General features: G+C 35.8%; 3 protein-coding genes across 4 annotated transcripts; all 3 read left to right on the forward strand.

Moving 5' to 3' along the window:
- Positions 1 to 13,163: 13,163 nt before the first annotated feature.
- Positions 13,164 to 61,966, forward strand: EPB41L3 (erythrocyte membrane protein band 4.1 like 3). The gene is made up of 22 exons (XM_029284691.1): positions 13,164 to 13,351; positions 14,395 to 14,592; positions 22,468 to 22,572; positions 23,781 to 23,823; positions 25,105 to 25,180; positions 26,393 to 26,611; positions 26,943 to 27,030; positions 29,226 to 29,378; positions 30,554 to 30,651; positions 33,331 to 33,506; positions 38,079 to 38,239; positions 43,235 to 43,801; positions 50,667 to 50,720; positions 51,188 to 51,223; positions 52,090 to 52,281; positions 55,267 to 55,389; positions 56,049 to 56,402; positions 57,501 to 57,632; positions 58,166 to 58,264; positions 59,027 to 59,107; positions 59,359 to 59,475; positions 60,985 to 61,966. Exons 1-21 carry the CDS (start codon positions 13,166 to 13,168, stop codon positions 59,467 to 59,469), a joined length of 3,252 nt encoding a protein of 1,083 aa, XP_029140524.1. The 5' UTR covers positions 13,164 to 13,165; the 3' UTR covers positions 59,470 to 59,475; positions 60,985 to 61,966.
- A 10,057-nt stretch (positions 61,967 to 72,023) lies between these two features.
- On the forward strand, positions 72,024 to 78,221 carry ZBTB14 (zinc finger and BTB domain containing 14). Of its 2 annotated transcripts, none has more exons than XM_015819005.1 (3): positions 72,024 to 72,136; positions 75,329 to 75,404; positions 76,029 to 78,221. In XM_015819005.1, exons 2-3 carry the CDS (start codon positions 75,402 to 75,404, stop codon positions 77,370 to 77,372), a joined length of 1,347 nt encoding a protein of 448 aa, XP_015674491.1. In that variant the 5' UTR covers positions 72,024 to 72,136; positions 75,329 to 75,401; the 3' UTR covers positions 77,373 to 78,221. The 2 variants fall into 2 exon arrangements, with proteins under 2 accessions (XP_015674491.1, XP_015674490.1); XM_015819004.1 differs by lacking the exon at positions 72,024 to 72,136 and adding an exon at positions 74,804 to 74,961.
- Positions 78,222 to 84,521: 6,300 nt separating this feature from the next.
- AKAIN1 (A-kinase anchor inhibitor 1) lies at positions 84,522 to 91,667 on the forward strand. Its single transcript, XM_015819006.1, has 2 exons — positions 84,522 to 84,537; positions 91,477 to 91,667. The coding sequence occupies exons 1-2, from the start codon at positions 84,522 to 84,524 to the stop codon at positions 91,665 to 91,667; spliced, it is 207 nt and encodes a 68-aa protein (XP_015674492.1).
- Positions 91,668 to 103,089: the final 11,422 nt, after the last annotated feature.

Below are 103,089 nucleotides of genomic sequence, written 5' to 3' on the forward strand. Positions count from 1 at the left end.
GTGCCACAAGGGTCGGTCCTCTCCCCCTTACTGTTCAATATTTATGTGAAGCCGCTGGGGGAGATCATCCGTGGCTTTGGGGTGGATTTCCATCAGTACGCTGATGATACTCAGCTGTACATTTCCACCCCAGGCCACCCCAATGATGCCCTTGACGTGATGGCCCGATGTCTGGAGGCTGTACGGGTCTGGATGGGGAAAAACAGACTCAGACTCAACCCTTTCAAGACTGAGTGGCTGTGGTTGCTGGCTCCCAGGTATGGTCAGCTGACTCCATCGCTGACTATAGGGGGCGAAATTTTGGCTCCCTCAGAGAGGGTGCGCAATCTGGGCGTCCTCCTGGATCCACGGCTGACACTGGAAGACCAGTTGGCGGCTGTGGCCAGGGGGGCGTTTTACCGGGTACGCCTGGTACGCCAGCTGCGGCCTTTTCTGGACCGGGATGCCTTGCGCACAGTTACTCATGCTCTTGTCATTTCCCGCTTGGACTACTGGGGGCTCCCCTTGAGGAGTGCTCCCCTTGAGGAGCACTCGGAGGCTCCAGCTAGTCCAAAATGCGGCCGCGCGGGCGGTGATGGGAGTGACTCGTCGCTCCCATGTAACACCGCTGCTGCGCGAGCTGCACTGGCTGCCTGTGGCCTTCTGGGTGCGCTTCAAGGTGTTGATTATCATCTTTAAAGCACACCATGGCATCGGACCTGGCTACCTCCGAGACCGCCTTCTGCCACAGATTACCTCTCACCGGCCGATACGCTCCCACAGAGCGGGTCTCCTCAGGGTGCCGTCAACCAGACAGTGCCGGTTGGCAACCCCCAGGGGGAGAGCCTTCTCTGTTGGAGCCCCCACCCTCTGGAACGAGCTACCCCCAGAGATCCGGTTGATTCCGGATCTCCCCTCCTTCCGCCGCGCCCTCAAGACATGGTTGTTTCAGCAGGCAGGACTGGCCTAGGGACATTTTAAATTGGTTTTTAATTAATTTTAAAATATGAATAGGCCTATTGAATATATCTTTTAATTGATTTTAAATTTTGTAGATTTGTATCGATTGTTCTGTTTTTAATNGGACTGGCCTAGGGACATTTTAAATTGGTTTTTAATTAATTTTAAAATATGAATAGGCCTATTGAATATATCTTTTAATTGATTTTAAATTTTGTAGATTTGTATAGATTGTTCTGTTTTTTAATTGGCTGTAAGCCGCCCTGAGTCCACTAGGAGAAGGGCGGGATATAAATGCAATAAACCTTAAACCTTAAACCTTAAAAGGTGAAAGGTGCAGGAATTGAAAGAGAAGGGTGATGCTTGCTGGGGTTGTTGAGGTTTTCTAGGGCAGGGGTCCCCAACCTTGGTGACTTTAAGACTTGGGGACTTCAACCAGCTTTGCTGGCTGAGGAATTCTGGGAGTTGAAGTCCCCAAGTCTTAAAGTCGCCAAGGTTGGGGACCCCTGTTCTAGGGCATGGCAAACAGCCCCAGAGCCATGCGGCTTGCTGCTGGGTAAGGCAGAATGCAGGGTTGCCCAAAGGACACATATGGATGGGGGGAAAGGCGGTAGGGAGAATTGGAAGAAGTTCCTTGTCTTAATGAGGCACAGGGCTGGGAAGAGATGAAGTTTTTACCATTGTTCTATTTAGTGTATGGGGGGAAGGGCTTTTCTAAGTTTGCTGATCAGTAATCATAAATAAACATAGGATCATTTACCTTGCCAAGGAGAGGCTGGATTGCCATCTTTTGTAAATGTTTTAATTGGGATTTCTATATAAAAGAATGAGTTTTATCTGATAACCTAAGCAGCCTCTTCCATTTTTATAGCTCTGTTACTCTATTTAAAAGATGAATAAAATGTACCCTTACGTGGACCCACAGAAAATGAAAGAAAGAATACAATGGGGAAAAAGAGGAAGAGAGCAAAACATAAAAATATAAAGTTTCTTTTCCTATATTTTGTTTCTTATATAAAATTACACAATAGATTCTATAAAGGATCATCATATTTCATTGCAATGTTCATGCATAATCTTTATGATCAATAAACAAAGGATAAAGTCATAAATCATTATGACTATCCTGGAATTCACAGTATATATTCATTTATACTTGGCTTTAAGAGTCTAAAATTGCATTTGTTTTAGTTACAGCTTTCGGTCATTTACTTGGAGAGATCTGTGCATCTTAGTATGATACTGAGGTAGCTTGCTAAGTGCCTTTCTTTGGTTCTCCCCCCTCCCAACCTTCCAGTCTGTCTTTCTAATCAAGCATTCAAGCATTACTTGGTCACTTTCTGTTAATGCTCATACTACTTCCACTTCGTTGGTTTAGTTTTCTCTATTCATTAGTATCAAGTCATTTTTCTGGATCCTCTTCACCCTCCTGTCATGCATCTTCTTGAGCCTTCTTTTGCAGACACTATTTTCAAGGTTTTTCTCTTCTCTGTGCAAGGATTAGAAAAGGATGTGTGCAAGTCAAAGGACCACTGCTGATTTCTTTCAAGGCACTGTTTGGGGCATTTGAGCTAGGAAGTACATAATTGAACATGTCATTACAAGTTTCATTAAATTAGTGTAAAAGTCAGATGACCATTCTTAGCCTTTGTCCAAAATATTTCTAAAATGGTGTTAAGATTTCATTTCTCTTTTGCAGTTTGTATGTATTAGCTGAATTAGTTTATATAATCCCAATAGAACCTGATCTTGAAAATCACAGCAATAATACACTGCTAGCGCTTATACAGTCTAAATCCCTTGTCATGATTATACTGATTCTAGATTGTAAAATATATATTTTTTTCAGTTGGCATGGATCCCATGAATTTGGGATGGGGGAAAACAAGTAATTATGTAAGGAAATGGCAGTATCATGTGATATAAGGATGGGGATGAAAATTACGTGGGAATGTCCATGTTGAAGAAAACTTGGTTTTGAAAATTCAGAGTAATTCCTTTCACATACATCCTTTGTTGAAGGATCAGCTACTTATTTTAAAAAGGGCTCACAAGTTAAAATTTTATTTATTAAATTTATATGCTATCCATCTCCCAACTTCGAGCAACAAAGTATGTACGTATGTCTTTGTATAACTGTATAAAATTCATTTGTATACTGCTTTAAATTAACAGCATTTTAATTTGAGAGAACTCCTACATCAGAAGCAGTTGTGTCAATATGGAAATGTTGCTCACCCTTGTTTTCAACATTTACTTTTATTTTCTCTTTAATTATCTCTTATGTGAAGAAATTATCTTCTCCATCGTCTTATTTTTCTTAAAAATGTCACTGCCAAACAATAGAAATAGTTCTGCTTTCTCTTAATTTTATAAAGACACAGGTGTGAATATGCATTTAACGTATGAATTTGTATAAATAGCTCTTAATACAATATTGTCAAATTGGAATACTCTCATTAATATACACATAAGATTAAATTGTTTTGAGAAAAATTGCTAAATTTTCATATACACAAATATTCTGACATTGATTGAAGTCATTCCATTTCATGCTGTTTGCACTATCATTTTGGACTTTTATTCTGAATTAATTATCCAAAGTCCTCAATATTTGCCAGATATGTCTTCCAACTCACAATATAATGTTCTTTTGATAAATTTACACATAATCTCTGCCATAGGCTCTGCTAAATCAAGTATTTCTTTTACCAAAATAAATTTCCACATCATGTATTATGAATATATAATGTGGAAGTTTCTTGTGAGATGTACTTGAGTTTCCTTAAAAAAAATAATCCAGTTTCAATTTTGAATAACAGTTACCCTCCATTCTATGGTCGTATGTGGATACTGCTTTATGAAAAGCATGTAAAAGCATGGCAAACATCTGATCAATTATCATTTGCTAAATTCCATTTTTGAAGTTAAACATTGCTAAACATATCAGTGGTTTGATTGTTACATACAAATAGATTTGTTAACACAATCCAATATTTGTAATGATATTTTATCCTTGTTTAAATTGGAAAGTACCTTTCAGAAAGGGAGCAAGCATAGATTCATTTTAAAATGATCAATGTTTTTAACATAAGTGTTAAAATCCTTGAATACTTTGAATTATACAAAATGAGAAATCAAAAACTAGGAGATATTCTGGGAGTTCTGCTGTACGGCCCTGCTGAAAACTTGATAATGACACGGAATCAAAGGGTGGCTGAGGCTCTGGACAGGATTGTACCTTTGCAGCCTCTCTTGACCATTGCTTCCCATGGTTCACAGCAGAGTTGTGAGTTCTGCAAAAGGGTTAAGATACCGAGAATGCCATGGGAGGGAAAACAGGGTGACTCCAATTGGACATGACTTAGAGCAGTGGTAGCAAACCTATGGCACGCATGCTAGAGGTGGCACTCGGAGCTCTCTCTGTGGGCACACATGCCATTGCCCAAGCTTCGCCTCCCCCGCGACCCCCTCCTCACCAGCAGCCCACCTGGAGGAGAGTCGCCCCCGAGCGTGGCCCACGCGAAGCAGCACAGCCAAGGACATGGCAGCCAGGCAACGTAGACAACACTCTGCCCTCACACCCCATCGTGCACAGTTTATGCTGTGGGCAGAGGGCGTGGCCACCATGGCGCTGCTGGGCTGCCTGGGCGATCAGCGGGCCCTGGAGGCGGTGAGTGGCCCTGCGGGCAGGCGGGGCAGGGGATGGGGTAGGGGCGGAGCAGGGGGTAGAATGGGGGCGGGGCCAGTTTTTGGGCGCTCGGTCTCTAAAAGGTCCACCTTCACTGACCTAAGTAGAACAGAAATATGCACAATAAGAACAAAAGTCAAAAGATCGTTATTTCAGAGAACATTTCAGAATTACAATATAGTGAGAGATACTAGCTTTCCAAGTCTGAGATGCCTTACCTTCTGAAAGTAGTTAGTGGGAGAGCTTTTCAAGGATATTTTGTACAAGTTTGTTGACATAATTATTTGTGACTGTTTGTAATGTGTGAAGATAAAAAATTTAAGCAAGAGACAATATATGTCTCTTTAATTATTATTTGGGTCTTCTATTTCTGCCTTAATAATTTTGTGGATATGCTCGTTCTTTTTAAGTTGGGGGTTTCTATCACATTCATTTTTGATTCCTTTTGCAGGAATCTTCAAACGTGGCCCTTTTATGACTTGTGGACTTCAACTCCCAGAGTTCGTCAGCCAGCATGGTTGGCTGAGGAATTCATGGAATTGAAGTCCACAAGTCATAAAAGGGCCAAGTTTGAAGACCCCTGCCTTTTGGATATGTAGTAATTCGTATAATAGATCTTTTTCTGTCATCGTTTAACTATCATTAGTTTTTGTAATTTGTTACCTGAAATATATGAGAAAAAATCTGCTAATATATATACATCACTGGAACAATCTTTCTGTATAGAGAGCTATCTATCAAGGATGGTTTAATTGATTTTTTTTGCACATTACATAAGTTCCTTACAATCCTTTCCAATTTCACTGTCCTACATTGTATGACCAATTACAAGCCTTCCTTCACTTGAAAGGATTAAAACATTTACATGTTTCTCAAGGAATGAACCATGCCACATTGGATATTCATCAGTCCATTGAGTGTTCTTAATTTGAATAGCTACAATTTAATTCTATTATATTCTATTGGAAATGAAGGTACAGGAACTCTTCTTAAAGAAATGGTTTCATTTATCCATTTTCAGCTCTGCCTGTATGAGTAATCCTACATATATTTCTAAAAGGCTATCTAGGAGCTTATAGTGTCAGAATATAAGTAAATCAAAATATATGTTTGCAGATTCGGAACGTGATAACATTTATGTATAACATTAATTGGTCAATATGACAGAAATCAGAATAAACCATAGACACTTTAAAAGTTTTTTAGAATCTACTTATGGACTCACAAAGAGAATATTAAACAAATTATTCTTTCTGATTCAGTCTGGCATCATCTGGAAAGTTTAATAATAGGGTTGGGAAACCCTGCTGGGATTAAGGGAAATTAGTTAAAAGGGTGAATATTAATGACAGGTATTTGCCATAGGCCAAAGAAGCGGTTTATGTGGGGAGTAAAGTGTAATGTGTAACGTGTGCTTCAAACACTTTTGAATGCCAGATGTTAAATTTGTATACAACAGATCAAAAATGTGAATGTGTTTGTTTATAACAGAAACAATTTTCCTTTTTATTCAATATACAATTGCACACTAGTGCTCATAATATGACTACTATATAAATATATTGTAACTTGCATTGTTTTATGCATACCTAAAGAATAATTTCATTTATTTGCATTGTGCTTCAGTAGGTGGCAGCAATTAGCTGACTTCAGTCCCACCAGCTAAAACAAGCAAGGCCCCATTAATACTTAGATGGAAAAGAACCGGGGAATTCCAGGGCTAGGGTTTGTTTTTGAAAAAGCCAGAAAGATGGCAGTCAAAAATCATTTTTGTAATACTGGCAAGAAAATTACATGAATGTTGAGCTCAATTTAAGGAAATGATTGCATTATAGAGAATAAACACAGAATTTATTTTCATTATCTAAATTGCTTCATTATCTAAATTGCTAAAGTTTAAGATATAATATTTACAAAGTTAAGTAGTTCATTCTGATCAAAAATAGAAAAAAAAATCTCCAAAGAGTACAATTAATCAAGATTCAGACATCTTGTGATATAAGACTGTTTGCTCAGCACTAGGAAGAGGTGGAAAGTTTCTTGAAGAGCAAATTACAAAATTTCTATTCTACCATACTCTGTTGTGTACATTTTGCATTTCAACCAGAAGGAATGATTGAGTATTTGCATGGGTCCTGTAGGAGAATCTCACACACAACATAGTGTTTTGGCTACAGTATATTACCTATTTTAATCACCTCCTTTAAAATATGTAGTTATGATTCTTAAGATGTAATCAGTGCTTAAGATGCAATCACTGAAAATGAAAAATACATTACTGAAGTAAGTGCTGAAGTACTTAAAAATTAAGTATGTGCTATTATCAATAATTGGGCTTTTTCTTAAAATAAGCAGCATTTAAATGGAGACTGTAAGTATTAAGGTTGGATTTAATTCTTACTCCTTCCATTTGGTTTCTCTTTGGCTTCATTCTACTCCTCACTTGAGTGCACTTAGAGTAAATTTCTTTTGCTGGTTTATTTATTAAATTTATATTTAGGCTTAAACACTCCTTTGTGCAACTGGATTCTTGATTTTCTTACCAACAGGCCCCAATATGTGCGAGTTGGAACAAATAACTCTTAATACCATTTTCTTGAGCACAGGTTCTCCTCAGGGCTGCGTCTTAAGTCCACTGCTGTTCACCCTGTTTACCCATGACTGTTGTGCTAGGTTTTCCACCAACCATACTGTGAAGTTCGCAGATGATACAACAGTAGTGGGCCTTATTCAGGATGACAAGGTGGAAGCTTACCGCAAAGAGGTTGAGGGGTTGGTGAACTGGTATAAGGAAAACAGCCTAGTTTTAAATACCGGAAAAACCAAAGAGATCATTGTCGATTTCAGAAAAGCAGGCACAGCCGCACTTCTCTGTGCATTAATGATTCATCTGTGGAGATGGTTACCAGCATCAAATTCCTGGGTGTGCAGCTAACAAGCAGGTTGGCTTGGTCGCTCAACAGTGAGAAACTGGTGAAGCGGGCACAGCAGCGCCTGCATTTTCTGCGTCTCCATGAGAAAAGCACATCTTCCTTACCCTATCCTGACCACTTTCTACAGGGGGACGATCGAGAGTGTTCTGTCATACAGCATCACAGTCTGGTTTGGAAGCATCACTGCTTCAGACAGGAAGGCGGTGCAGAGTGGTGAGAATGGCCGAAAAGATAATTGGCAGTTCCCTCCCTCCCATCCAGGACATAGCACAGAAGCGTTGCTTGAGCAGGGTCTGTAAGATTATCTGGGACACTACACATCCTCTTCACGACCTGTTTTCCTTGTTACTTTCTGGGAGAGGCTTTGTGGTATCCGTAGCAGAACATCCAGATTCAGCATAGTTTCATTCCATACAGCATTAACCTTGTGAATGTAATAATGCCCAAGGAAAAAGATTAGAGCGCCATATTAGAAATTTGCCAAAATCTACAATTTTACAAATATCTGACTTCAGATAGTAAGGCAGTTACTATTAGAACTGCAGTTCTCTTCTTCCTCAGCTTTTTGCCCCTTGTTGCATTTGTTCCATACATCAACATGTTTTAAAGTACTGTCTTTTCCAATAATATAATAAGATACAAATAAATATACCAAGTAAAAAAATGATTGTTGTTAGTTGCGAAGTCGTGTCCGACCCATCACGACCCCATGGACAACATTCTTCCAGGATAATTATATAATATATAATCATATGCTAATTGTGTCATTGTAGAAATTGTGTTTGTAATTGTCTAATTTCAGAATGTAATTGGAATTTTTAGAAAGAAATGATTCTCCTGAAGGTACCCAAACAGGACAGGATTTAAGGAAAAGCTGTTGCTTTTCTTCTGGGCAGATTAAAGGATATAGCATTTGAGATGGTGTGATGCATCTGTGCTGTGCTGTAGATGGCTGAGACTGTTAAAATAACATGAAAGGGTTTGATTTAATAACCGCCCACTTGTATAAAGAAACATAAATTTACAGCTTGCTAAGTGTATGAAATGTCCTGACTCAGCTCTCCCTTTGAGGTAATGTCTGACATGGATTCCTTATTTTCATTATGTTAGATCTGTGTAGTGAACTTAGGGTAGAAGGAAAGCTGTTTTGAATTCTGACTGCTAAGCAAGTGACTTCATTTGGTCTTTGGATTTTTACAAAAGCTTAACGTAGATACACATAATAATAATACAGTAGAAAAGGCTTCCCCTTAAATAATACCAAAGACTGAACATTAATCTGATTTTAATCCAAAGTGATTTTCACCTGCTTGTCAGCAAAGCCCAAAAGATATTCATTAAGTAATAACAGTAGAAAGTGAAACCATAGAATAAACCCACTATGATTATGATAGGGTCTGCTTATACTCATGGCCGTTATATTTTTATTTTATATGCATTTATTTACAGAGACAATCCTGATGATATTAATTTTTCAAGTTATGGCTTTTTCTCATGTTGAAAAAAATCTTTTGTGCCTTGACTAAATTATTAATATCCATGCATGCATATTACCAGAAGTGACAAGTCTGAGTAATTCTTATTAATGTACTTATTTGCAGCAGAACCACTAGATTGCATAGCTCCTAGCATACAGAAATTTCTAATGGACATCTGTTTACTCTTATCATATTAATAAATTATAGACCTAACAATCCCACATGTGAGGTCTCATTATGTCTTAAGAGCTCTTGAAATCCACAAAAGATGGGAGTAGTTTTGTTGTGCTACCAAAAGAATCAAAAGGCAGATTTATGCAATACATTATCAAATTTAGTACAAAATATAAAATACACAGTTTCAGTTGCATGTATGGTAGTTGATCTTATAAAAGCAAAAATGTCATTTTCATGCATGCTATTTTATTGTTATTTGGTGAAATGTCTGTTGGTGACTTCTAATTTTAACAATATGTTGACTTAATGACATTTGCCATATTAAAATAGAATTTTATATTGCACATCAGTTTTTCATCCCCCTCAAATTCCCCCCAAATTTTTTTTTAAAAAGGAATTTCTGATATCTGTACTATTTAAGCAGAATTAAGCAACATATAGTATTGCTTATTACATTATATTATATTACAATATAATGCAAAGCTGGTACATTGTATGGGCTATAAAATTTGGAATCTCCAAAATTCTTGTAGTAAAATAAGAACAAAAATGCTGGAAAATGCAGTCAGCTTTTCCCTTAGCAAATTGATACTTTTGATACATACCATTTGATACATACCATTCATGATACATCTATGAATATGTTCTCTGTATTGGCATTGTGTGTAGTGTTACTATGCGCTATCTATTTGCATAGATATCTGAACAAGTGAGGAATTAATGTTTTTTTCAGAGTTAGGAAATCCCTTTGCCTGATCTATTAATTGCCCTTCAGAAATTAAGGAATAACTTCAGTTCAGAGAACCATCCAAATTATATATTTTTAATTTTTATAATTAACATGTTCATACCATGGTACATGGGCTGATGTGCTGTTTTAGTAGTCCCACTTTGATCTCCACCTTTCTTTCTACGTATTATAAAAGGAAAGAAGGCAATGTGAAAATAATAGGGCACAGGTTGCCATATTCCTGAAAAACTTTGATGCTTGAGAAATAGTAAATTGAGATTTAGTGATGGATTAAAAAGACATAGAGAGAAGAAATAGAACATAAAGTGGTTGTCATTAATTTGTTCTTAGCTAGGGAGAAAAGAAGGACTTGGACAACTTATAATTAAAAAAGAAAAAGAAAATACCGACCATACCAAAAGTACATACAGACCTCTGTATTATATCAAGCTCTGCTGTAATGTTTGCAAGAAATGTGTCTGCAGTTTGACCTCATCCTGTCAGTTGCAGTAGACAGAACCTTTAGGTACTGGTAGCTTTGGAGGACAAAGCTTTATTTTTGCTGTGTTTTAATAATGGCTGAAAACATGATCCTCTGCATTTGTTTGCCTACAATAATTTTTAAATGTGGTTTTGATACAGTGCATGATAATACCATGATGTAAGAAAGAATATATCTCAGTGTTAGGCGGTCCAATGCTGTTGTCCATGTCCATTTAATTATTTGCATTTCTCTGTTACCCAGAAACACCCATAGATGAATTCATGTGTTCATGGTTCAGTTGAAAAGACCAAATGATTTTGAACTATTATCAAAGATATGCAAAGCTTTCCAAGGAAAGGTTGTGCACAAAAAGTATTTTGTTGGTTGGTTTGTTTAGAGCTTGAAATAAAATGCTGCAAGCCCTAAAGTGCATCCAACTGTTTCAATTTAGCTGCAGTTCAGTGAAACAAAATATGAAAGTTTAATGTTTAGTGTTCTCATCAAAACAGTTCTGAATGTTTTTGATGATGGAAACTGGGGGGTTCAGAACAAGCCTCCTGAATTGAAAAAAAAACCCGGAATGGCCACTAGGGAGCAGCAAAGAAATCTAGAAAAATTTGAAATCTTTTCACCTATAATGTAAAGAATTTTTGCTGTCCATATATAAAGCCTTAGCCCTAGCATTCCTTGAATTCAGTGCAACAATCATTTCCCCTGGAGACATAGGTATTTTCTTTGAAAGGAATGTAAGGAAAAAGATTAGTAGATGTTTTAGGTCTCTTACAGAACCCTTTCAATTTCTTTCTGGGCAGGAAGACACCCTGGCAAAAAAAATATACATTAATTCCACCCATTCCTTTCAAAATATTCTAACACAGAAAAATCGCTGATCTAATTGTTTGGTATGTTCCTATCCAACTGCACTTCATCAATTATCCCTTCAAAATATTGAGTCAGCTTTCACTGTTATTTCGAAAGCCTTTCTGGATTACAGTATTTCCACAAGCACATGCACAAATAACTACTTATTAAACTTTTCCATGTCCATGGAAACTTAGACATGGACAATGTGGGAGAGTCTTCAAAGCAGCTATGCCAAGCATCCCAGATGATTCTGATGCCTATAATATTGAAACAGTCTTGAAACAGTCCTTCAAATGTTTTCCATAACCACAACTATTTACTGTATTTCTGAATAGACTTTGATAGAAACTATGATGTATTGATTTTATATGAAATGTTTTGGATTGTATAGTTTATTTATTCTTCAGGTTTATAACCCTCTGGTTTAGGAGCATTGAGTAGTATTTTTAGGACTCCCTCTTATTTTTCTCCACAGTAACAAGCCTGTGATATGTAAATAGATGTAGATCTTTCAGCTGCTTTGATACTTTTGGTATCTTACCTCGTGGCCAAGTACTCTTATTATTGAGCCTGGTCCACCATGATAGAAACAACCCTCACAGATTTCCCATGAAGGCTATTTATAATTATAGCCACTGGTAAATATGTTGTATGTGTAGAAATTGCATTGTTGTCTTGCTCTTTCTTTCTCCGGAGCTCTCATAATTGTTCTGCCCAATCAAGCTAGCATATGCATGCACATTGAGGAATCTCAGCTTCTGAGCCTTCCTCTCAAACATCCCATTGCCTCTGGCGTTATCTGTCACCCACATGTGTCCTTCTCTAAATTCTGACTGGCCTTTTGGTATACAAAGACTCCATGGCAGGCAGCTGATAAACATAGCACATGCACATTTCTCTTTTTCCCTCGCTCTTAATTTAGCTACGCAGTTTTCACCCCTATCCTGTTGCACCTATTCTGTTACTTAGTCCTTCGCCTAAGTGCATATCCTGCACTTTCTCATGGTTGTATATTGGAATTAAATATTTTCCTTCACATACATGTCATGCTAGTACTGCAACTTGTACTGCACCCTGCCTAATCTAGAAAGCTCTATAAACGTGGGTGTGCAGCAGTTGAGTGCCACAGAAGGTTGAAGACTCAAGGCTGTGCTTTAGCACTGCCCTACCTCTCCCCAGACTATACTCCTTCAGGCAGGAGGTCTGAAGCAAGACTGTATTTGCAATCATGAGTATGGCTCCTTGTATAAAAGGAAAACCCTGGCTAGTTTAGACCATTGAACTAACTTTAAAATTAATGCCAGTACTACTTCTCTGCAAATCTCACATCGGAATAAAAGGAATTTGAAGATTCTCTAGCCAATTCATATATTTCCCTCTTCAGGCAGATAGCTTCATGCAGCTAGAGATATATTCTCCAACAGCAGGAATACTTGCAGAACCGGATATTTGATTTTCCTGAGATATCAAAGATAATCATGAAGAATTATTGTTTATCTGATTGGTTTTTATTGTATTTTGCAATTCTGAACAAGCATTGTGGCCCTAGCAAATTAATTTCTATCTGGTACTTTCAGTAACTGGAGTTAGGAACATCCTGCATTTAAAATAAATTATCCAGGCCTTGCTCAGATTAACTCCATGTGAAGGGAGGGTAGAGTTGGACATAGTGACTAGATGGAAAGGAATCCCTTGTTCCTCACCTGCAACTGATCCTAGTTCAGTGAACTATAGTGTGATATTTGTAACAATATTGGTATAAATAGTATTATATATAGATATTTTATAAATCAACCTTTTTGGTATATTTTTTAGATTGTTACAATTCTGAATCTCACGATTCTTCCTTTTATTGTAGGATAATCAACTATGACTACAGAATCTGGTTCAGACTCTGAATCCAAAGATCAGGATCAAGAGCAGGAAGAAACATCTGGGCAACAAGAAAAAGCAACCCAAGAACAGCAGCCACAGCAAGTGAAGGAAGAGCACCAGAATGCATTAGAACAATTTCCCAGTGTTGCAGCCCATAGCACTCCTGTAAAAAAGGAACAGGCAAGTTATTTAGGAAATCACCCTTCCTCAATATGGCACTAACCGAATGTGTTAGAGATTAGGATTATTATAGCAACAAGCATTAGAAATAAAATGTTATAGCATGCATCATTTTGAGCTGCAGTAGCCTTCCATGAGAATTTTATAGAAATGGTAGTCCAGCTCATTTGGAGAGAGGTAGCACATTTGCTGGGAGTGGCAGCACATTGTTACTCAGAGAAATCAAAATGGATTCTAGAAAGTATAACAAAACAAAATAAATGCTCAGTGTTGCTTTTTTCTTTTAAGGCTATTTTTACTAAAATTTTATAATGATAAGCATTTAATGTGGAAAGCGGGGAAATTATATTAGAAGTTTTTAAATTTATTTCAGACACATATTTGGGGTAATTTGAGTCCAATTGTCTGCCCCCCAAAATTATTTTTCAGTCCATTAGCTGTTATGAAAAGGAGATGATCTCCAATATCTAACATAATTTAGATCTGTTGTTGGATTTTGCTTGTATTTTTTGTTCCATGTTACTGGACTGGCTCTAAAGTAAAGTATTTACTGAAGTCAGTATGAATTTATTTTTCATGATTAATATATCACACAAATATAAGCCATTATTTAAAAAACAATACTGTTGGTACTGAAAAGAGCAACCACTTGGTTTGGAGCATATTTTCAGACTATTACAACATCTTAGATTTCTGAAATGAAACATGGCTGTTTAACAGTCATTGCAGTGTTGGATCTTTTCTATTCAGGTTATTTGACTTTATTTTTAAACGAGCGACTATATTGCAGTTTCCTTTAGCACGTCTAAAAAAAAAAAAGCTATACAACAGCAGAATAGTGGTTTCATTAGCCTAAAATGCCTTCACAATTTATGAAATAAGTGATTTATCTCTTTTACAATACAGTTTATATGCTTATTTTAAAATGGGTTCTGAACAGGCTTCTGCAAAGAGATGCCTGGTTATGCTCCATGATTCTGAAAGCCTGCTCTGATTGCCCATTTTTATTCTGAAACAAGAATTGAATTTCCCTCTGTTTCTAGGCCACTGACAAAGAACTTGAAGTTGCCGCCGCAGTGGCAAAGCAGCTGGAATATCAGCAGTTTGAAGACGATAAACTCTCTCAAAAATCATCCTCAAGCAAACTCTCCCGATCTCCTTTAAAGATTGTGAAAAAACCAAAAAATATGCAGTGCAAAGTAATCCTTCTGGATGGCTCTGAATATGGCTGTGAAGTAGAGGTAAAAATGAAAAGAGAGGAACTTCTACAGGATAGATTTATGCACATAATGTTAAATTAGGTAATTTAAGGTCGTACAATTGATGAGTGATTCCAGTGAAATTTCCTTTTTTTAAAAAAATATCTAAACAGAATGCCTCCCTCAATAAGGAAATATATACACATCTGTCTTGAGTGTTTTTTTGATGCACCCTGTTGGGCCCAAATATGGAAGGAAGAAATCTTTTGCCTGTATCAGCCCAATCTAGGGCTATCCACAGGCAGCAGTCGCTACCGCGACATTATTTGTGTGCTAAATTTTTTGGGATTGCTATCCCAGTCTCCCTTTAACTCTTTGTTAGCAATCAAAATTTTTTAGCATACACATCTCTGTGTGTGTGTATGTATATGTATGTGTGTGTGTATATATATACACACACACATACAGTACACACACACCCACACACACACACACCTGTGATACCAGAAGGAGTAAGGGACGGGAAACAACAGTATACATGAGAAATATTCTCTTTCAAAAAATCTTACATAATTATGCATAATTGGTAATTAAGATTTTCACTCAGAATATAATCTTTATAAATAAAAGACAACAATAGCACCTCAGGACATATTAGGATCCATTAGCTGTGTCTTTTTTGAAGGCTGCAGTATAAGGGCTTTTCTCAGTCAAGGCTTTTTAAAAATATATAATAATGCCTGACAATAAATGGTTTTGTACATTATATTTGGATTACTAGTTACAGATTTGGATAGGATATTCTATTTCAAAAAGTCTATACGAGATGGGAAAAGCAATAAATTGATCAAAGATCTAGAGCATTTTATTTGTGAGCAAAATTATTGTTCAGAACTCCTTAGCTTATGAAACAAGATATGCTGCAATCGTATTTTTTAAATAAATCCTTTTAGAAAACATTAGTTAAATTAATTGTTACTTGATTTGGAACAATCAAAGTTATAATGTATAATTGATTTGGAGAATTTTTTGTCCCAAGGTAATAGGATTACTTTTTAAAAAAAGTAATGGAGGCCAAAGCCAACAATAGTTGTGGTAACGTCATAAGACTTCCAGATTTATACCCAACATTCTACTGTATTGTACCGGTTGCTATGCCCCACATCCACCAAGTGATTCAATTTCTTGTCGCAGAAGCTAAGGAGCTGTCCAGCAGATCATGATTTAAGATGATCAAAATAGGGAGCTGTCCAATGAAAATAAGGAACACACATATCTGAGATTGTACTTCCATTGTTGTACTTTTATGTGGCTGGCTTTACTCATTTGTCCATTCTAGATAGTCTTTCTTTAAGCTCGGATCTAGCACTATGAGAAAATAGTTCTCAAAAAAATAAGTCATTGATTTTGTGCTGACAGCTGAAATTTAAGTTCTACATTTCCTGATAAATTTGCTGTCATTTGCCTTGGAAGTAATTTTGATGGATCCAATCTGAAGGAAATCCCCATATATAAAAGAAATGGAACAGTGTGCCAAATCTGCAGTATTTTGTTACATCTGAAGCTGAATAGAATCTTAGAAAAATATAATACTGCAACATTTATCAATATTATAGGCAACATAGGCTGCTTCCTTTATGGAAGAAGAGAAGTGACCTTACTGTAATTTGGAGGTTTATATTGAAAAGGAGGGTGTTTAACCTCTGTCATCTTGTCTATAAACTGGAGGAGCAACCCACAGTTTCTTTCTTAATATGTTTGGGATTACCTGTCTATTTTAGGATGCCAAATCAAAAATATTTGATATTTGATTGGCTGGGGTTATGGCCTTTTCTACTTTATCTAAAGTAGCTGCTACATCCAGCAACTATTATAGATTTGTTTGCTGTAGTTCATATCTGTGAGATGATGAATAGAAATTCGTCACATTTTTCTGTCAGTAACATCTCCCTTGAGTTCTTACAAACTCCTGCTTAAATCATCAGTGATAGTATCTAATCATCTTGCCTCCTATCAGCCTTTTTTATTGCTTTCAATTTTTCTAAGTGGAAGTATTTTCCAGTGACTTTTGCCTTCTCATTATGTGTCAAAAGAATTGAAGCATTATCTTCATTATCAGTGCTTCCAGTAAGCAATTTTATTTCATCTGGTAATGAATAATCTATTTGCAACAATTTTCAGCATCAGATTTTTCTTGCTCAGTCTTTTTTATGGTGCACTTCTCCTGCTATATGTTACAACTTGGGAAACTATGGCCTTGGCAATGGATACAAAGCATATCTGAAGTTTATATTTCTCCCAACAATTTTAATTCCAGTTTTTAATGAGGATTTCTTATTATATATTTTGCATATGAGCTAAATAAATTAGAAGACAGTTTACAATCCTAAAACTCTGTTTTTTTCAGTTTTGAATCATTTATCTGTGCTGTATTCTGTTCCATCTGTTGCTTTTTGGCAATCAAACAAATTACTGTATAGGATGATAAGATGACATGTTTTAAGGATAATTCTTTTGTTTATGTCCCTTTGAGTCACTGTTGACTCTTGGCGACTGCCTGGATGAGTTCCTGCAGTTCTCTTAGAAAGATTTCAGATTTGTCTAGGGCTGAGTGAATGACTGCCCAAAGACAACAGTTGATTCCATGCCTACGGCGAGACTAGAACTCAATCTACCAATTTCTAGTTTGGTGCCTTAATCACTACACCAATGGTCTACAGAGTCAATCTTTGTATAATCAATAAAGCAGGGATCAAAATATTTGTGAAATTCCTTACTTTTTCCATTAAACACTAGATTTTAACAGTGTGATCTCAGGTCTTCTGACTCTTAAGATCCAGTTTATATATTTGACAGTGCCATTCCATACATAGTTGAAATCTGGATTGCCAAACCTTGAATATTATTTTACTAGCATGTAAGATAAATGTAATTGTTCAGTAGTTAGACCATTCTTTATTACTTCCTTCCCTCCCTTCATCAATCTTTTTTGGCCACCTGGACCACTAGACAACCTCTACCTCCATACTTGCTTAGAAATTTTATGTAGCATTTTAAATGTGACCATAAATATTGGATTGTATTTTCTGTATTGATAAGAGTTACCCTGTCAGGTTCTTTATAACATTTGAAAAGAAAGTGGTTTTTGTTTGATTTTTTTTAGAAGTGTATTTAAATGGACTGCTGTGATCTTAAAAAGGCAATTAACATACAAACATCAGCACACACAGAAGCACTGTTGCTGGAATTGATGGTTATATATCATTTGATGTTCTGAACATTAAACATAGCTTTTTCAAAGTTCTTTCCAGGTTGAGTGTGTATGCATAGAGGCTGGGATTGGCATTCAATTATCATTGCTAGTCTCATTAAATCATTTTGGAGAATGAATTATACATGCATGTTAGAAATTGTTCATTTCAATTAATTCTAGCTTTTTAAAAGAACATGTAGTTCTGTTTCCTATCTCACTTATCCTGTGCTGCTGCTTCTAAACACATTTAGAGTTCTCTGTCAGCTACTTGTCACTTTCTATGCTTTTCCCCTATATGCTACAAAAATAAAAGACTATACATCTTGAAAAAGATGTAGAAATTCATTGGGAATTATATCAGTCACAGATGTCAAATTATTATGAAAAAGTGAAAGCTATCACAGCACTAGACCACATTAAAGAAGCTAGAGAAGCAATGCTTTGTAATATTGGAATGATGAGACCCAGGAGACAGATGATTGATTTAGTATTGGAATAAGAGCCTTCTGGATTGAAATGATGACGTCCAGAACAGAGTGTCATTTCAATTCCAACACTTGAATTTATTTGACTTATAAGCAAGCTAACAACCTGCAAAGTAATCAATTGCTTTTCCTACTAAAAGTATATTAATAGCTATGTATCTGAATTATTTTCACTGATAAAATTAAAACTTAAAATTAATTTGATCTGATCTCAGAATCAGTCTTATCACAGTCTTATCAAGAATTGGTTGTCCTTTGTTGAATGTTTGTTTGGCTGTTTGCTTAGCTTAGTACTGGCTTTTTCAGATTGTTAGCCCAACAAGTCGTTGCACTTCTTAATGATTGTTCCACTTAACTGCTGAGCTTGTTTGTTTTGCACCGCAGTCACCTAATTCTTAACAGCTAAACTTATCAGAGCATGACATCACGAAGAATATGGCAAATAATAAGCAACTTCTTAAGCTATTACTGTATGCTATGCATTTCTTACTACAGTATAGCTGCTCTTGATACAGAGAAATGAAGATAAAATATACAGGCATTATAACTGTTGCAATCCAAAGGAGAAAGTATTCAGTTTTGCATCGTTTCTGTGCAGATTTATTTAATAATGTCTATTTGCATAGCTGCACTCTGAGTTTGCAATTTACAAATTATTATCCAGTTTTTGACTACATTAAGCTATAGGCATTTACTTTTTATTATGTTCCTCTCTGCCCTATAGTTTTTTTTATAGTAACCTACTTGAGGGACCATCTCATACCTCTGGGATTGGCCAGCCCCAGGATGCCAACAGAGGAGGCATGCTGTGGGCCCCATCAGCCAGAGTAGGGTAATCTTGGCATGTAACACCACGTCCTGACTGACACTAGAGGAAGGAACATTTCTGGAAATGTGTCCAGCTGGGTTTTATGGCTGGCATCAGCCAAGGCCTAATAGAGGTCATAGTGATTGTTATCCGGGAATATCTTTTGGCCTTCATGGGCCATGCTCCACAACTTTCTGGGTGTGAGACTCTATTCCTAAAGCTGAGTTCGCCGCATCTGTGCCCAGCTAATTACTGGCTTTTCCAGCTGACAGTTTTTTCGAGCCCAGCCAGGAGGGAATGTCCATTTTGCACTCAAAATGGCAGGGACTAAGTAGATCTGATACTGTCTGATGCCTATCAAAATGTGCCTCAATCACATTTTGATTGGCATCAGCTCTTTGCATTTTCTTGCCACCCAGAATCCAACCCAAAGGTGCAATTTGTCCAAGAAAATAAGGAAAGGTAAATTATATTATAACTTCCAGGAATCTTGGAACAACACTGCTATTGGTAAATAAAGGCTTTCCCTTGCCCAATTAAACCCTTATTAAAATGGACAGAGGTTCCAAAAAAAGACAGAAAAAAAGGTCTGAAATATTCTGAAGTATGGATTCTGGGTAGAGTAAAAGGATTAAGGCAGTGACTTTAGGGGGGGTTAAGTCATTTTCAAGACTTGTGTGGGGGGGGGTTCAGGGACCGGTTCTGTGGAGAAAAGTTTTTCCACAGCCTGGAGGATGCATGGTTTCATATGTTGCCTGCATCCCATGCATGGGGCTTCACTTGTTTATGTGGCCTGGTTTCTGGCATGCCACGGACCGGTGCCAGTCCAGGGACTTGGGGGTTGAGGATCCCTGCTCTAGAGAATGGAGCCTGTTAGTCCATTAAGGGATCTTTAAATTATAATAGTATTTTACAGTTAATGTCAACTCACATTTGAACTATTGCAATGCAATTTACATGGGACTATCCTTGAAGAGTATTTGGAACTGCAAATGATGTAAAATGTGGCAGGACAGGCAGTTCTTGGGACCCCTAAGATCGCCCATGTTACGCCGATATTCTGTGAATTGCACTGGCTGTTGATTCCAGGTACAATTCAAGGTGTAGTTTATCACCTTTAAAGCCCTTTCATAGCATGGGTCCAGGCTATCTGAGGAACCATCTCACCCCTATGGGATCGGCGTCCTTTACCCACACCAGCAGAAGGGACATGCTACGGACCTTGTCAGTCGAGGAATTTGGCTGGCCAGGTCTAGGTGAAGAGCCTTTTCTGCCATGGCTCCTATCTTTTGGAAAATGTAACCCCTGAGGTGAGATCCTCACTCATCCTTTGGACCTTCCATAAGGGCATGAAGGGCTCTTTCAATTGGCCTGGAACCCTAATGGGGTGCATCACTGTGGAGGTGGCTAATGGATTAAAACAACCTGCTTCTCCCAAGGTGCATCTTGCTCCCTTCCTCCCCATCTTTTAATTGTATATTATTATGATTTATTGTTTTAATGTTTTACCGGCTTTTAATGTTTGTAAGCCACCCAAAGTCGCCTCTAGAAAAGATGGGAAACATTCAAGTCAAATAAATAAATAAAATAATCTGGATTGGCTGTAAGTAGCAGTAATTATTTACTTGTGTTTTATCCAATGCTTCCTGGGAAGGTGAAACTTGCTTTGGATATAGCTTAGATCTCTTTACTTATTTTTTTTAAGGTTCCAAATTAGGATCTACCTTTCTACCACTATTATCTGGTTTTGAATCACAATTGTCTCTGCATAAGCTTGTTTAAACTGACTTAGCAGCTGTACATGGGTGCCTATGTTTAAGCTTAATAAAAGTCTCTTTTATTCAAGTGTCCAATTCATTGTTAACTGTGGTTAGAAGCTTGATAATGCTGTTTGTGCCATCAGTAGGCATTTTCTGGTTGTGAAGTCAGTAATACTGGTGGCACAGTGATTAAAGTACAGTATTGCAGGCTGACTCTGCCCATAGACTGGAGTTCGATCCTGTTGGGACTCAAGGTTGACTCAAGATCAATAAAATGAGCACCCAGACTGTTGGGGACAATATTGCTTCTACATTGTAAACCACCCAGAGAAAGCTGTAAAGTACTATGCTATTGCTATGCTATTGCTGTTTTTGTTTTTTAAGTCCCCATCCCTTTGTTGGATAAGCAAGCAGGTTGGAACAACTTCCAGAAGTTGTGAATGCTCCAACACTGGAAGTTTTTAAGAAGAGACTGGACAACCATTTGTCTGAAATGGTATAGGGTGTTTCCTGCCTGAGCAGGGGGTTGGACTAGAAGACCTCCAAGGTCCCTTCCAACTCTATTATTATTATTGTAGTTGTTGCTGTTGTTGTGCTTTGTAGCAGCTGGATAAATGACAGACATGATAAAAATATCAGTCTACAGTAAAAATAATAAAAATGCAGATCTCCAGCAGAAGAAAAGTAAAAGAGATGAAAATAAAATGAGATGAAGTAGAAGCAGAAGAGCTAGCTAAAAATTAAGGCTTTAGAGCAGACATGTCAAACTCGCGACATCATGTTATGTCGCGCAACTTATCGGGACGGTTTTGCCATTGCTGGCAATGGGGTAGGCGCGGCTTCCAGATGACGTGTCCGGCTTGTGGGCCGGCAGTTTGACACCCCTGCTTTAGAGAGAGCTCTTAACAACAGCTACACCATCTTTCTGTGTTCTCTCCCAATATATTGTAAAAAGGAGTGATGATAGCTGTTTCTCTTCAAGTAACAGAATATTTAGTTAATAGATGTTATTCAAAGTCACATAAATTAAGAGTGGAAAATTCACTGTGGAAACTATATAAACATACTCTTGTTTAATTATTATATTGTATTTTCATGCTTACTGTAAGTTGAAAATAATTTGAATTTCTACTTACTGAGTGAGATTCTTAGAAAGATCAGAGCAAATATGGGAGGATTCAGGCAATTGGGAAAATTAATATAGCAGATATAATTGCATTTCTCTAAGGAGAATATAGATTGCTATTAAAACATTGATTTCATATAACATTAACTTGGAAACTAACTTTAGTGTTAAGGCATAAACACATAATGTTACTTGAATTGCATTTTCAGAAATGAAGTGAAAAGATAAAAATATTTTCATAACATTGTTGCAGAGTATCGACATCTTGATTCAGGATAACTAGAATAAATGATTTACATTATAAATATACTTCCCACCAAATGAGAAATAAGTTTGATCCCTGGAATAAATAAAATATATATTAAGCTTAATTTTGCTTGATCAGTTCTACATTCTATACAATGTTATTTTTAAAAAAATTAGGATGTTCACGGAGAAGATAGCTTGAAACTCATTCTGATTGTTTTTTCCTCCCCTGACTGTAGAAGCGCTCAAAGGGCCAGATTCTTTTTGACAAAGTATGTGAGCACTTGAACCTCTTGGAAAAAGATTATTTTGGACTCACTTACAGAGATATGGAAAATCAGAAGGTAAAATTAACCATTTATTACAGAAAATCATGACATAACAAGGGGAAAATATATTTAATCCAAGAATAAGCAACTATAGAATGAGACTAGTGCTTTGTTTAATTGTAATTATAGCTGAACTCCTGATAGGTAATGCACAGTGAAATATTCAAAAGAATTATTACATCTCATTTTGATTTTGAGATTTAAGAAGAACACACATATAGTGTTCTGTTGCATGTTCTTGAAGATGGATTAAATTAAAAAAAAAGTGTAGCCTTACAGTTACTAATTAATACATATCTCACTGATCTTTCTTTACTTTTTTTCCTTCAAGATCCCTCCATCATTTCGAGAATTCTTTGACAGTCCTAACATTTATTGTTGAAATATTTATGAGAGAGCTTAAGAATGAAAAACACCTGAAATATATTTACAGATTATCATTGCCTCTTGCAAGCAATATTTGATTGAAAATGCAACTGCTTTTATGTTACTAGTTAATCCCAGAAAGTCCAAACTAGGTTGACTATGGATTTGACATGTTTATCCATATATCAAATCTTTTCCAAGGACCTGGAATATGCAGACAATCATTATCTGATTGTCATAGGAAGTAAACTGTTACAAATAAAGCTGCCTTTTGCAATTGATTGATGGTGATTTTGTCAATGCCATTGGTGTTCAAGTGGTGTTCCAGATGTTTTGGAATTGCACTCAAGGCACCTGTTACTATTAGTACTATCTTTGATTATTTTTTGCCACAGTCATCCTACTTATATTTCCGCTATTTATATTTTGTTATTTTCTCCAATTTCTTTTCTTCTCTTCTGCTATCTTAAGATGTTACAATGCACTTTTATTTTTGGTATATACCCTTAAACCTGTTTTGTACTAGTTATACTAATAAAGTATATAATGAAATTATTTTGTAAGATTAATCATTATATCTAGATTATAGATACAAGATGAAATTAAGAAAACTGGAATTTGCTTAGGTCTTAGGATGAATTGGGTACATGTTCTTAGATTTGCTAAAATCTAAAGTGGTTTGACCAAAGTAATTAAACACAATTAAGTGTCATTCAATTGAAACATACTGGTATTACTTGGTTCTTAAAGTGTTTCATATTAGTTCAATTTTAATATTTCACTTGTTATTTAACATGACTTTATCAAAGTGTTTGCACATCTAATTTAAATACCGTATTTAAAATGTTTTTTTCCAGAATTGGTTGGATCCAGCTAAAGAAATTAAAAAGCAGATACGAAGTAAGTTTTTATCAGTCATTTATCAGAGGTAGATTCTATATTTTTAAAGAGGGAGCCATCATTTAATAATAATTCAGTAATGCTGGTGATGATAATGATATATTTAACTTGTATGCTGCCCAACTCTCAACAACTCTAGATGGCTCACAACAAAGAAATTAGAATAAATCAATAAAATGTTAAAGATAAAAGATGATAAGGGCAATGAAAAGGAGGAGGCCTCATTCCCCTTTGCCAAAGTCCGGAGAGAAAAGCCAGGTTGCCACAGCTCTTTGAAATAATAGCAGAATGAAAACTATTTTGGATCCAGAAGGCAGCACTGCTACAGAGAAGACATCTTTTCAGTGTCCCAGTATATGATGGTATTTAATTGAAGGAGCTGGCCTGCACAAACTTCACAGGATCAAATTGGTTGGGCAGATACTATGGACACAATAGGTCCCATAAATAACCAAGCCGTGTGCCATTTAGATAACTAGGAATATTTTTAAATCTTTGTATAAAATATTTCAATACATTTAATATGATATTATTATTAGCCTAAATCCGTACTATTCAAGATTAGTACTATATATTGTGCATATATGATGGTGGTAGCTGAGAAAACTACATGTAATATAGCAAAACGTTCTGTACTATATTAGGTTCTAAAGAGCTTATTATATTAGGTTTTTAAGAATCATATCCCACTTCTGGAAGTTTATACAGTAGTCCTCAGTTAACAATTACCCTGTTTAGCAACCATTCAAAGGCCAAGGAGGCTGGTTGGCTGAATTTGTATATAGCTAAAGGAACCAATGACACAAGATTTTAATAATAGAACCTGACTTACTTTCAACATCTATATCCATCACTGCACGTACAGTTAAAATAGAGTGCAGCAAACAGGGAAAGTATTAAAATGGGATTAAAAGATCTACTGATTGATGCTGTCAGAGCAATACTTTCAGAATAAAATCCATACAACAGCCTTTAAAAAACAAAGTGGCAATGTGTGTTGCCATTCAAACTACCCTTTCAAGACCACACCTACTTATCCATGTGGTTATTTCCATATTTATTTTATTATTTAACTATTACCTAACATCCTTGCCTAGTATAGTGTTTTATGGAAACTTCAGATAATTGAATGGTTGCTGAATAAAACTCTCAGAAAAAAATGGCTCTTAAGAATTTTAAAGGAAGCATCAGTTTTGAAAGTAGCAACAATATCTACCTCAGTAAATAATTATAATGAGTGCAGAAGACAGAGAATCCCAACAGTACTTTGTTTTATTTTAGGTGGTGCTTGGTATTTCTCGTTCAATGTTAAATTCTACCCTCCAGATCCTGCCCAACTTTCTGAAGATATTACAAGGTAGTTTATACATTGTCATTGAACAGAAATTATTTCTAAAAAAATCTTTACGACCATAATCTGCTTAACTAACAAATTGTTGCTACAAGGTCAGCTGATTTCAATCATTGAAGTTCTAGGGTTTCCTACCTGAGCAGGTGGTTGGAACAGAAAACCTTGAAGATCTCTTGCAACTCTGTTATTCTGTTATTGAGCTGATAATAAGTAACGGGAAAGCTGTCATACTTACTGGGATGTTGTTACTTCCTCTAACATTCACTCCTGGTTGAAGTTGAAATTCAGCCTAACTTCTATTCTAGGGGCTTATCTTAGAGTCACTCAAATTTATTCTTATTGCAGAGTTCAGGAATCGCACAGGTCAGTTTTTGAGGCATTGATTACCCTACAAAATTTTTAAAGTGTAGATTTCTATTCCTCCTAATCCCATATGTATTTTAAAAAATACAATTCCCAGATTTCTTGGCAATGAGTGCTTCCAAGTGTAGTGTATATGGAAACCCAACTTGTTTGTTTTTAAACTTTTACATGGGGAATTACTGGAGGATATGTTAAAGAGCTTATGGTAAGTTTCATTATTGTATTTATTTATATTCCCACCTTTTATTATTTTTATAAATAACTCAAGGCAGTGAACATATCTAATAGTCTGTCCTTAATTGGGCTGGGTTTCATGCGTAAGCAGGGCTAGAACCTACATTCTCCTTGTTTCTAGCCTGGCGCTAGAAACTGATCTATCTTTCTTTCATTATGTTGGCTTTTCTAACTCTTTATAGCAAAAATTCTCAAGATTCAGTTGAATAATTCAGAATAGATTATTGTTGACATTAATAGATAAAATTGTTTGCAAGCAATTATTCATTTAGTTAATAATAACTAAAAAAATACAAATTGCCACTTACTAAGATCTTGCTTTGCCTTGTATAACAAATAAAGCTGTTGCTACAAACAGCATTTCAGCAATTGTTCATATTTTTGGATACAGGGCAATTATTTTAGTTTCCAGTTTGTGCGTATGTATCTATGGAGTGTGAAGTGCTTTCCACCCCATCCCACCCAGTATTTCTTTTTCCTGTTTTTTATGTCCATTATTAAAAACAGCAATGCGTTTTATATAAATTATGTATTTGCTTATGAATCAGTATACATTTAAAAATGCTTCTCCTTAAATAGATAAATGCTAATATGCTTTCTTAAAATATAAATTTGTTGCAGGTATTATCTCTGCTTGCAGCTGCGAGATGACATTGTGTCTGGACGATTGCCATGTTCTTTTGTCACACTTGCACTATTAGGCTCCTATACAGTTCAGTCAGAGCTTGGAGATTATGATCCTGATGAATATGGGAGTGATTATGTCAATGAATTCCGCTTTGCACCAAATCATACTAAAGAATTGGAAGATAAAGTAATAGAGCTTCATAAAAGCCATAGGTGAGACATGCATTGGGAATCTATGTATATAAATAATGGGCCTATGGAAAGTCCTGGTCTACTTTGCTGTGCAAATTGTCTTGACTCTAGTCATTCAGGTGCCTTAGCTTTAAAAACCAAAACTCTCTGCCTTAATACCTCCACTTAAAGCAAATCCCTTTGATACAGCAAACTGCATCGCTTTAGCAAAAGTGCCAACTCATTGACTTTAGCATATGCACAGGCATGCATGGAGAACCTACATTTTGAAGAAAATTGTTTTTTCATGAAGCAACTTCACTTTCACTTGTTTTTATGTGTGTGGTTTTTTTTTCATATTGATTAACTTTAGGGGAATGACACCTGCAGAAGCAGAGATGCACTTTTTGGAAAATGCCAAAAAACTGTCTATGTATGGAGTAGATCTACATCATGCTAAGGTACATATTTTATTCAGCAGTCTAAAAATTCGACCTCATTTGTCTTCCATGAGGTTTGACAGATTATTTAAACAGAACTCAAACAAGAATAATAATACAATAAACAAAGCAAAACATTAATAATTACTAATAAAATATAAGTAAAAAATTACAAAAAACAAGTTTTGGTAACACTTTCTTCCCTTTTCTATTTTTCTACCAATACTAACCACTGCCTAAATAATTATATTGTATTTTGCACTTAAAAATAGTATTATTGAGGCTGAGCTTTCATACCTTGAATGAAAAATATGATTGATTTAGCAATAGCAATAGCACTTAAAATTATATACCGCTTTATAGTGCTTTACAGCACTCTTAAGAGGTTTACAGAGTCAGCATATTGCCCCCAACAATTTGGGTCCTCATTTTACCAACCTCAGAAGGATGGAAGGCTGAGTCAATCTTGAACAAGTCAGGATCAAAGTCCTGGCAATAGGCAGAGTTAGCTGGCAATATTGTATTCTAACCTCTGTGCCACCGTGGCTCTTTATTCTATGATCCATTTGTTTTCTTGGTTATCTATGGTCTTCTTCAACGTTAAATCAATACACACTCCTGCTTCTTCAAAATTCAACTTTCATCTCCATAGAATATTTCAGGAAAACTATTATACTTGTGATTTTGATCTTTGTAGATATATACAAATCACAGCATTTGAATATCTTCTCCAAGTCCTTTTCCTGCTACCCTATCAAGTGCTACTGTGTGTATATTAAATTAAATGATTGTTTACAGGGTTCAGTTTAATTTTAATGTCAGCTTATTGATCATGAATGAACCATTAAGTTTTAGCTTTGTAGCTAATTATGTCCCTTACATTGAAGTAGTCCTTAGCATTGCTGTAAAGGATTTCACTAACCAGCTGCACTAAGAAAAATAGATCTTCTTTTAAATTATGCATTTAATTAAATTACTTAATATTAACATATTTATTTTTTAAACTATCTTTCTCCAAAAAAAAGATTATTCGCATAAGGCTTTAGTAAAATCATTATATTCATGTTTTTAGATTTTTTTTTATTTTGTCTTTATTATTTTTACATATAAGTCAAGGCAGCAAACATACCTAATGCTCCTTCCTCACAATCACAATCCTGTGTAAGGTGAGTTGGGCTGAGAGAGTAGCTGGTTCAAATTTACACTGTCAACATTCGTGCCTAACAGGATTAGAACTCGCAGTCTCCCGAGTTCTAGCCTGGTGTCTTAACTAATAGATCAAACTGGCTATTTTTTGACAATTTATAATTGATGAAGAAGTTTTGGAATCCTCCAGTATCATTCTGAATAAAATATTTTCTAAAATGAACCAGATGCATAATTTCAAAAGCTCTTCCAGCAATTTGCAAGCAAATACATAAATTAAGAATGAAAAACAACCTTAACTTTCACCTTTTGTTAATTGTCATTAACAAATATAAGTTAAATAAGCATCTTTGGGCAAATAAATAACCAGCAAAAATCTTGGTCACTTCTGCTATCAAAAAAATTCAAAGAATAATATAATTATATCTTTCTAAAAATGTATGAACATCAAAATTGAGATCATTGAGGCCTGGGTAATAGTCTAAAGATAATTAAAGATAGGAACTATATTGAAAATTGTTTTCTTTTGCAGAAATATTAATATACAATTTCTGTCCCCTCAATTGCAAGTGTACAGTAATTTATTAGATAATAACCAAAAGGAAGTAGCAGTTGAGAGGAAGCAGGAAAACAAATTACTTCAATAATTATTTTATGCAATTTAAATATTTGTAATTATATATTATTATATGTTTAATAATTAGCTTTCTTCCTAGTACAGGGGTTTCATACATATCATTTGTATATGTATGTATGTAAACAAATTATAATTTGTTCATTAAGCATAAGAAACTTAGTTTCCTCTGGAAATTCTCTGTATGTTTTTGACTACATGCTAAAAATGTGGTCTCATAGGATGTAAATAAACTTTGTTCTATCTAGCTGATGAACATAAACACCAAGAATTGTATAACATTTTAATTGTGTTTTTCTAACACTCCATGCTTGTAGGAATAATTTTATGTGCATTATTAAAATTATGAAAAAATATAATGAAAATGAATATCATAGCTGATAAATAACCTGTGGAATTGATTTTAGATTAAAATAAATATCCAATCTTTTTTCAGGATTCTGAAGGAGTTGAAATCATGTTAGGTGTCTGTGCAAGTGGTCTCTTGATTTATCGAGACAGACTCAGAATAAACAGATTTGCTTGGCCTAAGGTTCTCAAAATTTCATATAAGAGGAATAACTTCTACATCAAAATTCGTCCAGGGGAAGTAAGTAAAATTGAATGAAATTGTTCCTCATGTTTCTTATGTCTATACATTGAATTTTACTTTAGAAATTAATGCAGGGTGATGTATTTATACATTGGCCACTGCTGTAACTCCTCTCTGTTTTCTGCAAGGAGAAAAAACAGAGATTTGTAATACAGTATCCAATATGCTATACTTTATTTATCTATTGTTGGTTTGTCTGTTATTAATTTAATGTGGTTATTATTTTTGTTTATTGTGGTAGTGCAATGCTTACAACCGATATTGCTATGCTAACTATGCTACTACCGGTAGCAATCAATCCTTTTTTTGTCCCAATGGGAATCCATCACTCTGTTTGGGGTGATATAATAGAAGATAGGGAGAACACTGGTGATAATCTGTTGTATAATAGAAAGCTAAATCTCTGTAGCTTCCTTTAGAGAGGCAGCATATCTTGGGTATTATGTATGTATGTATGTATGTATAATGTAAATGGTTACCATCTCACAATGGCAGTAGGGCAATTATAAATATTAAAATCAATTAATTGTGTTACAAACTGTTACCCAAGATGCCTGACGTAAATACTGCATCCTAATCATAAAACTGTACTAACAGCAGAACTTAACTAATCTTCAGGTTCAAACTCCAGTGAAACATTAATGATATTTTTGGGATGAACTTGGGAGACAGGAGGAAGACCTGGTTGGATAAGAAACTAGAGCTTACTGTTTTTTGTAATTATTGGTTAACCCAATATATGATATTTTATGACATTATATTTAATTGTTCTCTCTCTCTTCTTCTGTAACATTTTTATATGTAGGCTAGAGATTATTCTCATATAAAATAACTTAAATAAGATTTCATGGATTACTACAACTATACAGTGTCCTGAAACCTATTTGTTTAAATGATATCAAATTAAATCTTATAATAATTAATAGTTCAAAATAAGAATATAACATAAAAGAACCAGTAATATAAAAAGCATGGGGTTAAAAGCCAGATAAAATTCATGGCCCAAATTATTGTAATTAACCTGTGCTAATGCGTAACCTTGACTGTGAATTCCTAGTCCATTTATAAGTAATATATTCATATTGATATGAATATATATAGATAATTCATTGTAAAGAATTCATATATTTTTATTAGAAATTTAAAAAGTAATTATTTTTTTTCTTTCCTAGTTTGAGCAGTTTGAAAGTACAATTGGATTTAAACTACCAAATCACCGTGCTGCAAAACGTTTATGGAAAGTATGTGTTGAACATCATACATTTTTCAGGTACAAAGTCCTTTTTAATGAGTTTCTTCAAAGTCTGTCACAATGAAATAAGAATAAATTGGTCAAAGGTATATAAACAGATATGACATTCTTTTTGACCTCTGATCATGCCTGTCCATTTAAAAATCGAATAGAAAGACACCATGCCTATTAATCACAAAATGTAAGTAAATTCTCAAAAGAATAGTTGAAAGCCATGTTACTAAACCTCTGTTCTGTTTTTGATACCCAGTAAAATTAAAATACAGATTTTATAGAGAGAGAAAAACCCCACATGTTGGAGATGGTACAAATCCATGTATCAAGTTACACTCACGTTTGAACCAAATAAAGTTTTTCTAGGCATTGAAGCATACTCTCACAACTTAGTGAGCCACTCTTCCATTGAAGAGATCAAACAAGCTTTCCAGTAAAAAGTATATGATAACAAATTCATGGATTTGATGGCCATGGGCCTATCCCAGGTCATCTATTGCCTGGCCTGGGAAAGTAGACATACCATGGATATGATCTTCTAGTTGCAGCAGTGGCAGTGTGATCTGGTGGAAGATTTATCATTATCTCCTCTGTCATGGTGAGACCATGCCCTGCTATCCTTAAGATTTTCCAATTTTGCCCTCCTCCACATGGAGCTCAGACCTATTGGAATGGTTCACCCTTGGTGACTGATACATGCACTCAGATTCTAGAGCAGCGGTTCTCAACCTGTGGGTCGCGATCCCATTTGGGGTCGATTGACCATTTCACGGGGGTCGCCAAGCAAGGCTGTTCGCCATTTTTTTTCCCTTTTCCGGTGGATGCCTTACCTCCCTTGAGCTGGGCCAGCTGGTGGTCGGCCTGCTCCGTCTCTGCCGCTTGCCAGCTACGCCTCAGCCGACGCAGGGGGCGGAGCCACGCATGCGCGGCACTCCCGGGCAGGGAAAGTCCTCGACTTATGACCGGTTGGGTAGTCCTCGACTTACGACCGGTTGGGTAGTCCTCGACTTATGACCAGTTTAGTCCTCGACTTACGACCGGTTTAGTCCTCGACTTACGACCGGTTGGGGGTCGCAGCATTAAAAAGGTTGAGAACCACTGTTCTAGAGGGAGGTGGAGGATGTCCCACAATATCTTCTGTATGGTCCTGTGGAGGCTCTGACCACAGCCTGGAATCAGAAGGCAGCCAGGACCCTGGACAGTATCATGTACAGTATGTGCCCAATTGAGGGTGTTAAAAAGGGCCAAGAAATGGCTAGAGAACCACTGGGGGAAAACGAACAAATCTGTCCGACCACAGATCATTAAGGCCTATCTCATGGCGGTAAGAGTAGTGAAATACAAGTATTTCTCTGCTCTTATTGCATCTGCAGAGTCCGCCCAGTAACTCTGTTTGAAGTCACCCAATCCCTCCCTAGGGAAGGAGGGCTCATAAGAACATTTACAAGATTGGAAGAATTTGTCGAGCATCTGATGGATAAAATTGCTTAAATTTGTTTTCAGTTGGAATCCAAACATGGAGCAGGGTCCTCACCCAGGGAGAGGGGACTTAACAAGTTATCTAGAAGCAGTTTGACTATTGAAGTGGACGGAATCATGGATCTGTTAGTGTAGCTTCTTGTTTAGATTTCTGCCGCTCCTAATTAGTAAAAGCCTCCAGGAGGGTGACTTGCAAGTGAGTCCAGCCAGTCATTAATATATTGCTGCAATACCATTTAAGGAAGCCTTAGTTCATCCCTTCCTTAATCTGGATCCCACAGATTTTGGATGCATTCTGTAAGTTAGCCCATTGGAGCTATTTTGGTTCAAAGGGGTGCCTTATTTTTACCCATTTAAGGGCTACAGGAAAGAGAGTTTTAGTACTACATAAATTTAATCTTGCAAGCTACACAAATGATTAATTTTGCACTGAGTGAATTTTTTTAGAGGTTTTGTCTTCATTGAAATAAAAGTGAAGCAAGAGGAGAAAAATTTGGGTTTATTCTTTTCCTGTATTTATCCCACATGTTCAGCTCATTCGTTATTATTTCATGATCTCTTATAGACCGTTAGTTTCTGTTTGTATCAACCAAAAATATATTTATGCAGACCATTTGAGTATAGATAGCTAGGCTGTAAGAAGATATAATTCACTCTGGAATCTATGTTAAACAAGTGGCATGATAATGCAATTTACAGTTTGTGACTGCCAGTCCATTTTTTAAAAAAGAAAACTTATCAGTACACTAAGAATATTATTATTCTGGCCTTGAAATGGAGATGAGCACTGCCCATATAGTCAGCACCGACTAGTGGAGTAAAAATCAGCAGGGACTCCATTACCTTTACCTTTACCTTTATCAGAATATGTCTGATGTTATTTCTTATATATGTCTTTGGAACAAATCCAGACTGATTAGAATATATCATTGTAGTTTAAAAAAAATAACTTATTCTCTTTGCAAGTATTGCTGTGTTCATTAAAGAAATAGGTCCATCTGACAAACACATTATAGCTTGAAATATTTCAGACACTATTTTATAATGGGTAATTGACAATAGTTTTTACTATACACTGCGTTTTTAATAATGCTTAAAGTGATATTAAATATCACATCCCTTCAATTCAAGGATGGGAGAAAATAGTTTTAAAAACACAAATCTTTTATTTCAGTTCAGAAGCTCAGTTGTTTGTAATATTTATCCCTGTGTGATATATTCTAGACTCTTGCTACCGGAAGCTCCTCCCAAAAAATTCCTCACCCTGGGTTCCAAGTTCCGCTACAGCGGAAGGACACAAGCCCAGACCAGGAGAGCAAGCGCACTGATTGACCGGCCTGCCCCTTACTTTGAACGTTCCTCAAGTAAGCGCTACACGATGTCTCGCAGCCTAGACGGGGGTAAGATTTTCTTAATCATCCTTACTTGGAGCTTTGTCTCATTTTCTTTTTAAATAAAACATTGCATTAGAGGACAGATTCAAGTTTCTTGTAATCTCGTGTCCCCTGAGCTTCTTTGGATTACACATGTAAGTATGTGCATGATATGCCATTTATTATAAGATGCCCGTTAAATGAATATTTGCCCTTTCGCTGTTTCTGGCTTATTCATGTGGCAGTTCTTAAGCTGTGGAAGACTAAAACTTTAGTCCTCCACATTTGTTTCTTTAGCTGCTACTATTCCTCCTGCTACTGTATTTTTACACTTTCTGTGCTTTTTTTTAGGGCGCTGTAGCTATCATTGCTAGGATGGTAAATGCACTCAGCTTGTATTTTAACATTGACTGACACAGTATGCAAATTGAATGTCATTATGCTATGGTATTTGTGTTTTTTTTCCAAACTTTACGATATAGTTCCAGCATTCACAAAAATGAATCACAATGTGAAGTTGTTGAAGCTCTCTCAGCTTGGACGTTTGCTTGCTTATGTTCCATTGCCTGACTAGGCAACGTCATCCGGCTTGCCTGCCAGTGTTGGTGGAGTTTTCATTATTCAGATGAGTACAAAATCCCCAAACCCTAGGGTATTACTGGAAGTTTGGCATTCAGACAAATCAGCCATCAATAGACACAAATAGATAAACCACATTTACATACCATTCAAAAGAAGAAAATAAAAAGACAAGAATACTTCCTCTCCATCAGCCAGTACCCAGATAAACAGGGATTAACACCAGACAAAGAAACAAGCAAGAAACTATCAGGGAGAAAATGAAACATCCACCAGCTCTGGCAGGGCAACCTATGGATAATTCTCGACAGATTCACTTAATGACTGCATTAGTTCCTTAGCAACTGCAGCAATTCACTTAACAGCTGTGTCAAAAAAAGTTATAAAATGAGACACATCTCATTTAACAACTGCCTTGCTTAGAAACAGAAATTTTGGGCTCAGTTGTGGTTGTAAGTCCCGGACTACTTGTATATAAACAGAGAGCAAACCTCATATTCACTAGCACTGATGATGTTATCTAGCTGGGTAATGAAACATCTGCAAGGAAACAACCAGGCTCAGAGAGCACTTAAGACTCCACGGTTCAGCCCTTAGCTACATATATTGTACACTTCCATAAATCACTATATTTGAATGAATAATATTAAAAAGGGATTGCGTTAGAGAAAATACTTGATGTATATTAGGCAAACATATATTTAGAAGAAATAGTTTAATTGCTGCAGATTTTCATGTGAATGGTTATAAATTGTCAAAGGTGACATGTGGAAAAAGTACAAGTCAAGGAAAACCAAAAGTTATCCATTCTTAATCTTTGCATTTCAAAAATATTTTTTGGTCAAGATAATAAACTAGTAGTTAGCATTCTTCCATACAATAGGGGAAAAACTGGTTCTATTGTTTATTACATACCATCCAAATTACTATCTGTTTCTTTATGTTACAAATTGGTATAAGTATACTTGCCCTGATGACAAGTAAAAAAACAGTAGCTACCACATTTAGCCAATAGTTAAAGGACAGCAGAAACGGAACAGATTTGATCCTGAAAGTTTTTAGTGAATTGCCTTTTTTATTACTAAATTTAATAATTTGGGTTTCTGTACTATAAGGGATTTCCAACTGCATTTACATGACCCCCTAAACTGAATTTTATGTGACTCCATTTTCCATGAATAAAAATGTGGTTGAGCCAGAAATAAATATGCCATATTAATAATTAAATTTCAGTCATTGTAATAATTAAAACAGTGATAGGACTTACAACTTCAGAAATCAGCATCAAAAAGTCCAATGAAATAATCCATGTATTAAAAGGAAAGGATAAAAATCTCAGTTTTATTTTGAAGATACCAACTCTTACTCACTGAAAGAAAAGTGAATTCTTTCCTTCCCACTCACTCCACTGTTAAAATGCTGCATTTTGCAAAACACCAGCAGGTTAGAAGTTGCTTTTGGCATTCTCTCTCTCAGCATAGCTGCACCACGATAACAGTCATGGCTCATCTGTTTTTTTCCTCCCAGCCTGATACTTTAGAAGATCCTCCCTTCATTCTTGCAATTTCAGTTCTCTCTTTTACTCTGTTGCAGACTGAGGGTCAAAGCTTTGCATAGAGACCCTGTCCCTTTTAGGCATGGTTAGTCTTCCTTTGAAAGGCAGATGTGTTAAAAAGACATTAAGACTTCATTAACGGTTCTGGAACTGTAGCTTTCCTTTGAATTCAACATACTTTTTGCATCAAACTGATAAACTTGCTGGGAAACAATTTGCACTCTTCAGCAATACTTCATTTATTGCTATGTGACCCCGCTGCAGGTCACAGCCTACAGATTGGGAAAGACTGTTACTCAGAAGACAAGTTTGGAGTCATTGAGCTAAGTGGCTTTTTCCAACGCCATAGTTTTATTTACATTCTGATTTTTTTTCCAGTAAACTCCAAATGACTTGTGTATAATCAGAGTTGAATTTATTAAGCAAAAGTAATGATTCATAATCCTTTGAATTCATGAATCTCACTACTTGTAAATGTAAAAAAACTTTTTTATTCATTTGTTCATTTTAGTTTTTCCATATATACAGATTCATTATGCTTCCACTTTATTACATAATACAAATTACAGCAAAAAGAGTATTTTGTGCTAGTTTTCTTCTCTTAATTCAGATTTTTTTAATTTTTTATTTTATGTACGTCCTAAGTGATTTGTATGTACTAAAGTCAATTGCACCTGTTTCATAGACCAGAAAAGAACTCATCTAGATTGAAATATTGAAAATATTTCCAATAGCATCCTTCTGATGGCAGATTAAATTCTCTCAACCCATTGCAGCTTATTTTGCCAAAACCTTATAAAACTGTTCTGGTAAATTCAGGAGGCATCCTGGAAGATTAAGAGGGAATGGAAAAGTCATTCTTGTATGAGCAGATGTCTTGCATAATTATAGAGAGCTAATTTCCATCTTTTGCATGCATACTTTATTTTCTTTAAAATGATGACGATAAGAACTCTTAATACAAGTTCTGTGAGGAATGGTTAAAGGATCTGGATATCTAAAGGGAAGGGAAATTATGGTAGTTGTCTTTAAATCTTGTCACATAGAAGAGGGAATGGAATTATTCTCTGTTTTCTCAGAAGGCAGGACCAGGTTAAAATCACAAGGCTAGACCTCAGGATGAATATGAGCTGTCAGTCAATAAAACTGATTGCCAAAGGATGTGCTTCTTTTCCTATAAGATCCAAACAATCAGACAGGAGAGTCAGGAGCCCCCAGTACCTTAATGATCAGAAAAAATCTTAGGAAGGAAGCGCTCTCATGGATCAAGTAATTAAAAATGGTGTCGGGAACTTTTGACTTTCAAACAATCAAAATTCAGGTGCTTGGTAACTATATTTGTTGTAGATTTTAGGTTTCTGCCTTCCCAGCCAGTTTTTGATCAAGGAGGGAAGTCAGATTCGCTTAATGACTGCATGAGTCACTTAACTGCAGTGATGCACTGAACAGCTGTGGCAGAAAAGATCATAAAATCGCGTGTGTTTCACTGAACCATCTTGCTTAGTAATGGCCATTCTCTTCTCAATTGTGGTCATAAATTGAAGACTACTTGTATATGATTACAAAATAATGCTGTTGTATTTTTATGTGCAAAGCATTTGAAAGAAGTATTTGGAACATTCGGCAGCACGTATAGAGGTCCTGTTTTATAATTGATCCTGCCTATTGTAAAATATCTATTTATTTTGTACAGCCCTAATGTATGCCTTGTATATTTAGCGTGTTTCAAGTTGGTATAATAAAGGTGTGGTGAAATGGCCATTTTTTTTTCTTTCTATAAATTACTTTCTATAAATTACTTTTTAACTCTTCAAAATCTTTTTTTCTTTCCAGTGAATTAGTGATACTTCTTTGAGTCTATATGTCAAGCACATTGGTAGCTTGCAGTTTGAGTTAACTGTGTTTAATTGCCTCTGGTTGCTAATTATTTTTTTTTAAGAAAGTACTTTCAAGTTGTATATATTAACCGTCTTTAGGTTCTTTACATAAGTATAGTGCAGTGTGGTCAGATAATTTTATTATTTTGAAGCTATCCTAGGACAAAGTTTAGAAAAGAAGAGTCTAGATTTAAAAGTATCTGCATGCATGTGAATATATGTCAGACGTTAATACAGTAGTTGTATATGCATATACATACACATACATGCATATTACTTGTATTGTTTTATATAGGTATTTAGCATTTATGTTTCTGCATGTTTTAGAAACATGAGGCTTCCATTTCACTGGCAGACTGCTTAATGCTGCAAGCCTGTGCTCTCTGGTCTGGCCATAAATCCCATTGAATTTAATGAGATTTACTTTTGGGTAGGCATGCACAAAATTAAATAATTAATCCAGAATATAGTTTTACTTAGCCTAATGAATCATCTCTTTAAGATTTCACCTCTTCACGTTGCATTTGCTTTTAGCCTCAGTGAATGAAAACCATGAAATGTACATGAAGGATTCTATGTCTGCTGCAGAGGTTGGTACTGGCCAGTACGCTACAACAAAGGGCATCTCTCAAACAAACTTGATAACTACTGTGACCCCAGAGAAGAAAGCAGAAGAAGAGAAAGATGACGAACAGATAAAGAAAGAAGAGGAAGGCACTCCAGTTTCAGCAATACGGCACGATACTAAGGTATAGTTTTATATTTTTAATTTAATTCTATCAACTAAGCAATTTTGGTGACAGAAAGCATAAGAAATGTTGGCAAATCACCAGTATTTGGTAATAAATAATTTGTAATTCTGTACAGTAGCTTTTTTCTGTCAATTTGAAGATGAACACTGTCAATTTAGTTTTATATAGAGAACATGTTTCACTTTTGAATATGCTACATGTTCTACAATGTAAATAACTCTTTTCGTGGGTTACTGCATTTTATTTGCTGTTTTGAATTGCCTTTAAATTATTTGTCATTATAAGACAACTTCCTTTTTTCTTGATCTTACAATCAGTATTTTGGCATTGTTTACTTCTATGTTATTGTCATAATTCATCTGAAATTACTTTTAACTCCAGATCATGTTAATTCCAGGTCTTCTATTATCAAAGAAATTGCCTGTTGGTAAACCTTCAGAAAATATTGTACAGAATGAACAGCTATGACTAGAAAGACTAGCTTTAGTCCCAGATTCTTATATAGTATGTCACATATTGTACAGACACACATATAGTGGCATAGGAGTCAATATACTTGTATCACTTAGTACAATAAAATCAATGCTTATCAATGTTTGGGATGTGAGTCCACCCAGTTTAGACATTTGAGTCCAAGAATTTAAGGCGTTAAGTACCCACTGTTTCAACATGCTTTTATAAAGGTTTACAGATTTACTTTTCCATAATCCTGCTTGTCACATATTTCTCCCACGGTCATTGTTTTCCAGCAGTTTTGCAGCACACCTCAGATATAGTAGGAATACACTCTCTCAGCTTAGATTGGCACATTTTGTGTGTGTAGGCCAGCCTTCCCAACAAAATGTTGTCCTTCCAAACTGGAACTCCCAGAATTCCCAATCACTATAGGTCAGTGATGGCGAACCTTTTAGAGACCGAATGCCCAAAAACCGGCCCACCCCCTGGCCCGCCCACCTGCTCTGCCACCTGCCCGTGCTCCACCCCCCACTCCACCCCCTGCTTCCTCCCGCCTACTCACAGGGCCACTCACCGCCTCCATGGCCCGCCGCAGATCACCCAGGTAGCCCTGTAGCGCCATGGCAGCCACACCATCCGCATCCAGCAGCATCATCTGCACACGTCAGGGTGCAAAGGCGGAGTCTTGTCCCTGCTGCCTGGCTGCCATGTTCTTGGCTGCGCTGCTCCATGCGGGCCATGCCCGGGGGCGACTCTCTGGGGGGCTGCTGTGAGGAGGGGGCTGTGAAGGGAGGCGGGGCTGGGGCAATGGCGCGTGCCCACAGAGAGGGCTCTGAGTGCCGCCTCTGGCACGCGTGCCATAGGTTCGCCACCACTGCCATAGGTAAAAGCTGAGAATTGAAGAAGTTAAATTTAAGTGCCTAGGTATGATAGATTGCTGCATAGGTATACATTATCACAGTAATTATTTTGGTTATTAGAAGGTAGATAGGCTGATGTTGCAGTATCTTCACAAAATTTATGAATTCACACTTTTTAAAAACTTACTCAGTTGATAAAAGGACTTTTCATCTCTTAAATATAGAAAATTATTAAAATAAGTAGAAACAAATTTATTCAATGTTGCATTTGTCATTCAGTTATAGCAGAGTTTCTCAACCTTAGCAATTTTAAGATGTCTGGTTGGGGAATTCTGGGAGTTGAAGTCCAGACAACTTAAAGTTGCCAAAGTTAAGAAACACTAAATTAAAGGCTAAAAATGAAGAGTGACATTTATAGTTGCAGACTATATTGCAAGAACTGTCCAATTGAATGCTCTTTTAATTTTTATTTGGCAATTAAAGTTCACTAAGTGATAATATGCAGGAAATATGGCATATTCTAGGGATTACATGTTTCTTCAAATGTATATTTAGATTTTTGACAACCACGATGTTTATTTTTATTTGTCACTTAAAATTCCTACTGGAATTGTTTTTTTTCAATATATAACTTTAAATTAAAGTGCTTAAGGTATTCACCCTTTGCAATAAATAGATGCCACAATGTAGTAATTATACCTATATTATTAAGGGATTAAATGATATGAGAAAATATGTTCAGAATCAATATACCAAGATAAGTAGTAAGAAAATAGGAAATAAATATTTTCCTATATAAATAAGGATTTATATCTTCTATTTTAGGACCCAATCTACTTTGGTTTTATATAGCTGCATTTAGGAGCAAATATCTTCAAGTGTGACTGTATCAAAAAAATATGTAAACTTTCCTTACCTGCTGGCTGGTTTCAACCTCTGTCCTTCTGAAACTGGTATGCAGAAGTATAGAAGTGGGAATGCCCATTACAACGGCATGGACAATGTTTATTTTCCAAATATTGTTGAATCAACTCTTAGCAGGCCTAGCCAACATAATCAATAGTGAGGTATACTATAATTGCAACATCTGGAGAGCCACAATTCACCAGTTCCTCTGTAACAGGATGCACACCTGAAACTCCTTCAGTAAAAAATAGAACATGTGAAATATTATATGCATTGCAGTCAGTGAGATTGTTTCTTTATACTATTTTTGTTTTTGCTCTATCGATAGGAGTTCTAGAATTTTATTCTAGGGATGTTAGGGATTCTTAATTAGAAGATTAATTAGTGGACAATTTAATCTGAAAATCAGTTTGATCAATTTATATCTAACCTCCCATAACACTATTTCTGGAGTATTGGATGTGTAGGATTACTTAAATATTTAAATAACTTTTGTCTTCTGTAAAGGAATTGCTTTCATGATTTGCAAAATATAAAACCATTAACAACAATAATCAGTTATTACAAATGTTCATAGTACTTGAAGCAGCAAAAACCAGGGGGGGGAAATCTAGCAGTTGGTAATACTAATACAGTAAAGCATTTGCTGAAATTTCTACTTTGTGGAATATACATATGAACAAAATAACCTAATTTCTTGGGGAAGGGTGTTGTTATAGACAGTATTGTTACAAGATTATGGTTCTAGAGCAGCTTATCCTAAAAGACTGTCAGGTTTTTATCAAAAAATATTTTTTCCAATAGCAACGCCCCAAGTCATTTAGAATTTTTAAATTGCTAACCCAAACTTTGAATTCCATTTATAAATTAGTTACAAAGTTAATTTATAACCATAATAAATCAAAGCACAATCCAGGGGGAATAAATCTAAACGATACGGCAACAAAGAGGCAGAAAGTCTTTGCTACTGTTTATTAATCAACTAGATTTTGTGGTTAGCATCAACAGTCCTTGTTGAAAAGGCCTCTTGAAATTTTCTATAATGCATAAGATTTCTTTTTTTATTTTTTTTGTATTTATTTATTTATATCCCACCAACACACCTTCCTCCTCCTATTTTCCCCACAACAATAATCAGATGGGGTGGGGTGGACTTAGAGTGACCATTCCAAAAACACCCAGCTGACTTTCTTGACTAAGGCGGGAGTAGAACTCATGGTCTTTGGTTTTAAGCCTGGTGCCTTAATTATTAGACCAAAAGCATTCTCCATGGATGAAAATTTTGAAAATATTTGTTACCCAGATGCTGTTTCATAAAAAGATTCTTTATTATCCAGATGCTGTTTCATAAAAATAAATTAAGAATTAAAATAATTGTCTGTATTCAAGGAGCAAACACAAATTGTTGGGTTTATATAGACTTCCTGTTCTACTGCTTATGCTAGCAGTGAATATTATCTTCCAGTAACAATTTCAGACACAGGTGAATGAGGCCTATTAGGAAAATTCTGGCATTCAGATAAAAGAAAATATTCCGTATTCCTATACAGACTTCTCTGGATGCAGATCTATTTCAATAAGATATACTTTGATGTAAATTCATTTTTATAAAGCATTGCTTATTATTTTTCAGGTAGACCTTGTTTAGAACCAAAGGAATTTAAAACAGAACTTTGCGATCGAAGTTCTTTTGTTTAAGCTAGCTATCTAGGACACTATATTTCATTCTTAACCTCCATTTCTTCAATTTTCTTTAATATTAAACATTATGTAACAGTAAACATGGGTGGTTTTCAGTAGGCTGTGGGAGAAGACTTGCTCCCTTAGGTTTTTATTTTGTTATTCCTAAAGAATTTTTGCTTGGGGTTTTTTTTTTTTTTTTTTTTGTAATTAGTGGTTCCATTTTAGTAAGAGGTCTTAGTTAAGTTTTTAATAGAGGAAGGAGTTGATGTTGTTTTCATTACAGCAACATATGGTATTTTCATAGACACACTCCTCAGTGTTCAAAATCTTATAGAAATTTGTAATACAAAGTTTTATATCAAATGTTCTTCAAAAATCGTGGAGAATTATAAGAATTTCTGGTTAAAGACTCAGAATGCCACAAAGAAAGAAATCATTTTTTGGAAAGTAAACTTGAAATGGTGTGAAGTATTACTTGCACTTTCACTTGTTCGCTTCATTGTCCTCTTCCATTTCCTTATCCATTTTGCAGTGGTGATCAAATTGGGAAAATGATGGCAGAATGAGTGGTGAACCACAAATTTACAGTCATGGATTCAGAAAATAACCGACTGTGTAGCATTCTTGCTTTTTCTTTTTTTTTTTTTTTTTTGAAATGCCAAATTGTATCCTTGGAATGCCAAAGAGGAAGGTACAATTAGAGCAACTTGAGCTAAAAAGGGAATAGTGTATATGCTAATACACGAAAGAGGCATATAGCCCATATAGTTTCATTCCTTCGTAGGGTGATTTTGAACCTTTCAATTTGAGAATTTCTAGTTTAGAAACTTAATGTAGCAATTAACCACAAAATGTGTATGTTGAACTTTTTAAAATAAGATAATTAATAATGTATATTAACAGATGAGTTGACTTTGTATCTGGCTGCCCTCATAGAATACAGCATGGAAATTGGTATAATTAATTCAATTAAGCTTGTTCTTTTAACTTGATGCAATTAACTTTTATATGCAGAGGAAATTAACCAATTATAATTTTCTTTTTGTCCTTTTGCTCTTGCACTTGCTATCTTTTTTTTTTTCATCAGCCACTTTTGCCTGACATTGATTCATTACCCCCCTTGCCATCCTTACCAAATAGTCCCTTTGCATCTTCAACAAAACTCCATAGGAGGAGGTTTAAGGAGAATAGTAAAAAATTATTAGATGGCGAATCATTCAAAAGCACCAGTCAAAACCAGGATGAGACTGATTTGAATTTTAGCAGAAAAGGAAGAGCTTATTCTATTGAACATGACATGGCATTTAATTATAAGCAAAAGGCCAGAAAAGGTGGAACATTGTTTTCTTTCTCCTTGCAACTTCCAGAATCATTCCCTTCTCTCCTGGATGACGATGGCTACTTATCCTTCCCAAATCTGTCTGAAACAAACATTCTGCCACAAAGTGTGCAGCATTTCCTTCCCATTCGCTCGCCTTCCCTTGTACCTTGTTTCCTTTTCATCTTTTTCTTTTTGCTTTCTGCTTCTTTCTCAGTACCCTATGCTCTCACTCTCTCCTTTCCCTTGGCTATGTGCCTCTGCTACCTGGAGCCCAAGGCGGCCTCCTTGAGTGCTTCACTTGAAAATGACCTGAGTGACAGTTCAGACGAAGAGGTGTGTACCTCGACACAGAACACACTTTTTTTGTGTTCGTTGTTTTCAGTCCTAAACAGTGTTAGAATGCTGCACCAGTAGTCCTTTCAGGACCTCATTTTTGTCTGTGCCAATATGTTCAGATTTTTTTTTAAATTTTTGTTGTGTTGAGAGTGTAGCTTGAGCCCAGGGTTAGGCACAACACAAAGTGTATAAAATGATGACTTTTACAAATTGCTTTTAGGTAATGACAGTTTCAAATAGTTTATTTCAAATACAATCCTGAGTTTTGAGTTTTTTAGCTGTGAACTCAGAAAGCATTCTGCTTCTTGTTTTTTGCTCCTTGAGAGTAAATAGTTATGAACTATTGCTCCTTGAGAGTAAATAGTTATGAACTTGCATCCAGCTCAAAAATTATAATTATAAAATTATAACATTTTCATAGGAAAATGAAGTTCCAAATTACCCTTCCATCCTAAAAAGGGATTTAGTGTCAAAAAGTGTACTGGAGAGGAGAGCACCATAGATCCAATCTGAGTTTCTTAGCATAATCCCACCTATTGAAGAATAGCCAGGAAATTGTGCCTACCATTTACTTCAGCCCACAAAGTTGCACAGATACAGTTACAGGAGTAGAGAGCACAACTGGACGGTGTTTCTATTCCTTAGTGTACTTCCCTTACTGCCAAAATTATTTGCTTAGAGCATTTTATTTTAATAAGGCCTATTATCAAAGTGAAGAACATGCTTAAGCATGTATAACAAAGAAGTATTCTAGTCTAGCAATAAGTCTTTTACAGGATTAATGAAGCTATTTAAAACAAAATACTGTCTCCTACATACAAACTATTTTTTTCCGTAACATAACATTTGAAAACTGAATTGTACCATGCAATGAATAGTGTCAAATGTATAAGATGCAAGTACTTTATAACCATCTTTTAAGTAAATTACAAGTTTTTGAACAGAAACATTTGCATTTTGCAAATTGTTTAATTAGAATTACCAATCAACCCAAATAATAATCTGGAAGCATATTTTATAATTCATTGCAAAACAAACTTGCTTGCCTGCCAGTAAGCTTAAATGAAATCAATAAGATTTATTCTAAATAAAGTTGAGCTGGAATGGGATAAGATGGGTTTTCTAGTTTGTTTGCTTTAGATTGGCTTGGTTCAGATGTAGTGTCAAATCATGATTTGGAACTATGCAGTTAGACTTGTGCTTGTTTTAAACTTTATTTATACGAATTCAGTTAATTATTTTGTTTGTGTAGAAATTATAATGTGCTTTAATATTTGCCAATACACGGTTCTGTGTGTGCCAAAACACGAGTTTCAGATCAGCAAACTAATTGGCAATCCTCGGTTGAAAGGCATGAATATTGTAACACCAAATCATGTTATTATATATGAACCAAGCTTGTGATTAGACCAGGACTAACAGTTGTCTGCTAGATTACACCGATTTGTGCCTAATCCAGGGTGCTTCTCTTGTTTGGACATATTGCATGATATTTTCTTTTGAATCTTGGCATGTCTGCATTACATCAGCAAAACAAAACACAGCAGTTATTAATATAACAAGCTAGGAAAATGTCTGTTTTTAAATTCCAGCAGTAGTTCCAACAAACTTCAAGTTGGTCAATGATCTAGTATTTATTTTCTTCAGGAGAAAGTCCCTTAAAACTGCTTAAAATCTCACTTTAGAGTCCTGCATTACTTCCATGTCTTGAACCCATTTACCTGGGAGTACAACCCATTGAATTGAATAGGATTTACTTCTGATTAAATACATACAGCACTGTGCAATAAAATTCTCTGCAAGAACAGAAGGAACTCCATTCTAAATAATTTCAGATAGATAATAAGTAAATGTTTTGGATTTGAAAATGTTCTCTCATGTAAAAATTGTTGAAAGAGGATGCTTGAGCAATTTAGAATTTTAAAAGGTAGCAACAAGCTAGCAACACCTATAACTCTACTGGCTAGAGTTATAGCCAGTAAAAAGACAAGACATGAAGTGCTGGGTCATATTGATATGATGGCACCTAGAGAATAAGAGATAAACTGCATAGGTATATCATATATTACTTGCAATTTATTTAGGATTTGTACAGTAACCTGTACAATTATGGCTGATTCTATTCTGAGAAAAGTAAATCTTCAACTGCCATACTGATTAACAGGAAAGTATTATTTGGACTGCTTTAATTGTTAACAATTTAATTGCTGACTACAATATATCTCTATTTAATAGGACTTATTCCCAAATAACTGCAGCATATTAGTTTTAAAATTAATTTTTATTTTATACAATCACTGAATGGAAATAAACTGTGTGCCCCAAAATAAATACATTGATTTAGTTTTTTTAATGAAATTGTAGTGACATAAGCAGCTCTTTTATATTATTTATTTGAAACTGTTGCCTTCATTCTTTATGCTGTAGATATATTCGACTGCATCTTCCTGTTAATAGGAATTAAGGGAGTTTAGTCCAACAGATACACTAGTTGTTATAAATATCATCATACTAAATATATCAGTGCAAATTTTGTTTAAAACAACTTTAACAACTGTTCTTGGTAAAGCAATTATGCTGTAGTTTTATAGCTTAACCGTACACACCAGAAATAGGTGTTTTTTGACATTTTATGTCAACAAGCACATTTGGATTTGAGAGCATTTCATTGATCATCTCACAAAATGGCTCCCATTGAAACGGGAGCTTAGCTTGTTCACAAATAATTGCTTAGGAAATTCATTCTGGACTTGGCCGGTCATAAACTACTGTAAATTAAAATTAAAAAGAAGTAAATGATAAACTGCCAATTTTTCCCTCCACATGCATCCCAGAACGTACTTTAGAGCTGCTAATATTCCCACATCCCTTGCTGTCTCAGTGCTATCCTAGTCTTTAACAGTCAGTTTAATGAAGATCATGCAAGGACTGGTGTTGGTGACGTAGTGTTTCTCCTTGTCAAATACATGTGAATATAGGTCTAGTTCAACCTTAAGCAGGGTGATCAAAAAGGAATAGGCTGATTATAACTCTGATTCTTTGAGTAGTAGCTTTTATATTTATACATATGAATGATTCTCTGGAACAAAGACACTACTAGGAACTCTGTAGCCAAGAAGTACGTTTGCTAGAGGTGAGCCCTATATTGCCAAGCTTCTGGATACAACTTCCAGTCTCTTTTCAATTCAGCATGGCACTCAAGGTCAGGACAAACTTTTGCTAGGGAAATGGAAGAGGTTCATAGGAATGCACTGATGAACTTTTGAAAATCCATAATCATGGGTAAACAATCTTTTTTTGTGTGTGTGCGTATTTGCTATGTATGGGTAACTAGCAGATTTACTTTGATGTGAGGCTCCTACCTCTGCTAAGAAAAAAATGAAATGTGTGCAGGTATCCCCCCAAATGTATCTTTAATGCATTTGAATACCCAAATACCGATGCATTGTGAAGATAAATGTCTGGGATTGTGCGGTTACTTCGTACAAATCCAGCAAAGGAATACGTCAAGAGAAGCAAATAAAGAGGCAGTTGTTTTTGTGGAGTGAATTTTGGCAATAGAACCAATAGCCTTGATAATTTTAAATTGGTATCTTGAATGCAATGGGTAAAAAGATATTAGAAGATAGTTTTTCAGTGCTGAGTACAAAAAGGAGGGAATAGCAAAATAAAACAATTTTATCTGCATAAAAAGCCAGCGCTCGCTTAATTTTATAAAATGTGAATGGTTTTCACTCAGGCAAACATAGAAAACTATATAGACCTAACAGAGGAGCTCCTATGCAGTTTGTAATACCAGCAAGCCTTCTAGTAAGAATGATAGGCCAGTAGGAATTACAGTGTCAACTAAGTGGTATAATGTCTGGATGGAAATCCTGAGATTTCCTGTCAGATGGAATATTGTGCTAAGAGTTGTAGGTTATCTTGAAACAACACAAGAACACAAGAACCGAAAACAAGACTTTCTGGGTCATATCCATGCTACAAGAAGATCTTGAGTAAAGATGAGGAAGGATATCAAGCCTTGTAAAAAGGAAGAAATGATTCTTTCCATAGCTGAAAGAAGGTATTTCCCAGGGATATTTTGGGACAAACTACTGTTGCACAGATGTAGTGAGCATTTTAGAATGATACAAAAACATCTGGTTGGGCTCATCAGCACTAAACAGATGTTGTAATAAAACCAAATGCAATCTACTTTGTGTACAAATAAAATAATTTCTGGAATGAACAAGGTAAATTGCAATAGAGACAGGCTAATGTTAAAACTACAGCAGCAAGGCAACAAAAAATGTAGATTCCATCCATCTTCTTTTATATATATACCGTTGGTTGCCATTTGAACTGTATGAAGATTTAAAAGCACTTTAATGCATGGAAAACTTTGGAAATGATAAACATCTGAAGAAATCGATAAGGAAGCAATGATTCTTTGGGGATTAATTGCTCCTGATAGACTAGATTCTATTTTCGAACTTGGAAAGATTCAACACTGGGTAAGAAGGTTGCTGAAACAGGAGATACTAAAAAGATAAAGAAGAACTCACTGCCATTATAGGATTGGTAGAAGAGTAACAAAAGAAACAGATATAAGTAGTTGGAATATACATGGAGAATTTTCAAATACAGTATTATGAGCAGGGTAGACACAGCCAGATCAGCCTTCTGGATCAGTGTGGCTGGAACACACTGGCATCATTGTAATCTATATTTTACAAAAACATGATTCAGTGCATTTCATCTTCTGGGGAAAGGCTGAATGGATCCCACTTAACACAGTTCATTGGAAAAGTAAAGAAAATGTTTATCTGAATTGGACAGAAACTCAGTTTGCAGAGTAGATGTGGAAGAACTGGTATTGCAATAAATGAAAGAATGTGAATACCTAAATGATAAATGTAGTAAGAACCTATGGTGCTAGTGGCAAGCCACATGAACACAAAAGGGTTGGAAGTACGTTTTTGCTGGAAACCAGCAAAAAAAAATGTCATAGATTGCAGTCATGTGACAGCAAGACATTGCAACCAGTTATAAATGCAAGTTGGTTGCCAAGCATCTGAAATGCAATCATAGGACTGCAGGGGGAGATGTGGCAGTCATAACCTTGAAGATGGGAAGTCATAACCAAATGGTTGTTAAGCAACTGGTCATTACGCTAGGACTACCTGTAAACATAATGAATGTGATACTTCTTTTTCCTGCATTAAAACAAGAAGAGAATTAAACTAACAATACTGCTGTTCACGGAGGCCTCACAGAAGCATGATGGGCCAGCAGCTACCTTGACCAGGGGTGTCTTGTTAGCAGTGGGAGGAAGAAGTTGATGAAGGTCAGCAGGGATGGCTGAGTACAGGGCAACCAAAATGGCAGAGATGGGGGAAGATGGGTGGGTGGGGTGGGTTGAAGCTCACATAGCAGTTGTAAATGTGGGCAGGCTGCCAAATGTCCAACTTTTCATCACATAACCGTGGGGGTGCTGCAACAGCTGTAACTTTGAGGACCAGTCGTAACTACCATTTGTTCAGTGACATTTTAACTTTGAACAATCACTGAATAAATGGTCATTAAGCGAGGATTACCTGTAGGTAAACTTAGTTATTGTGATTGTTATTCCAACCCCAAAAGATGAATTGATACAATTGCATGTTTAATATATTACATCATTTGCCCATGAAGAAGTTCTGAACGACTGTAGAACTAGGTGACCTGACACTGTCCAGTTGTGTAGGTTTTCAATTCCTATATGTCCCAACCAGCATGGCAAGGGACTGTGTAGTTATAGTCCAAAACATTTGGACTGCATGTTATATATCTACCTACCTTTACAGAATAACTGCTCTGTCTTAAATGAATATTTTCAAACATATTTCAGTCCCTTGGATCGTTGTATAACTGTCATAGCTCATAGCCTGACTTTTTTCATAATAACCCCATTCAGTGTTTTATACATTTATTTTAAAGTATTTTTTAAATCTCTTTGTTGTTCATTGTGAGACAGTATTAATAAAAACAAAGTGTTCATGATACATATTAGGATGTATTAATGCTGGATGGATAATGCTGTGCTTTGTTTACTTTGATCATTTGTACTTTCTAAATGTTACTTAAAAATACAATGTTATGTTTTATAAACATTGATAGAAAATATAGCTTTACATAAAAAGATTCTCTTGCATCTAGATCAGATTTAAATGTTGAGAAATGTTAATTCTGTTCAAGATATAGCTAAATTTGTTCTGTTTGTATGTTTGTTAAAACTTTGCTAATGCAGACAGCCTTAAAACCATGTGAAAAAAAATCTTTGTGCAAATAAGGGGCTAAAATCAAGGGACTGTTAAAATAGATTTTCCTTCTCTAAAGGAACAAATTATAGAACAATATTTTTATAATGTCTCATTAAAAGTACTGTACAGGGTTCCCCCCATTAAATTATACTTAGATTATACTTAGCACATTTTGTTGTTTATTTCAGTCAGTGGCTCTCTTTAGAAAAAATAAAGAAAAAAATCTTCTTTTTCTGATTATGTTTTGTTTGGCTAACAAATGGCAAGGATGGCTTAATTGATGTTACTGCATATTGCAGAGTATTGTACTAGGTGATCCTTGTGTCCTTCAAGCTTCACAATTGAATGATTTTGTGTAACGCAAAAGCCACTACTTTGTACAGTATGCCTTGATCTTAATGCTGTCTGATCTGTTGTTTTGGATTATGTTTGTTTTAAATTATCATTTGTCTGAAAAATGATTATAGTGCAGCTCACAAGAATGTAGATTTGACCATTCAACCTATGATTTTGTTTAATTACAAATTGGGTTTATTTCTTATTCTTCTTTTCCTCTTGGAACCTGTTATATAACACAGACTGACAGTGAAAGAACTGACACTGCAGCAGATGGTGAAACCACTGCCACAGAGGTGTGTACTGTTGCTCTGAATTTGTTGTCAAAGAATATATCATATACCTTAGATAATCTGAATTTTAGCATAGTTGATATCATTTAGTAATGAAAACACTGTAGGATTGAATTGGCCAGGCAGGTGCTATGCAAGACAGGCCCTCCCTCAAGTAACCAGGCCCTATGCCATATAGGGGTATGTCCTATGACAGTGCATAAATAGTTTCTATATGAAAAAGTTTTCCACTAATTTCAGTTATCTCTGTTTATATATACATTTTGCCTGCTCCCAAAACATTTTGAGATAGCTTTTAAAACAGATGCATCTGGGTGGAGGTTTATGCCAGCAGAGGTGTCAATACTTGTTGTATAGATTGTTCATTTGATCAGTATGAACTGTTTAAAAACATTGTGATGATTATTATAGCTATTAAATGATTTTTATTAGTAAGATAATATTTTCTGGTTTTTTTCCTATATAAACAGTCAGATCAGGAGGAAGATGGTGATCTCAAAGCACAGGCAAGTGAAAGAATGCCTTGCTTTTTTGTGTATATGTTGTTCTCCATAGCTAAACTTCTTGTGTTTATTCATATTCCCACAATACTTACAAACATTACTTAGAACAGCATTTTTATATTCTTTGAATATTGTGGTCCTCACGTTTCCCTTTCTTTTTCAGTTTTTTCAGAATAGTCTGATTAAGCGCATACAGGGTGAAAATGTGTATATCAAACATAGTAATCTTATGTTAGAGGTTGGTATGGGTATATATTAGTGCATGTATTCTACGTGTTTTAAATATAGTGGTTAAGCTGTGAATTTGTATATGATGCATGATATGTGCATTTTTTTTACTTGCTAAATAAATCAAATTATTAATCCTGTAAGATTAGGATTTTCTGTTATACTGTTTTTTTTAGAACTGTTGCAAAGTCTGTTTCTAGAATGTGTGTGAACTATGACTCTCTTAAAAGTATTTGATGCTCACATGAATGAGGACTACTTTACACATTGCATATTGAAGTGTGCCCAGGAAATGTTTTCCACATACAGAGCTATGTACAGAGCACAGGTGCTTATGAATGCATATTAATATAGGCTCAGTTGGCAGGGAGTTTGGATTGGCTGGCAACCCCTAACAGGAATCCTACCTAGTGGCAAATGCCCTTGCCACATTGTTATGTGTGAAGTGTCCTAAGATTTTCTGTACACCTGTCATTTAAAACACCAGTTTCCCAAGAGTGTTGTGTTAGTGCTGTGAGAGCTAATCTCATCCAGGCTGTTTTGCTGATTAACTTCGAAAATTTATTTGTTTTCCTGTTGTGTCAATTCAGAGAAGCTAATATATATATATAAAAATGCTGCATTCCTTTTTCCAAAACCAGGAACTAGATAAAACCCAGGAAGATCTGATAAAACACCAGACCAATATAAGTGAGCTGAAACGGACATTCTTAGAAACCACTAGAGATATCTCAGGGACTAATGAATGGGAAAAGAGACTTTCAACATCACCAGTCCGGCTTGCTGCAAGACATGAAGAAGCCCCTATGATTGAACCACTTGTGCCTGACGAGGTGAGTGCTTATCTGCCTGTTTTTCAAGACCCTCTACTCCAACAACCTTCTCATGGATTTTAATGATAGACATCTTATCCTTTAGACCAAAGAAGATAAACAAAAATCTGAAAAACGTATATTTTTACAGAAGGAAAGCATGACACATCTTGATTCTCAGGTAAAGAGGAAAATTTACATTTTATTATCGAAAGATGCTACATCTTCAAATGATAATTTGATAAATACATCACATTTCTTTTGGCAGTGCATTTTTAAAGGTTTGGTTAATATATCACAAAGGTTTCTGATTTAGGCTTGTTTTCAGATTTCTTTGCATTTTAGGTTCTCAGAGCTTAGAATCTCATCATTGATTCTCTGGACATCTGCATACATACATGTTTAAACATCTCAGTGAAAATAATAAGCAATATCAACTGCCTTTAGAATCCATTTTCATTGTAGCATTTTTTTAAAAAAAAATCAGATTTGCTTCTACTATTGTAGCAAATATATTTTCCAGATGTGTTTATGGTAAAGAAGCATGCTAATCAAAATACTGCTTGAATTTCTTCATTCTTACGTGTGCAATTTTCATTGTGCAGAATGAAATTCAGAAATGACAGCAAGAATCAAGTCTGTACATAAATATGTTTATATAGAAATAGGGTAGGATCCTGCAGGTGAATGTACTTCACTTATTCCTGTATAGCTTGATAGAATTCAGAAGATGCATTTTTGGCCTGAATGGAAATATTATGCAGACTGGAAATGCTAATAAACATTTCCAAGATTGTCTAGTGTATTTCCATGTATGCATTCAGGAAAGAAGGGGAAGAACAGTAGTAAGGCAATCCTACCTATAAACTTTTATAAATCATTTTTAAAATGAGGAGAAATGAGCTAAATAAAAAAGAATTCACCATTACCTCTACAAGGCATATGATTATACAGACAGCAAAATCTTGAGGTGCTTTTAGAAAAGCTGTATTTTCAATTATTCTATCTCAAATCTGGAATATTAGAGGGGATCCCAGTGTTTACTGTTTTCCACTTGTAATTCTATCTCTCTAATCACCTGCTTTTATCTCTTTTTAAACTAAATGTTAAGGAAAGTGGCAAGCTGCACCATGCATTTTGATTAGTAACATTATGGACTGTCACTCAGGAAGTACTATTAAATACATATTCTTAGAAGTATATGAAATTGATGGTTCAGCATATGCTTGCAATTGAATATTCAGTGTATAATGTGTTGATTATTTATATAAAGTTATAAAATGCATTATGTAGTGAACAATTGGATAAACACTGCTCTGTAACATTTGCAGTATTTTAGAGAGTACAAAATATTTTAATTTTAATAAGCAGAATGATTCGCCTTCATTCGTAAAATATTTTAAATTGTTTCAAGCACATAACTTCACAGAACTGGGCTTTAAGTATTCAGCTACATCTTCAGATGTTTTGGGAGTGTTTATTGCTCCAACAGTTCTATTTTGCACTTAAAACAACAGTGTTTTGTGTTGAAGAAAATTAAAAATTAAATGATTTTTACCCCCTAGCTAGCATTTTTTTAAAAATGTGTAAAAATATTAAGCTAGTATGGTGCCCTTTGCTGTATTATGTATTAAGCTTACTTGTCACAAGTTGAAATATTCATCTTGCCTTCTGGTTTATGAAAAGACTTTAGAAATGTGTTTGTTAATAAGGTAGTTACTGTAATCACTGAAAAGGTGTAATATTTTAGCTTCCTGGCATATAATAGAAGTAACCTCTTAGTTGTTCTAATTGAGTTTTTATATTTCAAATATAGGGCACTGAGGATTGGGTTATTGTAGACAAAGTACCCATTGAGGTAGTTGATGGTGAATCGAAAACCATTGTGACATACAAATTAATGACTATGAGCAGTAAAACTGGTGACATCCCACCAGAGTGTTTAAAGCACAGTATCACTGACATACAGAGCTTTGAGGACTTGGAAGGTGAATTGCTTTCAAAAGATGACAATAAACAGAAAATGTATACCTTAGGAAAATCCTATGATACTGTTTCTGGAAAAATTGTAACCATGACCACTAAAGTAAAAGAGGGAGAAAAAATGGTCCTGCCATCATTTCAAAACACAGAGATGGCAATGCCAGAATCTGTGAAAGTCATTCCTGTAGTAGCAGAATATGAAATTCTAGAACCAGTAACTGATGAGAAAGCCGGAAGATTATCTGATGCCAAAAGGAGGGTCTCTGAGTCCTTGGCACCAATTAAAGAAGCAGACTCCCGACTACAAAGTCCAGAAGAAGAAAATGTGCAGAAAATACGGAAGGCAGATGAAGATTTGCAGTTGCCTGAGATTCTGGGAAGTGTACAGACAGCCAAAGCTGAGAAATCGCTTGACAGTGAACAACAGAAAAGAGAGACTTTTGGTTGGAAAACTAAGCCTGAGAGGAAACATGGCAGAGAGCCACCTTTCACTATTGCTACTGCTCACTATGTCACTGAGTCATCAGCATCAAAAGTAGTGGTAACATACAACTTTGACCCAGTTTTACAATTAAAGCATGACTTTTTTTAGACGATTTCTGCACTACCCTGCCTCTTAGTCCTTTTGCTGCTTGGCCTTATTTTGACAACAGCCAACCCAGCTTTTTTATTATTTCTTCATGATTTAAATCAATTAACACAATACAAAGCTGACATTAGGCATTTAAACTAAAGATCAGTCTTACTGAAATGTAGTATGCTGCTATTGCTTGTTTTTGAAGAGAAAATAATGCTTTACAAGACCACCAGAACCCTAGTCCTAACCACTTGCTTGTGTAGATTACTACTTATATTCGGTACAGACTTGTGCTAATTTATTTTCCATTATTTTCTCTTTGTAACCCTGCCACATTTCCTCCTCTCCTTTGTCTTTGTGTCAATTAACATAAACTTTGTGTGTGTCTGTCTGTTTCGCTTTCTGTGTCCATATGCCTATGACTATATATTTCTCTGTCTGTTTAGACAAAACAACTCTCCGATGAAAAATCTTTGGATGGTTCTGGTATCTTCACATTAATAGAATCTGCAAGAAAACCAACTGAGTTCATAGGAGGGGTTACAACTACTTCACATAGCTGGGCACAGGTGGCCATCTGATTAATCTTTAGATTTTAATGATGGGTCATGGTATTATTTTATAGTAACATTGAGTTTACCTTTATTATTTTGCACATAAGTATCTTTAGGAACGGTATAGAAAACATTAATGCATATGCTGAGTACTTTTTCTTCCTAAAGTTGTACATTTAAACTTGAAGAAATTCAGAAATGGGAGGTAGTAGTCAGTTTGTTATTCTTGAGATAGAATTTAAGTGTATGAAAGATAAAATTGGATTTCATATTTATTAGCGATATGCAGATATCCAGATTTAAAGGGCAGAATATAATTTGGAACATGCAAAGATGTGAATGTACGTGTCAGGTATACTTAAGGTGGTTGCATCTTTTTTCCTGATCACATGACCATGCTACAGCGTGATCTAATTTGGTGTAAGGTACTTCTGAAGAATTTTGTATTTTAACAAGTAGTTGAAGCATGCCACGTGTAAATCCAAATCACATTTTGCCCTTCAAACTGAGGTCTCTTCAAAATCTTTATAACAGAAATCATATGGAATTTCTGAGCACTCGGATCACCTGTACAGAAAGTAAAAGCATGTAAAACAAACCCTCGGTCATGTTTGATGGTCTTTAATTGTAGATTTTACACATTAGCGTTTAATATTAACTTGCCTTTCCTGCAGCGAACAGAAACACAAACTGATCAGGAAAAGAAAGCAGAGGAACAACAGCAGGAGGCCACCAAGAAGGTTGTGCAGGAATCTTTAATAGTCAAGGAGAAACATGTGATGAGTTTGCATGCAAGTGAGGATGCTGCTAAGTTGGCTGGCCTTCAGCTGGATGCTACAGCACAGACAATATCTCATGTGGCTTCTAGCATCAATGGGAAAGAGGGCTCTGCTATCACTGAGGGGGCTAAAGAGGAAAAAGCTGCAATCCAACAGGAAGAAACTGCTACTATTTCTCATGATCTACAAGAGGAGCAAAGTAAATCAGCCCATATTTTGAATACGCAAGAAAGCAAACCTCTTTTTGAGGTAATTAAACATGTCTGATTTGCTGATTCTGAACAAAAAGATAAACTACTGTATACTTCTTTAAGGAAGTTATGCAACGCATCTAACATTGTTACTGTGAGCAGTTTGTTTCTTAAGGCAGCTTCACATGCATTTGTTTTTCACTTGTATGGCTTGCAAGCTCAATTTGTCCTTTTCATTAATTGTCACTATTTGGTTTAGTATGAGATTTAAATGTGGCGACATGGCTACTATATAGTTAAGGCTAGCAGCCTAAATAATTGTAGTTACAGGTACAGCCAGGGCTTCCCTTGATGTGTGAATATAGACTTAATTTCTAACTTAGTATAAAATAGCACATAGTCCATCTAGAAGGCATGTGCATCCAAGACAGATGCAGAAATTCTCTTTCATAGTGATTTCTGCTGCTTCATTTTCTTCCATCTCTCCCAACTGGTATACATGCAGATGTTAAAACAAAGTTTGCCTTCCCCTTTAACTCCTGGGACTCTCTGCAGATCACATTGAACATTTTAAAAATTAACCAGGAAGCAACTCAATGCTTCTTCACAAGCATGGCATCTTGAGGTTTATTGCAACGTTCGTTTTTACATTTATTTTTTTCTTTTTATTTACTTTTTAGCATCATATGCACTCTTTAAGAAGCATTTTGGATTAAGTAATACAGCTTAATGCTGACACTAGAACATATTTTATCAGAGCAAAGAGTGAAGTATAATCTTTCATGGAAAAATCATTACTTGTTTCTTTATCTTATCTACTTTCAAATCTGAAAACACTTCCCAACTGGAATGTTCTAATTGTAAACTGCCATATATGCAATCTTTTCGTGACTTCAACCCTGTTTTAACTATTTAAAGGAAAATAAGCTTATGTAAATTTGGGCTACAGCAAAATAAATTTAAGTTTTAAATGAAAAAATATATATGCTATTTAAATATGTTCTCAATTTAGATCTAAATAATGGTAAAAATGCTGTTTATAAGCTTATGTACTTTTAAGATACTTCTTGTTAGGCAATTCATTTACATTTTACTCTGGATTACTAGAAAATTAAGCAATTTTAATGTGTCCTACGTTTACATTTCATTGGAACAGTCACCCATTGTGAAGACTGAGACAGTCAGTTTTGGCAGTGCTTCTACAGGTGCAGAGAAATTGGAAATTTCTGTGAAAGAAGTACCTGTTGTCCATACTGAAACAAAAACTATTACATATGAATCATCTGAGGTAAGGTACTAAAATAAAAAGATTGAAATAACATAAGCATATTCTATGAACAATAAAATTTGCACTCAAGCTAACAGATTGGTGACAAGGGCAACATATATAAAAAAATTAAACTTCATTTGGACTAAGAACCCTCTAATCTAATAATAGTTTAAGACCATTCCAATCTTATTGTACTCAAAAAAGAGATTTCGGTAATGTTGCAAAAAAAGTTTTGTTCTTATGATACAAACATTTTTAAAGACTGATTGAAAAAGTTTTTGGTATAATATTAAAATATTGAAATCATGAAAAATACCTTCATAATGAATTGAATTGACAGATAGTTGAAGAATAAAAGATGGATACAATATTGGTAGTATTTTTTTTCCATCTTGTTTTCAGTCCTAGACAAGCTGACAATTCCATCTGCACTTGACTATTGAAAGAAATGAACTATTTAAATTCTACTACATAGTAGAATATTTGCAACTTTATACAAATAATAACTCCAATCTTGAATGCATTTATCATTTCATATGATTTTTTCTTAGGTGGATTCTGGTGCTGATTCTGAACCAGGAGTTCTGATGAGTGCACAGACTATTACTTCTGAAACTACTAGTACTACAACTACTACACATATCACCAAAGTAGGTGTATCATAAATTTGTTTTATTCAATATAGGCATGGGTTTATTATTAAATATATAAATATCTGAGCTAAACAACTAAAGTAATCATTTGTTGACCATGGAATAGAAGCCGTAGTTAGGTATGCTTTTTATGGCTTAGTCTCTTTTTACGAATGTATTTTAATACTTTAAAATGCAATACAAAAAGAATAAATTAAAAATTGATCCAAAGTTCTTTATAAACTGATTCCAAATTTTAGGACTAAAATTCAACAGCACACTGACATCTTTAAGTTTTAACTCCATTATGTTAAAAACATTTAAACCATTACTTGGGCACATATCCAAATTGTATGCATTAATGCGCTTTTCAGGATATTGTATCTTCAGCATAAATAGATATCACTTTTTAAACATCCAGTGAACTATCTCTCCAATACATTCCCAAAAGTGTTGTTTACGATGCAGTTTCTATTTAACGTTATGAGAGAAAACATTATGGAAGAGAGATCAGAAGCTTGTTCCTATTGCACATGCATATTGCACATTTTCTCATTTGGTATTCTGGAAATTAAACAGCATATCAACCATATGTATTATTTAAATGTGGACTAACCATTCTGCATTTAGCAAGCTGCCTTTAAAAAGAAAAGCTGCCTTTAAAAAGAAAAGCATGGAACTTAGAGGCAAAAACATTCTAATTTCCCATAGGGGAAAAAAGCAGTAAACTTCCTTTGACAGTATCTTGAGGCCTTAGTTGCTTTTTTTCCCCCCTTTAAGACAGTGAAAGGAGGCATTTCAGAGACAAGAATTGAAAAGCGAATTGTGATAACGGGTGATGCAGACATTGACCATGATCAGGTATGACGTGTAAGCTTCTAAAATTGGCTCCCAATTAGTCTTATTTTTCTGTAAGTTTAAAAGTCTATTTTAGTATCAGCAGGTCTTTAAAATATATTACAATTCAGTTCAAATGTAAAATGTCTATTTTGAGTCACATTTCCTCATTTGGAAATTGTAAATTTAATCATGAATCTCTCTTCACCTTGCTACTGATCATGCATGTTCCACCTCCTTCTCCTTTCTGCCCTTCTGTGGTTTCCTTATGCTAGGCGCTGGCTCAGGCAATTAAAGAGGCCAAAGAGCAGCACCCTGACATGTCAGTGACCAAAGTAGTGGTACATAAAGAGACAGAAATCACACCAGAAGATGGGGAGGATTGACTACAGGTAAGAGGACTAGATTTTTTTTTCCAGGCACTCACAGACTGGCATGTGACAAAAATCATTCCTTCTCCCTGAACCCATCATTATTCCTTTCTATTTATTCTTTCTGGCATTTGTACTATGCTTTGTGCAAAAAAAAAAAAAGAATGATTTGGCTATTTAGATTAACTTTATGAAGTGGCTGGATGGAGTCACTGAAGCAGTAGGCACGAGCTTAAATGGACTCCAGAACATGGTAGAGGACAGGAAAGGGCTGGAGGAACGTTGTCCATGGGGTCACAATGGCTCAGACACAACTTTGCAACTAACAACAAATGGAGTAGAACATTTTCTTTCTTCATGTTAATGCCAGTTAGAGAAATAGGAGAAACCCATTTGCTTATGTCTGCTTGCTAGTTGCTATGCATTTTCCATGAAGTAGCTCTGTAGTTGACAATCCTGAAGATTGCTTATGCACAGTTTGTGGGCAAAAAAAGCATATTCTCTAATTGTAAAATACTGTTTTGCCTGAGAAAGCTTGCAAGTATGTTGAACTGAAATACCAGTATTTAAGTTTCAACTGCAAAGTTGTTTGTGGATAACCTTTTTTAAACTCTTCATTTTTCTAAGTTTCCTAATATGTTCTGGCAATTTTTATGATTGTTTCTTAAAAAGAGACAATGATATGCATTTTTTTGTTGCTGTGATTGAATAAAGGCATGCCGACAAATTCTTGCTAAATTAGCATTGTAGTGTTAAATGCAGTTACTATATGCATGTGCTAGAATATGTTTGGCATATTAACATGCTGTTGCAAGATTTAGTGACAATTGCATAGTCTACAAAAGCTGAATTTTGTGTGTAAAAATAGGAGATGGCTTTTACTTGGTTTGAATTTATAGTATAATCTTAATTTCAAACAAGTTTTCCTTATGTCCATATATATTATGTGTTACTTCATGAAACATTAGAATTTTCAAAAATCAGTTGCTGTAGCTTTAGCAATATGTGAGGAAGATGAAAAGAGAAGAAGGAACAAAGATGAGTCTACAAACAGAGCCTGAACAACAAATTAATGGAATTATTTATAGCAGAACATTTGGGAATGACAAGTATTTATGTAGCGTACATATAGCAGTTATTTTTATATGCCGTGTTACATGTGTTATTAACTTATATTGAATCAAGGCTTTTTCTACATGGCCAGTAATAACTACTTCGTTAGTTATTCCAAATATCAAATCTTTCCAGTGCATATACTTTATATCCTTTCATTACAGTTGTCAAAAATTGAATCTGGAACATTGTTTATAAATATAGATTTGTCATCAAGAGGCTCTCATTAAAAAGACCATCAATATAATTGTATAGATTTTCAGAAAATAGAGATCTGAACTCAACTTACTTTTATGATTCATTGCATCAGCCTTAAAGAGTTCTCTTGTATAGAAATATTTGTAATTCTTTTTGTGACTTTATTTACTATTTTAGATTTATTATTGATGGAATATAACTATACTCTCTCTACTGCAGGATTAGAGTAGCTTTCTATGAACTTCATCACTGGGAATATCAGAGCCTGTATGGAGTCTTGGTTCTAACCCAGCTGACTTGCATCTCTCCAGAGAAATTTTCAATGTGGAAGATTTTGATTTTAATTGCTAATTAAGGACACTGGCAGAAATTCCCCCAGTTACAGCAATTTGAATCAGCTTTAATAATCTAATAATTGCATGAAACAACAAATTACAAAAAAGCAGCATTTTTATTTTCCTAAATCAACTTTACATCTAAATGGCACGTTCATCAACAGTTAAAATAATTGTATTATGCTACACATAAAACAGCTCATGCCTTTACTATTATTGAGAGTCTAAACACAGTTTCTTGGGGTGCAAAGTTTTGTTTAGGGAAAATCAAGATCACATTACAATACTAGAAGCTGTACAGGTACTATATATATATGTTTTATTACATTAGATGTGCCAATAACATACTTTATTCAACAAATAACTTGAATCATATACTTGTTATAATTTGGTTTTATTCTTGTTCTATAAACAATGCTGAATCTCTAACCTTATTTAAATGCTCATAAAATATGCTTTGTTTATCTGATTTGGGACCCTTAATAGCTAATGATTTTTAGAATTGTTAAAGTTAGAAATCCTGCCGTCACTTTTCTAAAGTCTCAATCTATAAATTTGCATTGTGATTATTTTGAAGAAAATGTATATTTTCCTTAGCATCTCAGATATGTTCATCTTGAAAACATGATTTTTCAAAACCAAGTCCTGTCCACTCTCAGACAAAGAAGTTTCTTTTGCAAGTCTAGTCAGTGTTCCTTACTTAGGTCAGAGTTAAGCCTTAAACCGTACAGAACACTTAAAAAGCATTATTTCATTTTTATTATCACATCAATTTAAAAGGATCCAATGTTCTTTATGCTGTCAGTTTCATCACAATACATGGCGAATGTATGTTTCTGCATAGTAAAATAAAAGTGGTAAATGCATCTAAATTTGTACTGGTCTGTGTCTAAAAATGTTTTTGCTATACAGTATTTAAATGTTGCTACTATTTGTATAAAATCAAAGGCATTTAATATTTTAAAGAGATGTTCTTTCATACAGTTTCAATATGGTTTAGGTAGGTACAAATAGAAGGGCAAGGAAAACTGAAGGAAATTGTAAAAACTAATTTTGTCTGTTCAATTTTGTACATATAACTTCCCTTTGATTTCTTCTGTATTATAAATCTATGTAATGTGTTTCATGTAAGTTTAATAAGGACCATGATTAACTAAATATTTTTGAGCATTAGCTTTAAAAAATAGTTTTGTATTTTATTTTCTAAATCTAGCCAGAATGCTCCAAATGCTATATTGGAAGAATTCAATATGTGTTTTGTGATCAACCAGTGAAATGCTGAAGTACTGTGCCTTTGATGTTTGAATTTAGTTGCTCATTCACAATTCAGGCATGATACCTTTCACTGAAGAGAAGATGTAATAAACTTCATTTAATAGGCTTTGAAATAATGGAGTATCTAAAATGTTATTTTTGTCAATAATAACAGTATACATGCTATTCAGCTCAAGGCTATTTAGAATAGAATAGGATAAGTATTTTGAAATAAAAAAGAGAGAATCTATAGAGAAAACATATAGAGTCTTTTGCATGTATGGAGCCACATGTCCAGTTTATATATTCAGTGCCTCCCACCTATTATATTATTAAAAAACAAATGAAAAGAATTTTAGTGGCTATAAATCATAACCTTTCACTCACACTATATTCTTACTCTAGAAGCTTTCAATTATGACAGATAAGTTGCTTTATTGTAAGTACAATCAAAGCCATATAGTCAAAAGATCAGTGCATTGCAGAACACAAAAACGAACCATAATTATAGTATCTATTTTCTCCAGAGTTTAAATTCTAGGCCCCTTCTGTTTGTATTAATGGAAATGAGGCCATTCTCTTCTTAGCCTTGATAGTGGGAGATATATAATTATATTCCCCTCAGAGAACCACTCAGGTGCTTATCTTAATAGCTTCAGCCTTAAAAGTAACCACTGTAGGTGCATTGCTGTAATAATCTGAAGAAGTGATTTTAAAAAGGCCAGACTGTTATAAACATTGTGGGTATTTTTACCATTCAGAAAATTGGCATATCTTCATAGAGCTTACCAAGTCAAGTTAAAATGTGCTTCCATTTGGCATGTTAGTAGTTTTGGCCATGTTCATGATACTTAATATATTGGAATTTGTTCTGTTACTATTTTGTATTTACTTTACTTTACCTCAAACAACTTTGGTTTGGTTAAATGTGATATTTTTCAAGAGTCCCGGTGGCACAGTGGTTATAATGCAGTATTGCAGGCAAACACTGCCCACAGCCTGGAGTTCAATCCTGACGGAGGGCTCAAAGTTGACTTAGCCTTCCATTCTTCCAAAGACAGTAAAATGAGAATTCATAGACCAGGGGTGTCAAACTGCCAGTCCACAGGCCGGATGCTTCATGCCGAAACCACGCCCACTCCATTGCCGGCAATGGAAAAAAAGTCACGACACGTCATGTAATGTTGCGAGTTTGATACCCTTGTCATAAACTGTTGGGCGCAATATGCTGATACTGTAAACGGCCCAGAGAGAGCTGTAAAACACTATGGGCAGTATATAAGTCTAAGTCAGGGGTCTTCAAACTTGTCCCTTTTATGACTTGTGGACTTCAACTCCCAGAATTCCTCAACCAGCATGTCTGGCTGAGGAATTCTGGGAGTTGACGTCCATAAGTCATAAAAGGGGCAAGTTTTAAGACCCCTGATCTAAGTGCTATTGCTACTGCTGAAACTTTTAATAGTTATTTTTCATAATACATGGATTACTCATGTCTTTAAAATTAGTAAAAAAAATAATTGATACTTAGTTCATTCCGCACATTCTCCAAAAGTTTCAATATGTCATTTTTAAAGATCTAGCTATATATATTTAATGACATAATTGTAAACATTTTACAAAGGATCAAATTCTACTTAACACAATTCACAAGAAAAGCCCATTTTAATAGATTTGAGAGTATCCATTATTCTCAAAAGCCTTTAAATCAAAGAATAAGTCATTTGGATGTTATTTAAATTAAACAATTTGTATTGGAGTTTACTCTATTGTGTCCAAAGCTTATTTAGTCAAAGTATTATAAATTAAGGTTTCGCTGTACTTGTAAGTAAACAAGCAAATAATTGTGTTTTATTAAAATTATTGCTATAAACCCATAAATATCCCTCTTTGAAGATACTAGGAGTTATCCTACCCGACATACTATTATAATTTTGGGTTCAATGCTCATCTAATCATTTTTAATTTTTTCTTGCTTTGGGCTTCATATTTGTGCATGATGTTCACTCTTTGCAGCACAGTCATCTTATTTTCCACAATCAAAAATCAATCTCTTTATCCTAATCTACTTGTAGTATATTGAAATAAAGTACCCAAATATACACCAGGATCTTTGTTATTAGTATTGCCATAATAAAATAAGGACTTTGATAAAGAGAAAAAAAGTGTTTTTCAAATAATAAAGGTGTTGTCTTTTGAATTTGGAATAAAGGAGCTCTACCTGAAGCTTTGTGTCTGAGTGTTGAAATATTCCTTCCATTCTAAGAACAAAAACTCTTTAAAAAACATTTCAAGGAACGTCAATATAGCTGCAGTCCCTTATTTCTCTCTTCAAGGCCTCAGTAATAGTGGTAGTTCATGTTGTATACTGCTAAAACTCAAATTGAAAAAATAGGCCTAAGCACTAAAATTTTTAAACAATTTTAAAACAATAAAAGTCTTCATAGAACACATTAAGTTGAAAAAAAGTATTCAGATAACCATTAGTTAGTAACAGATTCACAAAAGGAGAGGTCTTTTCTATTTGTGTAAATAAAATCTAGTTTGGTCAGCCAAATGTAGGGGAAACAGATCAATAACCTAATATTCCATTCAATATCTAAATTGTTTAATTCTTAAAAGTTTCATTTTTAAAAAAAATAAAAAATAAAAGTCTTGACTTTCTGAATACCTCAGGGTAGTTTCTGTAGGATCAATTTGTTCTTTCCTGATATTTTTGCTTGGCCCTAAGGAGTGGCTGAAGGCTAGGTTAAAGAATGAAAGGGTTTGGTGTTGTTTTTTGATTATATAAGTGATAATGTTACGAGATGTGAAGTACACATGCACTCTGGTTAAGCTGAAACAAGGATGAAAAATAGTTCAATCAAATACTCCAAACTAGTCCAATTACAGTACTTGGGAGAATTGGAAGATTGATTGCTACTGCTTGAAACAGGCAAGGATGTTTTCATATTCAGAACAAAATCCTGAAATTTGTTTTGTACCTGGAACACTCAACCCATATAACAAGCTTTATTTAATTTAAAATATGCTGAAGAAAGGCTACCTTGAAGTGACTGGAGCAGTTAATTGCTAAATTATACCAGCAAAATGCATATCCAAGATTGGTCTTTCCAGAAACTAGAAATCATGGTTCATATAATAAAGTTATAGCCACATTAGTAATTTTGCAAGGCAAGAAACAGTATCGTTATGACTGTTAAGTGTTGCAACAGATATACTGAAAGACTATAATTCTAACTACATGATTAAGAAATATGCTATAATGAACATAAACACTTAAAATGTATCCAACTGCTGTACTATATATGGAACACTTTCCTTCAAAGGGATGAACATGATAAGAATGCTAGGAAAAGCAAATTAACTGGTTTAGAAAAACCAAATGGTTTTCTCTACTAGAATAAGCATAAAATGCAGAATGACAATTCAGTGTTGGTGAATTTGCTTTTTGTTGGAAGGGTTGCAAATACTGTGGAAGAAAAAAATAAAAAGTTATTGCCTATTTGCAACAATTGCATTTTGTCTGTTTTTTGTTGGTATAGAGTCCACACCATACAAAGTAACTAAAACAAGATCAACCTTGTTTGAAGTCATTATACATAGCAGTATACAGGGTGTAATATTTATAGAGGAATCCTAATTTCAGAAAAATCAACTTCAGTTGTGCTTCATTAAGATAAAAAGATGACAGTGCCATTGTTAAAGGGGAATTTGGTAGAATTACTGAATATGTAAACACATAGATGCTATAGCAAGGAAGACCCGGCAACCTATGGAAAAAAAATTCTGCCTTACAGAAAGAATTGTTTTCATTGCACAAATCCCATATATAGTTGCACATTATACATCTGAATGCCTTTTTGTTTGCTGGCAAGCACTCTTAGACCCGTGGTGGCGAACCTATGGCATGCAGGGCACACGTGGCATCACCCCAGTCCTAGGCCTTCAGCTGGGCTGGGTTTTATAAAACCTTCATTTTAGGCCTCCGCTGCCATGTGCAAAAAAAAAAAAAAGTTCAATCAATCAACCAATTTCAACTTCTCGTGGGAAAAAAAAGATCTCACAAAGTTGGGATTGATTGATTGAATTTTTTAGTCCCACCCAGTCTGCCGTTACCACCGCAGCCATGCCCACCCAGTGGTCCACGCCCACCCGGCACCCGACAATACATAAGTGGGTTTTGGGTTGCAGTTTGGACACTCGGTCTCTAAAAGGTTTGCCATCACTGCTCTAGACAATAGTGGCCCCCCAAAAAAGTTTTCGTACATGGTTTCTACCAGAATTCCAGAGATTGTCCCAAACATGTTTTTTCAAAAGGCAACTGGACTTTGTTTTTTCCTTGAAGATGTTTCTCTTCTCATTCAAGAAGCTTCATCAGTTCTGATTGAATGGTGGGGAATGGGAGGATTTATATTCTTCTATATCTTCCCATTCCCCACCATTCAGTCATAACTGAAGAAGCTTCTTGATTGAGTAGCAAAACATTTTCAAGAAAAAAAACGAAGAAAGTCCAGTTACCTTTTGAAAAGCACCTTTGGGAAAACCATGACCTGGATGACTGAGAATCTCCATAGACATTCTTAATTATTTGCACTTCTAGAATGTTGATTTTCCAGCAGGTCAACAGTATCACCTGATTGTGTTCCCTGAGGATTCAAATTTGTATTTTTTTTCTCTGAAGAGAATATAGATATTAAATTAAACCCTGTAGGTTCATGAATTCTGAAAATTATATGAAACAGTCATGTTGGTATGACTAGAATTCCTGTCAAAACCCTCAGTACTCAGAAATAACCTATATCAGTGATGGCAAACCTTTTAGAGACCGAGTGCCCAAAAACTGGCCCTGCCCCTGCTCCACCCCCTGCCCTGCCCCCACTCTGTCCCCCATCCCCCACTTCGCCTGCCCGCACTCCCCCATCCCCCACTCACCGCCTCCAGGGCCCACCGCAGATCGCCCAGGCAGCCCAGCAGTGCTACGGTGGTCACGCCCTCTGCCCGCGCCCCGCAGCATCAACTGCATGATGGGGTGTGAGGGCAGAGTCTTGTCTACGCTGCCTGGCTGCCATGTCCTTGGCTGTGCTGCTCCGTGTGGGCCACGCTTGGGGGCGACTCTCCTTCAGGGGGGCTGCTGGAAAGGGGGTTGCGGGGGGAGGCGAGGCTGGGGCAGCGGCACGTGTGCCCACAGAAAGGGCTCCGAGTGCCGCCTCTGGCACCCGTGCCATAGGTTCGCCACCACTGACCTATATAGTTGATACAATTACATTCCCAATACCCAGATCATATTTTGGTAAAAACTAATAAAGTAACTTATGATAATCTAGAGTGTTGATTACTGTAGTCACAGCTGTGGTGACAAAGATCTAACAGAATTCCCAAGGTACACAATAGAGAAAACATGGATTGCAATATCCAGATCAGTGAAGAAACTCAAAGAATAATGCTTTTGAAAGCATCTGGGTTAAAATAACACTAGTATTATTGCTAACATCTGCTTTTGATAAAAAATGTGAATGTTTTCCAAAAGCAAACTACAAATATGTCAAAAATACAGGAGTTAGTAATGATCAGAAATTTTAAATAATTTAAATAAACTTCCTGCCCTTTCTTGTTGAGAATTTTCTCCATCAGCTATCCTTAATTTGATTTTAACCAGTAAGGACAGTAGATGAAACAGAAATAGAGGGAACTATGGAGGAAGCTGTGTATATACAGCTGGATTTCTTGATAGGGAATCCAAAGCTGAGTACCGTTGAACTTTGGACTTCATTTAAAGCAATGATTCCATGGCAGTGGTAGGTAATGGGAAGAGAAATCTAAGATGGGTAGGATTTAATTTAAAAATGAGATACTAAAAGTTCAATGGCAAATTATCCAATGGAAAAAATGGTATACAGCAGAAGCCAATCTGGCTACACAAAATTCTTAAATGAAATGCTCAACATATGAATGAGATGAAAAGTGGGATAGTTCACCAAAGAAAGAATGCAGGATTCTCTAGATTTGGAGAGAGTGTCATGAAAACTAAAGTTCAACAAAGGATGCTAAAAACAACAAAGAGGAAAAGAAAATATATAATATATGCTACAGCACAGGAAAAGTGCAGAAGGGTAGCAATGAATAAAGATGAGACTACTTTTTGCATTCTTTTGTTCAGTACCATAAAATGCTGCTTGAAGGAGTAGGACTGCAGCTCGGCCATATGAAAAAACATATACCTGCTGCCCATGATTAACTTAAATCTCCAGGATTAGATGCATCCTGTCCAAATGAAGAGGAAGCTGGACAGCCATATTGATATGGGCAAGAGAGTTGTACAAATTCTTTCTTTTCATTTTAGGTTTAGAAATCTTACTTAGGATATTACACCTAATCTTATTTTTAGGTATTATATCTTGTTTTTTTTCTCCTGTTCAATTGTGTCTGATTCTGGGAGAATGTCGTAGAAGTCCTTCAGTTTTTTTGGCAAGAACTTTCAGAAGAGCCATTGCCTGTTTCATATGACAGAGAGAAAGTGATTAGTCCATGATCATCCCACTGGCTTTGTGCCTATGTGAGATTAGAACAGTTCCCCCAGTTTCCAGCCTAATGCCTTAATCACTATACCACACTGGCTTTCATATATTACTTACACTTTATTTTTCTTTTGTGCAAGAGAATCACTGACAGAAAAATAAAGCCATGACTGATAAGATTTCAGTCAACTGTTACCAATTTTATGTGTTTGCGTCATAGAATTAATTAAAGATAGCCTCATAGAATTAATTTTGCACAACTTTCTAAACAAATTTTGCATGACATATTGAACTGCAAACTAAACACAGTTTAGTTTAACATAATTGTATCAGATAAACCAAACTTCTGTGGTCAATTCATGTTTCAGCAGGCAGGACTGGCCTAGGGGGTATTTTAATTGGTTTTAACAAAATTTTAATAGAGCGGCCAATTCAAATATTTATTTTTAATTATTTTAGATTTGTATTTGGTATTATGTGGGATTGTTTTAAACTGGCTGTAAGCCGCCCTGAGTCCTCCGGGAGAAGGGCGGGGTATAAATGAAATAAATAAATAAATAAATAAACACAGTGGGGAAAGAAAGAAACAAAATACAAGACCAGTCACAAAACACACACTGCCATACATCAAAGCATTTCAGAAGCTGTAGAACACAGCTTCCGAGATCTGCAAGTGGGCATCGCACACTGCCCAGAGGCTACCATAGGAAGACAAATTATGCATTGCAAAGATAGCCCTTAGGTGAGATATATTTCCAATGTAATCTACCAAATCCTCTGCATGGATTGCCCCTGTGACTATATAGGTCAGACAGGGAGGAAGCTAACCACCAGTTTGCAAGAACACAAGCGAGCGGTAAGATGAGGAGACCAGAACTCATTGGTAGCCTCACACTGCAGTGAACAAGGACACATATTTACTTTTGCAGCTACTAAGATTGTTGGAAGAGCAGACACAAAAACAGCCAGGGAAGTGATTGAAGCCTGGGAAACAGGTCCCTCGTCATTCAACCAGAATACTGATTTACTAGTACTATCAAGCACTTAGAAGGCAGCAAATGACAGCTAATGACTTAAAAGCCAGCCATCAACACACCCCAATCAACATCTAAAAAGCCACTTACAACAGGCACTATAAATACCACACAGAGAAGAGCACACACCCTGCTAGAGAGAAGTGCCCTGAAGATGGGCTCCAATACAAGTCCGAAAGCTTGGAAGACAAAATCTCTGATACCAGTGACTGACCCAGATTGGATCCTGCAACATTATCCTGGGACGAGTATATTCGCCTTCATTCGTCAACTCATTATCTTTAGTTATTTATAATCAGTGCTTTTTTTGTTAAAAAAAAAAAAAAAGTGCCGGAACTCACACATGTCATACAACCCACCTTGCCTACCCTACAAGGTTCCATCCCAAAAAGGTGCCGGAACTCCGTTCTGGGTGTTCTATGACAAAAAAAAAGCCCTGTTTATAATCACTTCTAGGATAATAATTTTCCCAGAATGGCTTAATGTAAACTATTTGACTAAACCATGACTATAATTAATCAATATAAATTCAAAGCGCCTGAAGGTAGGACAAGAAGCAATGGATGGAAACTAATCAAGGAGAGAAGCAACCTAGAACTAAGGAGAAACTTCCTGACAGTGAGAACAATTAACCAGTGGAACAACCTGCCTCCAGAAGCGGTGAATGCTCCAACACTGGAAGTTTTTAAGAAGAGACTGGACAGCCATTTGTCCGAAATGATATAGGGTTTCCTGCCTGAGCAGGAGGTTGGACTAGATGACCTCCGAGGTCCCTTCCAACTTTATCATTATCATTATCATTATTATTATTATTATATATTAAAAAAATAATGTATAAAGACCTCAAGCACCTGTCAGCCAGGGCAGTAGTGACAATGCCTGTTTGAGAAGGGACACAGTTCCTCGCCTTCTTTCCTTTAATCAGAACCCCCCCTCCCCCGCCAATATCAGTTTATGAATCAGGGTGTCACGGAGAGCCAGAACCCTGGATAGCAAAGTTAGCCATCAGCAAGCAAACCTATTGGCCGAACATGGCTCTTTTCACTAGAAAGCCTCTGTCCCAGACCCATCTTCTCAGCGCCGGCCCCATCTTGGGTGGAGAACCTCTTACCTCAACCGGGAGAGGGAATGTGGGGGGGGATAAAGAAATAAATGGGGGGGGGGGATTTAATAAATAAAAAAATAAATTTAATAAATAAAAAATAAAAATATTATGGGCAGGACAGTCACTATTTCAGCCTCAGCATTTCCCATTATTTTTGTTCCCAGCGTGGAAATGGAATATTCCGGTCCTTCAAATTAGCAACGACACGGAACAGCACGCGCAGCTTGAAGGAAGGTGGAAACTGTCCCTTTTCATTTTTTTTTATTATTCGTAAAATGTAACTGATACGTAATTGGGATCTAAGCGTCCGTCAGAAAGAAATTCTTTCTCGGCAAGTAATTTAATGCGTGGAAAGACGAGCCAAGGAGATGCCTCCTTCCGCGGCAGCAGAACGAAAGCAGCTAATCCGGAATCCACAGTCCTGCCGACCGCTTCCATCTCGCGCGCGGCCCCGACCGCAGCGACCAAGAGCCAGAAGCGGCTTCAGCCGAGGACGCGCGAGCCCGGGAAGAGCGGCAGAGCAATGCAGGCGCGCCTTCCTCCTCCTCCCCTTCCAACAGCCGACGTCGCCGCCGCCGCCGAGCTCCTTCGCCTCTTTAGAAAGATCCCCGCAGTGCCCGCCCTTTCCCCGCGGGGGGCGCGCCCTGCTCGCATCGCGCATGCACGTTCCCGCCTCCGGCGCGCCTCGCGCGTGCGCGCGCAGGAAAACTGAATGCTCGTGCAGGAAGCGGCGGTAACGGCTGGAGACGCGCGCCATTCCCCCTACGTCCCCCCCATCCCCAAATCCTTGCTCGGACCAAGCACTCCCGCCACCATAACCCAACCTCCCCCCGCTTCCCGGAGCCTCCGCGCGAAGCGCAGCCCGGCAGGTAAGTCGGACGAGCATCTGCGCGCGCACTCGAGGCTCGACTGCTGCAGCAGAACCCGGAGGGAGGCGGGGAGGTGCACTGGAGAGGTTCCGTCGCGCGCCGCCCCTCGCTGCTCTTCCTGCGCGCGCCGTTGGGTCTCGGGCCTGGAAGGCTGCCTCGGCGCTACTGGAACCGCCGCCGTCTCCTTTACCGGAGCAGGAGGATGCCGGAGATGGCGCAGTCCCGTGCAGCGCGGCGGCAGGCAAAGGCTCGCTCCGCGGTAAATGAATGCTTGCAGTCCGGCAGCGCCGCCCATTCGTTAACGCTGGGGAGCGCGAGCGAGGGAGCGAGCTCTTCCGCGGGATTTAGCGGCTGGGGGAGGGGGGTGGAATGGAAGGCTGTTTTTTTTTTTTCTTCGCTCCCGCGCGCGCGGGCCTTCCTGAACTCCGCCTCCTCGGTGAAGGGAGGGGATGGGGGAGTCGCGCGTGAGGGATCTGTGTGCACTTCGCTTAGCTGCAGCCCCGTCTCAGCGGGGCACAGTCGTAAGGCCTTTTGCACGGGCACTAGCACGCATGCACCGACCGTGCACGTTTCTTACATGGTTACTCGCACGGAGCCGCCAGTGTTACTTTTTTTTTCCCCCCCTACAAAACGTGCACGTTAGAATTCCATGCTCTTTTCTACATATAGCGAAAGATCGCCATAGGCTCAGTATGAAAAAAAAAAAAAACTGACTTGGAAATTGGTGTCGTTTTGGTGGTAGTCGTTTTGATTTCCCCATAAGACTTCAGACCATTTATGTCAAGAGATTTTGTTCGTTCGTTTTATTAGTGCTTATACTAGTCGTTACAAGAAAAGCTTTCTTTAAAAACATCACTGTTAACTTAGATCGGATCCGAAAGCTAATTAGCAAATTTCAGGAGTCATCCATAAAGTCGAATATATTTAATGTGTTCTGAGAAGATAATGTTTTGGAATTCAGTGTTGAAACGTAATTCCAATTTTATCTTACAATAAGCTTTAGGACTTGCTTTTTGATTGATATATGCATAGAATTGTTCTATTATTCTTAGTTTAGTTCTTTTGGCTTCACAAATTAAAAAAAAATAAATCTCTGGATTATCTGTTTCCATGGTGAATTTGTTATCAGGAAAGACAGTTTAGAAAATAATACTTCCTAACACTGTTTTAGAAAACAAAATATTATTATTATTATTATTATTTTAATCTTTTTTAATATAGTACATATTCAGCAGACTGTCATTTTTATATACTATGGATCTACATTCTATACAATATATACACTATGTACATTCGATCTAACCCACAATAACCTAATTTACACAATAACCTTATGTATATTTCCAATTTTTATTTCTATTGTCTATCCAATTATACCAATTTTCCCAAACCGCATAAAATTCCGAATCATCTTTTTCTTTTAATTCTAAGGTGAGTTAGAAAACAAAATATTAATTATTGAGGAAATCCCCATGTACCTTCTAGATTTATCAAGAAGTTAGCTAAAGGATGATAGAATTCATATGTCCCCTAAAATTAAAGAAAATGTTATGCATGGCATTCTCTGTTTCCAGAACATTCAGTGGTAACATTCTGTCTAGGCATTCAGAATGCACAATAAAAGGACCTGCATATTGTACAGTCTTCATGAATTCTTGAGTGACTAGAGGCCCAATCAAGATTTTATCTCTCATGATGAATCTCTGTGAGCATAGAATCCTTTTTGTATGCACTAAAGGCACAAAAAAGTATCTGACTCAACTTCCAGTAAAGAAAAATAGCATATCATTGTATGCCCTTTTATGTTCTTTAGTTGTTTTGCATATTCTGAAGCTTGTTCACTGCTCCAAGCAAAAGTGAAATCAGAGAACTGGTTCTCTCCCCCCCCAGCAAAAAAATACAGCATTGAACCAGTTGGTTTTCAATCCATTATTATAGTCCAGATTTATTTATAGAGTAAACTGCATGTCTGTACATGAATTTTAGTCAATTCTTGCTCATAATAGCAACCACTGTTTTATACTGGATGTCTGAATAGGAAACTTGTATATGTGAACCAGGATGGTTCTTGATTTACAAATCCTAATTTAGAATAATAGTAATTGGATTATCAGATAAGCTAGGATCAATACTTTTAGATGAGAAATTCTGGAGTATGTAGGAAAGAGCAAAAATGTGAATGCAAAAAGTGCCAAACATAGCTTTCTGTTAACCAGGATCCTACTTTATGACTTTTATAGGCCTGGCTATTGGTTAACTATTGTGCTAATATGAATAGGCCAATCCTAAACTCTTAAAGGAAAAAAAGCTTTGGAGGCAATTAAATTCATCGAAGAAAAGTGTTTGGTAAAAAATGTTGAAAAACTGAGCAACTTTCAGTCCCTTTGTGAGATCACACTGTTGATCAGTTTCTTGCTTTAGACAAATGTGTGGATGATTGCAAGCACCTGTGTCTAATTGGTAATAAAAAATGCACTTATTTTTCTAATTCAAAAGGAATTTCCAATTGCTGACAGTCCTCCACAACAGATTAAAGTGCTGTGGATAACATCACCTGGAGCAGTAAGGGAGATGTTTATTTTGCATTTTGGGAGAAAATACAATGAAAAGATATTCAAAGTATTTATGAGGGAAAATATCTGCCCAAGATGACCCCTGTGCTAATGACACTAAGTAGCATTAGCACAGAGAAATAAATAACTTGCTTTGAAACTGTGAAATAAATAGAATCTAAAACCACAGCTTTAGCAAAAGTGCTGTGATTAATTTTTATTTTCTAACTCTGTGCAATATATCAACTTTTGTTAGGTGGCTATCAGTAAAATTAGAATAAAAGTGTTGTACAATAATAGAAAGAATATCGACTCAACATAAGATAATTTCTGTTGTATTTTCTACCAGTTTGCCACATCCATTAAATGAATCACTACAGAATCACTAAAAGATGGTGTTAAATTTAGAGAAGCCACAAGAAATCTGGAGAGGAGGTTCCATTCAGAAAACAATCATGTGGACCATAACCAGCAACAAAAGTTGCGAGTCTTTCAAGTTTCCTTTCTTGCTACACCTTTGTCCTTTTCCTGGGTAGGTCATTGTGTTTCCAGACAATGTATAGGCCTGTAATTGCCCATTATTATTTTGTTGTTAAAAACCAAAACTTATAGGCCTCAGACACGTCTTTCAGAAGAAAGATTAAACTTAACTCATTTTACAGTTAAAATGCTTTTTGAAAAATGTACTGTCAATGGTACAAAAAATCTGGTGGGAGCATTTCCACCATTTGGGATACCTTAAGTTTGGGAAATAGGCTTTGGATCCAGGGATTCTAATTCCTGCCCAGTCTTCCCAGTCATAAACGTATTGTGTGACCCTGAGCTAGTGATCTAACATAACTCACAGGATTTATGAGGGTGAATTTTTTTCATAGATTTGTTATTGTTTTCTTTTTCAGGTGCAGGGAGCCCAGGATAAGAATCTGCTTTCAAAACATTGCTCAGATACTAAGGAAAGATTTTTCCTTGTTCATGGTATATTCTTTGTTTACATTTCCTTTTTTGTCTCAGTAAACCATTTTATTCTCTAGTTATTATAAATAATTATGAGGAATAAAGGGGAAATCTTGGTCTTGTGTATATGCTTTCCTTTTACTTAATGGTTTCTGCTTTATCTCCTGGTTAAATACAGTTTTTCTCTCTGTATTAGTTTTTTTCAAATATGTTTTGTTTTGTTTTGGGATTTTTTTTGCTTTAGCTCAGATGAAAGAAGGAATAATATATTCTGGTTGAACCTGATAAAAGAGAACTCTGGTCAAAGGCTGTAATATTTATATTATTTATAAGATTGGACAACCATTTGTCTGAAATGGTATACAGTTTCCTGCCTAAGCAGGAGGTTAGACTATACCTCCAAGTCTCTTCCAACTTTGTTATTCTATTCTATTCTATTCAGATCTGTAGTTAATTAGAGAAAAATACACTTTTTCTCATGAAATGTATACAGTAATGGGTAATCCACTTTGCATCCATAGCTCCTTTGAAGCTTTCTCATTTACTTTAAAATGTTCATCAGCTTAATATACATTCAAATGTGAATATTTTTTTAATAATACCTTGATTTTCTTAGAGTAACTTAAATAACTTTGTTTTTTCTAGGAGTTTTTCATCAGTATGTCTGAAACCATTAAATATAATGACGACGATCACAAAACTGTGTTTCTGAAAACATTAAATGAGCAACGATTGGAAGGAGAATTTTGTGACATAGCTATTGTTGTAGAAGATGTAAAATTCAGGGCACACAGGTGTGTTCTAGCTGCTTGTAGTACCTATTTTAAAAAACTTTTCAAAAAACTGGAAGTTGACAGCTCATCTGTAATTGAAATAGATTTCCTTCGATCTGATATATTTGAGGAAGTGCTCAATTATATGTACACAGCCAAGATTTCGGTTAAGAAAGAAGACGTCAATTTAATGATGTCATCTGGTCAGATTCTTGGTATTAGATTTTTGGATAAACTTTGTTCTCAAAAACGGGATGTATCAAGCCCAGAAGACAATTCACAATCAAAGAATAAGTATTGTCTTAAAATAAATAGACCAATTGGGGAGTCTAATGATAACCAAGACGATGAGGTTGAAGAAATTGGTGATCATGATGATAGTCCATCAGATATGACAATGGAAGGAACTCCTCCTAGTCAAGAGGATGGTAAATCGCCAACTGCTACCTTAAGAGTTCAGGAAGCAATTCTGAAGGAGCTAGGGAGTGAAGAGGTTCGAAAAGTGAACTGCTATGGTCAAGAAGTAGAGTCTATAGAGTCTGCTGAAACTAAAGAATTAGGATCACAGACTCCTCAGGCTCTAGCATTTAATGATGGCATAAGTGAAGTAAAGGATGAACAGACACCAGCATGGACAACAGCAGCTGGAGACATGAAATTTGAGTATTTGCTTTATGGTCACAGGGAACAAATTGCATGTCCAGCATGTGGCAAAACATTTTCTGATGAAGCACGATTGAGAAAACATGAAAAGCTCCATACAGCGGATAGGCCCTTTGTTTGCGAAATGTGCACTAAAGGCTTCACAACTCAAGCCCACTTGAAAGAGCATCTAAAGATCCACACAGGCTACAAGCCATATAGCTGTGAAGTATGTGGAAAGTCTTTTATTCGTGCACCAGACCTAAAAAAGCACGAGAGGGTTCACAGTAATGAAAGACCATTTGCGTGTCACATGTGTGACAAAGCTTTTAAGCATAAGTCCCACCTGAAAGATCATGAAAGAAGACATAGAGGGGAGAAACCTTTTGTCTGCAGCTCTTGTACTAAAGCATTTGCCAAAGCATCTGATTTAAAGAGACATGAGAACAATATGCACAGTGAAAGGAAGCAAGTAACCACAGCCAGTGCCCTCCAAAGTGAAACTGAACAATTACAGGCAGCTGCCATGGCTGCTGAGGCAGAACAGCAACTTGAAACTATAGCTTGTAGCTAAAAACAGGAGGGGCCATATGCTGAAATATGTTTGGATCGAAAAACTCACTACTGAGCAAAGTATTTTTAGTGTGATTTAGAAAGTAGAAATATAGTTGCAGTATGCAGGAAAAAACTCATATCAAGCATGGATAAGACCTTAATCAAGGCATCCGTCCAGTTGGATATAATTTTTTTAGAAGTCAGACTCTAGCTGTGTTTTATTCCTCTCTTTAAAGTGCTGGGTTTCAATGCATGCCTTGCCCCATTGGAATAAACTCTGCATGTGGAATGGAAGATGTTACACTCCGATGCTCAGTGAAATTAAGACTAAGTATTTGGACTTAAGCTACTTTTTTGTTTCATTGAATCCAGTTGCTTGGCACTTAATGTTTTTTATGATTTAGGAAGATCCTAAATTAGAAATTGTCAGCAATGGTAGGAAATTATAGGATGAGTTGCCAACTCGAAAATAACTACCTGTTAGAGATTCATTGCACTGCAAGTGCTATGTAGCTAAGCCTCATGAATTTCAGTAGAAAGTAGTACCATCTGAGTAAAGCAAGATTAGATTAATTCAAAATCTGTTGATTTCTTGGCCTACAAATTGTGCTGTTAGCAAACAGTTTAATAAATTATGTCTGCTATAACAGGTTTTTTTTAAAAAAATATGGGAAATTATGAGTTGGACTGAGTGCAAGAATTAATTTGAGGGGGTGAATGTATTAATTTCCAATGTTCTAATCAAAAGTAATGAAAATGTGATTAGGTTTCATATTGTATTTATTAGTTTGCAATTGTGTAGCTCCAGTTTAATCTATTGTCATTGTTAATACAAGGTGTATGAGCAGTAGAAGCTGTTGTGCTTCCCCCCCCCTTAAACTGGGTGGCAGTGGAGCTGCATGGAGCTCCTCATCAACAGATTATGATTTCAGATTTCAGAAGCAAAATGGCCAACTTTAAGTAGGGTGATTTTTTTTCCTCCTTCCCCTCTCCCATAGAAATCGAAATAGGAGATCTCGGGCCTGACATTACACCATGAAATTTAGGCCATTTTGTTATTTTAAATTGTATTTTTAAAAACCACAACACCTAATAAATTGATCATGCCTTTTCCATTGTCATTCCGCCATCTGGTAGCCTCTTGAAGCTCTCCTTATGAAGGAAATGACTCTTAAACCTCTGCCCATCTCTAATTAGATAATGACTAAAAAACATCCTGAAGTTTCTCTGTCTTTTCTGATCACTGTACTTTGCAGTCTTATTAACACATAATTTACACTAAGCATACTTACTTATACTTACGGAACTTGCTCATTGCAAGCATACACAGCATTCTATATAATATAATGCCTTTTTTATTTGAAGACATGGAACAAAGTGTGTTTTCATTATGAACCATGGACAAAAGTTTTCAGGAATGCATGATCCACTGGGAGATCTTGGCTAAATTAGAAATAAAGATTTCCTCTAAGATTCATAAACTGCAACCAAAATCATTCTGACTCTCTTCCTTGTCAGCATTTGGGTTTAGCAAATCTATTGATACGCACCTATCTAATACTGGCTTTTTGCTTTCTCTGCGCTGACAAAGAAAAGATTGTTGAATTGTCTGCAAATTCCTTTAATAATACTTAAGATATTTTTATTATTCGTTCCATATCATAAGAAATAAAAAGGACAATTGGGAGAAATGTAGAATTCAAGTGCAAATCCTCGCTTAATGAGATTATCCCAGGATTTGGGGGTATTTAGCAAGAATTAAAATTGTCACTATCGAGGCAGCATAATTATCAAGGGTTCATATTCTAGTGTAGATAGCAGAATGGAGTTTAGGCAGTTAAGTGTAATGAAGGAAAGATATAGAGAAGCTAACGTGACTTTGAAAATGATTGAAAGTAAATTCATTTCATTCGTTTCCAATTAACTAGAGTAAATTGTTAAGACTTATTTTTGCTGCTCCTGAACACTTGATAAGAATTAATTATAGTGCTCCTGATAGTTCGGAAAGTCAAAAAAGTTGAAATTAGGTTTGAATTGTTTCCAGGAGAAATCAGATTCAAAGATTCCAGCTTTGATTGCATGACATCTCTTTCAGTATGGAGGAGAATTCCTGAGCCCCAAATATAATGTTTAAATAGCATAGTGACAAATGTTGTCATCTCAGACCTTTGGTGACTTTTCCGTGAAACTTTGGAAAATTGGAATAATAGATTATGGTTTGGAAAAAACAACACAGAATAATATGGTTGCCACATTTGAGTGGAAGAATTTAGAATTAGACAATTGAATGTACTTTTTTCCTATTGTATTTGTTGCTCAAAAACTTTGTATCCCATTAGTGAACATAGCTCAGTCCTGCATGTGTTTACTCAGATGTCCCACAGAATAATTACTCCCAACATAATGTTACAGAATTGCAGCCTAAGACGATTCAAATAATTGTGTGATTTTGGGATTTATATTTTAATTCAAAAGTATCTTATTTGAAAGTAAGTCCTACTGACCTAAACTATGCTGCTTACTAATAAGTATGCTTGAGCTTGCAACTTAATGCCTGTGGTTTATAAGCAATTATCCTGCTTATCTTCACAAAATTACAGCCAGCTTTAGGGGACAGGATTCATATTTGTTTTTGATTATCTTTCAGAGAATGAAGTTATCTCTTGAAGTATTTATCCAAGGAATTAATAAAAGATGATGGGATATTTTCCATAGAAGAAAATGGTTACTGTAGCTGTGAAGTTCAATTTTTTACTTAGCCTACCAATTTCAAATTAATTTACTAGTCTAATTTAAAATAAAAGTAATTTTATTATTTCAGTTACAGGTTTCATTTGTAACAAATTAGAATGAGTTTTCTATGAAGCAAGAGGACATATGATAAGTTAAAAATCTTGAAAAACATTTCTCCACATATTTATACGTAATTGTTTTACATGTGTTAATACAACCCATTTTAAATGAAGTTGAACACAGATATGTTCTGACAGGAGTCAGATAAGTATTTATAAATTAATATGAGTCAAACATCTCTTACATTTCTATATAAAGCTAACATTTTAAACAATAATGTTGCATATAGCTATGGTCTTTGTTACAATGTCATTGTGAAATATTCATTGAATAGGCAACTTAAAGTTATATTTAAAATGCCAAAAGTTTGAAACATATCTTGTAAATAAAACTTGAATATTTTAGAATATATACAGATTGTGTGCCTTACATTTTCTAAGAACATCACTTCATTTTCTGTTTTGAATGTTTTCATAATACCTATTATGAATGCCTTACAGTATTTTAAATTTTTTAAAAAGAAATTGCTAGCCTCTTTAAGTTCTGATCTAAAGAGACATGAGAACAATATGCACAGTGCAGATTAGTAAAAATAATAACTCTGACAATAATTATTTATATCTAATTATTTCTGAAATAGGTCTTGCAAAATAGAAGTATGTGGGCAAGCTGAAGGTTCACCAGTTTAAACAGAAAATATGAATGTGCAAAATGTTCTTATATGGATCATTCTAGCTTTGGAACAGCCAATTTTGGAATTAGAACATTCTGTGCTGGAATGTTGGTATGCAACTTGCATAGATAAGCAAAAATATTGAAACTTAATGGGCTGGATCTATAATAGCTATTTTGCAAGCAGATAGCATTGGGTAATAAAGAGATATTCTACACTGGAGAAATGGAAAGGGGCAATCAATGTTGCAGCTATTCATGGATCTCTTCTACTTCAGAAACATTCCCAATTTTCCATAACATCTTTCAAGAAGGAAAGGCATCTGCAGGAAGAGGAAGAACACAGAAAGAACTCTTCTTTCATATGAATTGAACTCCACAAAGAAGAATTCTTGAACTGTTGTGATGATTAGTTCACAAAAACAGGAAACTTTGATCCTAGGAATTGTCTATTCATATTTACTTTGAAGAAAACACACTAAATTTAACTGCTTGTTTATAAGTAATGGTGCATAGGATTTTTCCAGCACATAGGAAAGTCTGTGTTTCTACTTCATTGTCAGATCTGCAAGTAATTCATTTTGGTTCATGAACAACCTCATATTGCATAACAATGTGCAATATGTTCTAAATACCTATGTGTTTTCTTCTTAATCACAATGAACTGCGACAATCGATTGCAAGCAAAATATTAGTTCAGAGACATTACATGTTTCAAAATGAATCCAAATACAAGTAGTCCTTGACTTACAACCGAAATTGGAACCAGAATTTCAGTTGTTGAGTGAAACCATAATTAAGACACTCACATGGCTGCTTTGCTCAACGACCACAATCCCAACATTTCCAGTTGTGCTCATTAAGCAATCTCCTGTATCATTAAGCTTATGGAGTGAGAGGTGCCTGCCAGGTTCAGTTTCCCTCCATGTACAGAACAAAGGTCCAGCAGGTTGCAGGAACAAAGCTGGACAGGATCTGAGCTCTATTTCTCCACCTCAGTGGACAAGTTCATCTCTTCTTGCGTAGAAGACACCTGCTCTGGTAGGCTGCAGGAATGGAGCTCTTTACAGGGTTGTAAAGCACCCTTTCCGAGTCTCATCACTTTGTATTGTTACGGCTTAAACAACCATTGTAAGTTGAGGACTACTTGTGTAGTGTATTCTGGTGATTTGAAAAATAGTGTTATCCTGTATCAGACTGCTTCTTAGAAGAAAGCAATTAGAAATGCCCCAACCCCACCTTTTTATGGACTGTGCTCATTGTTCAAAATTTCACTATAGAAGTATTCCATTAAAACCACGATCGTTGTATGTGATTTTTTTATCAGAAAATTTATTTTCTTTAAAAGTAAAGAGAAAATTCAGATTTGCTGGATCAGATCAAAATGCACTCACTTCAGTAGTAGCTGCCTCTACTCTTGGATAAGATACGCAGAATGAAATCGGCCCCAAACAATTTATTAATTAAGATGGATTCAGAGGAAATATGCTAATCTAGCCATTTTTATTTAAAATGAACCTTGTTCATTTGCCCTTTTAATCATTCAGAAATAATTTCCAATCAATTTAATTGAGTGAAGGATTTTTTTGTGATAATGTGACAGGGCATTAAATCACAATATAAATAGTACTAGACGAGCAGGAGACAGCAGTGGTAATAGACATAGGGTGCTGCCAAGTGACAGCAACTTTAGGGAGAAGCAGTATGAGAAGCTGGAGAAATATTGGGGCCTGAAAGAAGAACTACCAATAGAGAGGCTGTAGAGAGCAAAGGCCAAAGTAGTCCCAGTGATGGTAGGAGCACTTGGGGCTGTCACTCCTAAACTCCAACAGATCCTAGGAATAACATCAGAGCTCTCAGTACAGTACTGGGAACAGCTAATTTATTGTGCAGAAGACACATAACGACCGTAGGAGTGAAAAGGAAATTTTATATATTAATTTTGTTAATCTTTTGCAGCAAAAACAACAAATTGTATTTCAAAAACCCCATATTTCCCCATATTGATTTCTCTACAAAAGTTATTAATTAGAAATGTAATGACTTAATGTTTTTCTATATTTATGATATAATGTACAAGGAAATACCACAGAATTCAGTATACATGCAAAATACATGGGGCTATTTATTTAACTCTATTCTTTTCCAATATTACATCAAATATGCAGGAAGATGGAGAATAATTTATTTGCACATTTCTTGTGCACTTTAGTAGTTTCCAAAATGACTGAATATATTTTCAGATATTTTAAAGTAAACACTCTCTAGCTCTGGATACTGGCTGGGGTAGGTGATAGGCTGTTGAAATTTTAAACACTTAGAAATGACTAGGTTGCTCGTGCTTACTGACAAAAATCAGAAATACTGTATATATTTTATTAAGATTGTAAGGCTTTTAATGTGCTTTAAGATTAGGGGAAATTCCTAAACTTGTTATGATTTGAAGATGTTTGAATTTTGGGTAATAGGTGGCAAAATTATCAAAGAGTCATAAACTGTAATATAACTTACATATTAAGCAACCAACCAAACATGCAGCTTTTTATTCTCTGTCAGTCTCAGATACTCTGATATACAGCTGATTTTAGTGAGTGAAATCAATAACATTTTTAAGCCTTTGCATTTAGTCTCCTGACTAATGAAAAGTGCTAAGTTGGGCAGATCATACTGTGTGAGCAAAGTTCTGTCGTTATTTTGACAGAAAGTAATAATGGACTTGAAAAAGTAAATATGATCTGTTTAAAATGGTCACTTAAGGACTGTTTCTGTTCAACAAAAAGAATGATTTTTAAAAAAATATTTATAGGAATGATTTTGATTTTAAAGAGGCAAGTTTCTGTTTTCATTTTTACAGGGCAATCAGCTGAAAGTGGCATTTTTGGCTCATAACCACAGCAATAACCGCCTAAGACATTTTTAAAAACCCTCCTCTCACCCCAGCTATTAGTTTCTGATAATCAATGGAAGGATTCACAATTTACTAACGAAGATTGTTATGAAAAGTATGGCTCTTGATACCTTTTACTCACACATTTTTCTCCCCTGTAGCTGCAGTTCAACTAGTTCCAGATGACAGACTGCAAACGTTAGAGAAGAAAGCAGCATCAAAGTGTACAGAAATGTCAAGAACACCTGGCAAAACTTATAGATTGATTGCTTTTGTAAAAAAAATATAATGAATATGAGGAAGCCCTAAATAATAAAATGTTGCAGTGCCTCAGAACAGTCAGTTTACAAGAGGCTTTTAACTTAGCCTTGAAGACCACCCTGTTCACTTCACCTTGGCTGCATCTAGTGCAGAAGAGGGCGAGAAATAATTGGGAGCAATTACTTTAGTCTCCTGCCGAGAGCGTCTGCTATTACCTTTCCTCTTTTCCCTCTCCTGCTGCTTCAGCCTAGCTTTGTGTGTGCAGTGAGCGAAGACATGGGATATGTGCTAAACAGTGAGCTCCTTCCTCCTCCTCCTCCCTTCACCCCCCCCCTCCCCGAGCGGTGCATTTTGGAGGCAACTGGCAGGGAAGCATTTCAGGGCTGGCTGCGTTGTTCTGTGCGTGTAGCTGTCCAAGGTGCTACCACTCCTGGATGTCACGGCAAAACTCGTCCTTACAATTTGCTTGTTTGCTTTGCCCGCCCGCTCACTTCCTGCTTCTTACACACGATTTTGTGGTGTCCTATTACACTGTTCTCTTGGCAGGAAGGAACCATGGTGTTTGCTCCAGGTAAAGTATTCAACCTTTTTTGTTTTCCCCTCTCAGATTGTTGTAGATGGGCCATATTTTATTCTCCATAAGAATCGAAATGCTCACTGTAATCCTGTTCTGCCAAAATGCAGGCTTTTGGTTTTCAGGAAAGAAACACTGCTAACTAACATCTAGAACTGAATTTGCTTAGATTCGGATGGAATAGAGAGCGATACTTGGACTGATGGAGTGTAGAATGAGGAAAAGGTTGAAAATGGGAAATACTATTTTATAGCAATTAATCATCTCTCTCTCTCTCTCTCTCTCTCTCTCTCTGTGTGTGTGTGTGTGTGTGTGTGTCCCCCTCCCTCCATCCCCCCTCTCCTCCCTCTCCCTCCCTCCCTCCCTCCCTCTCTCTCTGTCCTCCCTTTCCCTTTCCCTCTCCTTGTATTTTGCTTGACAGACTGAGCAAAAGAGTATCTCTTACCATCATTTTCACTTAATGTGTGTGAAGTTATAAGGTCATATTTCTGCAGAAAAGGGTCATGCTGTCTAGACATAAGCCCCTTTTCTGTCTGAACATTCTCTAAATCATATTAGAAGAGGATAAACCTTTATCTATAACAACATCCTTAAGCAAATATTTTAGGCTGCAATCCTATACCTGCTCACTTTTAAATGGAAACACACAAAATATATGTGGTCCTCTCTTTCTATACTTAGTCTTTGATTCATTATAGGAGGAGAGCTGTTAGTCTATGCTGCAAAAAAAAAATCAAGAATCTAGTAATCAATTAATAAATGTTATTAAAAGAGATTAGCTTTTGTGAGCTGCAGTTTATACCTTTTAATAAAAGTCATTAGTTGGAAAAGGTGTTACCAGACTCCTTCTGAGTTCTTGAACTGCTAATTCTGAAGTGAGCACATTAGCCTCAGGAGTAGTAACAATAAGGTAAACTGCAAATAGGATAAGAAAAAAAGGTTATTTTAAATTAAAAATTAGCTTCCACACATGTGTACCAAGTTACCAGTCTGTCTTAAATCAGCATACTTCAAATAAGTTTGCATAATAGGATGATAAACCTGCAACACCATTCTCTACTTGGCTTGCTAGAAATATCTTCTGAGTTTAGTGGAGCTGTTGTCTAGATAAGTTATCATAAGATTGCAACCTTAGTTTCACTCTCTTGGATTGTCGGGTTTCTTGCTATATTATTAACATGTATGCCACTATGAACAGCACTATATAAATAATTATAAATAATATTATTTGGAATTGGCTCAGGTTCATAGAAGATGGATATGGTTCTTCTAATTCAGGGGTGTCAAACTGCCGGCTTGCGGGCCAGTTGCATCATACGGTTGCCGCGCCCACCCCAGCTCCGGCAATGCAAAAAAAGTCAAGATTACTCGCGACACGTCATGTGACAAGGCGAGTTTGACACCCATGCTCTGATTCAGGGGTCTGCAACCTTGGCAACTTTACGACTTATGGACTTCAGCTATGCTGGCTTAGGAATTTCTCTCAAACGTTGGAGAGAAAAAAATATACCTTACAACTTTAATAGCTCTTTGACAGCAAATAAGAAGTTTGGATCCAAACACTGCTTTGGAATATCTGTTGGAAGTGCAGTTTTAAATACATTTTGAGTAGCTGAGATGATGGTGGTGGTACAAACTGTCAAATATAATATTTGCATAAGAGCTTACAAAAGAGCTCTTAGGAATTCTGTCCCTTAACTTGCTAGGGTTTACTTTGTCAATGAAATATCTTTCTCATGCCTGCAGTTTCTGGTCTTTTATCTAGAAATTCAAAGGATAAAAAGTGGATTAAGTAATATCTCCTGTTACAAATGCTAACTATTTTAATGTCAAGAGATAGAAGTTAGTATTTCAATGGCACCTGATAAGGGATTCTGTTGGAAATATAATGTTCTGATTGAAAAATCTAAGAGTTAAAATCCAGCCAAATACTGCTAATTCATCATGAAAGCACTACATGATGATGCATTATGATTTATTCCCTGAAATGCTATGGCAGCACTTATAGGCCCATTCTAATACTGTTTACTGATCTTGTTCATTCCTTAGCACTTTGTCTCTCTATTAGGAGTTAGGGAAATTAGTTATACAAAATTATTGCCATTGTCCACTTATGGGTTCTCTGTATGTCAATTCTCACTAGAAAATCAAGCCCTTGGAGAATGAATTCTGAACTAGCATTTTCAATGATAAATAAAAACATAAAATCAAACAATTAGGGAAGATTCAATTGTGGTTTAGGTGATAACCATTTTATTTTCAGAATAATAAGGATGTGATTACACAAGTCAAGTTGGAGAGCCATAATGGAATATTATAAAAGTCAATAGAAGAGTTGAATTCCAACCAAACCCGATCCAGTTTGTAAAAGCGAAAAATGGTTATAAATTCCAAAGTGGCACATAATAGACCCAATTGTTATGGAAAAGTTTATTTTATTAGAGGAATTGTTTATTTTCTGTAGTAATCCAGAGTCATTCCATTTTTTTATTACCGTCTATCTAGCAGAGCAGATGGTTCGCATCATTGTTCACAACTGGCTTTTTAGGGCAAACACAGGAGATTAGAAAACTGCAGCAAGAGATTATAACCACTATAAAGGGAACAAACAATGACCCCTTGATAATAAATGTGCCTTTTTCAACTGCCTTAGTAAGCAGGGTTTTCACATTCATACTCTCAAGCTATTGTAAAATATTTGCTTAACGTAATCATTCTTGTTCAGGTTGTCTTTGCAGAAAGATCTTTAAGCATGCATTATTTTATTCCAATATCATTTCAGAATTATTTAATGAATAGAGATGACTCTCCCTGAAATTAGAGATCAGCTATGAATGTTAGCCAACATCATAAATCTTAGTATGGGCATCACACAGACAGACAAGAACTATTAACTATTTAAACAATGTTCAACCTCATTTGAATTAATGGAATGTAAAACTGAATAATATGAACAAAATTATGTCACATTTTTCAACCACAATATTATCTGTCTTTGTAATATCAGCTGTGAGCTGAATTACAGGTACTATTTTCCATTTGGTACTTAGTGACAAAATCAAATACAAACATGTTTGTACAAAAAGCGGGAGGAGGCACCAATTATGATTTAGCAAGCATGTTAATTTAAGTTTACACAAAAAATGGAATGATCTTGTATGTATTCACTTCATTATCATGAATAGACAAATCAGTTTTTTTCATCATTAATTTTCTAAAATAATGTCAAAAAGTGAAAAAACTACAAAGATAAAAATGCAAACATTTGACCTTTTTTTTTTTAAAAAAAAAGAAAAAACAAAATTACTTTGTATGTTTTTTTGTTGACAGACAAACCAAGACATAAATTTGGCCAGAAAAAAAATTACGAGCTCTAATGGGAATTCATAACAAGACAGATCAAGACATACAATTGTTTAGAGCAATTCAGCCCTTTAGCAAAGTTCATAAGCATCTGTGCAGGAGCAAGGAAAAGCATGTGGTGAAACATGTCATGACATCACAACATAAGCCTCTTAGCATACACACTTGAGTCTGACATCAGGACATAAGAACAAACAGCCTGGTGTTGTGTCATGATGTTGCAATAATTTGTTTTTCATCACCCTGATTTGCAGTGGACACCTTATGTGTGAATTATTATAAGCATCTATCCATCTCATTGTGCAAGTTTAATTTTAGTCAAAGAATAACAATAACAAAGAATAAAACCTGTAGAAGTAATGCAATTCAATAGTACTCTACATATCTAAAATCCTTTGCAGGTCATAAGCAATCAATATTGCTAATAAAAGAATCCCATTTTTAGAAATTTAGATGAATCATCACAGCCCTTTCTGCACACTTAGTTGTAATTGTAATAAAATGCAATATAGCTTTCTTTGCAGGGCTTTTGCACACAATTATAGTATCTGTAACAAAAATACATTTCCACAATTTTCCTTTTTTAAGCATTTAGAAATGAAGAATCAAAATAGAAAAACATACAGTAAATCTGCCAAAAATATCTTGCTTTACTTCTCAAGGGTTAATCTGTTAGTTTAGAAATGTATATACCTCTCCCCCTTCAAAATCAGATTTTCCCAATGTGGCTTATATTTAAAATACTATTTTTTTGGTAGTAATTAGATTTGATAGAAAAGAAAAATGTCTGGATTAATGTCCAGTCCTAAATATATGTTCATTGAGTGCTCAAAGGCTACCACTGTTGCCAATTCATTAAGCAACTGAGCCTTCTAATCTAGATGGCTTCTGGAAACTGTCAACTGATACTATGACATCACCAGATAGGATGGGCTATTTTCTTTAAGCCCACTTTTCCTCCAAGATTGGGGATGTTAGGATAGGATGAAAGACAATGAGAGACATTGCTCTCACTTCTACCCTAAAACAATTCAGTGCTCAGAATAAGCCAAAATTCACCACTTGTTCATTACATTTTGACAGTGCAATCTGGAAGTGAAGTTGGGCTGCTGGATCACCTAAAGGTGATCTCCCAAAACAGCCAAGGACAAAATATTCCAATGATTCTTGGGAAATTGCAAAATACAATTGAAATGGGATAATTACCAAACACATTCAAAATACAAAGTGCAGATAGCAAGTCTTTTAGTTAGAATTTGATTGGCATATTTCAATGCTGCCTCAGGCTCTCAATTATTTTAGTCTCTCTGAGCCAATTAATAATGGAGAACAATATGGAAAAAAGATAGTCAAACAGTGGTTAAAAGAGATTGAAAGAATGATGCAGCCCTAAAAGGCAACAAGAAAGAAAGAGGCTTTTGAAGAGTCCAAAGAATCTTAAGCAGGATTTCATGGGAAGAGCAGTAAGGTCAAAGAAATAGAAAGGCGGCGGTCATAAAGTAGGAAGGAAAAAAGAATAACCATAGCTCAAGTACTCTTGTTACATAAAGCTTTGCTGAACACACTCTCCTGTCAAAAGTATATTGAATTTGTAAGGAGAGTGATATGAAAAACCCATGAAATAAGAGATGCTAAATAGTTGTAATACTAAAACATCAATACAAGGTTATACTTTCTTAGCATTTAACATTTAGCACTTAGGCTTATATACTCTTCATGGTGCTTTACAGCCCTGACTAAGAGGTTTATAGAGTTAGCATACTGCCCCCAACAATCTGGATCCTAATTTTACCAACCTCTAAAGTACGGAAGCTGAATCAACCTTGACCCGATCAGGATTGAACTCTGGGCAGTTAGCAGAGTTAGCCTGCAATACTACGTTCCAACCACTGCACCACCATGGATCCTTTCTGTCTTGGTCCACTCTGTATAAAGTAAAGGAGAAGAAATGGAGACCCGCTTCCAGTTCATGGAGACTAGAATGAAAAAGTGGGCAACTCAAATCTGAAAACAGACTTCTCCTGAAAGCAAGAGAAGGTGAAGGGCATCTGTTTTAAAGTTGGATTGATGTAAAGAGTGAATGGTGGGCTGAGTAGTAATACATGCTCTGAGCCACCAAACAACACAAAAGAGTATTAAAAATGGAATAACTATGGCACAAACCAAAGATACTTTTTCATGTATTCTTATACTATAGCATTTGAGAACTTCATTTTAGATTTATAAGTGCCTATAAGAAAAGATGTGTAATATTTTCCTTTGGTGTCTCATTGAACCAAAATGCTTCTACAACCATGTGTGACCTTTCTCTAGGATTATAGCCTTCCTAGGTTTTTCTGAAAAGATTGAGAAAAAGGAAACTCTTTAGGAACTCAGGCAAGTCTGTATAGTTAGAAATGCCTGGAGCATGTTTGTCTCAGGACAGCCAATTTAAATACAGCCAAGAGCATTTTTGATTAGCTTTGGATCAACAAAGGCCAATCATGTTCCTGAAACAGCAGAATGGTATTAGTGTGGGAAGCAAACAAAATTGATCCATGTTTGATTGGCTGTGTCCTGAGACACAGGACCACAAAATTGGGAACATTGATAAAGTCAGTATTTTGTTTTATGTATATATATATTTGCGAATACCCTGTTATTCATAAGAAGACACAGACTGAATTAAGCTTTTTTGTTTATGTTTCCAGAAAGAATGTCTCATTATGTTGAAGTCAAATTAGCAAAAGGTTTTTTTTTCATTAATACGTGTTGATTACCCTTCTGTCTTTCAAAGGAAAGCAAGCAGATTTTTTTTATTATCTTTAGCTGTTCTGGAATCAGGGGGAGAAAAAAAATACATATTTTGGTAAAGCAATACAGCCTTACAGTCTATGCACTAAGACAGTCCATGTTTAATATGTTTTCTTGTGGTGGGCCGGGACTTGTACTGCAAGAGCCACATCACAGGCCTTCACGATCTACTCTAAAGCAATGTTTCTCAACCTTGAAAACTAAGATGTGTGGACTTCAAATCCCAGAATTCCCAAGCCAGCAAGGATATTTATTTATCATTTCCTGCTCTTATAATTTTTACAAATAACTCAAGACTGTGGACATATCCAATACACTTTCCTCCTCCTATTTTACCCACAACAATCTTATGAGGTGAGTTGGGCTGAGAGAGAGTGACAAGGTGGCTTTCATGGCTAAGGAGAGACTTGAAGTTATGTTCTCTTGCTTTCTAGTCTGGTGCCTTAACCAGTAGACCAAACTGATTGAGAAACACTAGGGTACTCTAATAAAAGCTCTATAGCCTGCCAGTGATGATGGACTAAGAAAATCCAGTACTATTCATAACCAAGACATGCAATTGCATTTCCAGATAAAAGATCACAAATAGCAGGAATAAGAAGGAAAGCATTATTCTTCGTGAATGGTAGACAGCTGGACCAATAATCAATGACTATGTCTGTGAGTTTCCAGCCAATGAAGACTTTAGAGCGGTACTCAGTGGTACTGATAATTTCAAGTAATAGATATTGATGTATTTATATATAATTTCCAGTTAAAGTAATATTTTTTTTCTTACAGGGGATAAATCTGGAACCAGACAGGAAGAAACAAAACTGCAGAATGCCAGCAAATTGATTGTGCATATAGCCATTCAGCAGGCAATCCAGCAATTTTCCCAGGAGATCCACCCAAAGGAAAAAGGCACAGACACCAATGTGAGCCTGCAGTTTGAAAGAGAACAATTAACTAAGAAGCACAAGAAGAAGTAAAAACCCACCATTGTTGCTTTTGGATCATCCAATTGACAGCCCTTCCAGCTTCTTAAAATCAGCTTGTGTTGTCAGCACCACAGACAAGCAACAAAAAGTATAATCAGCCACTAGTGATAGAAATAAGCAGTTGCAGTAGTCCTTCCTGAGAAATAGGGTTTTAAGAGCACTAACTAACATAGTTAACACTGATGCCATGACTCTAACATTCATTACTCAACAACGCAATGACAGCTGTAGTAATGTCAAAAACAAAACCATCCTAAATGAAAATCCTGTGTTCAGGATGTTCTTAAACTATATCTCTGTCTATGTCATCAGTATATACTCAACTGGAAGACATCTGTATGGTTCCAGTTTCTCAAGAATCTATTATATCGACACATTGAAGAGTATGTTTGAAGTTGTGTCCCTGAAGTGCAAAACTATGCATAAGCTTAAGAAAGGAAGGTAAGATACAGAAGAGTTGCAATAAAATGGGACAAATATATGAAAGACCCTTATATAAATGAACAAAGTAGGCTTAAATATAGTTCAGGCCACAGTTTTAGCCTTTTTCTTGGTTATTTGTTTAACTTATACAAGGATAATCTGTATTTAAAAATGTCAATGAGCATTGAACAGAATCTAGAGAAAGTTCAGTATTACTAAATTATCTTATGTATTTCTCTTTAGAAATGAGCTTCTTTTAATTCAATGTGATTTATTCCTAGGTCCAACAAATACTCAGGTTCATGTCTTATTATTAATTATATCTGAAAGTTTTATCTCTTATTGTTCTCCATTTGCATTATCTTTCATTTGTTTAATACCATTAATTGCAATCAACTTGTCTTAAATCAATCTTCTTCCATAATCTCTGGAGAATACCAAAGAGAAACAGGTGCATGGATGGACTTTTCAGTTGTATTCCTTGTGTACAATAAAATAAAGAAAAGGAAAGGGTTTTTTTCTTACTGGTCTTTATATACTTTTTACATACTGGCCTTTTAATCTACAAAAGTCATCCAGGTTTTTGCACTTGTCCTTGAAAGTGGTTTTTGTTGAAAATGTGGTCTTAGCAGTTCTAGCTTGCATGGAATAGCATGAACTCATTGGGCATGTTTTGGGTAAAACTGGGTGTTGGTTGCCCTTGTGGCATGTTAGCTAGACTGGCCAGTACTGTTTCTTATCAGAGAATGCTGCATAGCCAAGGTTGCCTACCCCTGGTTTATTCCTTCTTCCTGAAAGCAATTGTTTTAAAGTCATATTAATAGTCCCGAAAATTTCATAATGAAGATATAAAATATCAAGTATCCAAACTTCCAAGCTACACTTACAACAACAATATAAATTAAATGCTATCAAAAATATAAAATAGATTTTTTTATTTTTTGGTAGGCGTTAGACTAAAGCATTCTCATTACTTACTGGTTACAAGAAGGAATACAGGTGAAGGGAAAGCAAGAGTGATTAAGAATAACAATGATGCAATCATCAACAAAGATGATTAGGGGACTGGAGGCTAAAGCATATAAGGAACGGCTGCTGGAATTGGGTATGTCTAGTTTAATGAAGAGAAGGACGAGGGGGGACATGATAGCAGTGTTCCAATATCTCAGGGGCTGCCATAAAGAAGAGGGAGTCAAGCTATTTTCAAAAGCGCCTGGAGGCAGGACAAGAAGCAACGGGTGGAAACTAATCAAGGAGAGAAGCAATCTAGAACTAAGGAGAAACTTCCTGACAGTTAGAACAATTAACCAGTGGAACAACCTGTCTCCAGAAGCGGTGAATGCTCCAACACTGGAAGTTTTTAAGAAGAGACTGGACAGCCATTTGTCCGAAATGATATAGGGTTTCCTGCCTGAGCAGGGGGTTGGACTAGATGACCTTCAAGGTCCCTTCCAACTTTACTATTATTATTATTATAATCCATAAGGCTCACAAATAACTTCTTTTCAATGCATATGCGGAGAAATGCAGACATTGCCTCAGCTGGCTAAATAGGCCAATCTGGACAGGAATTTCTTATATGTGCAAAGGATTAAAGGCTCAGATCACTAACTCCTTGCCGATCTTCCACAGTTCCAGTTCAGAATATCAGAGTGTGCTTTTCGATAGGCATTTAACTATTTCACTTGACCTTATCTGTTTATTTGCATGACTGTTTACTGTTAACATCCTTGATCTGAAAGGTCATGAAGATTTTTACTGCTATAATATTCTTCACTCTTGGCAAGCATGCAAGACCAGCACCATTTTGCAAAAGATAAAAGTCAATCCTCCTCCCATTGCTATTTTGCCTGCTCTGGTCATTCTGTTTCTCTGTTTAGATAAGGAAATGTCTCTGACATGATGACCCAAAAGAGCACGGATTGTTTAGTAAATACTAGACTATAATCTTATTTGGAACTTTGTTTCTAATAGATTGGTGTAGAATTGTTGTCTGTTAAGCAAAGTATGCTTTAAAAATACTTAGAAATATCCATACCAAGTTCTAACTGTTTGATTAAGGAAAACAATTCATTTATTCATGGCTTGTTATGTATATGTATGTGCATACCTGCATGTATGCCTTATGTCTTTAGGTGAGAGACAGAGAGGGAGGGAAGATAAACAGACAGAACAACTGTGCCCCCCAGTGTTGAATTTGATATTGATGTTTTTATGGCTGGTATATGGAATAATTTAAACCCCAACACTTTGAATTTTACGTTTTTCCTAATTAGAAAAATACAGGTGAGAATTACAGAAGCACTTTTTCTCTTTTTCTTTTATGTTAAAGGTACTATTTTAAAAATAATTCTTTATTTATACTGAAGTGTATAGACTTATGCGTGTGGGGCGTGTTTATTTTTGTGCATAAAATAATCACACTGCAGTTATCACATACAAGAACAAAGCTCCATGAAAAAGACTTTTCTTCGACTATTTGTCTGTTAGTCCCAAAAGAAAGACTTCTGGTCTCAGTTGTGCATTAGTTTTTAAAATCCTCTAAATCAGTGTATATATTTAAATTCAGCATTTTCTAGCTTTTTTACATACTGTATCAGTCAAGCATGACAAAATGTACCTTATTGTTGTGCATGTTTCCAACTGTATTTGAAAAGCCTTTATATATTCTAGACAATTTCTTTAATAACATGTAATACATCATCTTGTAAAAATTCTCTTTAAGGTTATAACATAATGTAAATTTCAATATTTTCCTCGACATATATTTCCGTTGTTCCATCAGTATATTATGACCAACATTTTAGCTGATTTTCACTTTTGTTCTGTTCCAAATTTCAACAAAGATTTATACATTTTAGCAATTATATGTTCATTGTTTGTACATAACTATGTTTCACATTCAGTCTTACAACATTCAATTCACAAAGAAGTGGCAAGAGAAAGACATTTTGGAGGAGATAAAAAGAATTTTAAAAATTTCAAGAGAAATATTTCTCAACAAATTAAGTTTTTACAATGACAAGATTAAGTATAAATAAAAGAAATGGAAAAAAGAAAAAGAAAAAACTTTGAATCTGCAAAATTCAGGGAAATAGTTGGCATATAAATTATGAAAAAAATGATATTAAAATTACAAGAGAGCAAGAGAGACTGTATTAATGGATAGTGTGACCATGCAAAAATATTATTCTAACCTGTATAAAGCAAGTGATTGGATACCTAAAGAACAAAACTTACAGAGGATTACAGAGGGACAGAAACAGATTATTAATTTTCCTCGACATATATTTCCGTTGTTCCATCAGTATATTATGACCAACATTTTAGCTATACAGATGGATCAGAAAATTGTCTCATGCACTCTTAACCATATAACTTGATATCATCCAAGTAGAGGAGGTATCTGATGGTGGTTCCATTCTTGAACTTTTATTGATATACAGTCTGACTTATGACTATCTGATTGAGAGGGTTCAAGCCTATGTAGAATACTAGTGGAGACAGTGCTTTACCTTTGTATATGCTGAACCTCATGACCACTTGTGTGAACTGCCTTGAGTTCACTTCCAGTGCTGTCTTCCACAGTTTGTTCAACCAATTCCTACATATTTGCTCATCCAGCTGCTTAAAAGGGCTTCATATCATCATACTAAAATGATTATGCTAACCTATTTAAGGTTTCCCCCCCAAAAATGTATTTATTCATCCTGGCTGCTCTTCTAAAGATTGTTAAAATGGGATCTAAAAACATATTCTGAGGATGAAGCTTCTACAGGCTTGGAGTGTCACAATAGAAAGTTCATTTCATATGCTGGATAATAAGCCTCAGGAAATGAGGGCATCTTCAAAAGAGATGTTCTCGTAGATCATAAATGCTAAACAGGTTTATAACAGGATGATGTTCTCTCAGGCTGTAAGCTGTTTAGGTTTTAAAATTTAATGCTAACCCCTTAACAACTGGCAACTAGTGCAAATTTTGTAGAATAGACATCATACGATTTTATGCTTCACGATAGTTATCAATCTAGCTGCTGCATTGTATACCAAAAATAAATTCACTGCAGGGTTTTTCAATAATCAAGATGGGATGTAACTAAGGTATGGTAATCAAATTATCCATAATTAAGGTAAGATAATTCTGCTAATTCTGATTAGTTCAGGAAGTTAATACCATGAATCCAGTTACAGCTGAATACCAAGGGGAACTCCTATTCAGAAGACTTGTTCTTTATGGGGTACTATAACTCCATTTCAAACAAGTTGAACATCAACTTACTTTACTATTGGCCAACAAGACTTCTGTTCAATGTGGGTTTAATTTCAATATTAATAATTAAATAATATTTTCAAATGTAATTAAACAATTCTGATTGCTTCCTTGGAATTAGGTGGCTGTTATAATCATACAAATGTAATACCACTCCAAATCTTCAAAAGAGCCAATAGTTTTCTGCGGTTGTTAAATAGTATGAGAGGCAAGTCACATTCTTTTGGGACATCATTAAATCAATACAGTATGCTGAACAGTGCTTCACTATCACTATCATTCAAAATTTCTCTTTTTAAATATAGAACAAAACAAAGCCATCTAAAGCTCATGTTCCCTTTTGAGTCCATAAGGGTGCCATGGTAAGTGATATTTCAAACCCTGTCTTCTAGTCATCAGGAGAGAATTTCAGCTGGCCAAAAGTTAAATCTCTTTTCAAAAAGAAAAAAAATGGTTGGTGCATATGTTTTGAGAATTAAGAGATGGATGATGTAAATCTCCCTCCTTGCATTTCATATGTAGCTATTCATAACAGCAATTCATTCACCATACAGTGCATTCCTTTGATCAAAAGCAAAATGAAAAAGGACGATATATACTACATATCCAAATGGTGGAATGACTTTCTACATTAGACCACAGCTGACCACAAAACATTCCAGGCTTCCAAGCCACCACAACCACCATATGAAGTATTATCCCAGCTGATGCACACTTCGGAAAATTTCAGACTGCTTCCTCGGTCTTTCAAGGTTTAGGACTGATATAAACAATTTCCATCAACACAAGACTTTCATTTTATTTATATTAGATGTGTATATGATATAAAAGGTGCTGTCATCTTTTACTGCAACTCAGCTGCCCATATATAATGTAATGTATTACAGGGATTCCTGGCTATCCATTCCCGGCCACCATCTAATCCTGCATAACCACCAACTACTGTTGTAAATCTATGGGAGTTAGGCATTTGAACATTGTCATCATCCCTAACATTTTTTACAGAATGCTAGAATTAATACTATTGTTGGTAATTTTTACAGTGTCATACAGTTTTATGGTAAAATGGAATCTGTCAGTTTCTCCTTCCTTCTCTCTCCTTCTTACATTTCTTCATCAAAACTGCTCCTCTTCAAACAAAAGGGGAAACACACACACACACACACACACACACACAAAGGCCCAGCCCCCTTTGCAGGTCAGCAGTAGTTTGTTTATTTGGTGGAGTTGAAGTATTTCAGACATTCCTGTCCCTTTATACACCACCCTTCTTATGATCTAGGCAGCAGCTGTAATATATTTTTTTTCAGTAGGAAAATTGATAGCTTGGCATGTCTGTTTCTTTCTGCCACTACCCCTGCTCTGTGCTGAAGGCCTGTGCTGGGGCTATTTTGAAATTGCAATGAGTCTCATTTTTTTGTGTGGACCTAGACACTTGGCATCCCAAATCTTTTAGTTGTGAGCCAATGGATGAAAATCATATCAGGGTGTTTTGAAGTTCTAGTCAAAGTAGTATTGACCTCTTGATATTCCTATGGGCAGAACGTTTTTAAAAAACTTCATTTGATTTCTAGGTCCTGGAAGAAATGCAGTGCCATAATGAAAATCAGCACTGGTGTTTGATAGGGAGAGAGGTAAGGGTAAAGGTTTTCCAAGTTCAGTCATGTTTGACTTTAGGGTGTGGTGCTCATCTCTGTTTTTTAGCCAACAGAGACAACGTTGTCTAAAGCTATTTCTGGCAAGGAATACTGTTATCTTCCCACCAAAGTGGTATCTCTTTATGCTCATTTGCATGGTTTCAATCTGCTAGGTGGACAGCAACTGTAACAAGGCTCATCCTCTTACGTGGTGGTGCTCGAGGCTGTCAGTTTTCCAGCTGACAAGTTCAGCATTTTTAATTGCTGAGCCATCACGCGCCTTGTATGGTAAGGAAGGGGGCACCAAGCAAATTCTGTGAAGACTTCCTTTTTTCTTTTTAATGACCCTATAATCTCTTGTATGGGGATGGAGTTGGGGTGACTGTACAAAGCTCAAGCATTTATTGGCCAGATGCCCTTCCTGATGCCCTCGTGAGTTCGCAGCAGACAATAACTCATTGCTCCCAGAGAGAGAAATATCTGCCACTACCTAGGATCAAACTCACAGCCTCCACCTCTAGGCCACTACACCGCCACCGCACAGCTCAGAGACTTTCTTCGATCCAATATCGATCTCCTTCAGACACAGAGGCAGAGGCAGTAATCCATGTATTGTTAAACTGCCTGTTATGCCACTTATGGTGTCAGAACTGTTAGGTATCTTTCTGATCTAAAAATTATAATCTTAATTGTACAAACTACAAGACTTAACCTGGGCAACCACTACAAAGATTGCTATGTTTCTTGTAATAGCTATGGTGTGCAGAAGTCAACTGATATCTTTTCATTATTAATGGATTTTTAAAGGATTATTTTCTGTATTTTTCCCTGTATTTTAATTTTTTTTATTTGTATTTGGTGTTTTATTTCTCTATTTGTGTTTCCCCACCATGCCTGCTACCTCTGGTTAATAGTAAAAAAATGTAAAAACTATCCCTCTTCACAATAAGCTAAAAGCCTTGGGGTGCCATTTCCTGTTTGATTTGTGGGAAGGGAGACTTCTCTTTCCACTGGTCCTGATCATTTACTAATTTCAATAAATTGTATCTCCTGTAGCTTCAGTAGAAATCCAACAGATGGTGCTCCTGTACTACACACTCCTTATTTTATCTACTAACCCAATAAAATCTGGAAAACACCCTGCCATACAGATAAGATATACATAGCTATATGTATATATATATATATCAAACATATTGGCACAAATAAATGATAAATCTGAAGTGATTAGTTGTCAGTTACATTTCCCTAACTTTCATGAAAACCTATTTTATGTTTCAAAACAAACCAATATACTGCAATAGTTCCTCACCATTCAGTCAAAACTGAAGAAGCTTCTTGGATGAGAAATGAAACATTTTCAAGGAAAAGAAGCCCAAGAAAATCCAGTTGCCTTTTGTAAAAGCAGCTTTGGGACAACCATGACCTGGATGATTGAGACTCTCCATACACAAGACCATAGTCAAATAAACCTGAGTCCAGGGAAAAACTGGACTAGTTGGTCTACTTTGAAGGACTGACGATATGTTTTGCAAAGCTGAGATTGGTATTATCTATTCAGTGAAGGAGGATCTTGCTGATAAACAGATGAAAGGGGGTGCAGAAATAAATTTGAAGAAAAATGTGTATTACCAGCTCTTTCCTCCCATAACTATGTATACAGTTTGAGTTTAAGCTATATATGAAGTGCAGACTGAGACAATAACGATGACAACAGTGAGGTATGTTGTCCAGGAATATGCCGAGCATTTTATTGGCTGGGATTGTGTCATGCATCAGCCAAATGACTTATCTTCAGAGTAGAGAGAAATATGAAGCAGCTGAAGAGAAGTGGTGGTATGATCCAAGCTACCTACACAAGGAAGTTACCACCTTAGTCTCAGCTGTACTAGAGCTGGAGATAAAATATGGACCTTCCTTGCATTCCTCAAAATACTGGTATTTGAATACAGAAGATCAGCTTCACAACTCCTGCTATCAACAAAAGATTAAATGTAAACATACACCTAAATGCTTTCTCTTACCCAAGAAACAACTGTAACAAAGAATTATAAAAAAAAAATCTAACTAAGATACTGAACATTTCTGGAAAGATCATTACAATCTCTTCCAGATTCTGTGTGCTATGTTTGGTTCTTAGAATTTCAGAACATACTTTTGTTTAAATTGATATGTTTTGAGTCTGGAATGGATAGAAGAGAAAACTATGATAGAAAGAGAAAAGGGCAGGTAAGAGCTAGAGGAACTACTACACAAAGATCAGGCTACCAACCAACTGCAGCTGCAACTGCAACAACTGTTCTACAAGAATATCTTGAGCATCTCTATCGTGTCAGGTAAAGGTTCTCTATCAGATTCATCCTCACCTTCGATCAAATCACAGATGTTCAAGAGACTGAACAATGTCCAGTTTCAACACTGTTGTACACTGTACAGTACTTGACCTAGAGTATTCAGTAAAAATTATATAAGCCATGATCCCTTACCTATTGCAACTTCTTCCAAACTATCTCAGAGAGATGATAAATTATATTATGCCACTGCACTGACATTAACAGAGCTATTTTTAAAATGTTTCATACTGAGTAAGAACTGAGTTAGAAAGAGGAGGAACTCTAATTCTTTTCATCACCTCCTCCTCCTTTTCGTGGCATGAAGGATATAATCCCAATTATACTGCATACTGGATTCATCTTTGGAGTCATCAGTGGGCAGTTCTCATTTCAATATACCTACTCTGTTTCAACCAGGAAATCGCCTTTCTACATTTCTTATATAGATGGCTTTATTGGTATATATTCCATCTTCTTTTTCCAGGTTCTTCTAATTCATCGTCTTTCACCTCCTTTTAAAAATCATTTTCTCTCAGCACTTCCTATTGTCAGAATTCAGTGATAAGTGGGAGGGCTAATTTTAAAGGGCTAATTTTTTTGGCATTAACTTTGTTCTTAAGATGATGTGTTCTACAACTCCTGTACTCCCTTTTTGGGGGCACAGATTACTATCTTTACAGTTGTACTTAGACAAACTTGTGAACAGAGTTAATAAACAGGGAGGGCAATTTTGTTGGTGGTATTGTAATGGAGATTTAGTGAATCAAGAAAGGCTTCCCTAAAAGAAGTCTTATGTTTTCCCTAACTAGTAAGCACTTGAACTGCAAATATTTCTAGAATTCTAAGCAACAAATTCTAATTCAATTCACTTTTCTTTCTACTGCTTGGTACCAGAATTCACCAATCATGTTCCCACTGTGCAGCTTCCTAAGAGAGAGGTAAAGAAGATTAGACAGGAAGCAAAAAAAAAAAAAGACATAGTTAACCAGGACTTGTTCCAACTTTGTTATTTGAGATATCAAAACTCCAAGAAGCACTGGGCAGCTAAGTCCAGCCTCATTTTTAATTTTCAGCATCCTCTAATGATATTTGGTTGATGCCCTATAGGAAATTAAAAATATGGCCAGATCCCACTGACTGATGCCAGTCTGTTCATAGGCATTGACTCTGCCAATTCACTAGTACTCTGCAGCTGCCTCGGGATAACAAGTATAAGGAATTCTTATGCTTCAAAAGCTTCCACTTGTACTTAGCACAGTAGATTCATTTTTCAGCATAATCACCTGTGTATGAGTAAACACGAAAGGGATGTAAATTGGGGTATAGACTTGTAATTTGCAGTTGCTGCCTTTATTATTCACTGGAAAGAAACCCAGGAAACTCCAATGTAAACATCGAATAAATGATAACTAAACTGGATTAATTTTCTTCCCAGTAATGTGACCATATCTTGAAAGTAATTAACTGTCAACCTGATTATTTTACACAGGGATTCTTACAAATGCTCCACTTATGCCTGTCATGAGAATGTTATTATTTTTCTATGTTTTATTAGTTTTAGGGCACAGGATTTTTTTTCAGGTATGTGTATCTCATGTAATGTGTTACTTTCTATTTTTAGATGTTATTACTATAGAATCAGGCTTGTTAAACCTTCAAAGAAGTTCTTTGATTTCACTGAGCTTCATTGATTCACCAATTCACAAATTGAAGCAAGGACACACTTTGAACCAGAGAAACCTACCAGATGGTTTTGAAATGCACTGTAGCCTTTTGAAGTGATTTTTGTTGTTACTCTGAGCCTTTCTATTGTTTTCAGGATTGTTCCAGATAATATTCAGTATTGAATACTTCCATAATGCTGAGGAAGCGAGTTGAGTGGTGTGATGGGCTCCCTGATGCAGTTGCCCAACATGTTTTACTATCTCATTAAACTCTTTCTATCAACTCTTTTGAGGTACCAGCCCCAAATTATTTTAGGTTGCATTCATTTTCTCCACTCTCAATTCCTACATTTATTTTTGTTCTTTCTTATGCTAATGTTTTATTCCTTTGTTGTTTTGTCAGCACAATTGGCAATTCATGTCAGCCATCAATACAGGCTTAAGGCTGACCAATCTGGTGCTCATCCTTGTGTCAAATTAGTACATGCTTGGGTAATTTTTTTTCATTCTGCAGAATTGGAATAGATGTAAGTATTCTAAATAAATAAGGCTAACATTGCCAGGCACTGACCCAAACATTCACTGTTTTTAAAATGGGGTTAACTTCTTCCTCTGACACCTGCCTGCCTTTAAAATTCTATCTCACTGTGTTAGCCTATATCATCCTGCCTCTGCTAACAAAGAATATTGTCAGAAATCAGCAATCCTGACATATTAACATTTAGAAGAAGGGCTCCTTTCAAGGATAAAACAAGCATGTCAACAAGCTACAAATCCCAGTGATCAGAAGAAAAGCAAGTAAGTGGTCATAAAAGCAAGTAAGTGGTCATTGTTTAGTGTCCTGCCAAGCCTGCTACTCCACTTCATGGACTTGCAGAAGTGGAGTAATCTAAGCCAACTTTTTTAACATACAGGAAAACCAATTAAATCATCACTGAGAAGCTATCCAGCTTCTTCTTAAAAGTGGGAAAGCCACAATCTTCATAGTTAAACTATTCCACTGTTGTCAGCAGGACGTGTTTTTTTTTATATTTCAATAAAATTTGGTAGCTGTAAATTCCTTCAGTTCCATCAGCCTACCTTCAC

Source organism: Protobothrops mucrosquamatus, unplaced genomic scaffold (assembly GCF_001527695.2).
Source record: "Protobothrops mucrosquamatus isolate PMUCROS unplaced genomic scaffold, P.Mucros_1.0 scaffold842, whole genome shotgun sequence".
Taxonomy (NCBI): Eukaryota; Metazoa; Chordata; class Lepidosauria; order Squamata; family Viperidae; genus Protobothrops; species Protobothrops mucrosquamatus.

Bases quoted from the DNA above. Each gene is read 5' to 3' on its own strand.
- EPB41L3 (XM_029284691.1), top strand. From the start codon at position 13,166: ATGACTACAGAATCTGGTTCAGACTCTGAATCCAAAGATCAGGATCAA. The intron at 14,593-22,467 runs GTAAAAATGAAA...CCCTGACTGTAG, and splicing joins AATATGGCTGTGAAGTAGAG to AAGCGCTCAAAGGGCCAGAT. The intron at 56,403-57,500 runs GTAATTAAACAT...TCATTGGAACAG, and splicing joins AAAGCAAACCTCTTTTTGAG to TCACCCATTGTGAAGACTGA.
- ZBTB14 (XM_015819004.1), top strand. From the start codon at position 74,822: ATGGTGTTAAATTTAGAGAAGCCACAAGAAATCTGGAGAGGAGGTTCC. The intron at 74,962-75,328 runs GTAGGTCATTGT...TTTCTTTTTCAG, and splicing joins CACCTTTGTCCTTTTCCTGG to GTGCAGGGAGCCCAGGATAA. The intron at 75,405-76,028 runs GTATATTCTTTG...TGTTTTTTCTAG, and splicing joins AAGATTTTTCCTTGTTCATG to GAGTTTTTCATCAGTATGTC.